Source organism: Diplotaxodon limnothrissa, linkage group LG9 (assembly GCF_057381915.1).
Source record: "Diplotaxodon limnothrissa isolate DT_005_m linkage group LG9, D_limnothrissa_male_GT1.1, whole genome shotgun sequence".
NCBI lineage: Eukaryota > Metazoa > Chordata > Actinopteri > Cichliformes > Cichlidae > Diplotaxodon > Diplotaxodon limnothrissa.
In genome coordinates, this window is record NC_140604.1 from 22,369,844 (window position 1) to 22,506,077 (window position 136,234).

At 40.2% G+C, this 136,234-nt stretch overlaps 8 protein-coding genes across 8 annotated transcripts; 4 read left to right on the forward strand and 4 right to left on the reverse strand.

The window, feature by feature from the left end:
- Positions 1-7,196: 7,196 nt before the first annotated feature.
- On the reverse strand, positions 7,197-10,547 carry adcyap1a (adenylate cyclase activating polypeptide 1a). Its single transcript, XM_085362261.1, has 5 exons — positions 10,450-10,547; positions 9,757-9,891; positions 8,957-9,061; positions 8,024-8,158; positions 7,197-7,464 (listed from the first exon to the last, which is right to left on the reverse strand). The coding sequence occupies exons 1-5, from the start codon at positions 10,545-10,547 to the stop codon at positions 7,197-7,199; spliced, it is 741 nt and encodes a 246-aa protein (XP_085218387.1).
- Positions 10,548-19,898: 9,351 nt separating this feature from the next.
- Positions 19,899-44,165, forward strand: LOC146625528 (tyrosine-protein kinase yes-like). The gene is made up of 12 exons (XM_085362262.1): positions 19,899-20,315; positions 31,709-32,012; positions 33,786-33,885; positions 34,416-34,514; positions 34,768-34,871; positions 36,668-36,817; positions 37,335-37,490; positions 37,902-38,081; positions 38,665-38,741; positions 39,065-39,218; positions 40,711-40,842; positions 42,873-44,165. The coding sequence occupies exons 2-12, from the start codon at positions 31,718-31,720 to the stop codon at positions 43,079-43,081; spliced, it is 1,656 nt and encodes a 551-aa protein (XP_085218388.1). The 5' UTR covers positions 19,899-20,315; positions 31,709-31,717; the 3' UTR covers positions 43,082-44,165.
- Positions 44,166-44,242: 77 nt separating this feature from the next.
- Positions 44,243-49,322, forward strand: enosf1 (enolase superfamily member 1). The gene is made up of 15 exons (XM_085362263.1): positions 44,243-44,428; positions 44,536-44,638; positions 46,270-46,385; positions 46,816-46,902; positions 46,992-47,018; positions 47,104-47,176; positions 47,282-47,320; positions 47,439-47,521; positions 47,606-47,728; positions 47,802-47,936; positions 48,235-48,276; positions 48,358-48,487; positions 48,631-48,730; positions 48,815-48,896; positions 48,999-49,322. The coding sequence occupies exons 1-15, from the start codon at positions 44,243-44,245 to the stop codon at positions 49,089-49,091; spliced, it is 1,419 nt and encodes a 472-aa protein (XP_085218389.1). The 3' UTR covers positions 49,092-49,322.
- Positions 49,323-50,144: 822 nt separating this feature from the next.
- Positions 50,145-52,232, reverse strand: tyms (thymidylate synthetase). Its single transcript, XM_085362264.1, has 7 exons — positions 51,986-52,232; positions 51,621-51,694; positions 51,355-51,529; positions 50,811-50,912; positions 50,545-50,720; positions 50,372-50,443; positions 50,145-50,282 (listed from the first exon to the last, which is right to left on the reverse strand). The coding sequence occupies exons 1-7, from the start codon at positions 52,224-52,226 to the stop codon at positions 50,145-50,147; spliced, it is 978 nt and encodes a 325-aa protein (XP_085218390.1). The 5' UTR covers positions 52,227-52,232.
- A 964-nt stretch (positions 52,233-53,196) lies between these two features.
- Positions 53,197-55,900, reverse strand: LOC146625531 (clusterin-like protein 1). Its single transcript, XM_085362192.1, has 7 exons — positions 55,810-55,900; positions 55,563-55,711; positions 54,968-55,138; positions 54,423-54,873; positions 54,204-54,332; positions 53,547-53,761; positions 53,197-53,406 (listed from the first exon to the last, which is right to left on the reverse strand). Exons 1-7 carry the CDS (start codon positions 55,898-55,900, stop codon positions 53,197-53,199), a joined length of 1,416 nt encoding a protein of 471 aa, XP_085218318.1.
- A 5,798-nt stretch (positions 55,901-61,698) lies between these two features.
- Positions 61,699-105,688, forward strand: LOC146625532 (collectin-12-like). The gene is made up of 10 exons (XM_085362265.1): positions 61,699-61,866; positions 62,869-62,919; positions 93,450-93,572; positions 101,835-101,921; positions 102,031-103,074; positions 103,198-103,695; positions 104,415-104,551; positions 104,639-104,748; positions 105,303-105,448; positions 105,553-105,688. Exons 1-10 carry the CDS (start codon positions 61,860-61,862, stop codon positions 105,570-105,572), a joined length of 2,223 nt encoding a protein of 740 aa, XP_085218391.1. The 5' UTR covers positions 61,699-61,859; the 3' UTR covers positions 105,573-105,688.
- An 824-nt stretch (positions 105,689-106,512) lies between these two features.
- hacd1 (3-hydroxyacyl-CoA dehydratase 1) lies at positions 106,513-120,783 on the reverse strand. Its single transcript, XM_085362266.1, has 7 exons — positions 120,558-120,783; positions 117,003-117,120; positions 115,954-115,972; positions 115,750-115,838; positions 115,370-115,491; positions 110,426-110,604; positions 106,513-107,874 (listed from the first exon to the last, which is right to left on the reverse strand). The coding sequence occupies exons 1-7, from the start codon at positions 120,674-120,676 to the stop codon at positions 107,792-107,794; spliced, it is 729 nt and encodes a 242-aa protein (XP_085218392.1). The 5' UTR covers positions 120,677-120,783; the 3' UTR covers positions 106,513-107,791.
- A 2,288-nt stretch (positions 120,784-123,071) lies between these two features.
- On the forward strand, positions 123,072-125,693 carry LOC146625534 (transmembrane protein 236). Its single transcript, XM_085362267.1, has 4 exons — positions 123,072-123,343; positions 123,579-123,651; positions 124,335-124,458; positions 124,996-125,693. The coding sequence occupies exons 1-4, from the start codon at positions 123,072-123,074 to the stop codon at positions 125,691-125,693; spliced, it is 1,167 nt and encodes a 388-aa protein (XP_085218393.1).
- The last annotated feature ends 10,541 nt before the right edge of the window (positions 125,694-136,234 follow it).

A 136,234-nucleotide genomic window follows, 5' to 3' on the forward strand; every position in this document is an offset into this window, starting at 1 on the left:
CCATAGTAGGATGGAATTGTTAATTGTGTACACATTTGCCCAGTGTCTGCAACCTCCTTCACCCTGTCTGCTTGCAAAGTTACAACCACTGTCCTGCACACGGATGACTTCATGAGGTTATACTGTCTTCTAATACATAGATCGATAGCGTGACGGCAGTAGATAATGGCGCTGTGACGTGAGTGTGGATAAGTCCGGTTTAGCTCTGAGATCTGCAGCATCTCTAATGATGTGAGGAAAATCACATCAGAGGTCAGCTGACAAGTCCAGTAATGAGTACAGCGTTCAGTCCAAATCCAGGGAACATGCTGTCCAACCTCCAGCCTCTGAACCTAGACTGCCATGACGTCTGAGGCAGAAGAACGCTAATTGGGCTGTGATGTACTGTAAGGGTCTGTGGAGAGTTAGTGAGGTGGAGGGTAGGGAGAAACGTGGGAAATGGGCTGGGTGCGTGCTCCAGATGCAGGTTTAAATTAACAATATGGACGTAAAATATTGTGAAGTTGTGATTGCGATATGAATCTTTGTTCTGACGGGTTCTTATAGATACAGTGGTTAGTAAAAAATGACTTGCCTCCAGCACTTAATGCTTCTGCTAGAAAGGTGGGATGAAAAGCAGAAATTCCAACCACTTAACAAGGTGAGCTGTGAACTGCTGTCAGTGCTGTCTATTCCTTCGTTACTACACACAGAGCGGAACTAAGATACCACACAGACACCCATATGCATGCACACTGGGACTCAACGCAAACAAATTCCTACCTTTGCTTCTCCTACCTTTGCTTCTATCAGAAATAACATGTTCACAACCCAATTTCACAGAAGAGAAATTAGTCTTGAGACTGGAAAGTTAATTCAATCTCAAGTTAATCATCATCTGTCTTTTGAAGGGAGGAGAACGAGAAGCTCATAAAGTGAGTAGCACTAGTTTTTGAGGGTGCTCCTATTTATAAACTTCACAGAAAAAATATATTTTTGTTGGTGGTACTGTGGTAAGAACACTCTCCAACCGCCTTATATGGGTATATGTGTTCAACTACTCATGGCAGGAACTTTAAAAGAAAGGTGATTTTAAGTGATGTTCAATGTGGAATGCTTGTTGGTGCCACACGGGCTGGTGTGAGTATGTCAGAAACTGTTGATGTGCTGGGAATTTCCCAAGCAACTAAGTCTAGGGTTAACAAAGAATGGCCCGAAGACGAGAAAATATCCAGTGAGGATTAGTTCTCTGAGAGAAAATACCTTGTTGATGTCAGAGGTCATCGAAGAATGGCCAGACTGTTTGAAGCCAACAGTAACTCAAAAACTGAGGCTACAATTTTAATGAATTCACCAAAATTAGACAATAAAAGATCAGAAATGTTACTTGGTCTGATGAGTCTTGATTTCTGCTTCAACATTCAGATGGTAGGGTCAGAATTTTGTGTGAACAATATGAAGGAATGGATACTGCCTTGTATCAGTGGGCTGCTGGTGTATGTGTGTGTGTGTGTGTATATGTATATATATATATATATATATATATATATATATATATATATATATATATATATATATATATATATATATATATATATATGTTTATTGTTCTGGATTCTTCATCTGGAAGAGTAGAGTATAGCACAGCTTGCAATCACACTTTCCTTAACCCTGACAAACAAGCACAGTTGCCAAAACATCTTGACCAAACATCTTGGGTTGGTCTTCTGTCCAAAGAACATTGGTCCAGAAGTCTTGTGATTTACTCAGATGCAACTTTGCAAACCCAAGCTGTGCTGCCATGTTTGTTTCAGAGAGAAGAGAATTTCCCTTGACAAGCCATACATGTTGAGGAGTTTTAACATGCTAATTGAGGCCTGTAGAGTCTGAGATAGAGCTCTTGGGTTTTTGCAGTTTCACTATTAGACATTCTGACCTCGGGGTGAAAAGTTTCTTTTTCACATGACTCAAAGTGTTAATTAGATTTATGTCAAAAAGACTTCAAAAATATTACTCCTATTACTACTGCCCCAGAACACTGCCAACAATGACCCTGAAAACTAACAGCTGATAGATCAGTGTTCCATAGCAAGCTATCTCACCTTTGCTTTGACAAAATGAAAGCTAGTTTCTAAACTGGATGCACTAACAAGTCTCTCAGTTTTTTGACAGCTACTAGCATAACATAGATTCAAGGATTACATGCAAAAACACTTCTTTAAACCCTCATATATACAAGTAGACAATACAGAAATGCATAGGCTTATTTGTTCTTCTGAACATTTTCCTTGCACTTTCCTGACTTGGTTGTTTTTTGTCTCTTTTGAGAGAGGAGCTCAGTTTTCATAGCTTGAAACCAAAGACAGTGTGAAAGATGGATGTCGTAAGGTTGATGCTACCCATTGCTTTCATGAATCTCAGTCACCAAAACTTTTTGGATGGTCAGTACCACACAACACAAGCGTCTACACTGTGAACAGACTCAGTTCAACAACTTGAAATAGTGGATGAAGCCTAGCAAACTACAATCAGCTCCATGTGTCTGTGTGGGACGTGTGTCCATTAATGTGTCCACACGCCTAACTCAACTATCCAAGTGGATGACTTATAAAAATATATAAATAACCCCACGTAGAGTAATCACGAATGACAAAACTAATCATAGAAGACAGGCTGTAGATGTCCTTTTTAATGCTGTAAAGTTGGACATTTTAATGCGTAACACAATAGGGATTAACTGTTTGGAGGCAGCCTCAAGTGGTCACTAGAGGAACTGCAGTTTCTGCCACTTATCTTTTGGCTCCCTTTCAGCTCTGGAGGTTGCCTGTTGCTTGAAACAGATGGAAAGTGGCAGTCGTGTACTGACGTTCTATGTTCAGGATATTTAAATTATGTTTTGCCCTCCAGAGCTTTGCACTGGTAACATGACTGACTGTTAAGAATGCAGTTTATCTCCCTGGTGCTATCGCCCTCTCCATTATGCCAACATCTTCTTCAAAATCAAATGCCAAGAGTAGTAGGAGTCCACTGACCAGTGAGTGACAGTGACTTTCTTACACAATTAAATACAACCACACAGAGTCTTAGTATGGCTGCAAACTTATTCCTGGTGCTTTATTCTTATTACCTGTCATATCCTTAACTTATTCAGGACTCAAGTTTTTCATATAAGATGCATTTTCACTTTCATTTTCTTATTTGCTCCTACAGTGATGCTACTTTACCACATATTTACGTGTTTTGCTTTTGTGATTTATTTGTGTGAGTGCCCATTATGGATCACTACCCATTACTCAACCTCTGCTCGCCTATATGAGAGCCTGTTTATCAGCCCCTCCCTGCGCCTTGCAATTTCAGCCTGTAGAAGACAACATAGCTGAGACTGGTGCCATTTGAGTGAAATATATCCACTGTGATCTTTTGGTACTCAGGAAAGCCACTGGCACCCCACCCACTTGCAACGCATCCTCCTGGGACTGGTTGCCTGGCAACACTGGCTGATTGGGTTAGCAGGGTTAAGAAAGGGTCTGGCACGGGCCAAAGGAATCAGATCACTCCCATTGATCATCCTCTCTCTGCGCTCCGCTGAGAGCTGAGGCCGCAGCCATGAAAATCAAAGCCCTGCCTTCATGTCTGAGAGGGGGTTATTACGCACACAGGGGAGCCGAGAGAGACACAGCAGGCTTTGTGTGGTCGCACTGTCTAACATCCCATAACGCGCAAGGCGGTGTCCTGCTGCAACTACTCACTGTCGCAAGTGATGTGATTGTAATTGATGCCCTTTAAAGAGATTTCAGGCAATACAGAGGGCCGGTCTGGAGAGCGGGGGACGTGCAGACAAGCCTTCAATCTATAGAAAAGGTCCTTCTCTCTTCTGCGCTATTATCAGGTATTATGAAATATGGGGATCTATTTAAGGTCATTAGCTGGCATTGAGACAGACACACAAGTTTTAAAAGGTGTCACTTGTGAGGAAAAGACGAGAGATGAGGGCGACAGGGTGGGTGGTGGTATTCCAAATGCCATCGGCTGCTCCAACAACGCAGGAGTCTCAGCGGGAGTGAGACACACTGGGCTGATAGAGATTCACATCGTACTATTTTTATCATTCATGCATGTAGTGGTTATAGTGATAGTCACCACATAGATCATAAACATGGGCATTCTGTAGATTTACAGTAGCATCCTGCTGACGCCTTTATTAAAGTTTACCGGAAACAACAGACGTCTTTTGCAGCAGATATTGAAAACTTTAACAACTCAAACTGCACTTTGCAAAGCTCAGAAAAAGTGTTAGGACCCAAACAAGGTCTACATTTGGCCAGGAAGGGGTACTGAAGATAAACTGTGAAGTCCACATCTGCTAACATGTATAGCTACTGGAAAATGTGAGCAAGTATTGGAAGAGTTGTTAGCAATGTTTAACCAAAAGCACTGGTCCATATACATTCTAATGATACACTGTGTGAATATATATGCATATCAAATGCCATATAATTGTGCAAATTTTATGTTGGAGTCTCATTTTGGGTTTTTTTTTAATAGTCTTTTACATATTGAAAATTGTTGCATCACCCTGGCCTGCAGCTATTTCGAGGATTCCTTCACCTTTATCTTACAAGGAAGAAGATTTTTAGGGATATAAAAGGAAGCACCTCCCATATAGGTTTGGACATTTCATTTTTTTAAAAAACATGTGGATGTATGCATGTACCCTGTACTTTCTGTTCAAAACCAGCCCACACCAGTTCTTCCTTTCACAGAGTGCCAGTACCAGTGTTCAGACAGCCCAACTGTTCCACCAGTCCTGCAGGCCTTTGGTCGCAACTGCTGAAGTCCCAGAGAGGTGTAAAGTGCAGCGAAGCAGTGTGTGGCGCAGGCTGGGTGATCCCTCCCACGTCTCTTTACTCATGCTCTCCCAAGGGGAGGTAGTCACCCGGCCAACTGGTGTCACAGTTCCTCCGCCAAACTGACTGAGTCACGGTGAAAATGGGGCAGAGACTTGGATCTTTTGGTCTCCCTTTCACCAGCTTTCCTTTGTTTCTGCAGTTTGGTGGGGTTTTTCACAACAAAATTAAACCCACTGTTGATAAAGAAGCAATGTCTGTTTCCTATTTTGGTTATTCCAACATAAATTCCACTCTTTGGTTCATTTGCATGATGTCGTTTTGTCTTATCTGGCTATGTGCAGTTTATTTGATATTTCATGCTGTTAATATTTCACCATTGTTCTTTGACCAGATTTTTTCTTTTAATTTGTATGTCCTTTCTCATGTACCGTAACATCCCTTCAAAACTGTCGAGCGGATAGTCTCTTTCCTTTGAAAGAATGTGGTGATTTAGGTTTTCATCACTAGTTAGGGTCCTCTCAAACGTTATGAGTTCTGTTGATACTGGCTTCAAAAATTAGACGAAATTTTTTGTTGTTTACAAAAATTTATTCATACAAATCTTACAACACGTTTTTTTTTTTAAACATTTATTGACTTGACCCTTGCAGACGGCCATTCGAAGAAGTAGTCTAATATTCACTTATATATATATATAAGTAAATAGATATATATATATATATTTATATATCTTTGAAGATTATTTCATTTTCGTAAGGCTATTGGCGCTTTGAATTACCATACATATAATGTTTTATGGAGTGCGGAAAACTGCTTCTTCGCTTTATTTTCACAAAAATCCACATCTAGTGCTCTAAACACAAAGTACAAAAAGAAAGCAGCGCAAGCAACAGTGCTTGACGTCTAAGATGAATGATGCTTAAGACTATATCAAACATCTGTGCAACACAAAAACAACAGCAACAACAACAACAACAAAAGGGTGAAATGTAAGCTGATGATGTGCAGCATTGTAGGGCCACTAAATAGCCATCTAGGATTCATGGCGATTTTAAAGTCGATGCAAGGCACCACAGCCGCAAACTGCTTCCTGCGTCACAAACCCTAGAGGGGAATGCAAAATTAAAGAAAGATTGATACAGTAAACACAAATTGGAAACGTTTACCCTGCTGTTATTCCTTCCTAACACATTTGGTAAGAAGTGTGCAGATTGTAGGGGCGGCGGGGGACCACTAAGACTTTGAGTTTTTGGTCTAACCATGCTGGTTGTATAAACTTGCCCTGATCCCTTTCAAAATCAGCATGTTCTTTGTCATTTGACCCACCCCTGCTTCCCTTACTTCAGTTCTCTTTGTGTGTTTCTAACCCTGCTTACATCATATCCTCACTCTCTCTTTTTTTAATATAATCAATCATTGTGGCTTTTGCCGTATAAAGATACTAGAAAATGAATCGTCCACAGTTATTTTTTCTCGCACACAATTCAACAGTAGATTACAAAAATCTCCCTTGCCTAAGTAACAAACCCATAAAGTATGACATTAGATTGGGAAACTCTCGCCAGTGCATTCAGAGAGGACATACAGCTTTGTGTAGAAATGTGAGGGAAAAGTGAAGAGAAAAGAACACAAAACAACATCCAGAAATGAAAGGCGTGTATGTTTGTAGTAGTCAGAAAGCAAGCAAAACCATCTAGTTGGAGTCGTCTGCACAGATGCGGTGGCTAGTGCAATTACTTTAATCATGCAATCTACTGTAGTTTTTACATCGGTTCACATGACAGAGAATGGAAGCACAATAGACCCAGAAGGTTCAAACACAAAGCTTCAAACTGCCTTGTTATGTCTCTCACAAAGAACAAACTGATGAATAAGTTACCATGTAACAAGTATCATTTCTTTTTTTTTTTCTTTTAAATTTGCCTGATGGTGCTTGAGATGTTCGTGATACTTATTAAATGGGCAGAGAGGCGTGAGAAAACCTTTAGCAGGATAAGAGGTTTCCAAAACACAGAATCCAGAAAACACAAGATTGGCACTTTACACGAGTCAAAGGTGTGTGTGTGTGTGTGTGTGTGTGTGTGTGTGTGTGTGTGTGTGTGTGTGTGCGTGTGCGTGTGCGTGTGTGTGTGTGTGTGTGTGTGTGTGTGCTCACTTTGTAAACACCAAGGAAGAAAAAGGGCAAGAAAAACCTCAAAAGTACTCTGGTCTTCATCTCAGATTTGGAGGCTTTTATTTTGACAAGCCTCTCAAATTTACTTAAACAAAACTGGCATTTTTTCCAGCCAACTAAAATTACTTTTTTTCCATCTCTCCACACTTTTTTGTGGATAGATGGGTTAATTAAAAGTAAAAATCTGTGAGAGTCTAGAGAGACAGGAGCACAGATGAGGTGGAAGAAGAGGTTGAGTTTTGAGTGTTTGAAACGAGAGCTGAAGGTGAGGAGGGGGAAAAAGGAGGGGCGTAAGAAGCCCCTTGCAAGGACACGGCCTCAGGAAAGAGCCTGAAACTCACCGGGATTTCGGGAGAGAACTGTTTCAGCCATTCTCCCAAAAAAGCCTCAAACTCTTCCCCGTCCGGGAGGGCATCAAAGTCTATTTCTTGTAGGATATGGTGAAAACCTATGTCTTCAAGGCTGTTGTGAATAAAGACAACTAAACTCTTAATGTCACGTCACAAAAAGCAGCATTCAATACATTGATTGTCTTTTAAACTATTTATTTTCCTCACATTCATGTCTCTTTGCTAATTTTTTAAAAGACAGGGCTGTTGGAGCATATGCGTCACGTCAGACAACTGTGTCCCCTCAATAAATTAGCCTAAAATAAGTAAATCAATGAATACAGAAATAGAGGCTAAATTTTCTTAAATCAACAACAACAAAACAAAGAAAGAAAGAAAGAAAAATTGGTCCACAAAGTAGATATGTGCGTTCTCAAGTGCTTTAAGTACAAAATAAAAAACAATATTATTATCAAAATATTCATTTTAATGGCTTACTTCATACATAAATACATGTTTAAGAACACAAAAGCGATCCACTGATTGGTCAGATTTCAAAATGACTTCATCTGGGGCTGCACACACTTTGATTTTGGTTTTTTTTTGTTTTTGTTTTGTTTTTCAGGAGAGGAGGAGGAAGATGCTACAAATATGCCAGCCGCCGTCCTTTGTTTCTAATTCTCTGTCTATACCTTTTCCCAAGGACCGCCGCCAGGTATTTCTTGACTGCCATTTGCTTTCTGTAGCGGCTGTAGCTGTCTGTGAAGATCCCATCTGAGTGTCGCTTGGAGAGGGGCTCTGAGCTGTCATCCAACATTTTCCCCCCGCTGTGGGAGAGACGAGAGGCGGGTCTCACTACCAGCACACGGATACATGATGCATTCACAAGACCCACCCATATGTACAGCCTGTGGTGCTAAATCTATTTTGTTTGTGTTTTTCCTTAAAAAGGAAAATCATTGTATAACCACATTCCTCCTTTTTTATCACCAGCCAGGAGAGCTGTGGATACACTCACTCTGCATCCTCAGTTTAAAACATTTGTTGGAGATTTACTGACAAAAACAGGCAGCATGGTAGTGAGCACAATAGTGATCTCACAAAGGCTTTTTCCACACTGATTCATGTTCCCTCTGCTTAACTTTTAACCCACCCCTTCACTATTTTTCATGCCTGCACTGAGATGTGATGGGCCTGCTCATAAGGCTATAGAGGAACTGCAACCCCCTCCATCACACCCCACCCCTCCTTCCACCGGGAACCACTGGGACTCAGTCCCCATAAATAATTCATTTGGAGATAAATTTAAACTTGTGCGGCTTAATTCTTCCCTTTGCGCCTTTAGATTGCAGCCAGCTCAGAAAACGACACTTCCCAAATCAATCAAGTGCCCATTTGTGTTCCCCCTGACGATTTTTTTATAGCATTAATAAAGGCTGATTCAGAGGACGAGGGCGATTTATTTAGCAGCACGCTGGGAGATAATGGGACCACAGACATATACAATACGTGTAACAGCGTGAATTATGAGTTTTTAAAGAAAACCAACGGGGGAAAAACACACATAGGACAGACCACATTTAATATAAGAAAAGAAGAGGTGACAACCAAGAAGAAGCTCTTACCCTACACGTTTTGCCATCAGAGAATGAAGGTATTTCCTTGCTGATAACTGACCCAGCGCTTTCCTGTAGGCTTTATTAAACATGCCGTCTGCATGTCTTTCCGTTCTGGGATGATAGATAGCCACACAGTAAAATCACCACACAATGTCAAGTCGCTACACTGCAAAAATATCCACCTTAAATCGATTATTTAGGCCTAAAACGGGCTTTTTTTTAAACCTCCCTCCACCCTTTAAGTAAAAACTCTACGAGTCACTATGAGATCATTTCCTTTGTGATTTACAGTGAATCCGTAAAAAGCATTATTTTCCCCAAGACATTCCCCTTGATTCAAAATAACTAATTTTTTTTAGCTTATTTAAAGAAAAACAAGCTTTTGAGTCTTCACGGGAGATAAATTCAGCGCATCCTGACGCAGAGAGACGTTGCTGATTCCCCCACCCTTTTTCTTGGAAAGTGAAGATATTCATCATCGTCTCTATTCTTTCATTTAATTTTAATGACTTTAATCGATGACTTTTCCCTCGTTTCAAAGCAGACTGATTTTTTTGTTTTGTTTTTGTTAAAGCTTCAAAACAAAAAAAATGATTAAAATAAAACCTTCGTGTTTGAAGTTACAAAATCTCGACAATACATTGATTAACACGTAACATACACATACATGGACATAAATAGGGACTGTACGGCGATGAGATGTTCAACATGGATGTCTGCAACGTTGAGCGAGAGAGAGAGAGAAAAGAGAGAAGGGGTGGGGGGGGGGGGGGGGGGGAGTTTTTCGTAGCCGACATGAAAGTCACCTTTTTTCCGGAGGGTAGTATAAAGTGTAGACGTCGTCAGCGACAGGCGGAGCGCTCCTCGCCTCAATTTGATCTCTGTCGTAATCCAGGGACGGTAAGGAATTGCCGTCCTCATCATAAACATCGCCATCAAGTCTGAATAAAAGTAAGAATGGACAGTTTTTCCCAGTTTCTCTTCACATCTGCACTTCATGTAGCATATTATTCGCATATTCACATGAAATTCTAACTCAGAAAGAAGATCAGACATCAGGAGTTTCAGGAACTCTTTTCACAACATTTGTTTTTTAAATGTTGGAATTATAAGGATTAGTCACACGAAATTCTCTTAACTAATTGGGATTTAAACTTGTTTAAACCCAGTAAACTCGTTTCTATTAATCATTCAATCACATACATCCGGTGTATTAATGGCTGCAGGTCAGGTTGAGACGCCGTAGTTCACTGCCTCAGTAGCTTAAATTTCATTACCGCCGCTCCCTGGTGAATGTTTCTCAGCCCTATGGATTGGCTGTCAGATGATGTTATCCAGTAATCCAATCGGCTATTATACTCCCAGACATAACTAACTCTAAAGCAGATAAGCTCGTTAGCCTGTGCCCTGCGGGTGCTCGGTGCCCACCAGGAGCTGCACATGAACCACAAATCAGCGACTGAAAAGGGAAACTTAAAGACGGATAAGAGCATACATACCTAAGACTGGGAAAGCTAAGCCCCACAGGTGAGCTGTTGACGCTGTAATGCATTATGATTCCATAGATGAATAGTGCTAAAGTCGCTTTACTAGACATTGTCCTGCTGCAAAAGAAAAAAAAAGCGGCATCAAGTCAGGCAACAGTTAAACGAATCTACTCACAGCACAGCTCTACGATCAGGTAGGTTCACTTTAGCTGCTTTCACACCACACCTGAGTTTCAAAGCAAACAGACAACCACACACCAGGACTTTCATCTAAACTCGCCTCACTTTTACCCAGAATAAAAAGAAAGAAAAGAAGAAGAAAAAACTCCCCAAAAGTGGCTCCTCTTACCAGTTGCGAGACGCTGGACGCGATCCGCTGAAAACCTCAACTGGGAGAGTGAGATAGGATCTCTATCTCAGTCTCTCTCTCTCTCACACACACGCACTCTCTCTCCCTTCCTCCTCTCTTCCTCTGTTACTCAGCGAAGAGCTTCTTCGGTGCCCTTGTGCTTGGTCGGAGTGTGCGTAGCCCGCTGTGCACCTGCGGCTCAGTTTTGGGGAGTTTCTAAGCGGACTCGGTCGCGGTGAAGAAAAGCGGCAAACATTTGTCTGCAGAAAACTTTCCTGCGTCCTGCGAACTGTACTCCCTTTGGTTTTTTTATGCATAATTCCGAAAGCATGCCTTTTTCACTTGTCGCGTAGGTAAGGGGGGGTAAGGGGGGAGTGGTGGGGGTAGGTGGGCGGCTGCGTCATCCCCCCCACCCACCTCACCAGTCCCATTAGAGTACATCCCTCTTTCGCGTCAATGAAAGACACCCCCCCCCCCCCCCCCCCCCCAAGCCACGCCATAAAAAAAGAAGTTTGAATTCAAACATTATAATTCATTAAACAGTGAATTAATGTCAATATTTGACGTCATGCCATAAATAGGATCACATGACGGGCCTAGTGGAGGTGGAGGTGGTGGGGAGCTGTCCAGTGCTGAAGTTTGTGTTGGGGGTGCTGAAATATGACAGTCATGCTTTCTTCTAGAAAAAAAATGGATCGTTTCTCTAGAGGCAACAAAGAGATGTTTCAAGGACTTAAAAAGCTGCAATGTGCTAATCGTTTTTCCTTCCTGTTTTTCAAATGTCCGCCTCTGCAGAGGAGATGAGGCTCAGTTACACAACCACATATCTAAGTATTGTTCAGAGCCTGAACGTGAACTTGCTGAAGGATCCATACTGAATGGACGTTTTGGGTTGTACTCATAATTTTAGCTTTTTGCCCCACAATCTGACCTCTACAGAATAATAGCACAATTCTATTGATAGATAGATAGATTTTTGTGACAGTGTTTCTTATTTTTACTCATAAACTTTCTAAAAGGGGTTATTTAACACATATTACAGATAATCAATTGGAAGTTTCCTCAACCACAAATAAACCATTGGTGCAAAGACACGGGATATCTGAAAACTTACAATTCAGGGACCCTTAATGACAACTTGGGGTTTCACTGATGAGCAAAACTGTGTACTATGAGTACTTTTTATACATGTTACATTAAGTTTCATTAACTATTGTCTTTGGGAGCTATCCAGTGCTGAAATATGGTTTCACGACTCTGTTGAGAAAGCTACCTAACTGCACAGAAAATAATGCTTAACTCTTTACTTATTTCACTTTGCACTCACAATATCAGACATTTTATTAAGCATTTGAGTCAGAGTCACATTGTTGAAGCAGAGCTTTGGCTTTGCTTGATACAGTTACTTGAAATTGTTTAAGTCATAAGTGAAAAACCTGATTGTGGAGAGAAAATAAACTGCTTATATTCTCCACTTAAAAATATAATTACAAAACAACAATATTGATGCAACACCATACTGTTGAAGCTTGTCAGCGTGGAGCTACTCTGTGTAAAGGAATTTGGTTGAGTGGTTCTCAGCCTAGAGGAAAAGACACTCCAAAAGGTCAGAAGATAACGAGGCAGGAAAGAAGAAAATACAGAGTTCTGCTCTGCTTTATTCTAACTGGTCCTTTTGTGGTCACACATTTGATCCTTTTATCTATTTAGGGCTTTAAGGGTTATTTTAATGAGATCATCTGACAAACATACACCCTAAAAATGTCTTTCTGATATACTGTATTCAATCTGTATTCAATGAATGAGAAACGTGTGACATAAAGAGGGTGAATCTACAACAGTATCTGAATTTTAAAGATAAGATAAGATAAGATAAGATAAGATAAAGAGAAAAACATTACTTTTTTGGGTAAAGTCTTGATCTGAAAATTTAAAACTGACTACAGCTGTCAGAGAATTAAAAATTTAGAATAATTTTCTGTGAAATGTAAAGTTGCTGAAGTGTTAAAAGTCCTTAAATGTGCAACTCTATAAGAGATTTGTGGTTTTCTTCTCATTGAGACTACTTTTACCGTTTGGGCACTATTCATTTAGAGTCAGCTGTGTCCGCTGTCCGCAGAGGAATCAGAAACGTGTTGAATCTGTATTGGGTGATTCAGACCAGTTGATGCTCTTGACGTCATGTGACGGTGGGCTTAGTGCAAAAATAACACAATGAATACATAAAATTTATAGCAAAAAAATCCCCATTTTATCTGAAAATACCTATTGGATTCGGGTTTTCTTCTTGTTCTTGGTGAGCACTGCGCCCCAGTGGCTATGAAAAGACAGTGCACTGTGTCATATTAGGGGCCCCAGTGATTGTAGATTGGCACAAAAAGTCAAATGCACAAGAAATCTCAACATAAATGCAGACGTGTCATTGCAATTATTTGTAATGTTGTTTCAATCATACTTTAAGCAATTGTTTTACTGTATTCCTGTTTGCTTTTGAGGGGTTTAATAGTGGATCACCTGCCTTTCTAACCTTTAACAGTTAAGATCCTTTGAAGCTGCTTCCTGTCATAAACACGGTGGAATATTAATAAACTTGCTACCCTGAACAGTCATTTAATTCTTTACTGTCTGTATTTTATGTTCAACTGTAAACTGTTTAAAATTATTGTTTTCTTTTGGTCCAGATTTTATTGTAGCAAACAATCATTAAACCCAGTTTCCAGTATTCAGATAGCACATATTATATTTTATATACTGTAAGTAGCGAACGAAGTTACAGTAAAAGAAAATATGCTCTTGTTTGATTAGAAGGGTCAGCAAACAGGAGCTTCCCTTCACACTGTTTAATATCTCCTGCTTGGAAAGAGAGATCTGAACAATCACAGCGGACCACGATGAGCTTTATCACCCCAAACAAGACAAGAGAGGAACATATGACTCATTCTAATTTTAGCACTGTTAGCTTTTTATAGCACCTTCTGGTGCTGACATGTTGTGTTGAAAGAGTTTTATTAATGTTACAGTCTCACAGTTCAAGTAGGCAGTACTCAGCTTTTACAATGACAAGTGTTGACAGAATGTGGCAGACGTGGATTTTGAAAATCTTATTTGTAAGGTGTACATGTCTGTATCAACAGACACACTGTACAAATTCAGCTTCCTTATGTTAACAAAAGCTGATCCTAATACTGTAAACCATAAAGATGTAAGGTTCATTCCTTGGACATGTCCTTATGCATGGGCTATAGTTCCAACTAAAGGGGTAATGAGTTATCCCTCATTTCTTTATTTTTTGCAAGGAAAATGGGAAATGGGTGCAGAGATGTGCCACTCTACATGGAAATATAGTATATAATGCAAAAAAAAAAAGATATTACACAGTTCTAATGAGCTTGGAAGTCAATTACCACTTTTATTCTTCAGTACAGCCTGAACTCTGAAAAAGAAAGCTTTAAATCAGAAGTACTTGACTCCATTAGCAAACCCTAGCTACTAGAATAGAAAAAGTTTTAATCCACCCAGACCGATCCGGTTTCATCAAAACCAGAAAACTTAGTAAGTCTCACCTCTAAACACCATATAAAAAATTCTATCATCAGAGGCAGAAAAGGCATCTGATAAAGTTAACTGGACATTTCTATTCAGCACTCTACACAGACTGGGTTTTGGAGAGTAGTTCATCGACTGGATAAAAATATTTACACTTCACCCAAAAGAACAATCGCTACAAATGGGGTCACATCACAAATTTCACTCTTCACTGGGGAACCAGACAAGGTTGTCCACTCTCTCCATCTTTATTCACCATTTTCATTGATCCATTAATGCAGCAATATGCCAAAATATCCCAATATGCCAAAATTACTCTATCTACAAGACCCACATAACTCATTACAGGAAACTTTCAAAATAATTATCAACTTCTCAAAAATCTCTAACTACACAATAAACTGGGATAAATCGTCCATTCTGATGCTTTTTGAGGAGGCCTGGGATTCTGCAGCTCAGCACCCCTCCCTCCCGCTTCATACTGGCAATATTAAATATTTAGGTATTAACATTTCAAACATTTTAAAAAATTACATTTCTTTATTTTTTTTTTATTTTTATTTTTTTTTTGCCTGTCCCGTTTGGCTCTTTTGCCATCAGAATTATTGTCTAAAGGCAAAGAAAGATGCCCAACGGATTTACTTTACCAAATCGACCAAACCCAGCCTTGCCGTATTGGTCTATTTGATTCGCCTTTTATTGTTTATTTTATTTGAACCTGCTAAATACGGGAAAGACTTGACTGGGGAAAAGAAAGGGGAGAAAGAAAGGGGGAAAGAAAAACAGCGGGGAAGAGGGACGAGGATAAAGGTCAAAAAACAAAAACCAACAAAATAAGAAGACAAAAAATACATATATCAATCACGTGGATCACCTGTTGAGAAAGAAAAAAGAGAAAACAAGCAGAAAAAAAGAGCAACATAATAAACAACATCACGATGATCTATGGGAATATGACAGTAAATACTAAATATTAAACATTATTGTGCAGCATGTAAGATCGACAGCACACAGTGTGCTTTGAGGTAGGAGCCAAAAAGGGTGTAGTTTGTGTGTGTGAGCACCCGTGTGTACACCTGTGAGCATGAGCGTGCTTGTATTTAAAAGGTTCCTTCATGTAATGATCTGCTAGAGGGTGTGGGGAGCCACAGCCCCGTCCTTACTTACTATTCATCACTGATTAAGATAATAACAGCCCTAGGTTTCTCTTCAGCACTATAGCCGGGCTGACAAAAAAGTATATCTTTATTTTTTTGATCATAGAGGGTTTGTTGAACCTTTAGACAAAATATATGAAAATATATCAAATTTTAATCCGCATATACAAGTTTTAATTTGTATCCCATTTGCTACATAAGCCATATTTTTGCAATTTAGTCATTAAAAATGTGTCATGCAATTTATTTCATTTTTTGAGGGTAAAAAAAAGTCACAATGATGATGTAGAAGACTCAAAAACTCACAAAAACACATGTATCAAATACGATACGCTTGGCTTTAATGGTTTAACCATAACCATAACTAGTAACGACATGAATTTCATCACAAATAAAAATGTAACCATTAGAGAAAAAAAATATTCATATCCATCTCACAGATTTATAATTAGATGATTACATGCCTCCCTTAGCCTGGTTCTACCAGTGGTTTCTTCCTGTTAAAAGGGAGTTTTTCCTTTCCACTGTCCCCAAATGCTTGCTCATATGGGGTCGCTTGATTGCTAGGGGTTCTCTTGATTATTGTAGGGTCTTGACCTTGTGACGGGTGTTGTTGTGATTAGGTGCTATATTAATAAAATGGAATTAAACAGAATTTTTCTAATCAGGTTTATTTTTACTGCAACCGCAGTGTTTTGGGGATCAAGAGGTCAGGAAGTTCAGGCTAATAGTAGTTAAATGCAGGATCAAGTCAATTTCCCATGAAGGAAATGGAAATTTTCCAGCTTCCATAGGGCAAGAGGTGTTATACACGTTCACACTTATGAGCAGTTCAGAATCACAAGTTAACCTAACCTAACCTCATTAACTCCATATCTTTGGACTGTGGGAGGAAACCAGAGTACCCACGTAAACACGAGGAGAACATGTAAACTCCTCACAGACAGGCTCCGGCCTGCTGGTGGAATTGAACTCGGGATCTTCTTGCTGTGAGACAGAAGCGCTAATCACTGTGTGGTTTACATACACGAAACAACATTTTGATTTATTTTTATAATTTCTGAACCAAAAATTAAATAGAAATCATAACTTTCACTACTTCAGGAGAAACATCTGTGTCGCTTCATAGCAAAGAACAGCGATGCTTGTGAGCAGACACGAGTATAATTTATGCACCATCTATTTCCAGTTGCACTTATCAGGAACAGCTATGTTTACTTTTACTTTTTAAGCAGAAAATCAGGTATCGAGTTGCTTGTTTTCACACACAGTAGTGTGATAATCTTGGAAACAGTTAATGAATAATGGTGGTAGTTCTACTACTGCTGAATGTCTTCCTCTACGCCTAAATGAGTTCAAAAACTATCTGCCTCAACTGACTTCCAGTAAAAACAATAACAACAACAAAAAAACATTTAACTGAAGTAGCTGAGTGATATAATGAATTTACAAAGTGTGACGAGGAAGCAATTTCAGGACTGGGAACCTGTGTGAGGCGTGAATCATCAACCCTCTAATGAATCAGTGATAATAAGACTTAAAATAGGAACATATAAAGAGTTAGGTTTGATTTGAATACTATCAACACTTGTAATTTTTCTCACACAAAAAGATATATTTTGGGTTATTAAGATAGAATGACTATAGACTAACCAAAGCAGGATGGTTTGTATTCCTTGTATTAACCACCAAAAAGCAGTAATTAGAAGGTTCAACATGAAATAACTCAAAAAGTAAAGCTGTTATGCAGAAAAAGACATTCATAAGTATCATTACTAATTAAGTATATTAATATTTAATCACCTTATCTTTAGGTTAATCGCAAGGTGCTGTTGCTTTTCTTGCCAAACCTAATTAATATAGGATTTGTACCACATTATAAAAGTGTTAAAAATAGGAATGTACCATATGTAGGAGGCAAAGATAGAGGAGTCCAAAACTGAAGAGAAAGGACATCCTGTGGTTAATTTAATGGTGTAAAAAAGGAGGCAGGAGTGTTCATTATAATAACAATCAATGTTCCCTCTAATTTTTCATGTGTCACAGAGCGAATACACAAACTCCCTGAGCGGTCCCTTGGACCACTGTGAGCAACAGCAGACGTGTGCACTGTGGTCACGCCAGCATCACATCCATCCAAGTCACATGGTTTATTAAAATAATCAGATTACAGTATTTACATTTATGTTAGACTTTTAATTAACTGCTTTAGCCCACTTACAATGAAAATGTAAAAAAAAAAATGAAAATTTTGAAAACAAAACTTTATTTATTTATTTATTTATTTTTTTTATAAAGCTCTGACTTGTATTATGAGGTTGAGTCTGTGGGTCTGGGAGAGAGTCCTGTAACTCTCTGTCTGCAAAATACAGTAAATAATGACCAATGTTGGGCAATTAATTATATAGTTACTTCTTCAAAAAAGTTACTGAGTTTTGCAAACAACAACGTTTTTTGCAGCTGTTTACCTAAAAATGCAGCCAAGGCGTTTTTTAAATAAACATTTCAAACTATTTACAGAACAATCAGCTGTTCTGCATCAAATTTGATGCCACACAAATTATTTGTGTCACTCCAAAAAATAATTTCTGTCCACTATGAGATAAAGGAGAACAACGGCCTGGTACCTGCAGGCCTGACAACAGGAGATGTATCACTCCTGTAACATTCAGCAGTTGCCTCATTGTTCTGACACACACAACAAAACTATTGACTACACTACACACTAACTACACAAGATTCGTGCTAAACGTTGCAAATCTGTCACAGCTCAAAACACCGCTGTCACTCCTAAAACTTCCCCCCTTCCTAATCAACTAAATACCATGTTGCCATATCATTTTTTGATTGGTCGACATGGTACATTTTTCCACCAATAGGAAAGGCTGAGGGCAGGGGTTTGCTCACAGGCGGAGAGTGCTTTCGAGGTTTTCCTTATAAAACGCCGTTTTTACCGTTTCTTCCTGCAGTAAATATAAACAACGATAGTATTCAAGAAGGAAACCAAACATTGCATTTATTTTTATCATAACTCTGGTTTTACGTGGTCTATCAACACAATTTAAAAACTGGTATAAAGTCCACACTTTTTCTGTCAATTGTTCCGTCTGTCCTGCTCACATCTCCAATGGTTCTACACGTCATCAACGTGGCTTCACTCCACATCAGCCGCTTTGCCAGCTAAAACACCGGTGTCAGCACATAAGGACGCTGTCATAGCCTGTCAACGACGTTGATTAGCTGCGTATAGATGAACGTGAATCGCATTATTGGCTGGACTATGGGATAAGGTGGCACCGTTCTAATCCCATAAGGGAGCAGCCAGTCACTTACTGACTAACACTGCAAAACAGAATTGTTAAAGTTTTAATTTTAATTTCAAGTCAAGTTAGATTTTTTTTTCTGTGCGCAACGCAGATTTTCTGTGCGCAGAGACCGTGCCAGCAGTGCGCAATTGCGCACGCGCGCAGTTTAGAGGAAACATTGATAACAATAGTCCATTAAAGTGGATAGAATTACCACTGCAATACAAGAGCTTCACATTTTACAGACAAACCATGTGAAAATCACAAACGTATGCCGAAATGTTTCACTAAGTACTGTTAAAAGGATTCAAATAAACAGAAACATTTCACCTTAAAAACTTTTTTTTAATCAGTAGGAATGTAACAAATAAGATCCTGTTTCCGCAGATTAAATGTAGCTAATTTTATTATTTGAATTACAACACACGAATTAATCAACATCCTCACTTCTGTCTTTGGTATAAACTGAGTTATATTAACATTTTAAACCTAGATCATATAAATGTGGCAAGGTTGAGTGCAACACTGCACAGAACCACGTAGAATATTTCTATTAGACATACTGGCACTGTAGTTTTGCATTGACGATTGTAAGAAAAGAATATAAAGAACAAAATGCAATTAATTAAAAAAAAACACATTCAGTAAAACGCTGAGCGAACTTTAAACGATAAATGTTTTTAGGGTTAAAGCGTAAACATGGTGGGAGGCAAGTGATACAAATTAGCTTATCGTAACACCATATTATGTGAAATGCATCCCTGTGAAAGTTAAGCGTGATACAACGGGTGCGATACAGCAGTTCTCCCCCTGAACTGTAATAAGAGATGATCAACCAGCAGGGGGCGTCCAAGACCTGTATTTGTGATTGAAAGCGCTGCACATTTAGTCCCTTTTGTAAAGGAAGCCTTCCTTCACTTCACGGACCGGTCTGTTCTTAGTCGCCTGATTTTGTTTCTTTCTTTTCTTTCTATTCTTATTTCCTCTCTCCCTCAGTCATCATCTCTTGTCTTGGCTGATCTCAGACCAGCTGCAGCAGACGGATCTCTGTCTGTAACTCCAGCTGTGTGGCTCCAGTCCCGCAGGCTGGGTCGGCCATGTTGTTGTGTGGGGGTTGATGGAAGTTTAGTAGTAGGAAGTGGAGGCTACAAAGCGCTGGGATACTTCAGGGTCTCACTTTTTTTTTCTTTGCTTTTTTTTTTTAAATCACTGTCATGCCGATGCAGGACTCATCCTCGCTGACCCGTCCGCTCTGACAACAATGACCGTCTCCTCCATCGCCCCCGCCATCCTCTCCAAGACTGCAACACTTAAGCTGCTTTGATTTAACTTCACAAAAAAAAAGAAAACGAAAAAAATCTGACCACAGTTGACTCTGCTGGATGCGTAAAGTGGGGATGAAGGCGACTCGGTTCCGTTTGAAATAACTCGGATATTTTTCTTTTGCTTTTTGCTGATCTGACTCGAGGGGAACAGAGGGGGGAAAGAGAAAACACCCACCGAGGACTCGGATTTGAGAAGGTAAATGAAAAGGGAAAAAAAGAAAAGTGGTCTTTGTCAGAGCAGCGGGATCAGATAAAGATGGGCCGAAGCGCAGCTGCTCGCCTGTCTGGGCTGTCAACAAAGGAAATTAGATGTCCAATAATAACACAGACATGCTTGTAGATTTTCTATGTAGTGTGTGAATGTTCCTTTATCCTGCAAACCAGCCGCTTTGTGTCATTTTATAGGACATCAGCGAGCAGTCGGCATGCTTTCAGTCCCAGAGGAATACGGTATAAGTATACTGGATTGCAGATGAATAATCAAAGTAACACAAGCTGAGTGTTCTGCAGTTTGATAAAATAGCAGGGGTCTAATTATCATTTCACGGTTTAATTATCATAAACACGAGTCTTAAATTGTCATCGTGGGATTATAGTGGTAAATTAGAGATTAATTGCCAAAAACCCGTGTGAGAAAAAATGGATTAAATCCTTATTTTCTCCCATTTTCTATGTGTTCACTTGTCAGCGTGTTAATTAGATTAAATAACTGAGAAAAGTTGATTCCACAGTGCTGGATTCGGATAAAGATGGGTTGAAAGAGAAAGAAGAAGAAGAAGAGGAGGAAGAGGTTCGGGTTCTTTTTGTGATGCAGAGTCACTCATTTAACAGCTGAGTCACACTTTGAGGGGTTGCTTATTCTTCTCTCACTCCAACCTTTCAGTCTCCACTTTTAGGACACGGGCTTTACTTGCACACATGTTCTTTGAAGTCTGTAAACTGTTAAGACTTCAAGTGACTCGGTGTGGTGTCATATCCTGAACAGCTCTGCACTTTTGCACAACTATGTAAGTGAATCATAGCAGCTCTGAATCCTTATAAGGTCTGGCGAGGTTGGAGAGAAGGCAGTTGTGTTGTTATTCGGGCTTTGGAGTGTGATCTTTCACCCCTGGAAGGTTCCTGTGAAGACATTAAAAAGTTACAGCTTTTAATGTTACCACCGAAGCTGCTAGAAGTACTTATTGAATTGATTCATTTGTTGAAGTTTGCAGCTGTTGTTTTGATGTTTTTAATGCACAATTCCTACAGTTTGATGGTCTGAGTCATCAGTGGTGATGCAACAGCATCAGCGTTCTGGGAACACCTATGATGGGTTGGATGTCAGAGGGTTAAAAAGACAGTTGACAGTTTCCAGGCTGATCTGTTTGTAGAGAATATACTCAGTGGATCATTTAGTTTGTGTGTTTTTAGACTGATGTTGGGCTTAACAGCAAAATATTGTTTTCTTTATAGCTCAGGATACCTGAAGTGATGCCATTTCTTCTTTTGACTGACATGAAACTTCCCCTTCTTTAAGGTCTTCACTGAACGAAGATACTAATAGTAGAAGATGTGAAATTTTGGAATTTCATCACATGATTGGTTAATAAGGTCATCTTCTAGCATATTAAATCAGTTCACCACTCTAAGAATGTTTCTTTTCATTATTTTTTTCTTTTTCAAACTCAGGACTTCACTCGCTTCTTTCTCCAGCATGTGAGGGAGTGAAATCAGAGCAGTGCTCTCCATGCGTGAAAAAAGAAGGCGCATGAACAAATATCTAAGAGTTGCCCTCTTATCAGCAGTCTGTAAGGGAGAGTTAGTTCTGATATTGCGAACAAAGCGCTCCAGTGTTTCCTAAACTCTGCTAATGCCACAGTCCACATGTCAAATACAGCTTTTGTTTCTATCTCAGTGAAGAAGACTCTAATCTAGGCTGTATTGGGGGTTTTGGAGTCACCTTTTGTTTTTCGATGTTGACACTTAAAACAATCGGTCCTGTTATGTGCTGGCAAAAGGATGATTCCCAAAAATAGCACGCCATTCAGGATTTCTCATGAGAGCTTTTATTCTGAAAAATGTGTGATGTCTATTCTCTGGCAGCACAGTAACTGACATGAGCACAACCACAAGCTCTTCATTGAAGTTTTGAGACAGGTTAAATAAAGTCAGTTATGATAATAATGTAAATAACCAAAACTGATCTTTTTCCTTTTTTCTGTTGGACTGAAGTCGAACACTGATGAGCGAGGAGGCTCTTCAAGCTAAACTTGTTCTCAGATCGATGTCAAAGTGTTGTAAGCCTCAGGATCAGCTTACTGTGAGCACGCTTGCAACAGAACTCAACACCCAGTGCAGAGTAAATCTCATTATGAACCATTTATTGATGTTTCTCTTGATGCTGCGGGGCTTCAGATCTCCACCGTCACATGACGTTTCTCCAGACCCAGATTTAACTCTTTGGCATCAGAGGAATGTCGCAGGCTGCATCTGTTGAAGATCGGAAGCCCATTAAAGCTCCACAGACCCGCCCAGTCTGCATCCGCAGCGACAGCAGCTAACAGCTGCCCGGCAAGATGCTGGGCAGTATTTCAGTAAGACCTCTGATGACTGATGGATGAGGAAAACACCACCATACTACCCTTCAGCTAAGCTGCCAAGCTCTCACCCAGCCAACTATCAAGATCTAGTTAATCTAAATCTCAGAAGATTTGAGCCTGTTCAAACTACTGAGAGTCTTACTGTATCTTAGAATATCTTAGAATCAGGCTTCAATTCATGTATAATGCATGGCATGCAAAAGGAAGATGTAATAATTTATACTTCACTAGCACAGCTTTATCTTGGGTAACTTATCAGGCTAGCAACACTTTCATGTATCATATCTGCATATGCAAATACTTCAAAAAGTTGAAAATTAAAAGTTAAAAACATCTAATGAAAGAGGTAAATCCAGATTTATTTCTATTTATTGCCACGGTAGCAGGCAGACACTCCTTTTGTAGCCATATATTAAATATGCATGCAGTGGTTTGAGGATTCCTCTTTTGAGTTTCAGCATTTTGACTCCCACCATATTGTTTGTTTGCTTTTTGGAGTCAGAAGTGACCATATTTAGATGGGAATCTTGAGTGTTAGGTTATCAGCAAACATTATCTATTCATACTCAGAGGTACTGGCTGCTAAACTACTAGTATCACTCAAAAACTACAACACACACTTCTTGGACGGACTCTTTGTTAAATAAACACACGCAGTCATGTTACGGTAAGATAATGGCTTTAAACATAATCCAAAAGATGAAACACCAACACAGTTGTGAGGTCTGTACTACAAAGCAAGATTAGTGTGATAGCGAGCTATGTCGGGGTTAAAGTCGGAGTTTTCTGTGTCACTAAAGTGGCTAAATCACCATGGTAACCTAACCTAACCTGGTTGGTTATGTGTTTGGTTTAAAATGTTTTAAAATTCACTAGAAGCGCCGTGTTTTCACTGAATTTTATTTACAGCATGTTTTATGTTCAATATGTTTTATATGTGCAAGTTGTTAAGCTGTACCTTATTATCATACCGGTTGCTTCAGGAATGTGCATATAACAGTGAATTGAATTAGCATGGGTAAAAACTAGCAACAACTGCAGCTCTCACATTAAATAAAATTAAAAAAAAACATGAAACAATTTGTCCAATTATAAGTTCTGAATTGGATTTTTGATGGGGATGTCTCATAAAAGTTTGTGTAATGCTGCAGGTTATTCTTTGCAAGCAATCAGTTCTTTTCAAAGTGACTCTTTGGTCTATTTAACAATACAAAAACCAAAAGAAACAAGTTAAAATTCATATAAAAGCATAAAAAAACAGCAAATCCAGGCATTACTATAGCAGTAATAGGTAAAAATCTGATTTTGTTCTGGTTTCTGATCATGGGACTCCTCCACATTCAGCTTACTCATCTAAACATTGTCTCTGCAGCCTTCTTAAACACTCTGAACTGTGATCCCTGTAAAACTCTTCAGTATAATCCAAGAGAGTGACGGAAAAATGCTCTCCTCTCTGTCTTATCAGCGTTTTGTGAAGCCTCTGTGGAATTATCACTTTGTGGTCAGAGTCAGGGAAGGAAGCCAAAAGAAGGTCGCTGATAAGAAGTGTTCAGGTTTGAATTATCAGTCTTACAAGAGATCATGGAAAAAACAGGAGATGGGTTTTAACTGAAACTCAGATCACGTTAGCTTACGTAAATACACAAATGAAACAAAGCAGGCAAAAGAGTTCTTCGAGAAAAGAGTGAAAGCTTGAAAACGCTAAATACAAAAGGTTAAGGGTCTGAGTTGCTGTCTGAATCTCAGATGTTTATGGAGGGATGCAGTCCCTCGGGGGAACATCTGGAGCTGCCTCAGATGTCCAAAAATAGTCGTTTTTTTGGTTTATTATGTATTTCCTGTAATACTTGACAGTCTAAGGGAGCGCCAAGAAGCTCTCACATGCAGGCAGGCAGGTTTCGGCAAGTATCAGCTTTTTTGATGTGTCCTTGAGCAACTCACTGAATCCCCTGTCAGCTGTCTGTGCCACAGTAGCTCACTTGGCAATCTGACCTCGCTGGAAGAGGAATATTAAACAGAGATAGTGTCTAGTCTTTGGGTCTTTTGAGACTCTGTGGAAACAGAAGGAAGCTCAGCAGTGATGGAAAACATATTTATGTTTCTGTGTTGCAGGTATTTTTCACCTCTCTGTCGTTCACGCTACAGAAAAGGCTTCTGCTGGTGATATACAAGTGATATATAGATAATTTCTCAGTTTGTTGGGCTGGAAAATGACAATCTTTAATCTGAGCAGAGCATTTTAGATTAGATTAGATTAGATTAGATTAGATAGAACTCTATTAATCCCTCGGGTGGGTTCCTCTGGGAAATTCGATTTCCAAAAAAGCACAGCACCGACAGAAGTTACAGAGTTACAGAATATTATATATATATATATATATATAATACACACACACACACACACACACACACACACACACATATATATATATATATATATATATATATATATATATATATATATATACAGAGACAATATAAATAAAATATACGAAGGGGATAAATAGAATAAATAGGAATAAAAAATAGAAATACAAGTGAATGAATTGCACATTTCAAGTATTGAGTCTATTGCACCGTTGACTATTTACAAAAGTATTGCACAAAAGGTATTGCACAGTGAGGTGAAGAGGCACTACAGCTTAGTTGTTCCCCCCTCCTTTGTCCTCCTGTTTCCCCTCCCTCTCCCCTCCAGGGAGGAGTTAAACAGTCTGATGGCGTGTGGGACAAAGGAGTTTTTAAGTCTGTTAGTTCTTGTCTTTGGGAGAAGCAACCTGTCACTGAACAGACTCTTCTGATTGTTTATGGCCGTGTGCAGAGGATGTCTGGCATTGTCCATAATGTCCATCAGTTTCTTTAATGTCCTTTTCTCTGCCACTGTCACCAGAGTGTCCAGCTTCATGCCAACCACAGAGCTAGCTTTTTGTACCAAATGAAAAAGCTTTTATTCCATATCAACACCAATAGCGACACTGATACTTTTTACTAATAAAGCCAGGTTAACGTGGCTGTCTCTGAAGCACTTTGGGTCAGCTTCTGTTGTTTAAATGTGTACATGCTGTAAATAAAATAGATGTGAAAGTCAACGCAAAAAGGTTCTGACGTGTTTTCGAGGTGCATTTTTTTTATTTCTCACTTATTTAGCACAATTCAGTCAGCTAGATATTGAACTCAGAGGATAAAAACAAAGTATCAGTCCTATCGTACTAGTATCAATCCAGTACCAGCATTGGTATCGATACTGTCGATATTTGGGTCTATCCGCCCGCATCTAGTGATATGTCAAGCTTTCTTACTTACTGATCTTCTGTCTGTCTGTCAGAACATAGCAGTTCTTAGACAATAGCACCAAACCTTTCCAATCAGATAGTAAAAGAGGCCTTGGTTTATATGTGCATGTGCTGACATGTAAGCTTCCCCATTTTTAAACCCTTCACCTTCCTCTCTCATTGTTCCTTTATGGCTCCGACTGGTGCTACTGGGAGTCTTCTCGTGTTTGCATGCTGTTGTAGGTCATGTTAGCATCCTGGGGGCAGTGGGATGTTGTCCGCAATTAGAGTAAGTTACTATAATTAGCAGCAAGGCAGATTTTCCTTCTGGCTTCATGATTCTGCTACAGATCTTGTGTTGCGCTGAGTGCAAAAGAGAGTGAGGCATTTTGATGTTAGAGTGTGATTTTTCTTGTGATTGTGGAGGTTTGGGGGGGGGTTCATGACAGCTATGCATGCTCACTGGCCTTAACATTGTTGCTGTTGCATCTTTTATTTTTGTGCCATATTTTCTCCTAAAGCTCTCGATTTTCAGTGTAGACAAAGCCTGTGGTGTCAGTATGTGATGACTGGCAGACTGACAGAGAGCTAACTGAGCTGATTTAGAGGCTTCAGGCAAAGCCAGTCCTCTTTGTATCGTCACAGCAAAGAGCCCTTAAGAGCCTCCTCTTCAGCTGATAGCCCTCATAATTCTGCTCATGTAAGAAGCCCATGAACACAACAAATATTTAATAGGCCAAAGTGACTGTAGAGTCAGAAGTCTTCTGTGTTTCAGCTACTGCCACCGGTGGTCACTCCTCTTTTTTTGTTTTCTGTTATTATCCTCTTAAGTTAAATCCACCATCCTCATAATCCTAGTAATTTAAGCTGGTAAAGCTGGCTATGAGCCCGTTTGGCCCCCTCCTCATTCAGCACAAGCATTCAGCAAAACTCTCCCTGTACCCTACATTTCATAACATTTCTTTCTTCACACAACCAGTAACAGGAATCGTATCTGAGTTTTTATCATTGGGGTTTTGGAAGGATATTGTGACACTGAGATAGGAATCTATCTGTTTAGTATGCTCCACTGCAGTTATAGCCCAGCCTTCAGTTAAACACCATATATCATAGTTATTGCTTCTGTATTAATACAAATAGGATGAGGAAGTGAGTGTGTGCTGACAGATAAACTCCTTTCAGTATCCGATGGGAATTTCAGTGAATTTAACTTGCTAGCTTAAAGTACAGAACCTTAAATGTACTGTCAACAGGCTGATAGCTTTGTTGTTAAACTTTTAACAGCATAAATCAAATTTAGGATTATTGTTAACACTTTTCATTTTTGATCAGCTTATTGATCATTGTATCGAAAAGCAAACAGCATGCTAACTTTAACAATTACCTAATGAACTCAGTATCTTTCTTTTTATGAAGACTAAAGCACTGTGAAGCCATGCTTATCAACCACTGTGATTTAATCTAATTGCTAACCAAATAGTCCATGTTGGTATTTTGCAAGAAATATTTTCTATGTTTGGTATCTTAGTTTATTGTTAAAGCATGCTAATGTTTCCTAACCCTTAACAAAAAACAAGAAAGTGCATACTTACCAAACTTGGCTGCCACAATGCCGGATTTGAGTCAGTATTTGTGCTATATTAATAAAAAAGAAAATGAAATGAATATGCTATATTTAAAAAAACTAATTTTTGACTTTGTTTATTGTGAGTTTTGTCTCATTTTTGACAAATTAATTTCACTCAAAATCCAGGTTCAGGAAGGTGTAGGTTTTTTTTCCCAATATTGTGTAAAATCCTACAAAAAGAACAATTATATGATATTATCATATGAGAATATCATATATCATACGTGTGTGCAACAATGTAGTTTAAAATATCCAGTTTATCATCAAAGCCCAAATACAAAAGCTGTGACCACTTTCACGCATGAACTGTGGCGTAAACAGCATCTGTGAGACATCTGACAGCTGTTGAATTTGTCTTTCAGTTGCTGGGCAGATGCTTTGATCTCTCTGACTACATCTGATCAGATATCTGATCAGATGTAGTCAGAGAGATCAAAGCATCTGCCCAGCAACTGAAAGACAAATTCAACAGCTGTCAGACCAGCACTGAAACCCTTCATTGCTAAAAATAAGTCTTGTAGCATTGATTAAAAAGACTAAACTTTGAACACACTGATTTTTTTAAAATCACTTTTAGGAGCATTTTTTGTAGCTTTATCAGAGGGATGGTGAAAATGTTAAACAAAGATCACATGTGAACTGAAGGCATCGCGTTTATGGCCGATTCTTGGTTCCTCTTTCCTTCTACAAGATTGATTTTTCCAAAGCAGAAAAGAAATCATCTTAACAAATAAGTTATTAATCCATTATCTCACTACATTACTACACTGACCAAAAAAACTGTGTGATGTGTAATTATTTAACAGCATTCTGGTATAGTATAAAAATAAAAGAGACATACTTTATTTTTAAATCTCTTAACTTCAGTATTTATGATGATTTTGGGAGACTGACGTCACTTTTATGAAATGACTGAGGCCTTATTTTTGGAAGGAAAAACATTTCTAAAGTGCAAATATTCCCGGGATGCCGGCCAGTGTTTTACAGTGTGATAGCTTCACTGCTGACCAGGCGGGCCAGGCACCCATCTGTCTAAATGTGAAATACAAGGCCACCCGAGTCGACCACTGAGCAAAGCCCTCTGCTTTCCGTGACACTGGTTTTGTCTCGAGGTTAAAGGAAAGTTTGGTTCAGAAAAGTGTTTTTTTTTTTCCATGCCAACATTCTCAGCATGTCAGCTGCAGATCTAAAATCTGAGATCAGATTTACCGACATATTCATTTGAAGCTGTTTTTAAGAAATCCGTCTTTCTGACACAACTCCACTAACTGACCACCCATAAAAAATGTTTTGTGGAAGACGACCAGTACCCAGCATGACTTGCAACCTGCAATTTGCACAGTTTTATTTAAGCAAAGTGTTCTGAATCTTTGGAAGGTTTCTGCGGTTTGTCCCCGTTTTGTTGATTTCTTTGGCAGTTTAGCTGAAGAACTCGATGAACTCTTGATTATGAACCTCCCTCTACGATGAGGACAAATCCCTCCCACCTCCCAACATCAAGGCCACTGTTACAAAATCAAAGAGAGATGTATTACTGCACCAGTAGATCCTCTTTCACTGATGATTGTACGATCACTGCCCTGTAATTCAGTGCGCTGCTGTAACCAACTGTGCCGCCGTATTGCTCAGTAGCGCTGTGTTTAGTCTACTTCCACGCTGAACATATCAGCTCTTTATAAAAATCTTTTACCTCTTTTGTTTTACTGTCTTGGAGTGTCAGTAAACCAGCTCCTACTCTGCGTTCAGCCGTTGTTCTTGGCAAATGAAACCGTTCTGATCTCCCAGCGCTCAGACTTCTTTACGAGCGTATCTGATTGTCTCCACATTTTCCAGGCCTTCACTCCACAAAAGAATGCCTCAGTGTGACTCCATCCAAATTATGTTAGGAAGAGGAATGACAACCACGCCGATAGAGACACATCAATGCTTTAAATCTTCCAGCGTGGTCAGGCTGAGGCATTGATAGATTGTGAAATGGTAGACGACTTGGCAGAGACGTGTAAAAAGCAGAGGACTAAGATGCCCGGACAAAGACACAAAATCCAGGAATCTCAGGCTCGGACACAAAAATGACTCACAGTTTTGTCCGACACCGATTATTGACACAATAATCGGTGATGAGCGACACGCTCATTTATAATCAAATTTGTAGTAATTTCCTTTTGCTGTCATTTTGTATCACTTTGTAATATGATTGTGTGGCTTTGAGTGTTTCTTAGTGGTTTTGTTGCATTTTGTTTCTGGTCAGTTTATGCTGTTTTCTGTGTCGCTGTAAGTATTTGTTGGTTGCTTTTTCTCTTTGCAATCATTTTATTCTTTTAATTATTACGTCTGTTTTGTGATTATCCGACGATGTCTCTTTATGGTTTCTTTAATTTTCTTTATAGTGGCTATTGGGCCTCCAACAAGGCTGCCTTTATCTGTACGTAGCTTTTATGAACATAATCTGTGACATAGCCAAGTAGCAGAAGATTTCCACTTTCCCTATCTGGCCTCAAGGTCACATCTCAGCTTTTTGCGCATGATGTGGTTCTGTTGGCTTCATCAGGTGGTGACCTCCAACTTGCTCTGGAGTAGTTCATAGCCAAGTGTGAGCCCGCGGGAATGGAAATCAGCACCTCCAAGTCTAAGGCCATGTTTCTTGGCCAGAAAAGATTTAAGTGCCCACTGCAAGTCAGGGACAAGTTGTTGCCACAAATATCTTGGTTCAGAAGTGAGGGGTTTGATTAACCCAAAGCTATGATATGTCAGTCTACATTCTTAACCTCAATTAATCAAAAAGTGAGATTGCAGATACACGGGGCAGAAATGAGTTTCCACCAAGGGTTGATTGGGGACTCAGAGTAGAGACTTTACTCCACATCGAAACGAAAAATATCAGGTGGTTCGGGCCAGAAACGGCCCTAACCAATCTGGCGCCCTAGGCAAGATTTTAGGTGGCGCCCCCCTACATCAGCAGTGTAGTGTAATGTTGTAACAAATAATATTTCTATTAAATAAGCTTTACTTTGCATTTTAATTAACGTGGGATTATTTTTTGTATTTAGAAATAATAGTACCAACTTTTCTTTTTTTTTTTCAACATTTGTGGCACTGGCGTGGCGCCCCCTGATGGACGGCGCCCTTAGCATTTGCCTATACGGCCTATCACAGCTGCTATCCAGGCTGGACGCCTTCGTTTGCTAACATCGATACACGAGCTGCCTCATGTTGCTTCCAGGTTGGGAAAGAATGAAAAGATAAACCATTTTCAAGCTTATTCTCTTGCCGGTCGTGTGATCGAACATTGCAGCGGACCACACAGCAAATACGAACCATGCCTATGCTTTCGCTCCTTTTTCACTTAGACCCCCAAAATGGCGGATCGGGCCAAAATCCTTTCCACGCCCACCCCCGTGACATCACGCTCCAAAGCCCTATGCCACGGGCCGGCCCTGGTTCGGGCACCCAATTAGGATGCCTGAGGGCTTATGTGGTCATTTTGTGTCTTATGATACTTCTGCTACTCTTTGCTGTAATTTGATTGATTTTTAATAAAAGGCATGAACTGTCACTTCATAGAAATGGACTGTGACACTTTGGCCCTCTGGATCTTTGGCATGTTGAACCCATTTGGTAACCATCCATGGATGGAGGGCCCCATACAGACTTGTCTGAATTGCAGCAAGGCATAAATGTAGATACTCCAAAGAAATATGCATTTCCCTATATAATGTGGAGTAGATTTAAATAGCATAAAATCTGTTATTTGTTTACAGAGTCTCTTGATGGAACAGGAGCGTCAAGTAATAGATGGTAATAGTGAAAATGACAGAACTGCACAGTTTTATCTACATGGCCTTGTTTGAGTGATTCAAATCGGATTTTACATTTATCCATATGTCCCAGTTACCACATGGCTTATAGTCTTAGAGGTTTTAACAACAATAAAATGATTCACATAATCATATCAGGTCAATACATTTTTATTTCATAATGCTTGTTCCAGTTCCTGCAGACCTTATGTTGTAGTCAGTAATCCTATATGCCCCTCAGCCCCTCCATCTATACCGTCTCATCCTCTTCCTCTGTTTACACTGAAATAATATCTTCTTGTTGTGTGTTCTTTCTCAAGGGTGAGAAGATGGGGTGCATAAAGAGCAAAGAGGACAAAGGCCAGACGATGAAGTATCAGCCAGAGAACTCCCAGGCATCTGACACCAATACCGCCACCACGCCTCACGTCGGTCACTACGGACCAGAACCCACCCAGCTGCAGCAGAGTCAAATTCCCTCATCTTCCTCTGGCTCGGGGGCAGTAAATTTCAACCACACCCTCACGCCGTTTGGTGGCTCTTCATCTGCCATTACTCCCTTTGGAGGAACGTCATCTTCTTTCTCCGGTCCTGTGTCCAACTCATTCTCTGGTTCCGTCCCCAGTGAGTAGAGTTTTACTGCGTGATGTCAATACTGCACTGATAATGGTGTTCATGCAAAATGAAACCACTGTTTACTTATTTCTTTATTATTTAAAGCTCAACATGTACATCCTATGGAGAGCTTTGCAGACAGATGTCTACATGTTGCTTCTGTCTAACACCAACTGCAGACATTCATTTGATGTCATGCGCACATCAAAATGTGTCCACTGTATTAGACCCGGTTGCTAGGGAAATATTTATTGGTATAGAAGCACATTTTGGTGATCGCATTTCTCTGCAAATGCTCGCTAACTACTAGCCGAGTGTTAGAAAAACTCAAAAAAGTGCACCACAAACCAAAAATGAAGAAAATTAACCTTAAAAATAAAAGTTGTGCCTCAACACTAAAGCTAGCGTATTTCAAAAGGTGCAAGCTTTACTTTGAAGCAAAATGATCCACGTTTGCAGTTTGTGTTGCACTTATTCACTTGATCCTACATTGTCACTATGATTGCTATGTGTCCAAAATGGTGGACAAGTTAATGTCATGTGGTTAGCAGTCACGTGTCTGCAAACCTCAATAGGACTGGAAGTCTTTTTATGGCCTGTCACCATCTAGTGATCTTCAGATAGAGTGCAGTTTTAAGTAATTCCTGCATTGACTCAATTTTTCCAATTCAGAACCAGTTTCCATGTTTTATACTGTCTGTAGTGGCTCTTGCCTATGTTGATGTTGGTCCTTCTGCTTATTCCCTGCAGAAGAGAAGATAGAAATCCTGATGTTTTCAGTTCAGTCCACCTTCAATCAATCAGCTTTTGACATGTATATAGATATATGTATATGTATATTCTCGTAAATGGAGAACAAATCTTTCACTGTTGGCTTTTTGGTAGATGCGTCTCATAATCCTTGACTGTGTAACTGAAGAGTTAAGCAAACAGACACCAACATGGGCTCATAAATCTGCCTTAAATCAGGCTTTAGTTTTATTTCATCAACATTACGTCCTCTTTGTTTTGTACTAATGCAGTCCACTTTTAACTGTCACATCACTGGCCCAAGTTTGATGTCCTGAATATTGATTTGAATGTTACAGTGACATAAACTGAAAGAGCTTTATGAAACAGAAAATTCCCATCACATATGCTGAGACGGTCAGGAGCAGAAATGCAAAGTAAACATAATTTGTATTACAGTAAAACATAAATGGGATAAAACATGCAAACATTATTAATATTAGGCTTAGCCTGGTCAGCATGCTGATCTGGCTTTACGGTGTGACAGCTAATGCCGGTCGTTGTTATAACAACTATCGGCTCTGATCACACAGCTTACAGCGATCCTGAGAGCCCTCCTGTTTAGGTGGGATTTAGGTTGTAATCCTCCTCCATGATGGATTATCTGCTCTCAGAGGGGGATAAAGGTGGCACTGCCATGGTATTTGCTTTCTGCAGGTGATAATAGAATTACTGTTGACAGCATTGTTGTCAGTGGTAGGTATATGAATATCATGTCTGGGCATATGGCTACACAGTAGGCAAAATATTGCATGGAAAGATAGAGCACCTGTGTTCTCAAAAGTGATATACTAATAAACTTTATTATTACATGGAAAGCAACACTATCAAAACCAGTTTTATACGGTGGCAGTTGTTTACCATGTGTGTAAATTTCACTCTGTCTTGACAGCATCTATTCTCAGTCATATTTCCATGCTGTTAAGACACAAACATTGCCGCATCGCTGTGATGTTATTCTTTTCAGTTCTTTGTCTCTTTTTATGTTGTTAGGTGGCGTTACATTCTTTGTGGCCTTGTACGACTACGAAGCCAGAACGTCAGATGACCTCACCTTTAAAAAAGGAGATCGTTTCCAGATCATCAACAATACGTAAGAATCGCTCCAGTTTCTCTCTCAGTTTATGAAGCGCCTGTATGAAAATGCTTCCTCGTGAGTACTGCTGCGATTACCAGATGCCTTTCTTTGTCGCAGCAATGCACAGCTGCACCTGTTCGCCGTGTGTCGGCCTCAATGAATGACTTAGATTGCCACTTGTCTCCTAATGCCAGCTTTCTACTGGGAACTGTGCACGTCTGCTCTGGCAGAAATGTTGCCCCGGGTTATATTATTGTAATGTAAAATAGATTAGTCTCATTCAGTCCCATTTAGATGTTAGCATTTAGTGTTAAACACATTTTAAAGACTGATTTTGAATCAAATAATGAGGTTTACAAGTGCAAACAAGATTGAAAAGAATTTCGAAGTATTTCCACAGGGCTTACCCAAAAATTATAAGCAATCATTTACAGTTTTTTTCCGTTCCAGGTATCAGTGACACTATTATTTGATGATCAGTCTTTGGTTGAGTGTTAACTGAACAAGTCATTTATCTCATCTCCTGTGTCTCTGTCACACTGCAGAGAAGGAGACTGGTGGGAGGCTCGCTCCATCAACACAGGAAAGAAAGGCTACATCCCAAGTAATTATGTGGCTCCTGCTGACTCCATCCAGGCTGAAGAGTAAGACCTTGTTGCTGCTTCTTATAACCTCATTACTCCAGCTATGACAGCTGCACCAAGAAGCTATGACCTCATATTGCACAAAGCACGCTATCCAACATTAACAGCCTTTAAAAAGCTTTATGATGTGATTGTGACATTCAAAAGAAGGGAATGCATTAAATGCGTTCCTGCTTTTTTGTTTTTTGTGTTTTTAACCATTCAAGTCCTTAGTCACGTCTGAGCATTTTATTCAAGTGCTCTTTCTTTGCAGGTGGTACTTTGGTAAAATGGGACGCAAAGATGCTGAGAGGTTGCTGCTGAATCCAGGGAATCATCGAGGAACTTTCTTGGTGCGAGAAAGTGAAACTACTAAAGGTGATTATATTCAGCAAAGTGGGAGGAGTCGTTTCCGGGCGTGCATGGATTACAATCTAGCATGGTCACTGCAGATGTATCATTTCAGGTTCATTGTTATTTCTATTGTCATTGATCTCTGTCGTGCTGGGGTTTTGCTTCTTGCTGCTTTTTTCCCCCACCTTCAGCTTTCCACATGTAAGTGGGGAAAAGCAGGGAAGACCCAAGACAGATACTTATCGCCAAATATAAACTACTGCAAATGGAAATAGAAATGTTCTTTTGACTAAAGTGGTCCAGGCTGAAAATCCTGTTGCTGCATGGATCATGCTAGTCCATAGCAACTGAAGCACTTTCATGACTTCGTGGCAAATATAAACAACGACATAAGTAATAATTTTGCAATGCTAAAAAAAAGTGTTTATATGAAATACATTCACCACGTTAAATCACTCCACTTTCAGATTCTGGGTGGAAGGTGAGTAGGTCAACTATAATGACATGATACAATGAGACTGTTATAGTTGTTAGTGTTAGTATTAGTGAGTCTTTAAAAAAAGATGGACGTATCTCTATCAATGTTACCTGTTGATTTTAGCATTTTAAAGCTTCAACATTAGCATTTAGATTGCTACCATGGCCTCTACTGACTCCAAAAGCCCCTTAGTAGTACCTCAGCCAGATGCCTTTAGTATCCTTGTATAAACCTGGTTGGATATTTGACCACTCTTTATTTAAATTGGTTGATTTGCTGGCACGGACCCATCTTTTAAATATAGTCCATAAATTATTGTTTGGAGTGAAGTTGGGGTTTTGAGATAGTCTAAGAACACAGCTGTCAGTGTTCTTAGATCTGAAAGCCTTACCTTTAACCCTCCAAAGATACCTCTAGTTATTGTTGTCAAATAGCTAATTCTTTGTCTCGTCTGACTGTAAGATTTTTCTTCCAAAGGCATTTGGTTTGTCCCTGTGCACAGGTGTACATTTCAGTCATGCACGAAGGTGCTGATTTTGGTCAGGGGCAATGTAAAACTGGCTTCACTGTGGACAGTGATGCAGGTGTTATAGCAGTTTTCAGTTCATGGCATGCTCAGGAATTGCAACGGAGGTCACTTACTGATGACTTTGACTATAGTACATTTGAATTCATGCTGTCACATTAATGGATGCACAAGTTTAACACTGCTTGTGTCACAGCTAAATCTTTAAAAAAAATTCTTCTCACCAACTCTAATTTGCAATAAGATTAAAGTATGCTTCATATTTGCTGTTCCTCGTCTAGATGAGTGAGCTTTCTCTTAGCCTGTGTGTGAGAAGGGTGTGGGGGCAGCAATCATTTTCTGCAGCACCCTGTAGCGCGTACGGATGCATAGATCCTGGTACTGTTAAAATAGTAAAGAGAACAAAACCTACAACAGTTACACAATTGGATCTGCATAAAGCCATGAGGAAGACTAATAACAGCATGCAGCTGCTTTAAAAGAATGAAGCAGCCAGCAATGGTAAGAACTCTCTGTAAAAAATAATTGCCCTGTGTTTGACTTCAGTGTTCAGGCTGTTGTGGTATTGATGTATTTAGCATCAGAAACTGATGGAAGAAACATAAGTCTCCAAAGCAGTGGAGGATACTTTTTTGTGCTAAGAATAACAACTTTGTAAGAAAAACATAAATTCACAGCTGTAAAAAAGGAAAATAAAAGTCTGAGGGAACCAGAGCTTTATCCTAGTTTGGAAGCCATGTTTTTTAACCACAACAAAGCCAAATCACTCACAGTTGTGCTTAAAAAAATGAAAACCACTTCCTGTATGTCCTCCAGGTGCTTATTCTCTTTCCATACGGGACTGGGACGAATCCAAAGGAGATAATGTGAAACACTACAAGATCCGCAAGCTTGATAATGGGGGGTACTACATCACTACCAGAGCACAATTTGACACATTACAGAAGCTTGTGAAACATTATACAGGTATGTACACAGGCAGCACTCCCTGCTCACTCGCTTTTTCTGTGTCATCTCATTCATTATTCATCACAGTCGTTCTTCATACCTCGAGGAATTATCCTGAAAATTACTCTTACTCACAGCTGCTGCTCTGTGCCACGCAGTTTGCCGTGTTTCCTTTAGGGTTACCACAGGAGATGAATGGCCTTTAATTTTAATAACAATTGATGGTGCTGTTATAATTTTGAAACTCACACCTCCTCCTTAGCCCGAAGAGAGCTGAGGTTAAGTCTCTGTGATCCCACTCCATTTCAGCTTGGCTCTCGAGAGCGCTCTGGTGTGTTAAAAAGCCACTTCATCTCATTTATATTTCATCGCAGCTGGGATGAGTGCATCTAAAGTCATCCACATCAAATGGAACGAATGATGGATGAAACTTTACGACACTGAATCCTGCTGGTTAAAAGACTTGTGTGTATTGGTGTGTGGCACTGCTGGGTGTAATGTGTCATTTTGATTTCTCTCGGTGTCTCTGTCACAGAGCATGCTGACGGGCTCTGCCACAAGCTGACCACAGTTTGCCCCACAGTCAAGCCTCAGACCCAGGGCCTTGCTAAAGATGCCTGGGAGATTCCCCGGGAGTCACTGCAGCTGGAGCTCAAACTGGGCCAGGGCTGCTTTGGAGAGGTTTGGATGGGTAAGGCCAAAGCAGCCACATGTTGTTTAGTAATTATCTATATTTATGTACATTGGGAAATACAGAATAAGCCCCAGTTTATATAGAAAATGTCATTGTCCATCTATGTTTATTGTCTCTGTCAGAGCTGGGGACTTATCCACTTCCTTCAGTTGCTTCCTCTTTTTGTTATATCATCTTTATCTCTAGAGATCGTATCTCTCAGGAGGAGAGAGCGAGCTGGATTTGTTTGCCGTGAGCCCATATCCGCTCATCCCAGGGATATTTTGCGAGAATCGCATGCATGACAGCACATGTCTGAGCAATTACAAGACCTAATTAATGATATTGTCTCGCTCCCAGCCCATTAACAACACTGATTACCCCTGTTGCCTGTGGGCTTTTCTCTCTCCCGCATCTCCATCTCTGCAGGCACGTGGAATGGTACAACTAAGGTAGCCATAAAGACGCTGAAGCCGGGGACCATGTCACCTGAGGCCTTCCTCCAAGAGGCTCAGATTATGAAGAAGCTCAGGCATGACAAACTGGTGCCTCTGTATGCAGTGGTGTCTGAGGAACCCATCTATATTGTCACAGAGTACATGTCCAAAGGTACCGCCAATCCCTGGAGAATAACAGTACTCAGCTGTTTTCCTGTTACACGACACTCCTGAGGTCTATTTTTAGAGAGAAGGAAAAACAACATCAGGTGTGAGCCTCTAGATTTTTCAGGTGGATCACATGCCCTTGCTTTTTCTCCTCTTTAATTTACACATGGTGATTTCCTTGAAGGAAAAATGTAAATTTTATAGGCTTTTTAATTAATATGCTTTAAAAATTGAAAGTCCCTCAGGGTCCCTGGTGGGTCCCTGATGCGGGAAAGTGGAATGGGTAATTGAAAGCTGCAGCAGGTTTTCATAGAAAAAATTTTTCTGAGGTTACTCGGTGACAGATGCATGCCTACGTGTCTGCAGTCTTTGATGTGCAGTGATTTCACAAAGACACTGACACTGACCTTTCCATACTTTAACTCCAAACAAGAAACATGGATCAGCTAACACTGTGAATCGCAAAATTAATTACTGTCCAACTTAATGCATTATTCACTTTAAGCTATTATTCCACACTCTGTAGCAGTATGTCGTTATGCAGCTCCCTCACATCCATTATGACTTCTCACACTTGCTTTTAATAGGAAGCCTGCTGGACTTCCTCAAAGAAGGAGATGGCAGACATTTGAATCTTGTCATGCTGGTGGACATGGCTGCAAAGGTGAGACCAGCACCTGTATCTTTTTTTTCTCCACTAGTGCAGAATTCACCTCAGTGCACTGCCAAGTATAGAGCTCTATTTTAAGCTTCTGACATTTAAAAAAAAAAAGAAGAAAGAAGAAGAAGAAGAATCACAGCCTCAGGTAAACAAGTCCTCCTCTCCCAGATTTGGCACACTTTGCTTTTATTCTTACTCTTTGAAAATCAATCAGACATGAAGAGGTGATGGAAAGTACGAGAAGCTGAAAATTATTAGCTGAAGTGGCGAACGTGAGATGCTGTCTAACCATTTTGGGTTTCTTTTTTTGTGTGTTTATTTTAAAGATCGCTGATGGCATGGCTTTCATCGAGAGGATGAACTACATTCACAGGGACCTGCGTGCCGCCAACATCCTCGTGGGCGAGAACCTGGTGTGTAAGATTGCCGACTTCGGTTTGGCCAGGCTGATAGAGGACAACGAGTACACGGCGAGGCAAGGTGGGTACACGCACACTTAAACACAGGCTGTGTGAGTCACAGGTGAATGAGGTGTCAGGGCAGAAACAGAGAGAGCCTTACAGCTATGACGACTCCCGGTTGTCTCACCTCATGATGAATTAGGCTAACATAAGAAAAACCAGATGCTTCTTTTGATCTCTTATTAGCTTTGCCCTTCACATGTTGGAAGAATTTATCTCTGCTATTTCTGCTTCGCAAGCAGTGCCTTACCCTCATGAGAAAGTGGAGCAAGCTTTAGATGCTTCCAGTGAAGGCTGAAGACTGCAGTTTCCTTCTGAAGCTTGTTTTAGAAGCATCTGTGAAACTTAGGGAACAGTACTGCTCTACAAATTTAATTACAGTCTGAAGACCAGTGGCGTAGAAACAAGAGACAGTTGCCAGTGATGCTATAAAGAAAGAAAGGAGTTAAATACTAAATATGCTCACATTTTTAGTTTGAGATTTAGTAATTTATCACTAAAGTAGAGCTGAAGCTAATCGATATATCATGAGATGGATGAAAAAATAATCTTATAAACACACAGTCCTCAAAAATATGCTAAAAATGTTGCATTAGCAGCATATTAGCTGAGGGAAGTGGGGCACAGTTGATGGCCTGCTTAGGAGCAGAAAAACTAAATACCTGGGACAGAAGACTAAAAAGATACCTGTGAGCATCTGCTTGGTCAAAGATCTGAAAACTTGGTGGCTGTAAAAAATTCACTTAATCTCATAGACTGTATATAAAAGATGTAACTCCCGTGCCTGGAGAAACTGCGCTGGGTTCTCTATGACCTCAGTAAACACTTTTCAGATGGGTTTATTCTGTTAACAGCTACTTTTAAGACACTTGAATACAACATTACATTCATTTGTTAAATTATAGTCCTGTTTACAGTGAAATAAACAATAGAGCATACTGTTCTTAATAACACATAAGAGGGCAGTGTTTGTTTTTGTTTCTCTGTCACATCCATGTGTTTTAAAACACTGTGATGGTGACAGGGAAACATCACATTGAGACTTTGCTACACTAGATGATGCTACCATGTCTGTGTCCATCTTTTATTTACAGTCTATATATGAGTTCGTGACTGTGGCAGAGATCAATGAACTTTTGTTTGTGGTGCACATGACACTATTTCCATAAGGACTGTTTCTCAGGTAGAGAGTAGTTCAAATGAAACTGCTTTTTGAAATATATATTAATAAATACTTTTAATACTTTAGATATCTTTTTTTAATTATTCAAATGCAGCGTTCTTTATTGTATTGTTTATATCCGTTGTTACCCCTTAAACCTGTTTTCTCTGAGGTCTATTTAAAAAATCTGTATGACTGAGTAGGAAAATATAATGTGCTCCAAATTATATAACTATGGTTAACTGACCTTCCTGTGACTTCCTGGAAATGAAGACAGAAATTAGCCCATATGCCCTCTAGTGGCAGCACTTCACCTAACCCTCTCTCCTGTCTCCTCCATCACACGCAGGAGCCAAATTCCCTATTAAATGGACGGCCCCAGAAGCTGCGCTGTACGGCCGTTTCACCATCAAGTCAGACGTCTGGTCCTTTGGCATCCTGCTCACTGAGCTTGTCACCAAAGGCAGAGTGCCCTATCCAGGTAAGTGACAGGGTCAACACTAGCACACAGATATACACATACCTGGTGTGAAGAAAAGGTGTAGTGCACCAACAGTGCGCAGTGATTAATGACCAGAGCGATCAGCCTGCAGTCTGTCAGCAGACGTTGAGCTGGTGTGCTTGTTAATATCAGAGGATGAAGTGAAGCTGTCTGACATTGTCTGCACTGGTTGTTTATGGCTCTGTAGGGGGAGTATTGACATGTACACGCATGCACACACAGATAGCCTTACACACACACATACACAGACTCTGTGGCACATTTGAGATTAGATGAGACCATCTGGTGGGGGACGATCAGGAGATTGAACACAACTCTTGTTTATAACCATCTGCCAGACCGATTCTGCCCCAGGGAGCAGTGCCCGTAGCCTTCTGTGCTACCTTCACACAGATCAGGTTTATATGTGATGTAGCCTTGAAACTAATATTAGAGGTGTGTGGCTGAAGAGAATCTGATAATTGATTATAGAAGTAAGTTGACATTTTGAGAAATAGACACATATTTATGGTAAACCTGGGGAAACAGCTCACTGGGCTCTGTGAACAAACACCACTGGATTTTATACATTTGCATTTATATGTTTGAAATTGCAGGTATGGTAGCAGCTCAAGGTAGCCATATTCTTACCTCACAGGAACAATTCTCAAATTTAACAATATATTCTGTTGAGGTTTTTGCAAACACACATTTACTAACCATTTGATGTTCATTTGTCTGCCATTGTGGATGTGTTACACCCTTGGTGAGCATGTAGGATCAAGTAAATAAGGCCCAAGTCATCCACTGCCCGACTGTTGTATCACGTTTAAAAGGGCGGACAACTCTCAAGCAATCTGTACATGACATGGATTAATAAACAGTTTAGACCATAAAACAATCAGTAACATGTTTGTTGTCATTGAGAAAGACTCAGACCCGGCTCGGTGTTAGAAAAAATATGTAAAATTAGGATCCTTCCAAGGTGGCTTCACGTTTTCAACCTGGTCAGGCCACATCCATCTTTTATATACAGTTGTTGTTTTATTACTTTTGGACAAAATCTATAAGCTAAGCTTAACTAACAGGTTGGTGTCTTTAGTAATAAATCAAACAAAAAGATTGTATTTCATTTCAAATGAATTATATGAAGCCTTTTAATTTGAGCAAATGTGCAGCTTCAGTAATATTGGGATTGAAAAATTAGGGATGGAAATTTGTGACTGATTTTTCTCAGTTTAAAGGTGCTAAATGATTACATGATTGGCAGGTCTGTCACAATATTCTTTATCTATTCTGTTTTAAATACACTTTTATGATAGGCAAATCAATTCACAAGTCTATAGGACAAACTCCCATGGAGCCTAAGCAATCCCAAATCTTGTCTTGAAATCAAAATGTAAAAGAGTGAGTGATATGTTTCCTTAAAATGTTTATTTAAAAACATAAACCACATGGACTGTTGGCTATAAATTACTAATGCTACCCAGTCATGTGCAAAGTGTTAAGGCCTCCTGCCACTGGGATCCAATGCGTCAATACAAGAGCAGTAAATTTAGGTCAGCGTAAAGAGTAATATCACAAAGTGGTAACAGAAGGTGCTTAGTTTTAATTATTAACATAAATAAATCAATTAATATTAAAATGCAAGTGAAGAATTTCAAGCTGAATTTCTTATATTATTGGGGTCCACCTGCAGTACAGATATATGATTTGCCTATTACTACTTTATTTATTTATTTATTTTACATGCAGCATGGATATCATCAGCACCATTATATTGTGACACTCAAATAGTTTTTTTTTAATCACAACTTGCTGCTGTAGATTGATATTCAGCAGGGAGGGGATTTGCTAGGCTTTCAATCCTTTCTGTTGATGGTGGCTGTGATTTTAATGATGCACTCTGGATTTTCTGTGGAACATGCAGCCTCCTGAGCCCTCTTATCTCTTCTTTTTCCATTTGGAAAAAAAAGGCTTGAACAAAAGCTCTTACAGCCCTCTCTGTCTCCACTCCATCTCCACCTCAGGTATGGTGAACCGGGAGGTGTTGGAGCAGGTGGAGAGAGGCTACCGCATGCCCTGCCCGCAGGGTTGTCCCGAGTCCCTTCATGAGATGATGAAGCTGTGCTGGAAGAAGGAGCCCGACGAGAGGCCAACCTTCGAGTACCTGCAGTCCTTTCTGGAGGACTATTTCACCGCCACAGAGCCACAGTATCAACCTGGAGAAAACCTATAGCCAGACTGGACTCTTCTGTGTATCCCTACGCCCAGAGGAAGCTTGTTTAATGACAAGTCCAGAAAAAGTTGACCGGAAACTGCCAGTCACACAAACCACTACTTGCTCTACATTTTCTCTCTCCCTTTTTTTTCTGTTTCCAGTGTCCACACAAGATTTTGTTGCATTTCATAATTTTGTGTTAACCTACGGTACTACTCAAGTCTTAGATGTGTGAATTTCTGAATATGACTGTGGTTTCCGATTTCAGAGAAATGTTTCAGATACACTCCACGTGGGATTCTTACTCCTGTGAAATAAGCTGTGACGAAGCCTCGCGGACGAAAAACCCACTGAGAAAAGCCGGCCGTCGCACTCATTTGCCTCCAAATTTGTGCTGTAACAATAAATTATGCAACATAATGATTAATTGTTGATAAGAAATAATATATTTTCCTAACGGGGAGACATTCTCAGGGTGAGGTTGATGGTCCAAATTCCACACGGCTTATCTTTATTCACGTCATCAGTTGCAGTAGACATGATTAAGATTGTGATAAACTCTGTCTTTTTTAAAAAAGAACAAATATGTTCCTAGAATTTATAATCTCACGGACATTGATTTAAAGCTTCATTTGAAGACTTCCCCTCGCTGTCCATCATCCTCCAGAAGAGACTTTGTGATTACAATGCCATAATTCTTTGTGTCCCTCACTGCCCCGGTTACTATAATCCCACTGTAATCGCTGCAGAGACATGCTTACATGAAAGACGTTTGTATAGTGTGTCACTGGGTCTATTTAACGGTTTAAACAGGGATGGGATGAAACTCAGACTCTCGTGTTTTATGGTGACTCTGCAAAAACTGTTGTTTGTATGGCAGTGATGTGTATGATAGCTCTTCTCTTTGCTCCTGTATGGACTCGACAGGACAATATTATATTGTTATTAATTCCAGTTGATGACCGAGCTTGTAATGAAGGGCTTTATAAACTCCTCATTTTGTATGATTATTGATAAAATTGACAAGACTGCAAAGTTTACCGGGGAGGCAGGTTGTGGGTGGAGACTCACCTGCGGAATTTGTACAATAAAACGCGATTTTACACAGTGTATTTTTATATTTTTATTATTCACTTAGAGACCAGACGCTTTGATTTGTCTCTTTAAGCCTCATCTTTAATGTTTAAACCGGCACGACACGGTGAAGTGGGTGGGGTAAGCTTACAGAGGTCACAACAGCAGAAACCGCTTCGATCACATGACAGATTTAATCTGTGCGCAGAGATGTCGCACAAAATTGTTAATTTGAGAGTGAGGGATGTGAGGTTCCCGACGTCCCTGGAGCAGCACGGCTCAGACGCGATGGTAAGAAGTTTGTGCAGCTCGTTCTCCACGCGCGTGCATGTTCGCATTCACAGACACAGTCACAAGAATGAGACCTTTCCCCCCTCCCTCTCATGTCCACGCTGCAGCACACCGACCCGGACTACTCGGCCGCCTATGTGGTCCTCGACACGGACAGCGGCCTCAAAGGTTTCGGCCTCACGTTCACGTTGGGAAAAGGCACCGAGATCGGTAAGATCCACGCGGGGCGGCCTTAAAGACCCACTTTGACGAAGCCACCACAACAAACTTGCTGTTGCATTCAAGTGCACGCAGTGAGCTCGGAATTTCTGGTTCTTGAACAGTGTGAATTTTATCAAAAGGTTTTCGGTAGGGGAAAAAAATCTCAGCTATATAGAGTAAATGTGAAAACGCTGCTGTTTTTTATTGAGCAAAATTACAACTGCGATGTAGATTTTTACATGAATACAACGTCTCATAACTTACACCACCAAATTGTTTAAAAAAACATTAACAATGCAGAAATCAGCCACATTATGGTTTATTGTCGGTGTTTCTATGGCCTACATGCTCCTTAATGATTAAAAAGTTGCAGAGAAAATGTCCGATCTTGGATGATTTTTCTCTTTTTAATTTCCAAGCCCTGCACTGCCATCTTGTGGTAGTTTTAGTCAATGGATTTCAGTTACATTACAGAGAATACTGACATGATATGAACATGACAAAAACGATAACATTTATAACATGTATGGTGGTTCATAGATGCTGGAATAAGGATGGATTACTAGTTAATATGCACACAGTAAATACATGAGGATTGACTATAAAAATGTGTATATGGTGTATATATATGGCATTAGTTATCTTAAATAAAACAAGAAGATAAAAAAACAAACAAAAGCAAAACAAAGATATATTTCTCCCCCTTCCCAGGTTTGGTTTTAAATCCTGATTTGTATCAACTACCGCTTAACCTATATTAGTTCCTTTCAGGTTAATCTAAGTTTATTTTAGTTGTTCTAACTCTGATCAATACGAATTCACTCAGGTCTAATAGCTCGATTTAATTTAGCCTGATTCGGTTTACCCAATGCCTTCACTCGCTGTACGTGCAAAGTAGCTGGTTATAAAGCGTCAAGAGGACTTGAGTTCATGACTCAAGTCCTCTTGACGCTGCAGCAACAGAAAATATTGTCAAGGCATGCTGTGTGGTAGGTGGAGAGCAGACCCAAAATGCAGGATTCATCAGACAAAAGTAAACTCAAAATGCAACTTTATTAGGAAGCTCAACAAAAGCATAGGATGAGCACACAACATAAAGGAGTACGGCAACAGCATGATGAAGACCAGAGGGACACTGAGGACTTTAATCCACACATGAGATAATTAGGAAGATGCCAGGCAAAACAAGATACAGGTGAACTAAGTTAGACAAATGACAGGGGAAGCAAAACTGAACATAACACAAGCAGGACAAGAGACTATCAAAATAAAACAGGAAACTACTGTTGAAACTGAAAAATATTCATTAGTAATTATTCATCTCTGTCTAACATAGTGTAACTGTTACTCTGTCTCTCTCTGTTCTCTTCTCTTCCCACTCACCCTCAATTAGTCACAGTGGATATCAAAGAGTGCAGGCTTATGAGCGAGACGCCTTTGTGTAGGGTGGCACAGAGCAACAGGGAGATAAACTGGACAAAACACCGAACATCATAACTTGGCTGTTGCAGGGCTGTCTTCTCAGACTCCACAGTCCCTGTATCTGTTTAAATGAGGTTTATTAAAATTATAGATCTTTGTTGAAGTTTTGATCTTCATCCAGTTTTTCTTTGTTTTTGTTGCTGGTTGAAACCCCACAGTGCTGTGCGCTGTCAAGGCCCTTGCAGGACTAGTTATCGGCAAATCTTTGCAGGAGATTGTGAGTAACTTCCGTGGATTTTACCGCCTCCTGACCAGTGATGGCCAGATGAGATGGGTGAGAGTACAAACATAACATAACAAACATGACCAGATTACAGTCATTTCTTTAGATTTCAAGCTAATATCAGTTTCACTTGACTGATGGAATCTGCTGATATTCACTCGGTGTTTAACACTTATGGGTTAATATCAATATGATTATTGAATAAATGTTAAATGACATATTTTATATTTATAAAATATGTCATTTATCTAGCGGTGCCCACACTTTTGTATCCATACGAGACAGCTTATTCAGACTGGTGGCTTTGCCAGTGTTGTTGAATAATGTATGCTTGTTTTTTCATGCCAAAAAAGCCTCCAACAATAATTAACTATAAAAAGAGACCTAGTTAATAAATGCATGATGAAAAATGTGTCTATTAACAAACGGCGGTGTACTCTCCAGTTTTGCTAGATGTAATTATGACTCTCGTCTGGTACAGTTAGGCCCAGAGAAAGGAGTGATCCACCTGGCCACTGCTGCAGTCCTGAATGCTGTGTGGGACCTCTGGGCAAGAGCTGAAGGCAAGGTGGGGAAATCTCAGATGAAGCTTAATAAGTAAAACTTTGTTTCTTTCATAAAGCATGACACATCATGGCTCACAGACTTTTTCCACAGCCGCTGTGGAAGCTGCTCGTGGACATGGTGAGTCAGAGATAATTTACTCCACCGATTTATATCCGAGATGTAATCACAAGGGAAATATCATGCCATGTATTTGTCAATTCAGGACCCGAAGCAGATTGTGTCGTGCATCGACTTCAGATACATCACTGATGTGCTTACAGAGGAAGAAGCTCTGGGTGAGACTGGTTTTTGACGTCATTGAGTGTGTCCAGTACAGTTTGAGAAATGCAGTGTTACCAAAACGCTGTGTCACACTCCTTCTGTCTTCATTCTTTTCTTAGACATACTTGTGAAAGCACAGGAGGGCAAGAAGCAGAGAGGTGAGCACACTAATTACTGCCTCTTTAGAAACCAACCAGAGCCCTTTCAGCCACCATAAAAGGCCAGTTTATTCCATTTAAACACAATTTAATTCAGTACATATCTTTTTTCCATCAGAGGATCAGATGCTGAAAGAGGGTTATCCTGCATATACCACCTCCTGTGCTTGGCTCGGATACTCAGACCAGCAGCTCAAGCAGGTCTCTGTTGTATAAATCGCTCAGCAAACAGTGTGCCTAGTTAGGCATACTACTAACTATAATGACAGTCATGTTTCTGTTAAGCTCTGCTCGGATGCTCTTAAAAGTGGATGGACCAGATTTAAGGTGAAGGTTGGCGCTGATCTAGAGGACGACATACGCCGGTGCTGCCTCATAAGGAAAATGATTGGACCCAGCAGCACATTGGTAAGCCTGTTCTTGCCCCTGCATGTGTAATGGCATTAGGAAATTATACCAAAGGGGTTTATTTTCCTGTTAGATGATCGACGCCAACCAGAGATGGGACGTAGCCGAGGCCATAAGTTGGGTGTCCAGACTGGCTGAGGTCAAACCCCTTTGGATCGAGGAGCCCACGTCTCCAGATGACATCCTGGGTCATGCTGCTATTTCCAAGGTAAGAGAATAATTTCTAGTTTTCAGCTTGTTTATGTGTATGAAAGGCATTTCTGTGATACAGTATGTATATGGGACAACAGAAAGGTTGAAAAATCATCAAAACAAAGCAACCATCAGATACATTTTATGTCTTTCTGTGGCTATTTTGCATCCCTTGGCAGTCGTTTTAAACCTCTATATGGTTGTATCATTGATTTCTAATGAATAATATTAAGGGTAACAATAAACACAAGAACAGGACCCTCTTGAGTCATCCATCCAGGGCTGTTGAGTTATAAACAACTTTCTTGTTGCAGGCTTTGGCTCCACTGGGGATTGGAGTGGCAACAGGCGAGCAGGTCAGAGCTCAGGTCTGTTCCAACAAGCATATCTTTGATGGGTTATATTTTTAGTTGAGTTGAGTTGAGTTTTCTCTCCAGTGTCACAACAGGGTGATGTTTAAGCAGTTCCTGCAGGCCTCTGCACTGCAGTTTGTCCAGATAGACAGCTGTAGGCTGGGCAGTGTCAACGAGAACCTGGCCGTGCTGCTGATGGCTTACAAGTTCCAAGGTAAAAGTTCAAGGAATAACAATCATGAATCATACAGATCCCCAAGGCATGTTTTTTAAAAGTTGCCAAAGGCCCTCAAAGGTTATTAGACAAATACTGCCTACACAGAGGAAACTCGTGGGTTTGCGTTTCTTCTTTCTCAGTGCCTGTGTGTCCTCATGCCGGTGGAGTTGGGCTCTGTGAGCTCGTCCAACATCTGATTCTGTTTGATTACATCTGCGTGTCTGCGGATCTCAGGAACCGGTAGGAGCAGCGTTTATTTTTATCAACAGTTTGATCTCAGTGATTATAACCAAACACTGACTTTTTGATTTGTTTTCCCCCCAGAATGTGTGAATATGTAGACCACCTCCACGAGCACTTCACTAGTCCTGTAGTGATTCAAGACGCCCACTATATGCCACCGAAGGCAAGAAACTGATTAGGAAGTCAATCTGCATTACTCTGAAAAAAAAACAACTTTGCGTTGTTTACAGCTGCTGGTATAGATCGTTCTGCTCTTTGATTTCAGGATCCAGGCTATTCTTGTGAGATGCTGGAGGAATCTGTGAACCGACATGAGTACCCTGAAGGAGACATATGGAAACAGGAAATAAAGAAATAGGGACTGTATTTTAAACATTTTACATTTGTACAGTACAAACATTGGAGGGGAAAAAACATTCTGAAATTGTCACATAAAAGGACTGGACTGAAAATGTCCAAAGAAAAAGTCTTTCAGAAAGCCTGGGGAACTGAAATTAACTTTCTCCAGAGCTCTTTTTCTGTTACCGTAAATAGAATATTTTTCTTCTTACTGATCAAAGTGCCAAGCTTTAGTGAATCATTTGATTTTTTTTTAATACTCTTTGGTCTTTCCTTTATAATGTAAAGTGCTGTGAGAAAACTGCTGCTGTGAAATAGAACTATATTAATGAAACTTGAAAAATTACAAGTCAAGCTGTAAACCTTGTATTAAGTCCTCTTAAGTCATCAGATTGTGGTCATCTTTCCTTCATAAGCACTTGTCATGTAAATCCTCTAAATTCTGTCTCTGAAGAATTTCCCTCCTATGCAGTGCTTTGCAGCAGAAACCCATTAACAAGATATCTGAAGGCTGCTACCCTGTTTAAGCCAAACAGTTCATGGGTGTACAACTCCAGTTCATCAGTTAGCATATAGGAAGTTGCAAATACATGGAATTAAAGACTTGTGGACAAAGCTGTAAAGTAGGCAACCTGGGCTCACTGTATGTGACACCCTTTACTTAGTTTTAATTGGTAAACCCGTCCTTTATTAGGATATATGAACACATCTTTTAACTTTTGTGACGTCTTGCAAAGTCACAACTAGCATCTTCAAACTCTTTAAATAAACTAAAAATCAAAGCAAACTCTCCACTTACCCACCAGTGTCATATTTTGTACTGAATGTACAACTAGATTGCGCTCAAGCTGACAAAGTTAACATCTTTATTTACAGACTTAGATAATTATTCATTTAAAACACAAAACAAAGAACTTGAAGAGAGAGAAAAAAACACTTTGAAGTGCTTAAGGCTTAAAAGAGAGTTCACCCAAACCAGACAGAAAAAAACTGAACTTTTAGCATGAGTGAAGCAGGCACACATTACAGTGGAGAGCATACTGTTCATTCAGAACAACGTTGTGACTTGAGTTTACACAGCCATCTTCATTTTGATTGTGGGATGTGGGTTGTAGTCGTAGATCTCAAAGTCCTCCATGCGGAAATCATCGATTTTCTCCACTTTTCTCAGGATCCTCAGTTTGGGGAATGGTCGGATCTCTCGCTGAAGCTGCACATGAAACACAAACAAACGTGTAAGTTTGAAATTTAAAAAAAAAAAGCAATGAGACATGCAAGAAGCACATTTAACTAACCCACCTGCCCTTTGAGAGGTTCAGTATGGTTGAGGTAAACATGAGCATCTCCCAGGGTGTGAACAAAGTCGCCCGGCTGAATGGACAGATTAAAAAAATATATATCAGGTGATGCGATAGAGGGGACACTGCTGGACCAAACAGGTATCAAATATGACAAGAATGCACTGGCCATACCTTGAGTCCTGTAATGTGTGCAATCATGTAGGTAAGAAGTGAATAGCTGGCGATGTTGAAAGGCACCCCTAATCCCATATCAGCTGAGCGCTGGTACAGCTGACACGACAGCTCGCCGTCGCACACGCAGAACTGGCAGAGTGCGTGGCAGGGGGGCAGCGCCATCCTAGGAAGGTCTGCAACACCACAAGACACGACAAAGATTTACCTTTTGTATAATTCTTCACCAAATGCGACTTAAAGCAAAAGGTCTCCGTTGGCCTCACCTTTGGGGTTCCAGGCACACATGATGATGCGCCGGTCCTCTGGATTCGTTTTGATGGTGTCAATGACTTTCTGCAGCTGGTCAACACCTTGTCCTGTGTAATCTGTCCAAAGATGAAACCAGGAAAAAACATGAAAACTCGACATCTCTACAAATGATTTTCATTTACAGCAGCATTTCCATATAAGATAACACCTGTAAAAACCCACAGCCTGCTGTATGTTTTACAGAATTTCTGTGCATCTTTATGAAATATTCAGAATGACTAAATAAAGGGTGGCCCTCAAATACCTTTGAGTGAACAAATTAACTATAAAGTCCAAAGGTGGATGTTTCCTCATGCACTTCCAGTTATATGTAGTAATTCAGACAGTTACTTGTATAGCTGCCGCACCAACCACAAACAAACCTGCATTGCTTTTCTTCTACTGGGATAAAAATATGGACAAATAAAGGAAAAATTATATGCATGGCTACAGTTTGGTGAGCAGATCTGATCCTGACAAATGACTTCACAGCTTCATTCAACTGGGTGAAAACTGTACCTGCATGCATGTCTGTGTACTCTGCACCAAAGTGCCTCCACTGGAAACCATACACAGGTCCTAGGTCACCCTCTTCTCTGTCAGTGAACCCAAGGTTGTCCAGAAAGTCCCGAGACCCGTTGGCATCCCAGATCTTCACTCCTTTTTCTGACAGCTCCTTGGAATTTGTTGATCCCTGTGACAGATTGCAAAAATATCAGATCTAATTTATACACTGGCAAGATTTTCATTGACTTGTGTTTCTTTTGTTTTCCTGCCAGGCTCACCCTGATGAACCACAGCAGCTCCTCAAGGATCCCTCTCCAGAACACTCTCTTTGTTGTCAACAGGGGAAACTGGTCTGTGAAAGATTGCGCAAAAAAAAAAAAACAAACCAAAAACGTTACGTGATGTTGCTGAGGAAGTAGGAAGCAGCTGTCATTTGCAGATGGGTATTTATGCAACGACTACCTTTATTTTATATTTTAATGTTATGCCACTTTATACTTGTAAGTCAATTACAGTGGTTAGCAGACTAAAAGGTGCAGATTACTTTGTTTTAGGAAGACTTTTTCATATTACTTCATGCAGTCCTTCTGTTTTCAGTACTTTTAACACACAGATACAATGCCATGCTAGCTGTAAACTGTACCTCTCAGGCTGTATCTGACTTGAGCGCCGAACAGGGACAGGACTCCAGTGTTGGTTCGGTCCCCCTTTAAGCGGCCGTTCTCCAAGATGTGCTCCACCAGACTCAGATATCCTTGTTCATCACAGAAAAATCCAGAGTTTTTCTGCTTCTCGGCCGCCGTCGTCAGCCGCTGCTTTTCCTCTTTCTCACAGCTGCCCTGCTTCGGCAGCTCCCCGGCGTGTATTTCAGAAGTTGCGGGCATTTTTGTAAATAAACTGTTTCAGTATTTCCAGCCTCAGAATCAACTGAAGAACTCCCGCTCATTTTTTGCATTTTGTTGCGCTCCCAGTCAAACTGCTTCTCTGGTTGGCTGTTCTGGGTACAGCGATAGAACGGCCAATCATAGAAGGAGAAGATTTTTCTTATATGGACCTCTTCCGCATGTGCAACAAAGCAAGGTTCACGTGGGCAAAACACCACTGCGCCCCTTTACCGCCAAATTAGTGAGTCGATCACGTGATTGAAAACTATGAATTGATAAGAGAAATGCATACGAACAAAAGTCACCCTTTCACTGTTCTTACAGATTTACGAGATGCAAACCACGGTTTGCATTTATTTAAAACTGTAAACAAAACATACTATGAAGTACGATTCAAAAACTAAATTCAAAAGTACTCGTGACATAAATAACAAACAAAATAGAGGTTGAGGAGTGTACACTGTTTTATTGCGTAGACGTTTAAAAATCTAAGCATCAAAATACATGAATAAGAACAACATAAACTGTGCATATGAAGGTTTAGAGGTCTATGCGGTGCATTTTCAAGTATTATACAGATCAGCTTAATTGTGCACGAGAAAACCTGAATGTCCTGGACTCTTCACTCTGCATGAAGAAACTGTTCCCATGGTGGTATGATCACATTACTCCATTCCTGTGCAGAAAAAAACTATTAAGTTTTACATTATGTAAGTGTACAGACCATTAAAAAACAAAAAATATAATATAATTAGAGATTGATTTCATGTAGATCCAATTAATCTTTTTAAACAAGTCAATAAAAAGAGGAATGTATGATTGTTTTTCTAGTCACATTATCATCTTGGATTGCAACATACTATCCAATCTGTAGCGATCGCAGTGTAAAGCGCTTTCAAATGATCGCAGTTCATCTGGGTTAAATTCAATTTGGAACTCTGCCAGGTGATGCTGGTAGCCAAATACTGCACTAAGGGACCACAATCGTGGGATCAATACCTTTTATCTTCCGTTTATATAGTGTCAGAGCCTCTAGAGCAACATTTTGGATGAAAGCAGGGTCATCCACCTCCAGATCTGCTGGGACCAGTATGGTTACTGGGGCTGAATCCATTATGGAGACAGTGACACTGCTGTCTGCTTTAGGCTTGTTATTCTTTATCTGTTGCTGTGGACTCACCTAAAAGATGAGAAGAGATGAAAATGAAAGTAGCCGTCTGACTCAAAATTGCAACCTTGGCTTGTTGCAACCTTAATAAAAGCTTCCCAATTTATACAGCAAAGGTAATGTCTACAGATGCAGCATCACTAGCCACATACCAATATCACACTGAAGATGCTGTGTGGGTCCACTGTGCTGTTGGACAGCTGGCTGACCCAGCCATACTTGTCATGCATGCTGCTGAGCCACATCTGAGTGTCTGCTGTGTGTCTGTGGACCAGCTGCAGCCTGCCGTCATACTGCTGACGGGAGGCGTTCAGCAGCATGTACATCTCCTCCATCTCAGAGTGCAACTGCTGCATGCTGGGGCATGCTGTATGAGGAGGCAGAAATCCAGATGTTCATGTTGAACTAAAGGACTTTTTTTTTTTTGCATTATTCCTGATGAAAGAATTTTAAGCATCTATCTAAAAAGCGTTAAAACCATTTTTTAAAATCCTCTCAGTCAAGAGAAAACTAATCAACAACTATTTTAACAAGTAAAGCCTCAAAAATGCCCTAAACAAGTTGATTCCCATTTCTCAGATGTGAATGTTCTGTTTTTGTGTCTGCTAAATCATTTTAATCTGACCACATTGTTGGGTTTGGACAGTTTTTCAGACCCAACAAGCTATGTGGCATTGAGACTCTAGGAAATTGTGACAGACATTTTTTGTTTTCCATAGTTTTCCTTCTTTTTAACGTCAAATAAAACCAGTTTTAAACTGTTTATATGTGTCTGTGTGGGAAGAGCGGCAAAATAAATCTGGATTTACCCTTTAACAGATAATCCCTGCATGTCTCACACAGGTCTTGAAGCTTCCAGCACTCTGATGCTTGTCTGCGGAGTCTTCTGCACATATATCTGCTCTGCAGCGGTCCCATTGCAGAAAACAAGCCTGTATCTTTGTAGGTGGACGTGAATTATGTTACACACAAACAACCATTGTCTACAAACACACACATTTAAGAGTGCAGCGTTGTGCATCAGATACCTCGATTTGATTGCTGAACGTACTCTTCAGCTTCTTTTATTTCCTCAAACAAATCAGCCACTGGGGCACTGAAGCCTTCCAGCACGCTCTTCCCAAAGTCAAGCACTGAGTGAAGAACGTGCTCCAAACCCACCGACCCAAGGAAGCCAGAGCTTGACCCTCTGGTCGAAAGCGTGCTGGACTGCAGCTCAGTGGCAAAGGTTTCTAGAAAGGCGTGACCAAACACGGGTTGCATCTTCTTGGCCAGACCAATGCTCTGGTTGTACAAAAGGCTGATGTTTGACAACAGGTCGCTGAACGATGCTTCAGCCTGCAGCAGCTCCATATTGGATTTGTCCTCTGTGACCTGCTTTTCAGCTGCGACATTTTCACCTGAATTCTCCTGATTTTTATTGTGGACCTGCTCGGCATCTTCCAACTTAGTGGCCATTTTCCTGAAAAACTCCTCTACCTGAAGGGAGGGAGAGAGATTCACAGAGATATGTTTGCACCTTAAACATCAGTCCTAAAGAGATTCCTTTTGTTGGAATGTGCTGAAGTCAAACCTTGAATGAGAAAGAGGCGAAGCCGCGGCGACACGTAGATGTATAGAAGGCCTTACAAGAATCTTCCAAACATGGTTGGCACTCCCCAAAGAAAGATTTGGTTAAATCTTGACATTGTTGTTCGGCTTCCTCGACTTTTTGCTGTGTTTCTTTGGCCAGCTGCATCACCCCCTAAAACCCAACCCAAAAAACAGAAAACTCTGTCACAGATACATTCCCTTTTAATAAACCACAGAGGATAAGATGAAGTCTGAGGCTCTGGCACTCTGCCCTGCCCTGCGTTCTGAAAACACTCAGAAAATATAATAATCTAGAGACAGTTAATTTATCCTGACTGTAGTAAAACTACACCCCAGACTCACTTAACCAGCTGCACTCCCACACTCATTTTTCACTGTCTGCTTTGAGGTCTCTCCATGTGACTTTGTCTTTGTGAAGCAGAAAATATGTGGTGGGTTTCAGAAAAATGCACAAGGACTGGCATGAAACCGTTTAAACACGGTTTTAATTGCGGGTACATCTTAACCAGCCACAAATGCTGTGCAGGATTTTTGAAACTGGACGATCAGCACAGTGCAAAACGAACAGAATTCACCTTCTTCTTATCACTGCTGTGCCTCAGTGCATCCATCAGGTGCCTGTGCTTCTCTTCTTTCTTCTCCATCATTTCCTTCACCTGCTTCACTCTGAGCAAAGTTCCCTTTAGTTCCTCATCAACATACTGCTCTCCCGCTGCGGAAAGCCCTGCACACACCCGTGGAACACACAATACTTTAAGCTCTGCAACAGTAATCACTGGTGTCTTGTTTTTCGCTTTTCTTTTCCGTCAGCGAAGGCCTTACTTTTCAGTGTTTCCTCGCTGATCGGAGGAGAGTCGGCGGCACAGAGCATGACTTCAGCGATGAAGAGAATCTGAGCAAGAAACCTCCACATCGTGCCTCAAGCTTCAGAACAGGAGAAGAAATTTTTTTTCTAGCAAAAAGAAACAACGACCACATGGTGGTGCCAGCTCACAAGCAAATTTATATATAATATTTACAGGATGAAGGGGAGTGGATAAAATGTCAGTTCATTAGTATCCAATATGAAATCAATGTCAAACCAATAAACATGATGAGCTGAACAGATCCACTAAGGCAGCTGTCAGTTAATCTTTTTGGATTTGTTCATTAGTATCACATTAGGAAATATGATGGCTTGCTACCATAAAGTGCAGATGAATTATACATAAAGGTGAATATCCAAAAAATGTACACAACAAAACCTCAAATTACTACACAATTTTTTTCTTAAATGAGCTGAAAGCAACAGCAAGTAAATAGTAAATAACAGGAAACAACCATAACTGTGTGTTTTTGCTCTGAATACTGCATATTTATTTAGTTTATGGCGTCTTATCAATGCAAATTATTCCCATTAACCTTCAGTGAACACAGAGTAAGATGTCTTCCAGGTTGCAAACATTTAAAATATCTAGTTTAAAAAAAACAACAGCTGTATTGCAAGTCTCCTCCAATATCTCATCCAAGCCTGCTGTTGCACTGCAACTGTGCCATTCTGTGCAAAACAGAAACCGAAGAAATGTAGAACAAGCTTTTACCTTGAGAGCTCTGAAAATATCCGACTCCCGAAAAAAAAAAAAGAAGCAGCTTGTGCTTATGGAAGAATGAGACTGACACAGTCTGGTTCCTCCGAGGATTGTTCTATTTTTATGGATCTACTCAGCAGTACAGATCCTATTAGTGTGTTTGCATTATTGGTTATTAAGCCTTATGCGCGCTGCATACCTGCAGATCAACTTTAATGCTCTGTAAATATAACGTGCTCAGTTGTTTGTCTGTCTCACGCACTTAATGGTCTCTAACATAGTCCAGAGCCCTCCTTAGGTAAAACTTTATGCTTTAATCTCTATCAGACTGACAGTAAGCCTGAGCCCCCTGCAGAGAATTGGCACACACACTGGCATGGTCTCAATCATGGGTTAAGCTCTGCACTGCAGGCCACAACAGGAGCAGGAGGACTGCACATGCACACGTGCACACTATACACAAAACAGGGTAACTGAAAAGAGGATATACAGCTGCTCTTAGTTTAAGCTTTAACAACAAACTGTGTAGACTTTCAGTTTATGTTGCTTGTTTTCCGTTTTTCTACCATTCCAGGCAGCCATTCATTTCTGTAGGGTATCAAAAAAAAAAATCAGTAGAAGACAGCTGTGTAATCCAGTCCAGGGAACGCGAAATATGGTTTAGATCGATAAGAACCCTGACTCTACAATGTGCACTGTCATTTCAACTTCACGTAATACAGCTGTATGCCTTGTGATATGGTTACCTGTGCTGTAAATGTACTAGCTGGTGATAAACAGCCAAAAGAAACTGCATGTAATCCTTTAGGCTCTTGTGTCTTACTGAAACCCATCTGTCATCATGAGTAACCAGAACAGCTACAAAGCTTTCTGGCACTCTGTCTGAAACTCTTCCGGTTATGGAGAATGATATTGTGACTGTATGCATTATCACTTAGTAATTAACCATCTAACTTTACATACAACATTTTTATACTTAGTTTTCCTCATTGAAACATCAGTATTTGTGCGTTTCTCCACTTACGTATTCAGACTCTTCCTTTAGTTCGTTACCAATCTGTCTTCCATCCACACAGAGAAAACTGGAAACTATCTGATCCTGGAAGTCGTCATACTTAAAAATAGTGTGTCATAAGACCGAAAGCTTGGTACAAAAACTGGACTGTGTAGGAACCCAGAGCAGAGACAGCAGAACGTTTTACGATGTTTATTGGTTAAACTCAAAATATGATAAGGACAGAGGCAATAAAACACAGGACTTGACGTGGCGAGGCCTAGTTTACGTGGCTAGCTTGACATGGATTGAGAGGGGGGAATTGATGTACACTGGAACGTAGCAGTTTAGCAGTCACACTGAGGAGAGAGGACAACTGAATTAGGGAAGGGTAGTGGAGAGGAGCTCTGTAGATGGTTAGTATGTTTTACAACTTTTCTTACTTGCAGGTGGAGTGAGTAAGCAATGAGGGAGGGGTGACGTGAATCCAGAGTGAGCTGGACGGTGTGGGATGGCTGACCTGAGATCTGAAGGTTTCTGATGATGTGCAATAGCGGAAGGGCAGGCAGATGAGGCACAGAGTGATTTCAAAGATTGGGTAAGGTATCCTGAGTCCAAAAGAGGAGCTTAAGCTTGAGGTTTGAGTCAAGGTGAGTCCTGGAACTGTGTCACAAGAAAACAAGGTTAGCAGAGTAAATCACAAGGAGAGCCTGAACCATGTAAGCTGGCTACCAACATGAGTTGATGATGAACTGGCGGTGAATGAATGTCAGCGTGAGGCCTAAATCACTCTGGCTTGATTGCCTGCAATCAGCTCCAGGTGTGTAGAACTGCAGAGGAGAAGATGGCCCTGCCCAGGGGCGATACCAGGTAGACTCAGGATCCTGATGGAAAATTCCAGCCGCACACCTGGAGCTGTATTAAAGACACTATTTTTTAATTAATCTTAAAAACTTTAACTGAAAACTTTACTACCAGTAGGCAGTGTTGGTCTAATGAGTTTGTTTAAATTTTTCCAGATGTTTGCAGCTGCTTCTTTTTTTTTTAAAGTATATATATTTATTTAAGATGCTTTGGAATTTGCAGGCTGCCATTCTAAATAAAAATGTTTAATCATTTACTGGTTGGATAAAGGTTACATTGACTCACTGCCCCCTCTTGTGGTACAATGTGGTATTACATAAAAGTACAGCCCAGCCCTCTTTCACCTTATTTTTATATCTCTTTTTCAGGCATAAAGTCATAGTGGTTGCATTTTAAAATCCTGTTGGTAAGTTAAGCTGTGGAAGATTTAAGACTATTTTTAAAAACAGGATTTTACAGTAAGAATTCATCATTTTTTAGAGCTTGTCACTGCTGCCCCCAAGTGATCATAATTTTCTTTCTTTTTTTAGGGCATGAACGGTTATGTTAAGGTACAGTTTTAATAAACTAAAAAGTTATTAAACTATCTCAGCAGTCTATGGAAAAGTACTTTCTCTAGTCTGCCAACAGTGAATCTCTCCTGCAGCAATTGAATGATTTGAGTTGCCATTTTTCTAATCACTACATGGCGGCACCGTGGCAAATGTGGAATTCCTGTATGCTTTCTAAATCTCCTGCTAATCTGAACCCACTGCAGAAAGCCTTGACCCAGCAAATGAGGTCCCAACCCCTGAATAAGGACCAGCAGGAGCTTGGTAGTAAGCTACCTGACCCTCAGCTGCTTTTTATTACCACGATCTCTCTCTGCGCCCCAATACTAGCCTGCTGCTCCAATCATAGCCGACAGTAAAATAACAGTTTTGAAGCCTTTAGTAAAACAAGTAATTAGTTGCTTGATCATCTCAACTTGGTCTGAAGTATGTTATGTGGCACACTGGGTCAAACTCAAGCTATTAGTGCTGAGCCAGAGTTAGAAGGCTGTGTTATCCAAAGAAAGAAGAACAAACAGATCTGAGCTGGACATGTGTGCTGCTTTCCTTCCAAGCCCAGAGGATTCCAGTGCTGAGACACTTGATGTTGTCTGCATCCGTTTCTGGAAAATTTACTGACATGAAGTGAACGAGTGTAAAAAGATTAGCATCATGTAACCCAGTGACACTAACCTGGACTGAAGATGCAAGAGTGGGCCTGTCTCATTTCTTTGATGTTCCTTGTTAGTCTGGGAGGATGCAGCTGGAGCTCTGTGTTTGATCAGTGATCTGAAGACTGTGGATACAGGAAGTGTCCAGGAATTATCACAACACCTGGAAGAGTTAAAGAAAAATGGCGCCCAGTGAACCTTACAGTCTAATATGGATAAACAGCGGACACTTCTCAGCAAAATAAGTTGTTTCTAGAGGAAGTGCAACCATCTATATAGCCATGTTGTCATGAGGATTTTATTGTGCTTTATCAAACAGAGCTCATTTAGACATCGTGGCAATAAAAATGCATAGTTATAGTTTTTCCACTAATTTATGCATGCAGCTGGAACATGCAAACTTTTTTTATACCTTTGAAGTACAGCTCTCACGCAGCCGTAAGACTTTTTCTTGAATCTATAAGTTTTTGATTTTAGTTTTTGTATGCCTGCTATTTTTTCCTGCAGGATTCTCTCCTGTTCTGTGGAAGCAATGGAAAATACTCTGCAGTGTTTTGCAGAATTGTGGGGCTGCCGTGATAAATCAGACGATAACACGTCACAAAACAGCATATTTAATCTATTACCGCAGGGAGGCTGATATTAAAATGATTTTTAAATCCTTGAAGGACATGAGATATGAGCCTAAATATGCAAAACAGAAACTGGGCAGAAATGTCGCGGTGCTCCCTTCCACCTTCTCCAACCTTTGAAATTATCTCTAATGGGTACCAGATTTTTACCCGGGGGACGAGATTGCTATCAACCCCCTGTAACCTAATCTCATCTCCGGCTGGATTACTGCAGCGTCGGGCGACGTCTCGCGGTCTGTAGTGCTGAAAGCAGTCCGCACCTCCTCTGTCCCCACAGGAGGAGGCTCAGCAGGAGGGCCGGGGACCGTAACTGCTTTGAAAGGCTGTGCAGCACAGATGTAGTAACAAGTTTGGTTGTCAAGTTATGTATGAAAGTTATGCAGAAATTGAGTCCAGTGACGGAAATGAAGTATCTTAGCTTTCACAATAAAAGCGTGCCTAAATTAAATTTAGATACCTTAAAAGCGCTTAGAAAATCTAAAAGAGAGGACAGAAAATGTCATCTATATGTTGTTACAAATGACCAATAGATTAGTTTCCCCCCCTAAATGTGTCAAAGCAAAGATTTTGAGCTTGACACAGAAGTTGTTTTCTGATGTCTTGAAACCAAGAACTGTGCAAAAGACCCGAGGCATCCTTCATATCTTTATAGTTTACTAGGAAAATATGTGCAGTCACTTGTTGAAAAATATACACACACATGGAAATACAGTATATAAGGCAAAAACACAGCTTGTGCAAAAAGGTGAAAAGTCAATATTTAGTGTGATAATATATATATTTTTTATAAACACAGCCTGAACTCTCTTAGGCAGGGCTTCTTGTATTTTCTTTAAGCAGGCTTCAGGAAAATGTTGGCTGCCTTTTGTTCTGTTCCCTGTTAGGATGATCCAACACTGCTTCAATAATGTTGATGTTCGAGCTGTAGGAAAGCCAGTGAATGGCAGAGAGTGTTCTATTGTGTGTGTTTTTAATTCAGATATGCTTTTATTGCATCAGCAGTTTGTTTGGAACGAGTGCCATGCGAAATCCTATCCTGTAGATAGAATTTAGGGCTACCACTTGACAAGAGGTGCCAGGTTTTCAGTAATATCTTTTGATCATTTGCATTGTTATATTTGATAAACTGAGATATGTTTGGTATTTTTTTCATAGAAAGAAGAAATGGGAACAAATTATGTGAAAGGCATCTTCATCTATTAGGCATCTATTTCATCTTCCGGAAATAAGTTGTATTTTCTGTGGTTTAAGGGGTGGAAAAGAGGTGGGGCGACCACAATTTATTCTGAAAGGACCACCGGAAACACAACTTGCTGCTTTGTGTAACTTAACACTGGTCTAAGTCTCAGCTCAACTCTCCTTTAGCTCAGCGCTCTGGGATCATCTGAGCTCTCCCGCAAACACTCTTCTGAGCCACAGCGAGCAAGAAAGCAGAAACGATGGGAATTTAAACTGAGAGTCATGAAAGTCAATGCAGACTTGTAGCTTTAAAAAAAATCCTTTAATTATAGTGTGTTGGAACAAGTTTACACTTCTGCACTGGATGGTGAGATGCGCATAAAGTGACAGCGGTCCTCATCTCTTCTACAGTTCTCAACGAGTGATAAAACGCCATGAAAGGTACGTAACTGTTGCTGCAGAAAGAAAAGTGCAAGACCTTTACTTTCATTCAAATATTGCATTGATTTAACATGTAAGTGTTTCTTTGTGTTCTGCGAGTGCGCACATCTGGATGACATTACGCTACTGCGCAGCAGAAGTTGTAAAATGCAGTTTTTTCCACCACCAGTTTCATCCCATTGAAAGAATTAAAACGCCAAATAATGTTTGCGCAATTTGGCCGCTAAACTGATAATGTGAGAATTTAAAAAAAAGCCCAGATCTAACAAACGAGAGAAAAGAGAGGCTTTAGATTCACTTGATTTTAAGCATGAGAAAGAGAAGGGTATGACTGATGATGACCAGTGAGCACCACCTGCAGAGCTTCATCACTGACTGCTGTGTTTGTGCTTAAACTCCAACAAGTAGCCGATTAAAGACAACAATCTGCAGGCGTTCTAATTCATCAGCATCTTCCTCGTGTAGAGTGAACTGGAGGGGAATTAGCACTCAGGAATGTGTGATCCACTCTGCAACAGTAGCTCCTGATCTAGTCTAAACGCCCCCCCTTCGTAAAAGTCATCCCTCCCTGGCTCCCCCATCACTCCCCCTTACCCATGTCACCCTCCTCCTGGCCCCATCTGTTAACCATTACCAGCGATGTTCTCTGTGCTCCGCTCCAGTCTTCAGTGCAGTGTAGCAGTGTAATTAGGGTTTACTGTCAACAACCCAGAGAAACCGCAGCCTGTGGTTTTTACAGTTCTGTGGACCTCCTATCTCTAAACTCACACTCACACATACACAGAGGAGATGATACTCTATTATCTCTAGCATAAATCCTCATTGGCTGCCCTGATCTTTGTATTTAAAGATAACTTTATACATTTTTGACTCTACGCAGCAGCCCGGTAGTGTCTCTATCACTTTTATGTTATTTATGGAGTCCTAACAACTGTCTCAGATACAGTGTACCCCTAGTTGTGTGACCTATTTATGTCATATGTTTCTGATTATGTCACGCAGACGACTTTGCAGACGAGGAGGAAGTACAGTCTTTTGGATACAAGAGGTTCGGTGAGTGAGACGTGACCTTTTCTTCTTTTTAATCACAAAACTCCTTTTTTGTGTGAATAAAAAGCCATGAATTAAAGGGCCTTAGTGTGTGGGCCCACCTCCTTCTCTCTTTCTGTTGCTGCATACCTACAATTACCTGGATATTTACAAGCATGTTGCTCTAATTGAATCATTCTATGTCAGGACAGACAGCTGGCTGCCTGAACCTCATCTGTCCCGATAGTCATCGCTAATGGTTTTGCCTCTGATGGCAGGATTTTAGGCTGAACATAAATGTGGCTGACAGTCTGTGAGGTCCAGCTTGCCGCAGGCTCAACGACTGCTGACAGAGCTCTCCAGATCAAGAAGTTTCAAAACCTCCCCTTTATCCACTTAAACCGAGTCACTTAAACATGTTGACTCACACAAACATGCCGAGAACCTCAACAATGTGGCTACTCAAACTCAGACTGTAGTCAATGCATGTCCGTCTGTTGTGGTACATGCATTTTTGTGTGTGTATAGAAGTGTGTTCATGCACAGGCAACATATGGTTTTTTTTTTGCCCAGTTTACAGAGGCTTTCTTTACAGATCTGTACATTATGAATTATTTGAAGGCCTCTTTTATCCTCATTTCCACTCTGCAAGAGAAGCTTTACATGACTTACACACTCTTTTATTTTCATGCTGGGCTCTGGTACATACCTGCAACTTATTCACTGTCTGAAGCAAGCTTCTTCTTTTAGCTTCTTTCCCTTTAAGCCAACTTTGTGCTGATTGGCTGCCCCTGAAAAACAGATGGTTTAAATACCATGTGGGTGGGGTTTCTATGCTCACAGTCAGAGCTGTGTGCCTGAGATTTGGATCATTTGGATCAGTCTGAAGCCTGAATCTTAGGCTCAGAGGAATCACTTCAATATAGTCTGACCTCATTATTTAAAACTGTGGTCACAGATAATAAGCAAAAGCACAATAGAGCCACTTTAAAGCAAAAGTCATTAGTGATTAGACTTGCAACATCTTACAGTAACTAAAAAGGCTGAATAGAGATTAAAATACATGAAAGTAAACAGTGAAAAACTAGACGACAAAGCAGAACATCCAGTTGAGCTGTTGCAGCAGGATCTTGTTTCCACGATATGTCCTCCAGCTGTTATGACCACCGATGCGGTTGTAACCCAAAAGCAAACAGAGGAACAGCAGCTGACTATCCAGAAGGTTTTTACCAGTCTACAGTCTAAATACATCAAAGCTGGTATCCTACTGAAGTTAATCCATCACTGTCACCCTCTGTCTTATAAAATTTGGTTACAAATTGCTGAAATTTCAGTTTCCCGACACACTAAGTGTTTAACGCAGACTATTCTTGCCCTCTAAAGATTGCTCTCTGTAACAACAGGCAGTCCATTTCCACTTATCAATGCACTACATTCTGTAATGATTGTGAAAGTCAGCAGTAGCTTCGGGGAAAGTATCCTTGCACTCTCTGCAGTTTTGAAGTGTTTTTCTGCCAAACAAATAGTTCCCATGACTAATGCATCCTAATTTTTAGTAATTTGGGCAAATTGAGTGTTTTACACAACACCTCTGCTCAGTGTTTTCCCTCAAAGCCAGCTTTAATACCATCCACTCTGCTCCAGTTATGCATTTTTTCCCCTCTTGCCCATACATAATATATGTTTAATGATGTACAGTCTCTCCATCACAAGCACTTTTTTAAAAACAGGATCTGCTTTCAGTTGTTTTTCTGTACTTGCTGCTGATGTGCTGTTGATGTTCACTGCTTCAGCATATTCGCTATTCATGCTTTTGGATAACGCTTAAAAACCAAACCAAGGGACCAACCCTCTGTCACACACGCTAAAGAGCATTATCATTATTATTCTCACTGCAGGCATGAGCACATGCCCCATAACTGCTCATCGAATTGCGATCAGGAGTCTCAGAGTCGCTGTATTCAGGGTGTTACTGGAGTATGACTCATTCACACACAGTTTGGCCGAAGTCCGTGAGAGTGAAAAGGAGGCAGCGGGCTACGCTGTCTAACTCAGGACCAGCGGAGACGAATTCAAGCTGCGTCCAAGCACACGGTCCCTTTCATCCCAGTCACCCGAGTAGAAGCATCCTGTTTGTCTTTCTCTGTGAGCGCGTGCAAGTCCCCGCTCATATATTACATTAGAGAGCCGTGGGGAGGGTGGGGTGGGGAAGTCAAATCCAGCTCACTTTTAACTTTATTCAAATGAACTTTTGACATGTGGATGAGTAGGACAAGAAAGCCGCTGAACTTCTAACTGAGTGAAATTGGTCCTGCTGGGACACGGCAGCTGTTCTGAGGGGCCGGCTCCGGGGGTCTGCTTCACCCCTCCAGAGCCTTTGTTGTGCAATAGAGCCGCATTCATGCAAACCCTCCCGAGCCCTCATTCTACCACTATTAGTGCTATAATGTCAGTTCACAGAAGGGAACAAACAGTTATTTCCTCCCTGCATGTTTTGCTTTAATTCACTGCGGTCTCCCGGGAGACTGATAGTGTTTAAACTGTCGTGACATGTCAAAGCTGTGAATGTTGTGTGAATATCTGCCCAGTTTATAAAGTCACCACTGAGCTTAAAAAAAATAACACGGGGCGAGTTAACACGGGAAAGAAAGAACACTCAAACCCGCCGGTTTTTCAAAGTCACTGTGAACAAGAAACGACACCTATAATACGAGTGGGCTTTGGCATCCTTTCATATACACATTTCACATACTTTGCATTGCTACTGGCCAATTCCCAAAGTGCTCCAGAAGTTTTTGCAGAGAGCGACGGGCTCCCATAAAATTCCTGAACGCAAAGAAAATCATCTTAGGGAGACGTGAAACATAGAGATGTGAGGAATGAGCAGCTGTCAGCAGGTAGATCATGCTTTCCATATGTCGAGACCCACAGTTGGGCCAGAGCCTGGCATGGTAGCTCTCATCAGTGCGTTAGCATTTGTGAATGAATACATGAGAGGTGGCTGGTGGCTCCATATTTCTGGGTAGAAGCGATATTTCTTGTTGCATAAGAAATCAAACATGATTAGAACAAGATGCTTCACGCCCGTGCTGGTTGAAGAAATTAGTCTTAAAATAAATTGTCCATGCTTTGAGTTAATTGTAAAAAATGCTTTTGAATGCAGTCCGCTGCACAACTGTAGGATAAAGGACCAAGGGGACCACTTTCTTGTGTGATTTGCTTTTCTCTCTCTATCAAGGAAGCAATAGAAAATATAACCAGTAAAATTCCACATGGTTTAATTTTTGGCTTCATCTTTCCAGATGGTTGTTTATGAAGCGCTCGTCCAATTCCTGAAATTCCAGGATTTGATGTGTTCACCTCGGTTTTGTGATAAAGTGCAGATATACAACTGTAAGGAAACTCCACACTGGTTTCATTCACTTTCTTCACTGTTTTGGCTGCAATTCATATACAAACCAGCAAAGTCCAGGCTCCCTCTTTTCTGCATATAAGTATATAAGGTTTGCATTAAAAAGTGCAATGTGTAATATGAACACATGTGAACCAGTAATGGGAAGTGACCACATGCTGAAATATCTTTAAAAGTACATTTGGTGATGTTTGTGCTTTTGCTGACGTGCAAAGTAAGAAGTCGGCTTTATACAAAGATACACACTTGCAAGCACAGACATACACTTTTTAAACAGAGTGAGCTTTTTCTAATTCTTTTCTTTACTTAAGCATCATCCATAAGGCATGGATATGTCATGTATATTTACACAAATACAAATATAGACATGCATTTTCCACTCGCTTGTATACAAGTGTAAATGTACACCACTCAGGCACACACACACACACAGTTATCAGCGCATACTCAAAGTAAATTCATATGGTGATCCCATCTCCCTCCCTGCCAAGCTGAAGCTGGGCCGGAATTGCTTTCACAGTGCTCAAGGTTTAAACATATTTATTTTACTGTGGGGGGCTGACACAAGAAGGCCATCAGAACAAAAACAAAATCTACCTGAGCTTTGGCTGAACTCTCACAGCCCCATTAGGACTAGTATAATCATCGGTCAATGGAAGTCAGCAGCTGCCCTTGGCCTGATTCAAAGCATGAACCTTCAAGTCACACAAAAAAAACATACAATTGTGAAAACAAAGAGAAAGAAGAACAGAGAAAGAGCCACCTTGTCACAAAGCTTCCATCTGTTGTAGATGAAAGAGTTTACTTCATATTTCTAAAAAGTTACCTTGTAGTTACCTTGTAAATAAATAACAACAACCTGTGCAAGTGCCAAATACTGCAGCTCTTCAGACTTGAAGCCTTGAAAACTCCTGTGTTAATATGCCAAGCACATTAACAGGGGTAGAAAAACCATCTTCTTTCAGTTGGATACAGAAAGGACTGCCCCTCTCTGAGCCTGGTTCTGCTGGAGGTTTTTTCCTGTTAAAAGGGAGTTTTTCCTTCCCACTCTCGCCAAGTGCCTACTCAAAGGGGTTTATTTGATTTTAGATTTTTTTTCTGTACTATTGTAGCATCTTTATCTTTACCTGCTTTTGTGATATGAAACGATATAAATAAGACTGAATTGAATTGAATATGTTCTCTGTAGCAAGTGTATGGATTTTTTATTCACCTGTTGCATCTAGCCTTAAAGGTATGCATTTTAACAACGTGGCTGCTTTGACTGCCAAGTTGATGCTGATAAAGCATTGTTGCCCAAGAAGTCTGTGCTCTAGTTTTCATGACTAGACTTCTTGTATATATTTGTATCTCACAGAAACAGACATTTATTAATTAGCAGGTATCATAATTAAGTTTCCCTCAAGAAAAAAGTTAACTATGGATAATTTGAACCAGTTTAAATGAGTGAATTAATGAGTAATTAATAATTACTAATTATTACTAATTATAATAATTAATGAGTGAATTATTATATATAGAGACCAGAACTATATCAGACTGTAAACATTATTGCATGTATAAAATTGGGCATCTTAGCATGACAGTCAGTAGGACTGATTAGTTTTTGGAAGCAGCCTCAAGTGGTCATTGAGGGAACTGCAGCCTTTTGTTGGTTACCACCTAAATAGCACCAACTGGAAACGGCGTAAGGAAACATACAAAACAGTGGAAATTATTTTGAAACATTATCTTTAGGTTATGTTGTAGCAATAACAAATTCTGACAGAATGTAACTGCACTACAATACATTGTGATATAGTCATGTACAATGAGTTTTATCCCAGCAGCACAGTATATCGATGAAAGAGGTAGAATTACATGAAACAGTGTGCAAAGTTAATACAACAAAAGCATAAAATGCAAGACTTCCTCCACGATAAAAAAAAAAGGGAGGACATCCTCTTGGGACAAGCACTGATATCTGGATGGGGGTCATACGCCCTGTGCTGCTGTGACTCCTGTTCCCACGCATGTGGGTTTGGAGAGGCCAGGCTCAAGAGGTTTGTGGCCGGTGTGGAACCCAGAATGCACTAATCCATTTCCTGCACTTGTTATGGTTTCTCCAGCAAAGGCCCAGAACGTTCCTGGCTGAGCATGGTGTCGGGGTATCTTTGCCTGGAAGCAGCTGTGTCAGCATGGGCAGGGCTCGGTTCAGTTCGGTGGGTTTCTCTGGCAGAGTATCCCCTGGCTTCTCAGCCACCTTTAGCTGTAGTCTTAATAACACCTCATCCATCCTGGTTAGCAGGGTATCAGACATCCTATGTTAACATGGGTGCTTGACACATTTAATATATACTGTCATGTGATACTTTGCAGTGCATTTGTCAGAATGTCTGATGGGGAATTTTATGAACTTTGCTGTGGTTTCTCCTCTTTTGCAGGGTTGTGTTGTGGGATTCTCAGATTCTGCTTCTTAGTTCTGTTTCAAAATGACGTGGCAGCTTTTGATCACTTAATACTTTTATGAAGTCTTAATGTTTTTTCATTGTCTGCCATACCACTTTCAGATTTTTCCTTTGGCCTTGATACTTTAGAGTCAGCTTGCCTTTGCAAACATTTATTATGCGTGTGGGTGAGCATCTGTGTTTGACTTTCCCTGTGCTTTTCTTTTTATTGCCATAATGTTTGCATTTTCTCTCATATGATGATCACCAGTTCACCAGTTTTCAGTGTTTTTTTTTCCTGTTGCCAAAATTCCACATTCACACTACATGGATCAAATGACTGTTTGCTTCTGTTTTGCAGAAGGCAACTGTTTCAAGCAATGAAACTACCTGCACAGCTCTGAAATACCAGCAGACACTAGCTGGTGAACATAATGGTGTATTTAGTATCTCATAAGGAGCAGAAAACTATTGCTATCATGTCAATATGGACCAAAATCTCTGAAGCATGTTTTAAGCGCCTTGTTGAATCTGTGCCATGAAGACAAAAGCAGGTCCAACTCAGTACTAGCAAGGTGTACCTAATAAAATGAGTGTATACAAACTTTGAAGCAACATATGTATCTGAACAACATATTTTTCAGGGAATGGCTGTGCCAAACAACATTCTGGCCTTATTCCAGTGCATGACTCCATTGTTAGAGTCCAGGTGCTAAACTGGCCTGCAATCCAGACCTGTGACCCACTAAAACATTTGGTGCATTACAACATGAAAAGTAGAAGAAAGTTGGCTCCAAACTGTCACGCTGCAGAAATCTAAATCAAGCCCGAGTGAAAACACTTCACTTTTAAAACTACAGCAGCTGTTGTTTGAAGAAAATGTGACCATCACAACTATTTTTACAGTGTATTTCTGCCATGAAGATCATAATGAGTAGGCCTATACTTTTTTCAAGAAACAAAACAACTTCTTAGTTTCAACATTTTTTTTTTGTATGCTGTTTAAGTTCATTTAGTTTAAATGATTAGTAAATCAAACAAAAAAAGAGTGTGTTTACTGTGTTCCTTCAGCTTCTGAAAGACCAAAAACTACTCAAGCAGGTTAAGTGTGTTGTCAAGCATGCAGTGTGCTAACACCTGCTGTAGAGAGAAGACAAAGATGGGAAACTACTTACTTAGAGTGGGAAAACCAAGCTATAAGACACTGGGCTTTTCTTTGACTTTCAAGGGCTTGTCTAGTAAAAATCAGGAAGTCAGTATTGGCCTGTGTTTTAAAGCCAGCTTTGACTTCACAGATGTGAAATCACTCATTTTAAATTCCAGATTTCATATCCCAGACTGGAGGCAGACTGGCTCAGTATTAAAATAGAAAACATTTTTGAGAGTTTAAATCTCCCCCCAACCAGTTGTGGCAGATGACCGCAGCTCCCTGAGCTTGGTTCTGCTGGAGGTTTCTTCCTGTTAAAAGGGAGTTTTTCCTTTCCACTGTCACCAAAGTGCTTGCTAATAGGGGGTCATGTGATTGTTGGGTTTTTATCTCTATGTATTATTGTAAGGTCTACCTTAACATATAAAGCGCCTTGATGCGACTGTTGTTGTGATTTGGCGATAAAATTGAATTGAATTCTAATTCACATGATTTTTGCTACCTGTTTATGACTAATTGTGAAGTGCAGTGACACTGATACTGTTAGTTGGCTAATTTAGCTCATTCTTCATCATTATTTTAAGTGAGGTAGCCTCACTTCTTTATGTGTTTATACATGAAAGTTTTCAAGTTATTTTAAAAGTCCCAGATTGCCCCGAAAGCTTGAAAAGCTTTCAGAGGCTACGTTCACACTGCAGGCGAAAGCGCATCAAATCCGATTTTTTGGACCCTATGCGACCCATATCCGATCATGGTATGACAGTGTGAACGGCACAAATTCGATATTTTCAAATCCGATCTGGGTCACTTTCGTATGTGGTACTGATTCCGATACATATCCGATGTTTTAGAAAGCGACTGCTGTTTGAACGGTCATGTCGCATTAAATCCGTCTTTTACGTCACTGACACAAGACAGACGCCAATTATCAGTTCTGGAGAAGACATCGCGACCGCTTCCTGGCCAATAAGTGTAGATGTTAGTGAAACTGTTGGGAAGACAACGTTGGGGAAACGTGAACATTTTACTTTCACGTATATTTTATGTACTGTATAATCTGATTAGTTTAATTCTAAAGTCCGAAGTCTTTATATTAAGGCCCATCAGTCAAACAATATGGTTTGCTCTGGGTGTAGAGAGCGTGTTGTGTGTGACGTCTTCTTTTGTGCATGCGGGCCGCTTTGAGCGTTCACACTAGAGCGCGTTTGCTGTCGCATTTTATTTGTAGTGTGAACAAGCAGACACAAAAATCGGATTTGATCAAAAAAATCGGAATTGAGCATTAACACCTGCAGTGTGAACGTAGCCAAAGAGAAATTCCTGTCGTGACAAGAAGGTGAGAATGAAGTGTTTGTGTTGTTCTAAGGCAGGGGTGTCAAACTCAAATACACAGTGGGCCAAAATTCAAAACTGGAATAAAGTCGCGGGCTAACGTTAATATTTATTGAAATATATTTATTCCTCCAGATATAAGAATGAATCTTTTCTTATGGACTCAAACACGTTTTGCTAAAAAACTGAATATGGAACAAGCAAAGCTTAATACTAAACAATATATATATTAGCTGTATAATACCAGTAGGCCAGCTCTGATAGTAATTTGGTATGGCTTCGCGGGCCAGAGTTTGACACCTATGTTCTAAGGGCAAGAAAAATAAAGGCAGATGCTACAAATTATGACTCCCAAAACAAAATCCATAAATAATCCCGTATAATGTGATTTTTTTTAAAGTCAAATGTCAGCCAGTGACTTTTAAAACAGAATTTGATCTCTGTTGCATTTGTTCTAATTTTCTTTGTGCAGGGAGAGGAGGGTGTAAACAGAGAGATGATTTATAGACCAGGGTAAGGGATTTCCTTGTATCTGGTTTAGGGAGAAACTCATACCACAGGACAGACGGGAGGAGGGATAACACTTAATGCTGACTAAGCAGCGAGAACAGCGGGTGCTGGAGGAAAAAAGGGAGGAGGGTGGAGGTGATGCAGCTGGTTGAAAGTGAAGCGCAGGAAGAGGATGGATGTGTTTGGAGAAGAATGAGAGGAGCTCTGTGTCTGGAGATAAGGGTTTGTTAGTATGTGATGGTAGTAGATAATAGAAGGGGTGGGAGTTGTGACAGTATGAGATCCATCTGGACAGTTTGTCTGTAACACACGCGCACCTTTTTGAAATAAAAGCGCAAAGTAAAATGAAAAAAAAATTGCTGTAGTTTTTTTCTACAAATCCACTCTCTGACATTTACACTTCATCTTATCTCTGTTATGATTCAAACCTTTCAACCTGGAAACTCACTGAACCATCTGAATTTGAAGAAAAGCAGCTGAAAGAGGGAATGGCAGCCAACCACAGAGGAATTTTATGAACACATCATTTTTCTTTTGCCTTGAGCTTTCAACAGTACATTTTCTCAAGACAGCAGTGCATTTACACACATGCCACAACTGAGTATGTCAGTTTTATGCTACTTATACTCCACTGCTACACCAGTATACTTTCTACCTACTTTCAGAATAGGATTTTACAAAAAATAACTTGATTGTTTTTAAATGATTTAAGTGTTAAAAAATCATTTTAAATTAGTCACATTTAAACTACCTCTTCAACTACTGATATTACATCTTAATAAACATCTCATTAGCAGGACTACACAAGGATGTGCACTCACAGGTCATCTTGTTAACTCAAATATCTAATCAGCCAATCACATGGCAGCAACTGAAAGCATTCAAAATAACTGCTGAAGTTTAAACTGAGAATCAGGAAGAAAGGTGATTTAAGTGACTTGTGCCAGACAGCATGGTCTGAGTATTTCAGAAACTGCTGATCTGCTGGGATTTTCCTGCACAACCGGAGTGGTCTGACAAAGAGAAACTATCCAATGAGCGTCTTAATGAAAGAGGTCAGAGGAGAATGACTAGATGGCTTGATAGGAAGGCGACAGTAACTCAAACAATCAAATAACCACACCTGTTTACACCAGTGTAAGCAGATGGGCTACAGCAGCAGAAGACCACATTGGGTGTCACTCCTGTCTGCTAAGAACAGGAAACTGAGGCCACAATTCATAAACAAAACATTGGAAAAGCTTTGGCAGGTCTGACGAGTTTTGAATTGTGCTGCAACTTTCAGATGGTCGAGTCAGAATTTGGTGTAAAGAACATGAAAGCAAGCACCGATCCAGCCTCGTGCATTTAGGTTGTACAGCCTGCCACTTTTTCATTAAGCAGCTGTTTTAATGCCGCAAAACTCATTTGATCTAGTGCTAGCTTAGTGCCCAGCAACAACCTACAAAGTCAGGATCTAGCTGAGGAATATAGAATGAGTCAGAGAGCTCAAGGGCCAGCAGCCTCAAGTACTGATGGAAACCAAAAGAGAGCTAAAACAGAGAGTAACTGTTCAACAGATGTTGAATTGGAAGTTGCTTTGATTGAACTTGATGTGCTTTTCTGACACCTTAGTAGCTTACCACAGTGATAGTGAAATAGTGATCTCTGTGTTTTGTTTGCTGTTTTTATTTCTAAATATTAATTGGGCTCAATTCCTTTTTTAACATAACTAAAGGACCTTATTGCACCTTGTGTTATGTATTGATATGTCGCTTCTGTGCTGAAAATGGGTCAGATTCCCTCTAATTGCAGATTTGGCCCTCTGGGGTCTGTAAATGCAATACATATATTCGGTTTTGACTAAGCTGGTCAGACTTTGGTTGACCTGCCTCATCAGTTGATCCCCTGAACTGTGATTAAGGTCACAGTACCCTCAAAAAGCGTCTTGAATATCTTTTTCTAGAAATAACAATTGGTTCCAAGAGATCCTGTAAACTCTTGTTCCACCTCCTCTTTCTCTCTCTGTTGCACCTTCATTAGCTTGAATAAAACAGCAGTAACATGACTCAGTGCATTGGATATAAAGTGCAGGCGTCGATCTGTGATGTTTTTGCCAGAGCAACACATGTGCGGGTAGTTAGCTGCTATTTTCAATCTGGACTGTGATCATCTGAGTGTCAGTGACTTTTCTGACTCACCTTTAAGAGTGAGGAAAAGCAGCAAACCCCACCGTGTTCCCCTAGCTCCAGCTCTCACACACCATAATAAGCCTGGTGTCCTTGAGGTGACCCATACGCAGATGTCAAGGAAGGGTCTCTGGAGTCCAGCACGGCCTGTTTTCTGTGCCTTTAAGGGGTATTTATACTGAGGGTCTGAGTCACAAATTTTGTAATTAAATAAAAAAGCGCAGAGAGAAGGCTTTCCAAAACACCTGTGTGTTCCTATAACGCCTCCAGTGAAAAGACTTATGTTAAAATTTGGCACGCTGCAGTTCTTTGTTCTGCAAGAGCCGTACTTGTACATAAGGTTTTACATTCGTATTCCCTTTCGTGTGCGTGTGTGTGCATTAGTCTGTGCATATGTGATTTCACTCCTAGAATAACACACAATATCTCACTTTTGCACTACAAACTGTTTTATGTGCTCCAGTCCCCTGTGTCCACAAACACTAAGATTTCTCCAGCACCTCCGGCAGCAGAACACACAGGCACACTTTTACAATGAATTTGGGAATTCTAATTTCTCCTCTTTTAGTGTAAGTAATAAAGCCCCCTAAAGCTCTTACTCTCAGTCCAAAATGTTAATGAAAGGAGGGAGAAATGACTGTGAAGGGTGCCAAGATCAACCCACAGCTTCCTGGTTTGCAAAAGGGAGTTGAAGCAGAGAGGAACAGTGTTCAGCTCCAAAGCCCTGTCAGATCCATAATGGCTTTCACATTTTCCATGTGTGAAGAAGACTGCAGACAGATGGAATTCACTAAATTCATTTTCTGGCACCTTTGCCAAATGCTTATCATGCATGCATCTTTGAATACATTATGGATGTATGGTGTGTGCTATATGCTGCAGTGCGTTTTCTGTTATTCTACAGATCACACAGCTGATACAGTTGAGTGTACTTAGATTGGCTTAGTTGAAAACAAAGCCAATCTAGGTATGTCTCTGAGTGTGCAGAAATGATGTTTGTAGTACTGTGAAAAAGTCTTGAGCTGTCCCCTCATTTCTTCATATTTTGACAGAAAAAATGGGAAATTGAAACCTGTGAAAACATAGAATGTAAGGCAAAAAAGGCGTTTTTATAATATTTGGTATGACCATCTTAATTCTTCAGCACAGTCTGAACTCCTTTAGGTAGGTCTTCTTGTCATTTCTTTAAGTCGTCTTCAGGAAAAGTTCTCCAGGCTTCTTGAAGGACATTCAAAGCTCTTCTTTGGATGCTGGCTCCCTTTTGCTCAGTCCATGACTGATAGTGCTCCATTGTGTGTTTTTCGATCCAGGTTTGCTTTTACTGTATTGGCAGTGGGTTTGGGATCATTGTCATGTTAAAAAATGGAGCTGTTGCCAATCAGACACTTTCCAGATGGTATTTCGTGGTGGATCAAAATTTGACATTACTTTTCTGTGTTCGTAATTCAGTCAATTTTTGGCAAGATCGCCAATGGCTGAAATGCAACCCCAAAATATGACAGGACCTCCACCATGTTTTACAGATGGCTGTAAACACTGTGTTGTACTTCTTTCCTGAGCTCCTCCTCAATCACTGGATTCATCACTCAATAAAACATTTTGGCACTGATTTTCTGTCCAGTTCTAGTGTAATTTGGCAAACCTCAGCCTTTTCTTCCCATCTCTCTACTTTAAGAATGGCTTCTAGATTTCCACCTTTCCACTGAAGAGTCATTCGAACTGTCAACTATTGAAGATGATCTGTCTGAATCAGTAAAAATGGCGAACCTTCAAGATACTTGCTGACTATGATGGAAACCCCACCAAAAGAGAAACAGCACAAATACTCAATGGACCAGTGGAAGAAGATGGTCTGTTCTGATATAAAATCACATTGACATCCTGATGTGTGAGCTGAGGTAACTGCTGGATGGGAAGATGGCAAACTGGTGGAGGTGGGTTGATGCTCTGAGTCACATTCTGCTTGAGTTTGACACATGCTGCCTATCTATGTATTGTTGCAGACCTCATGTACCCCTTCATGGCAGCAGGCGATGGGCCTCTTTCAGCAGGTGAATTTTATCACCATCAAATAATTGTATTTAAGATCCTTCAGATTTTCCACATCTTACTAGAAATGGGTGCTTCAAAAGCAAGTTGAATCCAGACTTGACCTGTTAATTTTCAGCTGCTTCAAGGATCTCCAGCTCATGTCTGAATTGAATTTAACATCTATGCAATTTATTGCAACCCCAGGCAGTACATCCACCTAATATTCTAAACTTAGGAAGATTGTAATCTTCTCTTTGGCTTGACAGACAGGTGTTAGCTCAATTATACAGGCATTGCTGAGTGTTATACTGGTGTAGCTGGTAGCCACTGAGTATATATTACTCATGTATGCTTTTTGTGTTGAATATTTGACGTTTGTATTGCGGTATGAAAGGAGTGCCAGTTCCCCTCTAAGTCCAGCCAAGCAGTCTCTACAGAGACTGATAAATTCATCCAAATCATCTCTTGCTGCTACCAACTAAAGTCCTCTGAACTTGAAGTAGACCTATTATGCCGATTTTCATTTCTGTATTTTCATTCTTGGATTCTGGAGGATCCTCGCATGATTTAAAGTTTAAAATAACCCTTAATTATCTTACATTTGGCTTAAGTGTCGTATACCTTGATGCAGCCCCTCTGTATATCCAGTTGTCTGAAACAAGATGTTTTACCTCTCTAGATTTTTGCTGATTGTCTGCACCTCGCATTACAATCACTAGCATGTATCAAATACTGTCTAAGACCAGTACATGAGGGAAATGTAATGTTACTTGCAGCTGGACAGTGTCTGCAAGCATAGACCAAGGGTTTATGCGTAAAGGGCTTGCTGGATGAAAGACTCCTCTGTCAAGTGGTGAGGCAAAAAACAAATGTTTGCTTGTAGCTGTTTAGTGCACAGAAAAGAAATAATATCAATGTCATGTGTCATATGTTGAAGGATTTAGAAAATGTAACTTTCCTACAAAACGGAAAACTGCACTTTTGGTCAACTTCAAAACTTGTTGAGTACTCAGCTTCAGTTTCAGCTTCAGGACACACTATGAGTCAAACAGGTGGGTAGAGCTTGCCCGCTTAAAGTCATACCGTGTGGCCATATTGAGGATTAACATCTCTTTACGATAATACAGATCGAGCAGTCTGAAACCGGTCTGAAACCTGAGGGTGAAAGCACTTGTATATAATATGTGAAAATTTAGCCAACATTGACCACTGTAATTGAACTGGACATGTGTGTGCTTAATAGACTGGCAAATTACAGCAGGATTTTCCTATCCTCGGTCAGAAGGCACAGGTGACTTATATGATGAAAGAGAGGGTCCACAGCAATGATAATTAGGGTTCTTTTAATCCAAACATCTCCAGAAGTGAATTCGTGTGAGTATATGTATATGTGTGTGTGGTTCTGTAAAATAACAGAAATTACAATTAGCAAACAATTAAAGTCAACCAAACTGGTCTAAATAATACAGAAAGGGTTGAACAGAAATGACTAAACACCACCCCCTGGTGGACACAAATGGGCTGCTGCACAGGGATAGACTCCATCTTTACTTTGGGCAGCTCAGTTCACAAGGGTAGCGCCATTTTGGTCAAATCAGCGTGAATATACAGTGTCTCGTGGCTACACAAACCGCTGGAAAACTCTATAAAGGCATCACACAATGTAGATAGGCAAGTGTATGATAAGTTACAACCATAGAACAAACAAATACAAGGCACTTACTTATCATTCACGCACACGCACGACACATGTTCAGTACAACAGCCCAGCTCCACCAGCGCTATCACGGTGAACCAGCGCAAACACAAACAAAGGATGGGAGGAATGTACCATCTTAGCAGTGGTTAGAGGGGGTCCGTGGAACAGTCTATATACACAAATCACAGGGGTTTTCTACAGTAATAGTAAAAAAATTAAAATTAAAATCATCCAGTGAGAAGCAGTTCAGTGGACAAAAATGTGTTGTTGATATCAGTTCAGAGGCAAATGACAAACTTTCTTCAAGCTGATGGTAACAATACAACAATATACAACCAAGGTATGCAGAAGAATGCATGACATGTTGAACTTTGAAGACAAATGGGCTACAGCAGCAGAAGACCATGCCAGGCACTGCTCCTGTCAGTTTAGAACAGCAAATTGAGGCTACAGTTCACCCAGGATTGGAACTTATCCTACTTTTTATCTGCGGTTCAGGCTGCTGGTGGTAATGTCATCATATTGGCACACTTTCTACCCCTTAGTACCAACTGAGCATTGTTGCTGGCCATGTCCATTATTGTGTGATCACAGTGTATCCATCTTGTGATAGCTGCTTCCATCGAGGTATAATGCCAAGTCATAAAGCTCAGATTATCTCAAACTGGTTTCTTAAACATGACAATGAATTCACTGTACTTAGATGGTCTCCACAGTCATCTAATTACCAGGCAGTCAATTCAGTCCAGCACAGATTTGGTAAAACAGAAAATTCACATCATGGATGTGCAGCTGACAAATCTGCAACAACTGTGTGATGCAATCATGTCAACATGATCCAAAAACTCTGAGGAATGTTTCCAGCACCTTGTTGAATCTGAGCCAATCTGAACGTAAAGGGAGGTCCAACCCATTGCTAGCAGGCAAAACAGAGAAAAGGGAAAAGAATAATAGGCTTAGTTTAAAAGAATGGATGACACTCAAAACCCTGGAAGCATTAGCATTGTCTGCTGCTGGAACTCAAAAAGATTAAATGATTAGGTAGGTTGATTATAAATTGCTTTTGGTCATCACATTTTACTGTTTGGAGTAATAAAATAGACACTTTGGTTCCTGGGGATCGGTTCCTTTATCCTACAGAGTAGACATTGCTCGCAGCACTTCTTCTTAATTGCTCTAAACAAACAGTTTTGTCAAGCAATTTAAAACCATTGTCTGGTGTTGATTACTGCATTCAGCAAATGGTATCACCCAGATGTCAGACAGCTCCTCCTGCCTCGTGATGTTTCGTCATAACTGCAGGCTACTCAAATCAAATCACTTTTTTATTGTCACATCACATGTGCAGGCACACTGGCACAGCACATGCGAGTGAAATTCTTGTGTGCGAGCCCCACAAGCAACAGAGATGTGCAAACACAACAACACAAACGAGCAAAATACAAGAATGGCCAACCTGAAACTAATAAATATATGTACAATATATAATAGTGTATGCATTTCTGGATGTGTATACTAAATATTTTCCTACGTGTGTGTGTGTGTGTGTGTGTGTGTGTGTGTGTGTGTGTGTGTGTGTGTATACACATTTTTACAAATTAAATAGTAAAAAAATAAAATAAAATAATAATAATAATAATAAAATATATAAAATATACAGAGTTGAATATGTGCAAAACAAGTGGCATTTATATACAGTGTGGAGTGCATAATGTTGAAGTTCCAGTAGTGAAGCTGAGGTGTCTATGACGTGTTCAGCAGTCTGATGGCCTGATGGAAAAAGCTGTCTCTCAGTCTGCTGGTACGGGACCGGATGCTGCAGAACCTCCTTCCTGATGGAAGCAGTCTGAACAGTTTATGGCTGGGGTGACTGGAGTCCTTGATGATCCTCCCTGCTTTCCTCAGAATTAAAAGAGTGCCACCCTCATGTCTGGAGTGTGTCTGTCTAAACAGGGTTCAGCAGAAAAAAAGTAGCTCTTCCTCCTGACCAGGATGGCTTGCTGTCATTCGGATTGACATACCACACACCAGCATCCGACCACAGATGTTGCAGGCCACCCAGAAGACACTCCAACACTCACGAAGCAGCATTAACAGAAGGCATTTCCATTCCATTTCCACTTCTCATAGCAAACTATCAGTTCTTAGACCGACTCCTCTTTGAAATGTTGACTTTGGAGCTTTGTCAGGCTTTGGAGTAAAAGTGTACAACCATGTAATTGATCATTCAGCTTGTGGTTTTCTTTTTCTCTTATAAATTAACTGTTGTGGTGAGAAGTTCACATATGTGATTGTAATTGTGAGTTTTCCATTTGGGAAATTCATATTTTGATCAGGTATTCTTTTGTCCTCAGATACTGCTTAATATAATTGTAATACTAGTTTAAAATATATTAAACTAAAAGATAACATAACCATCAACTACATGACAAACTCACTTCTTTTTTGCCTGTTCACAAAATTTGCATGCAAGTCAAACTATATCTATATTTGCTTCTGAATTAAAACAATGGAAGTTCCTTTAAGCTCTAACCACCTGACAATACACTGACCACAGATCAGCTTATATTTTACAGCCCCCCCATGTTCCCTCAAAGCCACTGTTAAATGATAGAGATTCTAGTTACACAAAACCCTACAATCACAGAGCAGCTTCTTCCACGAGGACCATAATGTTATACAGACGTTACCCACAAGCAACACTAGTGGCTGCAAGCAGAAACCATCTGGATAGAAAATCTGAGTCCAGCGGGAGAGGAAGCATGACATGTGTCAATTAAAACCTGTCCTCTGTACGTATGGTGAAGTCAGTGGTGGATGTGGCCAGTGTGGTGATGAGCATGGCTTATGTATGTAATAAAACTGTCCCAGAGAGATTTTCCCTCAAATGCAGTTTCTGTCAAGTGTCCAGAATTCAGTCCTTTAAAGTTTGGTCTGTCAGTGCCCCAGCAGAAAAGGAAGTGTAGTTCAGTGCATTTATAGGTGGATGAACATAAAGCACAACATCATGGTGATTATTTTTAGCTGTCTGTTAAGCTGTGTCATACACTGGTTAATATTATTGTGCTGCAGCGCATTTATCTATTACTCTATCACCTGTTTTTAATACTGCTGCTTGCACATGCTGCAGTATTGTTCAACCTGTTTGTGCTGCTGGCCATGAAATGAAAAAACAAGCAACAGGCAAACGTTTGGTGTTCCAGATGTCCTTCTTCCTTAAAAAAAACCTTCCAGTTAGTCCTGGGTAATCCAGAAGTGTTTCCTGGCTAAATGAGATATATAATCTCTCATGTGGGTGTTGGATATATATTCTGGGGCCTCCTACAATGGGAGGCACCCAAGAGCCTTGTGGCATCCTAACCAAATGCCATGTCAACAGGCTCCTGTCAACATGCAGGAATAGTGGGGCATAGTGGGTTTACTCAGAGATCCCTCCAGATGTTTCATCTCTTCACCAGGCCTTCACCAGGCTGAGAAACACCACAGAGGAAACTCATTTTGGCCACTTGTATTCACAGCCTTCTTTCAGTAATTACCCAGACTTGATGATCACAGGTGAGGATTGGGATCATCTGATTAATCGAAAGCTTTGCCTTTTAGCTCAGCTCTCTCTTCATTTTGTTGCCGCAACTTCCTCATGAATAAAATCCTAAGATATTTGAACTCCCTTGCTAAATGTGATGTTACTGTCATGAAATTAAATGCTTTGAGAACGCTTTCAGATTTTCTTTGAAGGCAAAAAAAGAACTGAATATTTTAGCCCATTGATGGATGGTTGCCAAGCAACCTGATGGCGTACTTGTATAATTAAAGTTTTGCTAATATAAATTAAATGTAACTGTTGCTAAATACAAATGATGCTTTAAAAGGGTGTTAGACATGCATAAAAACGAATTATTTTAGCCAGCTGTGTGCGGTTGCTAGGCAATGTGACATCATAATGTCTGATATAAACAACATAGTTGTTTTGGGTTATTTTTTTAGTATTTTGTGTGGAGTGTAATTCACTTTCCCGTTGTTGTTATTACCATTATCATTAAGGTGGGATGAGCAGCCACAGCACAATGGCACAAATTCTTCTTCTACTTTGAAGAAAAGATTTATTCCAAATATTTTTTGACTCTTCTCTGAAAGAGGGCATCTAGTGCCCATTAGAGGAATTGCATCTTTAAGCCACAGTAAGGCTGTGAAGGTTGCAGCTTAATTTGTTTTAATGCCCTGTGGAGTTTTGTTCTTATGACATTTTTAGTGTAACTCTCTTTGTGTGCATCCTTTGGGTCTAAATTTGCTTTTTTCCTCATGAAATATTTGCAAAGCTGATTTTTGATGATTTAGGAACCTGCATTGTTTATAATAATATTAAGTTTCATATAAACATGTATGTTTTGATATCAAGTAAATGTATCATGTCTAAACAACAAAGAGAATACATAGTTAAAAAAGAGAGAGTAGATTTAAATATATAGACGTATTAAAGTAGTAAATGTGCTGTGTAAGATGCTTTTATATCCCATGCCAAAAACTCTGTCCACAAAAACCACCAGGGCATGCCACAAATACCATGTCGTGGTTTATTATCCCAGCTGCTCATGAGAGGAACACCATTGTGTTATTTATTTTATTTCGGTTTTTCTCAGACTCGTGACATTTAGCTGTGTATTTTTCTTTGAAGCGCTTGCCAGCGCTCCGTCAGCACGGAGGGTCTTTGTAGTGGGGTTTTGAGTGGCACCTGAATCAGCCAGCAGGGGACCTCAGCATTGATCGATGAGGATTTTGCAGGCAGAAATTGAGTTCCTAGTCTTTGCAGCTGAGGGCAACTCAGATCTACAAACTTCCATCAAAATGGAAAATGCTGACTGAAAGTGAATAACAGATTCTCAGTTTTTCCTCTATTGCAAAAGGGAATATGATGCAGAAATAAATGCTTCATGGTGATATTAATTGCTTCACTTCTGACAGCTGAATGGCAGCTGACTGAACACAGACAGCCTTTGAATCTTTCGCTGAATAAAGTGATTCCTGTGTTATTCTTGTCCTGCTTTCCTGCATTCATACTTTGAAGTCGCTCCTCTTTTTGCTGATCGTGTTGTATTTCTTTCAAAGTTGAGCGTAGGAAGGCTATCAAATTCTGGATGCTAATGTGATGATCATTAACCAGTGGGCCACACACACAGACACACACTCATAAAACTTACTAGTGAGTTGCAGTGTTTGGAGTGCTTAAGCTCTGATGTTTTGCTTTGTAACTAGAACCCAAGTCACTCCGTGGGCCCCAAATCCTGGAGCCGAGTAAGTCCATACCCACTCCCCACTCCATTGTTGATGAAATTTCTGGAAAGACAACCTGTTTGTGTAACTGCAGCGAGTGCTGAGTCTCTGCAGAGCTGAGTGGGGCCTCTGGGTTCGTGGGAGGGGGTGAGTAGGAGAGGCCGTGGATGGTGCCGCAGCCTGCGTGCCTGTCTGACCGCAGCTCATCTGAAAACATTTTGGAAGTGTTTATTTCTCTACCTTTACTATCAGTTGGTGAGGCATCATTATCGTAGGATGGGTAAAGACCAGTTTGGCATGCTCATTTTTTAAGCTCTGTTGAGTGAATGAGCTTACTTTTGCACTGAAGTTGCACTAATGAGTATTTTTGGATTATAAATTAGTCTATATGTACTGGCAGAGAAGTCACTTATAATAATAAACTCAGCTCCGGCAGGGATTTTGATGCCTTTTACCTCTATACGCTTGTAAGACTGGGTCTGAAAGGGAAGTCTTAAAACTGCATTCCTTTTAATAGCCAGCAGAGGGGGCTTCTCTGGGAGTTTGATGGAAAATCACTGCTCACTTCATCTATGACCTGGGGAAACCCTTTCCTGAGGATTTTATCATCTCAATCTCTGATTTTAAGTCTCACAGAATAGAGCACGATGTTCATTTTGGTAATTATGGCCTCTTCTAGGGTTAAATAAACAACAAAGGAGGGTATAATTTAGGGAAGACCTACCTGGTCATTGGCAAGTTCTACCATATAAGTGTACAGCGGTATTCTGCTTTCTTTAGATCCACCTCTTGCTTGTGACATCAGGTTTTAAAATATCAAGTTCTGTACTAACCAGTGGGTGACATTAATCTTGTATACGTAGTCTATGACCTCACTAGACACTCATCATCAGGCAGACAGAGGTAGAACAAGCAAACACTGTTGCCACTCACAAGCTCTTGTACAGTTTTTTAATCTAAATGTGGCTCTTGCTCTGTAAAGAACTTGCAATAAAAGAAAAAGAAGCAGCAATAAAGTTGAGCTGAAATATGTTTCATAGGGACAGCTGTCCTAAAATATCAGACAAGCATTTAGTGAAATCTCCAATTTGACTAATATTGAATATATTCAAATGCCGACCGTGTTAAACATGCAAAGCATTACTCCAGATATTGCTGTTATTAAGCTGTATTAAACCAAGCCAACAACCAAAGTAGCAACCACACAAGGTGAGTTTCTATCTCGTGAACACTGATGACCATCTAGCGGCTAATGCTAATGTCACTTAAAAGAAAAACAGTGGGTGGAGACCTTGGCACAACCAAAATGATTGCAAAACTGACTTCTCATTGCCTTTAGAATGGTTGCTTCAAAAACAGGGACCAGGTCTGCAACCACTCGTATTCAGTCACTGTCTTGCATGCATGAAGATGGCGATAAAATGGCTAAAAGTCTGCAATCAGTTTGTGATTAAATGGGGTCAAATTGGAAATTGCATGGAATCTGCTTGTGATCAATCAGCAAATATCACACAATTTTTGCCATTGATTGTAAATCTGTTGTTGTGTACATACAGCAGTAATTCAAAAATCCCACCACAAATAGTTGCATACATTTAACTACAAAACGGCATGGATCTTTTTGCCTTTACAGGAATATAACAAGAATGCAACTAGTCAAGTCGAGTCTCCTGTTGCACAACGATACATCACAGACAAGTTGCATTATTTGGTGCAGACTGACCTTAACTATACTTGCAACATGTTGCCCATCTGTTTGTGTGTATAAACTCCAGCCGATTGCTGCAACTGCTTGCTTTTGGTTGCCAAAAGTGGAAAAAATTCATTGCAATTACTGAGCAACCATCAATTTTTCACTTTCTTTGAGTGTGACTTTCGGGAGTAGGTAAAGATCAAAGTAGATTGTTGAGCACCGATGCTCTTATTCCGTGTCCGTCGAGTGTGTAAACACTTCTACATAGCAACTTTCAAATTGGATAATTTCAGATTTTATTGTTTTCAGCTGCCACCAAATGGCCAGAAAATCAATCATTTCAGCTGCATGAAATGATTCTGCTTTTCATTCTGTCTCGCAGTCCCTTGAGACACGTTTCTTTCAGACACATTGAGACATTTTCTGAAACTGAAATGTTTTCTCTCAAAAGCGTGGACTTGATGTTATTGGTATTTTTCTCATATTAAGCCAAAATACAACTAGCTATCAGCAAAATGCATCGTGTCTGTTTCCTTTTAAATACGTCTCTGCATAACAGCAGGTCTGACAGATGAATTAGATAATTATGTGGAAAAAAATAGTTCCCTGTCACACCCCCATGGTGAGGCAACAGACTGATGGAGCCTCAGAGAGCTGCTGGGTGATGTAATCTTGGTTGCCTCATATTTTGACAGTGTTTTTTGTTAGATTTGAAACAAAGCTCAGTGAGCGATATCCTGCCACAAAGGCACCACTTTTTCCCCTCTCCTCCAGTTTTTACGTGGATGATGTGGCCGGTGTCATGGTCCCTGAGAGGTTCTTGGCTCATGGTGGTTGAATCTAACATGGATTTATTGGCTTTTAAAGGCCATCCATCAGTGCTTTCTCTCCACCTCTCAAATCTTTAAATCATCTGCCTCCTCTCTCACTCTCTCTCTTGCTCTTTTTTCCCCTCACATTTCACCTTTTCTCCAATTTCAGCCTCTCGTGACGAAGCGTTGGCCTTGTCCTCATTGTCTTTACTCCTCCTTTTGCTGTTGACCCAGTCACTGACAACTGTGAGCGCCTTTCCCGTATGGTTTCCATCACATGTAATAAAAGAGATGGAGCCTAAATCAGGCCACACATGAAGCTGGGATGGTGTTGGTTTCCTGCTGGGCCCCAGAGCCATCCCATGAACTCACAACCCTTTGGCCCTAATTCTGCACTTCCTCTGATTGCATCATTGGCAGGTAAAGCCTCAAAGTACGCACAGTGGACATGTTGGAGGACATAAGGTGTTCTCTGTGCCTTTAACAGTGTGGTATTAGGTGTAGAAACAAAAGGAAAAAAGCTTTTTGTGAATATTCTTTTGTTTGGTAGCTCATTAAACCCCTCCAAAATCTCCAAAGTTGAAGGCAACTGTTTAAAGCTGATTTGTTTATATGCAAGTATGTACATCAAGCAGGGATTCTTCTGCAGCTAAAAGTACCTGAAAGTCAGTTATGGCTACAAAAGCTGAAAGTCATGCACCAGTGCACTTGTTAGCGCGTGCACACACACACACACACACACACAAACACACATTACACACATGATTCAGTCTAGGCCCCCTCACTTTGCCACTGAGAAATCTGAGCAGTGCATGACTCATTCATTGGGCCATCATCTCCCTCCTGACTGTAAAACAACTTGGCTTAGATTACAGTGTATCAGAGATCTTGTAAAACATCTTATTTCTGTTTGAGTAATGAAGGGCAGATTAGAAGAAACAAAAAAACCAGGAAACACACGTATTGGCACGCAGTGAAAAATATTTTACAGTTTTTCATGGCTCATCAGTAAATTGAAATCATGTGTGTGTGTGTGTGTGCGTGCTTGTGTGTGCGTGCTTGTGTGTGTGTGTGTGTGTGTGTGTGTGTGTGTGTGTGTGTGTGTGTGTGTGTGTGTGTGTGTGTGGAAAAGGAGTGAATTGTCTTAGTTAGCGGTGTGTTTAAAATATAACGACCATGGAGCTTGAACAAGCATCTGTATATAAAAAGTTGGTAGTGAAAACACTCTTGAGAAGTGGCTTTGTCATTTAAGTTTGAATTTATCCAACATCCACTGGTGTCCATGCAAACTTTTAACTAGCAGAAGCAATATTGTACTCATAGATATACATTGGTTAGTGTGTATTTATGTCCTCTAACAAACTGATGCATTGTCCTAAACTAAGAGTTAATCCATTAAATCCGTTGTTTTAGAGGTCTTGTGGTGTGTACAGATGCAGCTTTGCAAAACTAACCTGTGATGCCATATTCTCCTGGCACCCCTTCCAAATAAACTGCCCTTGCTTTGTCTTTTCTAGTTGTATCTTTATGAACTTTAACATTTAACATGCTAACTGAGGCCTGTAGAATATGAAGCTTCTGCGTAAGCTGCTTTTCTGTTCTTTACACGTCTACTGCTTTCCCATGCTGTCAATCTCAGTACTGACATCATTGCTCTAGTCTAATCATCTTCTTGCCTGCCTTCTTTGAGCCAATCAGCCTATGCTTTACATGGTTTAAAATCTGTGCTCTCCATCATTCTCCCTTTCAGAGCTCCATTTGAGGCTCAGTCTTTATCTTCACCACAATTTCCAGCAAACTGCCAAAACCTCTGCTTTTATTGAGGTGGTCACACTTACAGATGATATGTTAATCAAGTGTATTTGACTGTCCTCTTAATTCCTTTGGAAGAAGTAAGGATGCACTTAGTTTTTCACAGGACTCTATGCAGTCTTGTGAAAAAACTCCTTTTTTCTTTGAAGGCTTCTTCCACTGAAGCTGACGTTTTTCTTGAACTCCTTTCTTTGTCTTTGGTGCCAGGTATAATTCACTGATTACCCTTTTGGAGTAGATCTGCACTCTGGTTCCTGGAAAGGGCTTGAGAGCATGTTAAGCAAGGCAGGGATCCAAATCACAGTTTGTGTGACCTCAGCTCACAGCTTTGTGTTCTCAGCCGTTACTATAGCGTCCCTGCTGCTATTTACAGTAAATAAACATGGTGTTTTAATGAACAAGGCACATGCATCAGCTGTGGCCTCCTGGACATTATTTTGTCATTTCAGAGCCCATGTTGAGATGAAAAAGACGATGTTTGTGTAATCCTTTGTTTCAGGAAATGAGGCTGATGAAAGATGCAGGCTTGGATACATTTTTTATCACCAAGGTGGACACTGTCTGGACATTGTTCCAATTCAGAGGTTTTACAGAAACAATGGATGACTTTGTTGGAAACATACAGGATGACAAAGGGAATCCTTTCTCATTGAAAACCCACTAGTGTATTTTTCCTGTTTTGGTAAGGCCCTTTGTGTTTGGAGCATCATTCTTTATATTTTGCTATGAGCAGTAAAAGTGTTGGTGTCAGCCTGTGGTCTGAGCATCCTGGCCGATGGTTGTTTTTGTGGTTGTGGTCAGTATGATCCGACTGCGTCTAACTGTGTAGGCGAGTGGGAAAGATGACGAACTGGTGTCCGCTTTAATGATGAGGAACCAAACTAAAGGAGTCTCTGATGGTAAACTGTGGTCAAGGAGCCTGACGCTCGTGGTGTTTTTCCACTGTCTCGTGAAAGTTCATCTTCCTCTCATACTGAGAAATTTGTCACTCCAGAAACTTTTCTATTTATCAGGTCTGATCCGACTATATGCACAGACAAGCTTGCTGAGCTGCAAACCTCTCCATATTTTATTTATTTGTTAGGTTTCGTGCATCTGGGCTGTGTTAGTGTGTCAGACATTTGAGAATGTGTGAAAGCTTGTTTGTAGTGACTGACTCATTTCCCTGTGTCTGCTTGTCACACAAACAGACAGTTGTTATACTTTAGACTTTATTCATTTGGGTAAAGTGTGGATATGACTCTTTGTCTTTAGGAAACCTTTTACGCTAAATTGCAAGATCTTTCAATATTGTGGAGCAAAAATCAACAATTCCGTTTTGTTTTTTTTTAAATCAGGAATAAGACCCCAAAAGAACCCATGGAGGGTGGCTTTTTGCCTTGATGGTTGGGCTATGTACAGACTATATACACAGCTTCTATCGCGCTATATTAGGTCTGTTACTGGCTGTCGCTGTCCCATGATTAATTAAACACAAAACCATCAAACTGAACTGAATAGACTAGCAATATCTGATCGATACCTGGATCAGATATCATCACCGATATCAGTCAGAAATATCGATATGTAATCGTTATCTGATCCAGCCTTTAGATCAGTATCGGTATCAGTATTAATATCTGATCCAAATATCAGATTGCCACATACTTAGCATATACAGTCCTTTTTGTTTTGTCACTTGTGACCATTGCAAAAATGCCTCCAGGCAGTTATTTGTAGTTAACAAAACAATCCCTTTTCTAAAGGAAACCGAGTTTTCTTGTCCTTGATTTGACTATTGTAAAAACCCTAACATCTACCTCGATTCAAGGAGCGGTATGCCTCAGAAAACTTCACAAAGAGCTGCTGTGAGGTGAACAGCTGGTTTTATTTGCTTGCAACAGTAAGACAACACACGCATTATCTTCAGAGAAAATAAATGAAAGAAAGCGGAGCTCTTTAATTAATAAGAAACTTGTCCTTGCATTTATTTGGAATTATCCAATTAAATGCTTCTTCAAATTGTCCTGATCTCATAAAGTGTGCAAAGTGGCCATGACCTCTGAGGACACAGAGCTGGCGTGCAATGTGACCAATTTATGTGCAGGCCCAATGGAAACTGTGACAATAGAAACTAGATATGTTATGGTGGACACACCTTGGTGGTGATGTTGCAGCTGGCCAATGTAGTCATAGCCTTTGGAGGGAAAGTGGATACTGATGGTAGGATTTGTGTTTCACATTAAACATAGCCTGTCACAAGGTAAACTTGTAATTTTTTCTCAGTTGCACGTTGGCCATTTGGTTGGGTTGAACTAAAAAAATGTGAAATCTCTGAGTTCTTAGGAAAGTGAAAGATTTTACTTCTAGCCCCGAGGGTAATGTAGCTTCTGCTACTGAGTCAACACAAGCCAGTTAGAAGTGTATCTGCTTTAGTTTGTCCTGTGCTGATGATTCACGTTTATGGAATCCAGCTGTAAAAAAAGATGGACAGTTGACACACAAATAAAAAGAAAAAAACAAGCCGATTATCCAGGAAGTGACCCACTGGAAAATAATCAGCAGGCACGCTATGACCTCTGAACTGGACAGTTCACTCATGTGTGGACACTCAGGTTTAAGCTTTTCCATCTGATGTCTTTTCTCTTTGTTCTTGTAAATTAGCTGTGAAACCGAAGTCTCTCCTTTCCTATTGTGATGTTTGCCACGTGTTTTGTGTCACGGCAGCTGTCAAATTTGAAATTCTCCACTTAATCCACGGAGCATCTGAAGCTCATCAATCAGGGGTGCACTGAGATGGAAAAGAGTTTAGCCTGTGCAATAGTTCATACACTTACAAAGTGTTTTGGTATCATTTCAGCGCAGCAGATTTGTAAACACTGTCAGCTTGTTTGGATTGGAACAGCAGCACTTTGATTACTGTGAGCTGATGAACTGATGTGCTCACTTCATTGGGGAAGTTTGCACGAGCTGACACTTCAAACATGCCAGCAGTTATGAATGATTCAGAAAAGGCAATCATTTATCATGGCCATATTCCCAGAGTGCACTTCTCTGCTTACAGTTAAACCAAGCCGAGGAAAGACTTTGGTAACTCCTGATGCGGTAATCACTTTCGCTCCGTGCCCTGAACCGGACCTGTGTTTTTGAAAAGATTAACATGTTCCAGGCATGAAAACCTGCTAATACACATAAGAAGGCAAACAAGGCTCTTAACCTGCCTGAGTACTGCAGTTTCCACAGTTTTCTCTCATTTCTTTGACTCATGTCACACTTTCCTAATCTTTCTGTGGCCACAGAATGAAAAGAAGTGAATATTTTGGCAAGACGAGAGTCACAAGTTATTGATTTTTCTTAAAAACGTCTTGCTTTGAAACACTTCGACAAGATTTATGGGCTTCTGTGTTGTCATCGTTGGAAACAAATGCTCAAGGCCATTTTTTTATGGTACAGTTTTGAGTTGAAAACATAAATCTTCTCTGTTTAAGTTGAGAGAGTAAAGTTTGGATCAGGAACAAAAGCATTTTAAAAACTGCCAAATCTCTATAGTTTGCTTCACATTTACAGACTCTTCTGTGTTAGCAGTTTTACTATGATGCAACTTAACTGATTTTATTCAGACTAATTGTTCTCACCTGTATCGTTTCCTGCAAAAAAAAAAAAATCCAAAAGCTACCGCATGAAATCAGACAGATGCTTTCTTAGAAGTTGGTGGTGAGCAAAGAATGTTTTTAGGTGTGAAGTTAATTGGAAGAAATTGGAAGAAGTCAATTAACTGCTTCAGGATCCTGCAAATAAATAAATAAATACTCATAAACAGTTCTTAAAATTGAGTGTTTTTTAATCTCTTCACATTTAGTAAAGACAAAGTGCAATTCAAATAAAAACCTTTTTGTTTAAATTATAATTTCCTCAGAAAGAAGATCACCACAGGTATGGCCATAAACTTTAAAATTTGAACATTAATATCTGTGCAACAAAAGAAAAAATCCCAGTGGTAAAATTATATATCTATAGCTCAGGGATTGTCTTTCCCTTAAGGAAAAAGTAAATGAAAAAAGGATATTGGTAATGTTGATGCTTATTACTTATAATCGTCGTCAAGAGCACCAAATTCCTTGGTGTCCACCTGGCGGAGAACCTCTCCTGGTCTCTCAACACCAGCTCCATAACTAAGAAGGCCCAACTGCGCCTCTACTTCCTGCTGAAGCTGAGATAAGCCCATCTCCCTCCATCCATTCTCACCACGTTCAACAGAGAGACTATCGAGAGCGTCCTGAGCAGCTGCATCACTGTCTGATATGGTAAAGGTGGATTGCAGTACCCTCTCTTCCCTCCATCACGGACACTTACAGCATTCACGCCATCATCCTGTTCGGTCTAGTGTTGCACTGTCTTGTCTTTTTTTTTTTTGCAATTTTTGCACATTGCACTTTTACGTAGTCCCGTGTTGATTGTCTGTTATATGTCATGTGTAACACCAGGCTCTCAGAGGAATGCTGTCTCGTTTCACTCTGTACTGTACCACTGTACATGGTTGAAATGACAATGTATGATAAGTCATACACCAGTCAGCCTCTTACTTTTTAATGTATAAGTCACCTTGTACTGCCTAAACAGCCCTGACTCAGAAAGGAGATCTCTGTGGGTGTTCTCTGGTATTAGGTACCAGGATGTTGGCAGTGGATCCTGGTTGCTGTAGGTTGCTACGTGAGGCCTCAGTGCTATGTGAGTACATTGTGATGTGGGAAATGTGGAGGCTGTATGAATACTTGGCTTCTTTGATCCGTCCCTCAAACCTTTCCTGAGCAGATTTTACAGTGGGAAGGGGTCCTGCTAGGGGAGGCCTTCATTAAGGGCCACTGGGGGTGGCAATTTTTTGGTAGGTGGCATGTGTCATTGTATCATTACATCATCATAAATGCCAGAACCCAAAGGTTTGTAATAGTTGACAAATTCCAGTCAAGTCCAATTCATGGACCTCCCAATTTGCAACCACCGGGATCCAAAAGATCTACCGCGAACATCCCAAACTCTACAACAGGTTAAAACAGCTTGGCTGATTTGTTGGTTTACCTCCACTGAAGATATGCTTTTAACAGTGTGGGTACTGGCCCGATACACTGAGTGCACCTTAAGGCATATGAAGTAAAGTAGGTCTTCTTGCTGGTCAGTGAGGTAATGGAGGTGTCATTTGAGTTTGCACAGAATCAATCGCATGGAACGATTACATCTAGAACCCCCTTTTTCAGTTTCATCCATCACTTGCTTGTACTCTTTACAGTAAATCTCCTGTTGAGGTTGACCAGGTGTTCCACCTCCTCTCCAACTTGACACGGTCTTTGACTGAGGTCTAACAATCAGTGATCTTACAAAAAATCCCTTCACACCAATAAGAATAAATGATGTTGTTAACTTTGGCATCGAAACTCCCAGTGGGACACTGAGGATCCAATCGGAGCTGGATTTTTAGTTTATTTAAGAATTACCTCACCATATAAAACACACTCGAGCGCAATGTGTGGTTAAACCTTTGGCACTAAGTGATTCTTGCACTTTACAGATCCACGTATGATGGGAACTGACTGGCTCCTGTTAATCTGAATATATCTTGTATTCCTTTATAAAAAATTTTATTCCAGGTACATGAAAAGCAAATACACCCCCCCCCCCCCACCCCCCAAAACACAAAATTCACACACACTCACACGCTACATTCCCAACCTTTACACACACACACACTCCCTGAACTGAAAATGAAAACAGCTGTGTTCCCGTCAGCACTGTAGAGCTCACCACTCATCTGTCATGAAAAATATCCTTGAAAAGGAATATTCCAAAAGTGTCCCCACACGCTAAGGGCCCCTAATTTCATTCCACAGTCCTGACACTGCATTAAAAAAAAAAAAAACCTACACACCGTTTGCCTCCGTTTCTCTGGGAAGAAATCTTTTCACACAAGGCGACTGAAAGAGAGGCAGTTTGCTGAGAGAAGACTAAGTTCAGGAAAATAAGCATGTCGCTGAGTCTAAACAAGTCAGTGGGGGGGATTGTTTTTGTGTCGCTTCTCCACCAGGACCCCCGAGGGAAGAGCTGGCCTCTTTAATGTAGTCTCCAGTGCTGTTTATCCAGATGTGGGCCTCCTGGAGTCCTTAGCGAACACCAAACTCCACCTACACACTTTAGGCATTTCTGATTCAGAAAAATGCTCCATAGGAAGCAAAGTGTATTGACTCATTTGGTATTCTTTCATGTTTTTACGCAGGAATCCAGGAGGGCACCCAGTGCACGAAGTGTAAGAATGAATGGGCACTGAAGACCTCCATAGCTCTGCTCTATGTGCTGTGTACACTCCTCACCATCGCTGTTGCTATACTTGGATATAAAGGTAAAACAAGCTGCCCGCCACGCTCCTTTCCACTATCACTGTAATCTAACAGAATAAATTAGAGGATGGCAAACACTTCTACAATGACGCCCTTTGTTTTCTGAAATGTTGAAATGATTCACTTACATTATGTTGATGGAGTAACCATCCAAACATATCATTAGTTTTCTCTTTGTGCTGCCAAGAGCTTCACTGTTTCATGACCGTATGAGACCTCCTGTGTGTGAGGCAAGCAGCTCTCTGTCCCTTGAGTGGACTTCAGCATGCTCAAGTATGACATGAATGTTCTTTTGCAATGCTTCATTGTCATTATTCAATGTTTCAGTAATGGAAAGTATGACAACACTTCTGCCACATCCACGAGGAAAACTTAGCAGTTTTACCCTCAATTTACTCTCTCTACATTTCCTGTTACAGATAAACACCCTGTTAAACCAAATCCCCCCCCCCCCCCCCCCCCACCCCCCCACCCCCGCCAAAAAAACCCAAAAACATTACTCAAGGAGTTTTAGATTTTAAAAAAATGCGTGTTTACTTTCTTGCAGAGTCACGTGAGAGATTTCACCTTCATGTGTAAATATGAAGTCACCAAAAACAAACAGTGATTGAACTCAAGAGAAACAGCTAACAAAACAAATATGCCTGGCAGTGCATTTCACATGCGGGGTTGACTCCAAATACTCTATATATTGTGAATGGAAACGGGAAATAGCCAGAGAAGATGATACAGTACTGTGAAAGGCTTTAGCCAATCCCCATTCCTTTATATTTTGATAGGAAAACAGAAAATAGGTGCATATAGAAATCAAAACATATATAAATGTACAAACATACACAGTATATAAAACAAAAATGAGCTTGAAAGTCAATATTTAGTGTGACCATCTTTATTCTTCAACATAGCCTGAACTCTCTTAATCAGCTTTCTTGTCATTTCTTTAAGTCGTCTTCAGGAATAGTTTTGCAGACTTCTTGAAGGACATCCAAAGCTTTCAATGTTTCTGCCTTTTGTATTGTTTGTTGTCAAGACGATCCCACCTGCTTTAATAATGTTGAGATCTAGGTTACGGGGAGGCTAATCCATGACTAGGGATGGGTATCGTTTAGGTTTTATCCGATACCGGTGCCAAACCGGTACTTTTGAAACGGTGCTGGTGCTTAAACGGTGCTTAAACCGGTGCTTAAAGAATGGAGAACGCAAAAATTGGTCCAAAAACCTCTTGTGTTCAGCTGTTTTTTTGTAAAAAGATAACAATGCTAGCCTTTTCTGCCGCTATGGGGCATATATGGTATCACTCTTGGCTGGAAGCAGTGCTTAAACAATGGAAAAAACACAAACTTTGTCCAAAAACCTCTCATGTTTAACTGTTTTCCACTTTTTCTTTGGTCATTTTAGCCTTTTTGGCCAGGGTGAAGGGACTATCTGCCATTAAACAAGAAGACAGCCGCATGTAGCTATGATGATGTTTGCTAGTTCACCTTACATGCATTAATGTAATAACGTGGTTAGCCTACTCAACGTAAATTACACACGAACAACATTAAGCTACTCACGCAGAGAAGAACGGCTGCTGCTGCCATCATCATCCGTCATCATTTCTGCTACACTGGCAGGGCTAGGGGCCAGGACTCTCCTCTTCGGGTTTTTGGGGGATGTTGCTAACTCCGCGTCCGATAACAGGCAACCCACCCGCAGTAGATGTGCACGTTGTGAGGTCTCGCAGCAAGCTATCAAAATACGGCGCATTTTGCGGCTTTTAAAAAAAAACCTATGCGTCGCCAGGTGTTTCATCGGATTTGAGGTGTTACCTCCTTTGACAGTATCACAGTATCAGCTTAAAGCACTTGTTGCAGGCTGCTGAGTTTGCATATTTTGCTGTGAAGTACAGCCAGACTTTGACCGCTTCGCATTTTTAATCTGTAGCTCTGCGCTAAAAGAACGTACGAACCTGGACCCGCCTACTATCCTCGGAAACGTAAAATGATTGGCTAGAATCTAAAGTGTATCACAGCTCACAAAAAAAAGCACCAAAATAAAACACCGAAATGTGCGCTACTTTTCAGTCTGGTTACTACCGTTTATGTCAGAACCGGTGCCATGATGGCACCGGATACCGGTACCCATCCCTATCCATGACTGATAGTATATGACTGTAACAGTAACACACTCTCTCCTGATCTCCTCTGTATATACTGATGATTTAAACCAAAAAATTTACATTTGGATTCATCATTCCATAAGACCTGTTGCCACTGATTTTCAATCCAGTTCTTGTGTAATTTGGCAGACCTTAGTCTTTTCTCTCTGTTTCCCTTCCTTACCAATGGCTGTTTGACAGCCACCCTTCCACTGAGACCATTTCTGATGAGGCTTCAGCAAACCGTTGATGGATCAACTGAAGGGCCAGATGTAACTGATGTAACTTTTGCATACTGTTCATGTAGATACTGTGGGTTTTTTTTTTTTAGGTTTTTCGTCCTCCAGTAGTCCTAAAATTCCTCTGAAAAATATTGCTCAAGATCCTGTTAAAGAAATATCTAAAGAAATAATGGGTAGCTGAAGACTTTTCAACAGTACTATACTGTACTAATATCCATTGGTTTCTTCAACAAGCAATTCGAAACATTGTCATTGTCATAATATGTGTTTTTTTTTTCCAAAATTGGATTTTCTTTCTTTACCTTTCGGCAAACACTGTCTTTGTTTCAATTTCCTTGTGCTGACAGATCTCTGTTCGTGAGATTCTGGTTGTTGGTTCAATGAAGTTGGAGATTGGCCTATAATTAGCTAAGACTGCTGGGTCTAGAGATGGCTTTTTAAGTAAAGGTTTAACTACAGCTAGCTTGAAGGCCTGTGGTACATAGCCGATTATTAGAGATAGGTTGATCATATTTAAGATCGAAGAATTAATTAATGGCAGGACTTCTTTGATCAGTTTTGTAGGAATGGGGTCAAAAAGACACGTTGATGGTTTGGAGAAAGTAATTATTGAAGTTAACTCAGAAAGATCAATTGGAGAAAAAGAGTCGAACTTAACATCAATGGTACTAAGAGTAGCTGGAGATGATATTACATCTGTGGGATGATTATTGGTAATTTTTTCTCTAATGATAAAAATTTTATTTGTGAAGAAGTTCATGAAGTCATTACTAGTTAACGATGGTTGGCTCAATAGAGCTCTGACTGTTTGTCAGCCTGGCTACAGTGCTGAAGAGAAACCTGGGGTTGTTCTTATTTTCTTCAATCAGTGACGAATAGTAAGGTGTTCTGGCTTTGCAGAGGACTTTCTTATAAAGCAACAAACTATTTCTCCAGGTTAAATGATGATCCTCTAAATTTGTGACACGCCATTTCCTCTCCAGATTGCGAGTCATCTGCTTTAGGGTACTTGTTTGAGAATTATACCACGGAGTCAGGAACTTCTGATTAGAAACCTTAGTTTTCACAGGAGCTACAGTATCCAGAGTCGTACGTAGTGAGGAGGTAAAATTATTAACAAGATAATCGACCTCTGTTGGGGTAGCGTTCAGATAGCTGCTCTGCTCTATGTTGGTACAGGGCATTGAAGATGATAACAGTGGCTGGATTATATTCTTAAACTTAGTTACAGCGCTTTCTGAAAGACATCTACTTTGATAAAGTCTACTCTCCACTGCTGTGTAATCAATTATTGTAAATGTAAATGTTATCAGGAAATGATCAGACAGGAGAGGGTTTTCAGGAAACACTGTTAAATGTTCAGTTTCTATGCCATATGTTAAAACAAGATCTAGAGTGTGATTAAAGTGGTGGGTGGGTTCTTTTACATTTTGAGAGAAGCCAATTGAGTCTAATAACAGATTAAATGCCATGTTGAGGCTGTCATTTTTAGCATCTACATGGATGTTAAAATCACCCACAATAATTATTTTATCTGAGCTGAGAACTAAATCAGATAAAAAGTCTGAGAAATCAGAGAGAAACTCTGTGTAAGGCCCAGGTGGACGATAGATGATAACAAGTAAGACTGGTTTCTGAGTTTTACAGCTGGGGTGAACAAGGCTAAGCATCAGGCTTTCAAATGAATTAAAAGTCTGTCTTGGTCTTTCGTTAATTAATAGGCCAGAAGGTTTGCCAATTATCTATGAAGCCCACATCGTTTCTGGGACACCACTCAGACAGCCACCAATTTAAGGAGAACATGCGGCTAAACATGTCACTCCTGGTCTGATTGGGGAGGGGACCAGAGAAAACTACAGAGTCCGACATTGTTTTGGCAAAGTTGCACACCAATTCAATATTGATTTTAGTGACCTCCGATTGGTGTATCCGGGTGTCATTACTGCCGACGTGAATTATGATTTTACTGAATTTACGTTTACCCTTAGCCAGCAGTTTTAAATTTCCTTCAATGTCGCCTGCTCTGGCCCCTGGAAGACAATTGACTATGGTTGCTGGTGTCTCTAGCTTCACATGTCTGAGAACAGAATCACCAATTACCAGAGTTTGACCCCCGGCGGGTGTGTCGCCAAGTGGGGAAAAACGGGTGTCCCTGGGGCTTCTGTTTAGGACTATGCTTCCTCCTCACCGTCACCCAGCCGCCCTCTTTCCCCAGCTGCTTGGGGTCTGCCGGGGAAAGCCTAGCGGGGCCTACGCTATCTTCGGCTGCACCAGCTACAGGGGCCTGGCTAGCTACGCGTGAATGAAGGGTGCGAAGCCGAGTCCCCAATTCAGTAATCCTGGCCTCCAGAGCTGCAAATATGCTACATTTGTTACAAGTATCATTACTGCTAAAGGAGGCCGAGGAGTAACTAAACATCTGACACAATGAGCAAGAAAGTGCAGGAGGGACAGGTGAAGTAGCCATGGTATGCATGACTACAAACATCAGTCGTGAGCATGTACAGTATTTGTCTATGTAATTTGGGTGAAAATACCCTTTAAATTTCAACTTCATCTGACTGTCTGTCTGCCTTCTCTCTTTTCTCTCTCTTCTGCTTGCTTTCTTTTTTCTTTCTCAGCAGGTGACCCAGGTGATTGATATATGCATTTTTTTTCTCTGCCCGTTCTGTTGGTTTTTGTCTTTTGCCCTTCTCCCCCGTCCCTCTTCTCAGCTGTTTCTCTTTCCCTCTTTCTTTCTCCCCTTCTTTCCCCCAGTCAAGTCTGTCCCGTATTCAGTAAGTGAAAATAAAATAAACAATAAAAGGTGAATCAAATGGACCATTACGGCAAGGCTGGGATGGTCAGTTTGGTAAAGTAAATCCGTTGGGCATCTTTCTTTGCCTTTAGACAACAATTCTGATGGCAAAAGAGCCAAACGGGACAGGCCCAAAAAAAACAAAAAAAACAAAAAAAACCCCAAAAAAACAAGTATCATTACTGCTAAAGGAGGCCGAGGAGTAACTAAACATCTGACACAATGAGCAAGAAAGTGCAGGAGGGACAGGTGAAGTAGCCATGGTATGCATGACTACAAACATCAGTCGTGAGCATGTACAGTATTTGTCTATGTAATTTGGGTGAAAATACCCTTTAAATTTCAACTTCATCTGACTGTCTGTCTGCCTTCTCTCTTTTCTCTCTCCACCCCGCAACCTTCTCTCAGTTTATTTTACCAACTCCCCCAAAGCTCACACCTCCGGAGAAGTTCTTCAGGCTTTGTGGAGCTGAACTTCCTGGTTGGCTTTTTTTTTCTAATTTTTTCCAGGTCGGGAAGCAGTCCCGCCGTCTTTTGGAGGATTGAACTCTGAATGTTCCTGCTATAATTGTCTTAAACATTCCCATATGTGACTGCTCTATGTCCCCGTCTTATTTTCAATTGGTGAAAATGGCGTGAAGTTAACATGTTCGGGGCTTATCTGTGTGCCTTGAGTACACGAACAATGATGTCCCCCTACGCTGTGAGCTCAGCCGGTCTTTCTTGTTCCTCGCTGCATGTTTTCAGGCAGGCCTAATTGATCCCAGATGAGAAGTGAGTGAACTCAGTGCAACTCCAGCAGAACCCACTGAAACTGGGTTTTTACTGGCACTGAAGCACTCCTCTGTCAAGGGAACCACAGCTCAGCCTAAACACACTCCCAGCTCCAGATGGTTATGTAGTGAGACCCAGAGTCTTCTACGCAATAAACTTGTGTGTCTCTCTCTGTCCTCCATCACTGACCCACAGAAACGTCCTGTATGTGGCTCTTTTGTTCTGATGCAGTTTAATCACAGAAGTGTAATTGGGAGGGAGTGACCCCACTCTTTTCTCCTGCAGCTTGTTTTCTCAATTGACAGGACCAAAAGCAAAATGAGGTTATTCTCAGAGCTCATGGGTTCACGTCCCATTAATTTTCCTCAAAGAAAAAGGACCAGAAGCCTGCGACTCTCTTTCTGAATTCCAAGCATAAAACACCAAAGAGTGAAATACTGACATTTCTCTATAAATTAACTTTAAATAACTTTCGGTTCATGAGCAAAAAACATTTCAGTGATCAATTCATCATTTCTGCTGCAGACAGAGTCCCTATGCAGATGTGTTTTTTGTTTCCTGTTCTACCTGTTTTAACTAGTGAAATTTACTGCAGTTGACAGCTAATGCTAAACTGTCGCTGTCCTTTTAGCTAATGTGCTGGCCTTCTTAGATTCAGCGCAATCCCACACAGGAGTTTGAAGTTCACTCACTTCATTAAAAAGTTGCATAAGAGAGTTTGATTTTACAAGACAGCCCGGACAGAGCCGACACACAGTTTCAGAACCCGTCCACACAAAATCTTGGAAAGAGTTCAAACTGAGTACAAAACAGCTCATTTCTACAACATTTGGGCCTATGAGGCAAAATAATGCTTTACTCTGCAGCCCTGTTGTAATTTCAGCTTTTTGCATGTGTGTTTTATGGTTAATTTTACCACTGTGTGATGCAATGATCCTCTCCCGAGGCCAGCCCATGAACAGAACATGTGGAAAAGTTCCAGAAGCTTCTGCTCATGTTTAGCTTTAGTTTCGAGGTTAGTGTGTGTGTGTGTGTGTGTGTGTGTGTGTGTGTGTTTGCTAATGAAACAATGTGCCATAGGTGTAGATTATGATAGGTCTGCAGAGCTTAAAGTTTATATGCTTTTTTTAGGTGTTTGTGCTTCATTGTACATCTGGTTACTGGAAATGCGTTACATTTAATTTTCTGTGTGTGCAGTATTTCCTATCCAACTGACCTTTTAGATTCATAACTAAAAAATTATGTGGTACAGTTGCATCGCAAGACAGTTTTACTGGTTTGCTTATTCCCAGAAACAAGTTTAGGTGGGTTTTGGAGAGGGTTAAAAAGCCAAAGACGGGAAACATTTTCAGAATTAAATTTCCAGACGTTTTTTTTTAGCATACAATCTGAAAACAGATGAAAACAGCTATTGTAACTCAGTTCAAACCACAAAATCAGCCTACCACGATTTCTAGAACTCACCAATTAAAAAAAGTTGTATGTCCTAGTTTAGTCTGTACATTTTTTTTTTAAAAATATTCAAAACTAAACAGAGACACACTTCATGCTAACATTAATCTAAAGCATTTTGATGCTTGCTCCCATTCAGGGGAAAATATATATTTAGTTTCTGGTCAATAATTAAACCCCTTGGATTCAGCCGTTATCCTGAAGTAAACAGTTCAGATGCAGCTTCACAGCAGAGGAGCCAATGCTGTTCCCACTTACAGGATGTGTCCCCCTGGTGAGACTGGAGGTAGAAGCGGGATGCATCCCTGGAATCCCAGACACATTCCAGAGGAAATGAATGCCTGTGTCGCCTGTGGGGGCGTGAAGAGCCTCCCTGCCACAGAGTCTGTCTCCACTGGTCATCTTTGATCCGCTTGTTTACTGAAGCCCCCCCCCCCCTCAGGTCACTTCCTGTCCCCTAAGGCCCTCTGCAATGTCCTCCTATGCACCTAACATCTAAGCATTGGTCAGTGACCACCCACACCATCATTGCTGAATCAGTGTGTCTTCCTCCCTCTCTCTCGCTCTTTATTAATGCCTTTTTCCTTTTCAATGCACAGCAACTCCATATCACTTTACGTCTCTGGTGTAACCCAAGGGATTACATTACTGAGGGTTTGTCATTATTACATGCCTCCAAGACATGTGGACACATCTCCCCTATAGTGTATGTCAGAGACTTTAATTGGTTTCCTCTCTGATCCCATTTATATACGGTGTCTGTGGTTGCAGGCAGTTCTGTCATACCTGTTTTGTCTGTTAATGAAAGACAGAGCCTGTGAAGCTAACCTTTGTCTTGCCTGCCCTGTTTTCTTTACAGTGGTGCAAAGAGTTGACAGTGTGTCTGAAGGTATTGCAAACTATGGAGGAAAGATCATTGCTGTTGAGACTGATTTGAAAAAGCTAGGTATGTATCTAGGCTCACACGTTGAAGTCAAAAGCTGTAACTAAAAGCTACAGTAAATCATCGACATATTTTTTTTTTTATCATTTACTGTACAAATCTTCATCTTCAGATGATCAGACCGGAGAGAAGTCGGAGAATACCACCACAGAGATCCAGGCTTTTAAGAACAACATCTGGACCCTCCAGAGGCAGCTGACTGCGGTGGAAGAGCGCATCCGCAGTGATCAAGTTAAGCTGAATCAGCTGCAGAACATTGGCTCAGACATCCAGAGCAGCCAGGGCTCCATTCAAGGACTGCTGAACATTAACACAGCCACCTTGCGCTCTGTAAATGGCAGTCTGCAGTCGTACGGCAGCATCATTGGGGGTCTACAGGAAGACACAGCTAGGTTGCAAAGAGAACTCCAACAGCAGGTAAAACTCCAAAATCAGGCGCTGCTCAGCATTAGCAGTCTCAACCTCACTCAGGACCAGCAGAGAGGTCTCATTGCTGCTCTGCAACGCTCAGTCGATGACACCAGCCAGGCTATTCATAAGATGCGCAATGACTTTCAGAGCCTTGAACAGAACACCCGACAGACCCGCTCTGATACAGAGTGGCTTCGTAGCAAAGTGGAAAACCTGCAGATCTTGGCCAGTAATACCTCAGCTCTAGCAAAGTCCAACAATGACAGCCTGGAGGATGTGGGGACACAGCTCACTTTTATTGCTAACCAGCTCCAGAACACCAGCAGCCTGGCAGAGGTTCATGACCAGACTCTGAGAGAGATCATGGATCAGCAGAGGGACTTCGGCAACCTCACATCTACAAAGTTTGACCGCCTAGAGGTGCGACTGGATGAGTCGGAGCAGAGTATTGATCGTGTGACTGGCAACATCAGCTTCACCACACAGCTTCTTGGTGCAATCAATCTAAACCTGAATGATTTACGCACTTGTTCAGAGACAGTTGGCCGTCATTCAGACTTCCTGCTACACCTCAACAACAGTATGGCTGACGTGAGGACAGACGCAACGAGTCTGAGGTCACAGCAGGAAGAGCTGGCAGCGCGTATGGACAAGGAGGTCACAAGCCTCTCTATTGTCATGGAGGAGATGAAGCTGGTGGACACCAAGCATTCACAACTAATAACCAACTTTACTATTTTAAAGGGTATGAGAAGTGTGCCTGCAAAATTTATTATATGAATCAATGCGTGTTATAAATGTTACATTTTATTTTAACTTTCTTGCTAAGATTAAATTGAGAAAGTTAGAGAATGTTCTTTTGTTTCAGGTCCCCCTGGTCCCAGAGGGCCAAGAGGGGACAAAGGACCTCAGGGACTACCTGGTCAGTCAGGCCAGAAGGGAGAGAAAGGAGACAAGGGAGCTCCTGGGATCCGAGGACCTAGAGGAGAGCAGGGTAGTCCAGGACCACCGGGCCTTCCAGGGTTAAAGGGTCTCCCAGGCATACCTGGCAGCCCCGGGTCAAAGGGCCCTAGAGGGTCAGGAGGCAGAGCTGGACCACCTGGTACTAAAGGAGAACCAGGTAGTGCTGGTTTGCCTGGAAGAGATGGACAACCTGGTCCTCAGGGTGTACAGGGCCCACCAGGTATCCGTGGCCCAATTGGACCACCTGGGGAGCAAGGACCAAGGGGACTGCCAGGACCAGTAGGGCCCTCAGGGCCAGTAGGACCACCCGGACAACCAGGACTACCAATCCGGGTCCCTGCAGTTCCTTTTGGACCTGTGTCTCTGCAGGATGAGGCAGTGGGTCCTACCATATGGGCTCCAGGTATGACTTCATAATCAGTTTCAGAATGATTATTTTGACTTAGTCAGATAGCATATATTTACTTTGGTTGGTAACTAGAATATCACCATATTAGTATCATGTTTAGCTTGTTACCAATTTTCATGCCTCCATGCAAAATATAAAGCAACTGCTAGCAGCTGGTTAGTGTAGCTAACTAGGGTCTGCAAGGGGTGTCAAACTCCAGGCCTCGAGGGCAGGTGTCCTGCAGGTTTTAGATATAACCCTGTTTCAACACACCTGAATCAAATGATTAGTTCATTACCAGACTTCTGGAGAACTTGAAGACATGTTGGTAATTTAGCCATTTAAATCAGCTGTGTTGGATCAAGGACACATCTAAAACCTGCAGGACACCGGCCCTCGGGCCTGGATTCCAACACCTGTGGTCTAAAGGCTAAAAAAGCACCAACTAGCCATTTGCGTACTAGCCAATTTAGTCACAGGAGACCTGTTAGATTCCTTTACAGCTCTGTATTTTTATTCTGGGACTCAACTAGAGTGGTCTAGTTTGCTGTCTCTTCATACTTTTTCTTGATAGATATAGATATATAACTATGTGGTTAAAACTACATGTTTTACAGGAATGCTAGGCAGAGCCAGGTTTGTGGTACTTTCTGCTAAACTGAGCTTTTTTTTTCTTCATCTCACATCACTTTAGAAAAAAACAAATTGTACAATGCTTTTTCAATATCTTGCAGGATGCCCTGCGGAATGGCTAAACTACAAAGACAAGTGCTATTTTTTCTCCAAAGACCTGCAGAGCTTTGATCATGCAAAGACAACCTGTGAATCAATGTCTGGTTCATTATTAATCATCAACGACATGGAGGAACAGGTGAGTCGCACATCTTGTAATCTGACATTGCTCTCTAGTATTTGTGAGTTTTGACTGAGTTTTCTTTCTGTCCTCATGTGACCTCAGAAATGGCTGAAGAGACAGATCTTTGGCAAAGGTTACTTCTGGATGGGTCTGACCGACAGGGAAAAGGAGCGCACGTGGCGCTGGCTGGATGGGACTGAACCTACTTTTACGTCAGTATGACAGTAAATTAGGAAATGCTCAGGAGGGATATTTGTTTCAGAGAAGAACTTCTTTCCAATAAAAATGCCAACAATAATAGCAACTGTAGGTTTTCAGTTACATGAAACATTACAAAATAAACTTTGAAAACCCTGTGAAAATCTTATGAAAAGTTTGTGATTGCACAGAGTTGAATGTAGACCTCCAGTGCTCAAGTCTCGTTGCTGCCTATTTAAACAAAAGAAACACATTCAAATTCATTCTAACATTGTTTATAGAGGCACGTCCAGTGAGAGCATTTCACTGCTTTTCGGGAACAGTGAGATAAACACTAAAGTGTACAAAACTGCAAACAGAACAATGAGACGAACAGTGAAAAAGTTTAATGCAGCATTACTGAGAAAAGTTAACCTAAGGGATCTGCCTTCAGATCTAACCACCGAAAATAAAGGCATATTCAATGGAAAATTGTTGGATGCGATTTATTTTATTTGCTTTTCTCCTAGGCTCTTAGATCAAACACAGTAAATCTAACATGTGATCGCCCTCTGTTGTTCGCCTGCAGGAAATGGAAGCCAGGTCAGCCCGACAACTGGGGCCACGGCCATGAAGAAGGAGAAGACTGCGCGGGTCTCACCCACGAGGCGCTATGGAACGATTTCTCCTGTGAAGATCTCATAAGCTACATCTGCGAGAAGGAAATGGAGACCTGTGCGTCATCATCTGTCTTGCCCGTTTTCGCTCCACAGTAATTGTAATCATATTTTGCTCACTACCTTAATGCTGATCCCTTTTCTTTTCTTTCTTTCCCTCAGCAAGATCACCTGGATCATAGTGACGTGTTCAGTCTGAGTGCACAGTGAGCAGCTAGACTACACCCGTGTGGCACTGGTCCAACTGACGCAGCACATGGGACAGTCCGTATGGAGAGAGCAAAGGGACAATTTTGAAATGAGCCCACGGCTGCAACAGTAAACATCTCTCCAGTGCTGATGAGATGCCTTTCTCCTCCAAAGTAAAGCCAGTCCAACATTACCAGGAGTGCAATACAGCAGGGTGACCAAGATAGGAAGAGAATCTTTTTTTTAATAACCAAATCAACTGATTTATATATATATATATATATATATATATATATATATATATATATATATATATATATATATATATATATATATATATTTTTTTTTTTATATTTTTTTGGAATACATTTTATAGAACAGTACTCAATGTACAACCGAATATCTGAATGTATATTTCATTATGCAATTTTTGTAGGAAAATATGAAATCTATGAAGCCAAATGGACTTTGGTAATGCTTCTCTTTATATAATTCCAAAAGAAAAAAGAAAAAAAAGGAATAAGGTGTGCAAAATGATGCGCAAAAAACATAATGTCGCTGATATGCTATCTTGAAACTGTTATCTAACCTCATGACCATCTATATAACACGAGTAGGAAATAAAAAATATAGTACTCACGTATAAACTTAGAAAAATGCCACAATCAGCTTGAGTTTTAGTAAACAAATTTACAGAGTAAGACTTTATGTATGATTTACTTTCTGCTATTACATACATAAATATGTTCATGAATAAAACTGTGGATCCTTCATGCATTTTCTGCACTTGGATATTTTCCTGCAAAACAAAGAACTATGAAAGAAATGACGGAATAACTCACAAATAAACAGATAAAATCCACAGGGTGGTTGTACTCAGTGGCTGAGTTCTAGATCCAGAGTGAAGTTCATCACAAAACTCTTCAGTACTGTAGAATTTAGTTTATTGAATTTGCACATAAAGGTATTTTCACATTTTTATAGTTTTTTTCCCTTAAATAACTTTCTTTTATTGTTTTCCCACTAACCCAGATTACAAGCAAAAAGGTTTTTTTCTTTGATAACCATGGGCTATGCAGTTCTTCGCTAACATTTCCTCTCAGTCATTTCACATCCTGATTTCCTGCTTTAGGTCATCTCCAATCACAGTCACTCCTTCAGCTGCACAGAAGACTAAAATGATCTCACAATAGCACCTTTGGTAGGAGGGAGTCTAACTACTGTCCAATCGATGTAGACACCGGATATTTTCAAAAACAAACAAGACAGAGACTGAAGACTGAAGTGCTCACATAAATTTGAATCGTAGTCTCATACCTACAGCGGCCTATAGAGAAAAAAAGAAGTTACTACTTTTGTGAAGACTCGAATTTGGTTTAAGATGCACTCTTGTAAATTAATTTGACATAGTAAACATCAGAACAACATAAAAGAAAGCACGAGCTGAGCCAAGCGGACACAATGTTAAGTCGGAGCTGTGCTTGCTCACAGTATGCGAATAAATTACTGTTAAGAAATATGATTAACTGCTCATTTCACATTGCATCGTTTACACATAGGGTTACACACATACACACAAGAAGCAGCATATTGTCCAAATGTAGATTTATTGTTGAGGTATGAATAATCTCGCTTTGAAAGCTTATTTTATATATGAAATACTTAATATACACTTAATCTGCCAATTGCATGGGCTGAATGATGAATTTAATTGAGGCGACTAATTTAACACCCCCCTCCCCCTCATTTGGCTCTTCCTTCTTCGGGGTGCAGTGTTGTGGCTCAGTGCTCGTTTCTCTCAGGCTGCGATGCTTCAGTGCAACAAGATGCAGTAAGGCTGGTGGGTGAATAAAGGACTCGTGATCTCTGAGTGCTGAGATGTGACGCCACAGGCTTCTGTCTCTAGCTCCAGCAACACTGGGACTGTAAACATGTTTCCAATATTACCATTCAGATAGGAATGAATCCTGCAAAGAAACACTCCAGATGTGGTATTACTACTGTGGTTTTACTCCGTGGCTTTGTCGTTATTACTGATTGTCACTGGGTGGTAACCATCGTCAGCTGTGTGGTTCTTTAGGTCCCGTGCAATGAAGAATGTAATGGCTGATGGTGCTAAAAGGTGAGACAGAGATGAAGATGAAGCGGTGGTGGAGGTGAGGGTGAAGTGGAGGGCAGGCTGGCTCAAATGAAGGTGGGAGGTGGTGCTCGTCTAGTCGTCCTTCTCCACTATGACCTCCCCGTGAAGCATCCTTCTTCTCTGCCGCAGCATGTGGAAGTAGAGCTGAGGAAACACTGCGAGAAAGACGAGAGCGTGTTCAGGGTGACTGTGACTATGATGAACACAAACGAAAGCAAGTTAGAGTGAAATACAAATTCACAACTCTCAACTTGGTCTCAATTCTGAATAAGAAGCAGCACAGTGGGAAGACATGCATTCACAGACATAAGCCACTGGGGTGGTCTGGCAAAGCCTGGAGCCTATTACAGCTGACAACTTTTCCATATATTCCATGACATTTGGTCCGTATTTTTTGAACAAAGGCTATTTTTGTCGTTTTGTATCAAATAATCAACATCGGATTTAAGTAAAAACTTTCAGCTTTAATTCAAAGGATTTGACACGCATTTTGCATGAACTGTTGAGCAGTTACAGCCATTTTCATACAGTGCAGTATGTTTTCAGGGGCTCAAAAGTACATGAACAAGTGAGTCTTACTCCCTCCCATCATTTCATGACAAATTATGCAGGCAAGAGACCTGGAGTTGCTTCCAGGTGTTGAACTTGCATTCGGTATCTTTTCACTGGAACTCTCAACCTGAGGACCAAAGACATGTCAGTGGGAGTGAAGTAGGGCTGCCACGATTTGTCGACTAGTCACGATTACGTCGACTATCAAAATCGTCGACGACTGATTTAATAGTCGACGCGTCGTTTGAAACTTTGTACGATCACAAAAGACGCAGGAATAAGTGGCAGGATTTAAGAGTGTAATAACGGACTGAAACAGAAGATGGCAGCATTGCATGTACAAGGATGTCAGCTACCGTTAAACCCCGAAGAAGAAGAAGAAGAAGAAGAAGAAGCTGTGTCCCAGAATTCATAGCGCGGCCCAGCGCAGTTTCCAACAATGGCGGCAGCTAGTTAGTTTTAATGTTACTCTTATTATTCTTTCTGGGTCACAAAATAAACGTTTAACATATTTTCAGGCGAGAATGTAGCTGTGTAAACCTCAAATATCTGCTCAGTTTATCAGGACACCACATATTTTCAAAAGCGCTCCGACGTTTTCGGAGACATCTGTTACCCACTAGCTCGTTAGCGAGCCGGGGGCTAGGCTCACTAGCGCCGTGAGAACACCGGACTCCCCGCAAATCGTTTTCAAACCCACCGCCATCTTTCGCTACTCAGGTTAAATATATATGAGTCACTTAGATAACTTAAATGTTATTGTTTGGCTTTTTTTTTTTTAGTATTTTATTTGTTCCTGAGTAAATCAGTTTGTCTGAGATTAAAGTTATAGTTTTTACACAGCTGAATAAATGTCAAGCAGACAGCTGATTATCAGAAGTGTGAGATGCTCCAGAATATACTCCAGTGTCCTGTTATATTTTAGATAGCAAGGAGTTTATTAAACTTCACCGAAACAATCTGCAAATTTCATTAAAATTTAATAAACTATCATCTTGTCTTTATTTTTAGTTAGCACAGACCTTAAACACTTAAAGCTGTAAGCTAATGATAGTTATATAAGAGCAGATGCTGCTGGTGCAATAAGCTGTAGTTTTACGTCTAATGGATGATGATCTGATTAGTCGACTAATCGCAAAAATAATCGGTGACTAGTCGACTATCAAAATAATCGTTTGTGGCAGCCCTAGAGTGAAGTAGGCCATCATTAGTGAGACAGCAAAAACTTGTGGCCGAATCAAGAATGTGGTTAATTCTTAAAAAGAATAAATGAATTGGTTAGCTCATTAACATCAAAAGGTCCAGAAGACCACAAGAAACAACTAAACGGGATGATCGCAGAATTATTTCCATGGTTAAGAAAAACCCTTTACAACACTGAGCTCAGTCAAGAGTGTGGAGAAAGTAGGAGTACTATCAAAGTCGATGAACAAGAGATGGCTTCATGGATGGAAACACAGAGTTTACAACAAGTTGCAACCCACTTGTTATAATCATGAATGAGAAGACCAGATTGGACTAGATTAAAATTTAAATCTAATCTGTGACTTGTGACAGTGCTGTGAATAATAAGTGTACAGGACTACACTCTCTGCTCAGATTCAGCCAAATACTGCAAAACCGATCAGACAGAGCTTCACTGTGCAAATTGAGAACAAGCCAAAGCAAACTGCAAAAGCAAGCCAAGAGTTTCTCAAGCCCAAGAAAAGGGATATTCTTCAGTGGCCAAGTCAGTCACCCAATCTCAGATCAATAGTTATTAAATGAATGCAGAAAGACAAAAACCAGCAACTGAAGGTAGCATCACAAATCAATGAGAGAAAACAACATCTGGTGAAGTCTATGGATTCTAGACTTCAAGGAGTCATTGACAGCTGTGTTATGAAAAACGATCTTTATATTCAAAATTATGTACGACATGTGAACACACAGTATATTCCAAATAAAATTGGATATACCACAACAGATGATTCTATTCAAATTATAAAATGCCACCAAACATTGCACCACAGGACAGAAAAGCTGCTTTTGAGCAGAACAGGCAGAATTATTTGTACCACAACAGGAGAAAATACAGTTTAAAAATCATGCAGGATTTTGACCTACATGCCAAAACTGAAAGTGCACAATGTAGGCATGAAATTTGCTTCTTACATGGGATGTAGGACAGCATGACGATGATGAGGCAGTAGTAGTAGTCAAACGACACGTTATACTTGTTTGGGAGCCTCATGGAGTACATTCCAGACCTGCGTACGAACGGCAGCGCAGCATAAATGGTGAGCAGCTCACCAACGACTCCCACCGGGTACAAGACAATGAAGAGGTTGTATCTGGGGGAAGAAGAAAGAGCAGGATGGATGTCTTCAAATCCAGCAGCGTGATCACTTTAGCACTCACACAGTTAGGACAGTTGACAGTCAGAGGATGTTAATACACTCACATGCATATTGAAAACACAGGAAGATGACTGACACAGGGGCCAGACACTGTAACAAAAGCTGCCTTGAGTTGTGGACATAAAACTTCCCTCGAGGTATTCCAGAGATATGGTGGTCAAGCAGCACATTGTAAAAAAGTAATATTTTCACATTTTTTCCATCTTCAGGAACTCTGAGTGATTTTGGCTCTGGATAACTCCAAGGTATCATTTTCTTTTTACACTTTCATGCTGTTCACATGCAAAAGTTTAAAAAAAAATTCAACCTTTTTGTTCATGCAGTTCATTTTAATTGAGAGAAAGTCAAGAATAAGATCATATTCCAGCATTAAGTAATAAGCTGATTTGTTGTTACAATAATGTTTCATTGCCTGCTGGATATAAAATATGCATTATTACTTTCCAGCAGCTCCTCACCTTATTTCATGCCAGTGCACAGTTTTGCAACTGAAGGCATAATTACATTGGTCCACTGAACTGGCATGTGTGCAAAAACCTTCTGACATCTGAGACTTTAATGTTCCCAAACTATAATTTGTGAACTGGTATGTTAAGAACAACCAGGAACACAGCATCTTTTGCCTCACTGTTTGTTTGCAGTGGGCACATTACCAAACAAAAATGACCAAAATATTGAACTGAATCCAATTTTCTAAGATTAGAAAGCCCACACAAATATGTGGGAATACACTGCATGAATTCCCACAGATCTGATTTATAGTAAATAAAAGAAACCAATTGAAGTTCTTTAAAGCAACTCAAAAGACAAGAATAAGAAATACTAGGTTCAATTTTAGTGGTTAGACTGGTCATCAAAGAACAGAGGGTATACAAAAGAAGTCACTTAAACCTCTCCAATAAATAATCTTAAATAAAATGTCAAAAACTGCATTGTTTCAAGCTCACTGTCAATATACCTGAATATACCTGCAATCACTGCTAAACGCTTAAAACTACTTATTACTAAAACAGTCCTGATTAAATCTGATGTTTGACAATCTAAGCACCAGAACGTTCTCTTTGTTGGATGGGCTGTGTCTATCTACATCCTAGAATTACATGAGGGAATTGTCAAAACAATTGTGCAAGAAACATATGAGATTTCACAAAGATGGAAAATGATGCAAGATGACTAATCAACTAAAATCAACTCGAAATTGCAAGATTAACGATTAAAGACCTCTTATGCTCCACATTTTTGTTTCTAGCTTTGCATGGCTCACAGTTGTTGTTTATCTTATAGTAGGACTTCCAGTTTATCCACCAAAATAGCAAATAAGTCATTTTACCTCTTAAGCAACTCTTTTAACCAACTTTCTTCTGATTGGGTTCCCCTCACAAACAGCAGTTTAAGCAGCATGAGGGTGGGGCTGCTGCACTCACAGTCAGAGGCAAATCAGGGATATCCCCTCTCATAAAGAAGCAAGAAGAGAAAAGCTTCCTAAATTGCTTGTTTGAAACAGTTTGAAACATGTATCTGGCAGAAAATAAGGAAAGGGTAACAGGTCAACTTTAAACAACGTTAAACATCATCAAAGTCTGACGATTACTGGGAGCATGTTCTATGGTCAAACAAGGCCAAGACAAATTTGTTGGGCTCCAATATGGTCCAGCATATATGGACTGAACTGCACCCAGAAAGTAGTCCTGAAATAAAAAGTTGCTGGAATGAACAGATGTATAGATTCGGTATATCCACAGGAACATATGGTGCAAACACTGGCAGACAAGATGAAGCTTGGCAGAAGAGAAATATGGAAACGATACAAACAACGCTCACGCCTCAAATCACACAAATGTCTGTTTTCTCTATAGGAGGTGAAAAAGGAAAACTTTAAAGTGGAGAAGGATATCATCAGACTTAAATAACATGCAATACTTTGGGGGTATATTAAAGAGAAAGGAACAGCCCAAGAAATCTGTTCAATGCCGACACTGTCCACGCTCAGTAGGACTGAATCTATCACCAGAAAATGTACATGGATACACAACACAAAAATACATTAATTAAATAATGAATCAATCTCTGTAATGTACTGATCTTTGGGGCCTGTTAACAGGTTATCTGAAATAAATGTAAATTTCAGATTCAAAGCAATTAATAAGGTAGTCCAATTCTGATTTTGTATCAGGGAGTTTTTCGGAAAGCCTGATAATAACGAATTACAATTGTCCAGCCTAGAAGTAATAAATGCATGAACTAGCTTTTTAGCGCTACTCTGAGACGGGACGTTTCTAATTTTAGAGATGTTGTGCAGATGACACAAAGCAGTCCTGCATATTTCTTTAATATGCTCAGTGAAGGACATATCCTGTTCAAAAACGACTCCAAGATTCCTCACAGTGTTATTAGAGGTCAAGCTAACAGCATCCAGAGTAAACATCTGTTTTTTTCTAAGATATTTCTAAGATTTTTAGAACAGAGTACAATAACCTCAGGTTTTTATGAATTTGGAAGCAGGAAATCAGAGGTCATCAGTCTTTATGTGTTTAAGTCAGAGTGTTTCATCTGGCTTCATGTATCAATAAAGCTGGGTATCATCTTCATAGCAATAAAAATGTATTCTATGCCGTCTAATTACAACTTCAGTTGCATACCGTATACAGAACTGTGACCTTATGAAGCAAAGCAGCCAATCAGGAAGAGGCTACAGTAGTGATGATATAGTAACTAAGAACTGAAAAAGTGCGAGGATTTTTTTAGCAACACTGACATTAAATCTATGCACAGGAAAAAAAAAATAGTAACCACATCAATATGTGGTGACAAATTGGTCATAATATATTGGAAATTGAGAAAAAAAAAAGATATTGGTGCCTAAGAAAGAGGCTGTTTGTATTTTATTACTTAATAGTCCTTTATTTATCCAGGTAAAATCTCAATGAGATTAAAAATCTCATTTCCAAGAGAGACCTGACATCATGGCAACAAAAGTCAAAATACATGTATATAAGTATATAACATAAAAAAATACAATATCCCATACGAACATGTGAAAAATATACAAAAACAGATCAAATTAAGAGCGACATTAAAAACAATTACACCGAGTAAAAGAGTTATTCTCTCGATAATTTCAGTTCCTTCTGCAGATTATTCCAGCAAGCAGGGGCAACGTATTTCAAAGCCTTTTTCCCCAATTCTGTTCTGATTTTTGGGACAATCAATTGTATTAAATTGTGAGAATGAAGGCTGCACTGGTTGTGGTTTTTACACATATAAACACATAAATAAGAGGGAACTAGCCCAAGCAAAGATTTATAGATAAAGATCAGCTAATGGGAGAGTCTGCGAATATACAAAGTCTATGTCTCTTAGGAGACGTAGCTAACAACTCTTTGCCATTTGAGAATAACATGAACTTGGATTTCTCTGGATTTAACACCAACTTAAGTTGAGTTAAATGGGACTGAACAACATCAAAGGCAGACTGCAGAATTATAGGGTTTGTGCTACTGAAGGAGATGAACAACAGATAATTGTATCATCTGCATAAAGATGGAAAGCAGCATTTGATAAATTATCACAAAGGTTCTTTATGTAACGAGAAAAGAGCAATGGACCTAATGTGGAGCCCTGCAGAACTCCTTTGGATAATGGGAGAAAAGAGGAAGAAGACCCAGCAGCAAGGAAACACTGTGTTCTTGAAAAACCAACGGTAGAACTCCTGCACACAACTAAGTTAATCACAAAGTACCAACTTAATTTCTCGTCACCGCCCCAAATAACAGTGAGACAGCATGCCTCTTCCTATGATGGCAGCTCTCTCCAGGACCAAATGATATGCCATGACTCAGGACTATAGAGTTCCTGTATTTAGTGGGGACCACAGCAAAGGCTCGGGGGAGCGTCTCAGCGGATGAGAGAAATGTTGGGTGAACATTCCGTGACCAAAACAGATGGTCTTAAAAACAGGAGCAGCTGAACATGAGCCCCTTGCCAGGGGCCTGTCGTCTCCTCCGTGCTTAAAGAAAGACGTGAAGGGTGGGGGCGGGGAGGCGAAGGGTGCCATTCAAGAGCACAAGAATCCAGAGCAGAAACAAAAGAGTGGCTGGCATTAGATGGACCGCCTGAAGAATCACGTGACACAGCGAAGCAGAAAGAATAAATAAAATTAAGATGCCGAGCCTGCGCGCTGGACAGCCTTCAGTGGGGACGGCTCACGTTTCTACTAACGACTCCAGTTTCAGGTGAGCTGCTTCGAGGCCAGAACGACACATCACAAGTACTCTGCCTTCAACACAAGACAGGTATTATATTTCACTACAGCTGAGAATATTTCTTTCACAAAAAATGCCTGGTTTCAGCCTCTTTCAGCAACTAACTAAACTTATTCAGAAATTCTTTATGTTTTAGGCAGAAGTTAAAACCAAAAGATAAACAAGCATTTCACCTTTTCCTGTTTCCTCAGAGTGCTGTGTTAGTGGTTAGATCACTGACCACAAACAGAATGGCTAATGAGGTGCTAATCAATAAACACACACATGCGACTCCTCTTTGTATTAGACGACAGATACTTAATACACGCGCGGCGCTACAAGGCCAAGAAAGCATGCCAGAGGTGAATTCACCGGATTAGGCCGACATGCTCAGACAGTGTCCCGAAACAGGAAAGACAATTCAAACTCATCCCAGCCCCAGCTAACGGTGTCTCCACCTGGCCCATTTGATGAAGTACGGCAGGTGGTTGAGCAGTTTGAATGTGTAGTAGGAATATCTGATAATCTCTGTCATCGTCCACACAACCAGAAATAGGATTACGCTTTCTTCACTCTGGATCTTTAAGTCAGGAAAATGGCAAAAAATAAAGAGTTAAAAGAAGCTTCAAACCTGACAGGTGCAGCTCTTACAGGCAAAAAGATGAGAAAAGTACGATTTTTATGTGGGGGAAAAAAAGCAACTGGACAGACTGTGTTCCAGAATAGTTGTGACAATACATACAGTGTGTGGAGGTTAAGAGTACTGTGGTGAAATCTGTCAACTAAAGACTGATCAATTGTAAAAAGTCACGGAGTTGCGGTTTATCATAAAAGTCACCTGTCTGATGCTGTTGGTGATGAACCAAACCATAAAAATCCGCGAACACACTTGAACCCCAGTTACAATCACAGAAGTCCTCACGATTCCTGCAACACAGCCAAAGTAAGAAACAAAAATCACCAATAAATACATGGCCAGATGAGGGAATTTATCTGAATCTGTACAAATTAGCCAAATATTTTCATGTAAGTTGTCACATACCAATGGCACAATGTCCCACCTGTAAGACAAGCAACACAAACAGCAGTAAAAATGACTGCCTTGTTAAAGTCTAAGAAAAAAGTATTTGTTTTTTAAATTCACTAATTCACTAAAGTCCCACTTGTGACAGGAAACGCTATAGACTGTAAATCAAAGATGGACATGGCACCATTGTGTCACCCAATGGTCTGTGGACTAATTCTGAAACTTTCCATTTGCTATTTCGGCTATTTAAAACCAGACAAGAACATCTTTGAACAAAAGATGGTAAACTGTCCAGCTAAAACATTGTTAGCAAAGTGCATCCTTCACTAACTTTCATCCTACTGGGATGATAGTTTTGGCTAGCGAAAAACAGGCTTACAACAAAATACACTTGCCATTATATAAAAAAGAACACTGCACACCTATTAGGTAGCTATTTGTCAAGGACAATAAAGCTACACCCTCCTGCTCTATTGTCTATTTATTATAGCTCAGCTGATTTATTGGCAGGATAATATTATCAGCCAAAATAAGCTACTTACTAATCTATCTTTACTGGCATTTATAACAGAGAAATTTTAAAGCAAAGAAAATAGTGAGAAACACCCTTCAATTATCTTAAGGATGTTGTCATTTCATAGTTTGTCCACCAGGGGGCATCTTCCCTTTTTGAACGCCACAAACGCAACAACAAGTGTGAACAAATAAATAACTGCATATAACAACTGTTAGAGTAATCCGTTAATGTATAAAATATCAATTGAAATATCAAAATAACCAAATATTAACATCAGAGCTAGCATCAGTCTTAATATCCCTGTTGACAAGCCTTAAAACTGATGATTACAACCATAAAAATCAAGATATAAATGTTTAAGTAGGTCATTTTAAAAAAAATTGAGTAGTATGGTTGTTTTCTCATAGACTTATATACTGACCGATAGCTTTTTACCACCTGTTGCCCCCTGCTGGCCATTAACTATAAAGTTATGCATTTTCTTCAATTTTCAGGCCGAAATTCTTTTTTTTTTTTCCACACAGTCTCTAAGACTTAAAAGTCTTACCTCAACTAATGCAAAGGTCTGGAAAAACTTGAGTGTCCTTGCTATACTTCTGTACAGACCCTTGTGTGTGCCTTTCTGTATGTAGAAGCGTGTCATTGCCATGGCCAAAACCAGCCACCTGCAGACAAATAAAAATCACACAACCGCTCAGTGCAACTGAAATGTGAAAGGAGAAAATTAGTGTAAAGGACAGACATTTTTCTGCAATGGAAAAAACAAACAAAAATAACTGTGACACAACTGGAAATATAATCTTTTAAACCTAATTTAAGTCATTTAGTCACCTCATAATAACATCAAACTGAGGATGACAATATGAATAGAACAGGAAACTTATAATAACACATTTGAGATGTAAATTTAAAGGGAAAAAACTTGGGAATTTAAACAACATAAATACTGAATGAAACTAAAAAAAATTATTAACATTTTCTAACCTTGTCACTGAAACCAAGGAATTCCCAGTACATGCTGACATACTGGGCTACAAAGCTGATAAAAATTCTCTCACTAAATGCTGCTTTTCACTATATCAATCACTATGTCATGTAATAAAGTAAAATAAATACTTTTCTTCAAAGGTATTCTGTAACAGACAGACATTACTGCCTCTATTTATCTGGTGTTACCTGTTTATTCCACTGAGACACCAGACAAATACAAAAAACCTAACATTGTCATAAAACTGGTCTGTTTGTGTTTTTCACTAGGCCACAACCACGGTTCAACAGCTATGCCACAATTTCTGATGGTAGACAAATTTACATTATGTTTATAAGTATACATGTATCAGACAGTTATCCATACATAAAGTGAGCACTGGAATAAATAAACTGGCAACTAAAATCAAAATAATAAAGAGGGCAAAATGGAATAGCTTGAGAAAGCAAACCAAAGCTGCAGCATTTTACATCAGGCAATTGTAACGGCACTTTCAGTGAAATATTAAAGAATAGCAGCAGCTACAAACTCTCTCTGCAACACACCAGCTTTACTCTATGTGTAAGTAAAACCACAGAAAAACAGGATTTTCCTTTTGATTGATCCCTTCTCTCCTTCTTGCATGTTCTGAGTCTGCCCCAGGGCATCCTCCCAGTTGGACAAGACCCCAACAGCTCGACCAGGACCAGCAAGCATCCTAGCCAGATGCTCAAACCACCCCAACTGTCTCCTTTCTGATGTGAGGGAGTAGAAGATTTTCCCTGACAAATAAAATTTGAAATAAAGAAAAACATCTAAAAAAAAAAATTGGATTAAATCTTTGAATTCAGTCAAGGGTTAGGGCATTTAAAAAAACAAAAACAAAAAACAAACAGGATACACACTTTAATGAGCTTTGTTTTTTGTTAATTTAGGAATGAGACAACTGTAGAACACAATAGCTCTATTAATACATGTTCTAATAATAGTTATGAATAAAAAACCTCTAAGAACTCACAAGTCTTGCATGTGCATGTTAAAAAAAACAACATATTATAAAAAATAAATCCAGCTGCAATGTTATATAAAAAAACTTTAAAAAATCCTGCACAGTAGATAGGATGAGCAGCCAAGAAGCATCCTCACTCAGCTGTTTATAGCCACCAGTGAGTCCATTTAAGTTGATTTATAAAAAGGATCTCATACTGATAAGCGGAGCGCAAGTGAAGCTTTCTTAATGCATATTGTCGCTAAATGTCCTCATAAGGAAAACCTATGTTTGTGTGTACACGTCTTTCCCTGATGTCATGCACCTTTCACTGAGGACGCACCAGCTGTGACGTTCTAGACCAACACCAGTGCTGTGAAAAAGAATTCACCCCATTTCCCGATTTCCTATTTTTTGCATATTTGTCACAAATTTTAATATTAGACAAGGAAACATAGAGAAGATGCAAAATACAGTTTTTAAATGATGACATTTTATTTATTACGAGGGGGGAAAGCTATCCAAATCTGCTCGGCCCTATGTGAAAAAGTAACTGGACCCTAAACCGTGTATCATAATGATCCCAAACTATCTCAAACTGATTTCAGTTCAGGCTTTGACTAGACCACACCAAAACCAGGATCATTTTTCTGCTGTATAACCCGAGGGAGCTTGAGCTTCCAGCCATGAACTAATGGTTGGAGATTCTCATTCTGGATTTTCTAATAGAAAGCATCAATTACACCAAGTCGTCCTGGTGCTGAAACAACAGAGCAGCACCAGACCATCACACTACCACCACCTGTTGCTATGATGTTCTTTTTATGCAAAGCACTGTTACTTTAGGCAAGATGAGCCTTTCTTTGTCATCAGTGGTTTTCTCCTTGAACTCTCCCATGGATGCCATTTTTGACCAGCCTCTTTGTTATTGTTCAGTCGTGAACTCTGACCCTAACTGAAGTGAGGCCTGCAGTTCTGTAGATGTTCTGGGTTCTTTTGTGACCTAATGGATGAGTCACTTGTGCGCTCTTAGAGTAATATTGGTAGGCCGACCTCTACTGGGAAGGTTTGCAACTGTTTCAAGTTTTCTCCATTTGCGTATAATGGCTCTCACGCCGAAGGCCTTAGAAATTACTTTGTATCCCAGACTGATGGATGTCAATTACTTTGTTTGTCAGTCGTTTCTGTAGATTGTGGCTTTACTCGTTGCTATCTGAGATCTTTTAGCCTATTTCCCTTTGTCAGACAGCTTATAGTTAAGTGATTTCTTGATCCAACACATCTAGCAGTAATCAGGCCTGGGTTTGGGTAGTGAAACTGAACTCAGATTTTCTTTTTTAAATGGGGTTATTCACAGTTAATTCATAATGTATCAAGAGGATAATAGAGGGAGGAGGGGTGTATATAATGTTTTCCACATAGGGCCAAGTAGATTTGGACAGCTGCAATTTTACTTATCTTTGACTAACACATGAAAAACAAGTTACTAAGTTGGACAGAGTCACAACGATGTGCACAAATATATTCTTGTTTTATTTCGTGTTATAATTATTATTATTATTATTAAAGTGATCAGTACCTGAAGCCATGCGCCAAACTGGAAGCGCTTAGTCACCACTGATCCAGTGACCCCAACACCTCCGCTATTCTCAAGTTCTCATGTGTTTGTCCTTTATCACAACACAGGAAGCTCTCTTCACACAAACGTTGTTGTTATTAAAAATGTGCCCATTGAGCACTTCACTGTCCCAGACCTGAGCTCCAGTGTCAGCGCGGTCCGGCTATACTTATCACTGCAACTGTCGGACGCACTGTGGGCCTTGACGCTGACACCATGCAGCCAGCCCTATTTGGACACGGCTGTTGCGCCAGCCTGCCACTTTCACCAAACACCATTCATTCATTTTCCAACACTCGAGACAAATAACGGTCGCTCGTTTCTTCGTAGAAACTACCAAACTGACCGTTAAAGCTTGCTCAAACTCAATTGCGACGACGAACTGCTAAATCCAAGCGAGCTGAACAGGCACTTTCGGCGGAGACGCAGTCCTATAAACAGCAACACACGCTTACGGTTTTTTAGGGAGCGGCTATAACTTCACTGCCTTTCTTATTAATAGGCGACAGGGGCGGAATAACGCACGTACCCGGCGGTCATGGCGATGTTGTAGAAAGTGAGCCATGCGGTAGCGAGGGTGCTTTTCGTTCTCTTTTTGTTGTTGTTTTCCTTCTCCTCAACCGTGCCGTCCTCCTCGCTGGACGCCATGGTACCGGGGGCAGGGTGGGGAAGTCAGGAAGGGAGCTGACAGCTGGGGCTAGTAGGGAGGGGAGCAGCGGGGTTATCCATCCATCCATCCATCTATCTAGCTATCCGCCCATGGATCCCCCTCTCGCGGGACTAGTGAAACAAGTGCGTGGCCTGCCGGTGAGGCAAAGACTAGTGAAATAAAGCCGGCTTGTCACGGCTCAGTTGGTGCAACTATAGAAATTCAGGCTTATTTTCACCCCAATCTTCAGCTCAGCGTGAACAAGTTTAGGTATAACTTTTATAAATTAGATAACATCACATAAGACAAAGAAGAGCAGTTTTTCTACACGATGAAGAAATGTTGTAGCAAATGACAAAGACCTGTCAGGATGATTGTTTGGACTTAAACTGCAAGAAGTAAAGGTGTAAAATTGCAGACATAGATAATGTAATTATAAATGTGTTGTAAATGGCCATGGCCAAAGTGTTTATCAGTAGAAAAAGCTGTAAAACCTGTGAAAATATAGGAAAACCTATGAAAAATATAAGTCCGAAATTTATGAACTGATGGTTACTTTTTCCCCAAGCCTTCCCATTGGCTGGATTGGAGGCCTTGCTTGGCTGATTCTGGCCCCCAGGCCTTATGTTTCACACCCCTTGCTCTACGTATATATCCCATTGAATTGTGTTCAGTATACCTCAAATTAGTTTATTAGTTTTATTAACTAATTATTGATGTAATAAATCAAAGTGATTTAGTGGTAATTAAAATGTGATCAGAAGTTAAAAACTGATGATGATTCATGTCATCATAACACACTGTTCACCCCTACATAACCCCTACATGAGTCTCAGTAACACTATTGGTATCGGCAACACTGGCCTTGTATTTACTTGGTATTACCAAAGTATGGATACCAAAATTTGCAGTATCATACATTTGGCCTTGACTGACAGGCCACAGTTTCACCACATGTCAAGCACATTTTGACATACTCCAATGGGGCAAGTTGCCAAAACCAGCCCTGATTAGATAGCGACTGTATCTGCTATCTGCTATGTGAGCCTTGATCTTCAGGATTTTAAGAAAATCCTATACAAATGCAAATAAAAAACAGTTTTACTGACTTTGAGCTCTGGGGTCTGTACTTTCAGTCTAGTCTTTTCACAGTTTCTTTATTTATTGTTGATAATCAATAATTTGATGAAGTACTTAAATTATTAAGATACAACATTTTGAATCGTTTCAAATTTCGTTGGTATTGCACAGGACTGTAATTGCTTGGGAGTATACAGGTATCAGCCTGTACTGGACTGAGTTGTGCTCTCATGAAGGAACTGCTTCAGAAACCGCGTCGATGCAGAATCTAAAATTAGCTCTTCTAATGACACCACGTAGAAATGTGTGCAAACCGAAGACAGCACTGAATATAGTCCAGATTATCTAATCCTGATCCAGTTACTTGATCAAGTGTTCACACGTCTGAAGACAGCAATGGCACAATGTCCAGCTGTGTGGGTTTTGCAGACACAAGTCTAAACAATTCAGCAACATTTTTACTCCGTCGTCACTTTTATGCAGCGATGGTCTGTGGCATAGCAGATACTGTGGCTTGATGGCTTTAGAACCAAAGACAGATAAAATTACTTCATGAATGCTTTTGACTGGTAAAGTTCTAGCTGGGCTTTGGTGGGGAAAAAAGTCTCATGTCGCTTATTATTATGATGCAACAAATCATAATCAAGCGCCTGAATTTGATGAACAATAACATGTTGAACTGACAGCAATTTCAAAGCACGAATGCATTTGCAATTGTTACAAAACAGTGTGGATTCCAAAATTTTGCAGTTAGAACACTTTGCCACTAGATGGTGATATATAAGCATGAGAGGAGTCGATGTGTTTTTAGTGGTATCTTGTTTCTTGGGTTACAGCCAGTAGTCCTGGGATGCTGATTATACTGTGGGAGTAATTACCTTGTGTTTCTTATATTTGGAGAATTCCCAGGAAGAATACAAGGTACACATCATTAAAGCTGTGTGGACTGTGATGTGATAAGCCTGAAAAACACTGGCTGAGATGCTGTTTTTACCTCGGATTGCCCCAAAGCGATTGCTGTGTCACATGCATGTCCTTCAGGGTGTAAAGTTAGACGAACTTTGTTTGTACGTTGTATCAAAAGAGAGCAAAGGGCCGGTCACATCACCGCCACGCCAAGGCACACAATGCCTAGTGCAGTGTAAGCAGTTGGGTGAGCAGAGAGCCAGGGCTGTGGTGTGTGGAAAATGCTAGTGGAGGCAGACAATGCAGAGGTCCGAGGCCTGACCAGCCCTCAGAGGGACAGGGGTCGCCTCACTGCGACAACAGCCCCTGTCTCCCTCCCTTCTTTTTCTTTTTGTGAGCTGCCACAGGATGGGCTCAGGGAGGACGGTGAAGTTTGCCCTGTGCGAGGTGCTGCAGTTTGCAGGCCTGTGCGTGCCACTCTTCATCGTCATGCAGAGGTTTGCTGTCATCGTTGCAAAGGTCAAAACATCAGCACAACCCCCCGGAGACGGCAGCACTGCCTACTGGTTGATCGTGGCCTCCTCTATTGCCTATGTGACCTCCACTGCCCTGCTGGTCTGGGTACCCCTGAAGTATATGGTCTTCATGAAGAAGAAATTTCTCATAGGGAGGAAGAAGTGGTGAGTTTCTCAGACATGAAGATTGAGAACTGGTCCGAGTTGTGTATGCTCAGCAGCTGGGATCCCAGTGCTGTCCTACGGGACCGAGACATGATCAGCTGGTTTGAGGCTGAACTGGCCTGTGACTGGTTTGGACAGAACTTGGCTGGTTAATACCAGGCTTTAGCAATTCCTGTCACTGACTTTAACTTCCTCCCTTGTTTTCTTTCTTGCCCTTTTTTTGTCTTTATATCAGGAGGCCAGTGACCCTTGTTTATGTGATCCTATCCACATTACCCTGCTTTGCCTTTCTCATTGCCAGCTCTGAGGTACAACACCCAACAGATTGTTTCTCACTGCTTTCATTTGTCATATCAGGTTTATCTCTGCTCTGATCATGAACTTGTATGTTGCTATACTTGTAACATGACTCAACCTGTAATTGTAGATCCTTTGTAGTCATGTTGGGTGATTGTGTTTATACTCCAAAGAAGTTGCTATTAACTTAAACATATATCTATTACAACATTGTGTTTGGGAACATGGTGTATGACAGGATTCACAGTATCACTGAAACAAATGTGATGAGCTGTGAGAATCCTTATGGATCTCAGGAGAGGACTATCTAGCCTTATGGATAAGGAGCTACTGATAAGCAGCTTGGTTCCTCTTCCTGTCCATGCTGTCCTTGTCAAATCATGTCCACGAGGCACATTTTCACTTCCTAACTGGCTACAGCCCAGACCTTATTTGCCCTTTTTTGTGGCATTCTTTAAAGCTTAAGCAAACCTTTTGACCTTTGCTTATCTAGTGGCTTCAACATAAGAACCATAAATTCTGCTAAGATGAGCAACTCGTCTGTTTAGGGCTGTGTCAAATGCCCTCGCTGCAAGTGACAAATCCCAAAATGTTTATTACCATTGAGGTGAACCAGTGGGCTCTGTAAAGATTAAAAGTGAGTAAATAATTACAGTACTCAGTCAGGCTAACAATTTTACGGTTGTTTATCCAGGTTCAGATAAATAACAACCTGAAACACGATACATTCACTGAGCTCCCCGTGTCACTAGTCCTCTTCTCGCTCATCTGCATTGACGTTGTGGAGAGGATACGACACTGCAGGCTGACCGGCCAGGGTGAGCGCAGCTCTCTCAACACATTACACAAATCACTCTTTGACTGCTGTAGATCCTGAACTTTCTGCTGCAGACTTGTATAGTAAAGTATGCTGGGTTTTGCATTGCAGGAGCTTGGAGGCAACTGCAAACACACTGTGAACATTTCTATACATCACTCGAGCAAAATGAAGAAATGAGCAGGATATTTCTTTGGACTGCTTCATTTCTCACTTATCCAAAATGAGGAAATGAGCAGGATATATTTTTAAATTTTTCTGAATCTGACATGGCAGAAGTAGGGAAATATATTTTCTTAAAAACCACATGATAAAACAGTTCATATGAATTTCTTCAAAGCCCAAATCGTTTGAATGAGCGATCTCTTGATTTATTGCCTCTGTCTAAACAGCAGATTAATGTTTATATCTGTGAGCCACATTATTTGTCTGATAGCCTTCAGCTGTCTCTTTGTAAATCTGGGCCGACACCACTTGATGATAAACAGCTTAAGTAAATATAATCCAAGATATTGTGTTTTCTTTTTCTTCTCTCCAGCTAATGACACCGAAAGAGATGCTGACATCCCTTCCACTGTCCTCACACATGTGGAACAAGTAGCACCAGTAACACCTATCACTCCAGCTGTGCCAGGGCCAGCTGTGCACAGGCAAGGTGTGCCCACTCCTATGCAACCAGGAGCAAACCAGCTCAATGACAGGAGCCAGAACGGAGCAGGAGCTCGACCAGAGACCAATGGGACGCTACCGGGCATACCAGGTAACAATGGGAGGCCATATGGCATGTCTGGATTGAGTGAACCATCAGGAAGCACCACACCGTACCACATATCTCCCTATGCATACACTGGGCCTCTGAGATTCCTGTGCGCCACTGATGCCCGTGCAGACGTGTTTGTGGACAGCTTTATGTTCTGGATGGATACGGTGGAGATGGTGAGAGTGGCAGGACATCCTCTGGTCTACTACTCAGGCTGGGTGTTTCCCATCTATATCTTCAGCTACCTATCATGCTTGCGTGTGGTGGTCATGCCCCACAGCCCCCTGCTTTCCTCCCTAGGAGTAGCCCTGCAGGATTTACCCTTCTTCTTTGTGCGCGTTGGCCTCATTGCCTTCTTCGGCTTTGTTACGCCCATCCTCTATCTGATGAAGAACTTGTTGGTCTCGCTGGCCTTCATCTACTTCAACTTTATGACCAAGTTGAAGGTCTTCAACACAGAGAGGATGTTTTTTTGAGACCAGCATTCAAGGGCAAACAAGCTTTTCCTTATTTTCTGTCATATATACATTAAATACTGTCACGACAGTGGGTGCTCATTTTAAACAGCCAAATTTGTAGATGATGGCTTCAGACTGCTCTAAACACTCTGTTTCAGACAGCTTTATGTCTTCTATGGCTCTCCATGGCATTATAGAGAGTCCATATCACTTATATGATCGTCTCAGGCACTTAGCTTTGCCTGTGAGCACAGAAGCCCCACCTACATGCTGTTTAAACCTTTGGTTTATAAAGGGCAGCCAATCAAAAGGAAACTGGCTAAACAAAGACTGAAATGAGATTTGTTTTTGAACCATGTGTCATGCACAGCTACTCAACTGCCTTAAAAGAGGTGGTTAAAGCAAAGGTTTGACACAAACACAGAATGTATTGATTCAGATGGTGGCTGCAACGGCACTTCTTAAAACGAGTCAAGTAATAGGTTAAGTACTAAAAGAACAAAAGGACTTCTCAAGTAGTTATTGCCAAGAGAGTTCATACCAGATGTTTACACCAAATAACAGGCCGAGCATTGAATATATGATGTTTTAGTGAGGAGTAGAAGAACAATATGTAATATGTTCATCAAATCTGGCATCACGCTAAATAAAAACCTGTTTAACTAGAAGACAATTATTGAAAAAGCTAAGAAAAAAATCTAGCTCAAATGTTCAAATTTATAAGACTGGGATTAATATATTGTAATTTTCAAGCATTTTTCTAGATTGTGATGCCACAGTGATTTTCTGTTATTACACCTAAGTTTTAATGGTACAAATGGCACTTAAACCCTGGTATTTTTTAAGATAACGTAATATTGAATAACTTACGAAAAAGTTCATTCTCAGACTTCATGATGGATTCACAATTCACAGCTGGTGCAGTCAAACCAAGTATGAATTTGTGCATGTGACAAAATGCATGATGGTAATTTTCACAGGCCAAAAGGGAGCTCTTAGGCAATGGAAACTACATGTCGAGTGACTGTTGTCATGTTATGTCCAAATATACTTTTTTTAAACCAAGAATGGCACTTTGGAAATGTACCTGTAATGTAATGATTTTTCTACAATCATAAAGTGCGGTGAATATGTAAAAGCATAAATTCATGTTGTTTATATTAGGTTGTTTTTTTGGCTAAGTTTCTATACAAAAAGAAAAACTGGTGTGAGATTGTGTCACTGATACATATATTTTGGTCAACTTAATAAAGAAACTCATAAAATATGTTGCAACTTTGACTTGTGAAATATTTTTTATGCAGACAAAATTCACTGGCACTGACCTCCCATGTATGTTTTTAGGAATTTTAAAAAAAACTCTGCTTAAATGTTTTTCCTTGTAATTCATCTGATCTTTTTCTAAATCCTCAAGAGCAGGGGTTTCCTGTTATTCTTCTGCAAAAACAACTTCATCACACACAAGAACAATGACAGGGCAGTCATTGTTCACTGAAACAATGACTACACTGAAAAGTGTAAAGTAAATTAATACAGCACTGACACAGCACTTTTGTGACAATTATCATTTTCTGAATAGACAAAGTTGCAGAACCAAAACAAATTAAATAAAGTAACACAAGACATTAACGTGAAAAAATACCAATAGCATACAGTAGGTACTATATTTTAATGACATAATGCCCACTGCAGTTTACACTCAGGTACTTGGACAATAGCAGGTTTTGTAATTTTGCTTCCAATCATTAGTATCGTGAGTTTTAACTCAACCAATCAAGATGTGACTACAGTGCACACATAAAGAAAAATAATGTAACATTTTTATTAAACCCTCTATTTGTTGTTTAGGGTTTAAATCCCATAACATATGTTTTCGTCTCTTATATCCACTCCTTTGATATTTCTATCTAGAAGATAGTAAGGACATTTACCCACTACACATATATGGGGCATATATTTGACTTTTTGTGTTCATCTTCCTAAAGTTGTAGTGGTATCGGGGTTAGCACCATTGCCTCACAACAAATGGGTTTGAAGCCACTGGCCACCTAGGTCCTTCCAAGATTGAATTCACTCACTGTTCCTGCAATCCGCATTGCAACCCACCTCCATTATATGCTCTTCACGCTACTTATAACTTACCGTGTAAGTTAATAAGTATTAACGGGAATTCTTGCAGTTTGAGGCCAAAGTGGCCATATTGTCCCTCATTTCCCTGAATAGGGAGCAGGATTTCCTCTTGTCATATAAGTATGCTGAAACATATCATCGCTGTACTGTTCACCCAAAGCCTCATGAGAAGTGCTATCCTGCAAAACCCATCACATCAGCAAAGTCCAACAAACCTCATTATACCCTTGTTTCCTCATATCTGTTCTGCCAAATCTTCTGACATATGAAAGATCTTCAAATTTAGTCTTGTATAACACAGTCTGTGTTTCTTTAACCATAATGCAATGGCTACTTCAGAACAGTTACAAAACAATGACAACGGCAATATCTTTACCCTTGAAAAATGTAATCTCTCTTTCTTTTCTTTTTTTTTTTTATAAACATTTAAACTTCTACCTGACCTTCAAAGTTGACTTTCATTTTCTTGATGAATGGAGAGATCAGTTTGTTTCCCTTCTTGCCTACCCTGCCAAAAAAGTCTGCAAAAAGCTTGTAGACCTTGCAGGCATTTGACCAGGTGTAAATGACATGATATTTTTCAGGGTGATTCAGAGGGGAAGGTACTGTGTCTCTGTGTTACCGTTCCTCCATGTCACACACCTTGGCACGTACCAGACCCCATCTCCCCTTGACTGGAAATTGGGAAATCTCTCTTACAGCCTCGTTTGCCACTAACAGCAAACCACACACTGAGAATAACGTTACCTTATTTAAAATTGCTGTGTCCCTTTGTGTCCTTCAAGACCTCTGCATCACTGCTGATATAGGCACTTCAGATTTTTTATTTTTTGGTGGATATTAGGCTTTTAAATGAATTTAAATATATCTATATATGATATACACTTCACCTTCACTGGGTGAAGATGCTGCTGGTCTTTGGCCTAAAAGACCAGGACCTGCCTTTAAACTGGGGCAAGTGCAATGAGAGAAATGTCATGATCTTCAAAGGTTCAGGACTTTGGAGTCACTGGAGGATACATGGGACTCAGGGTGACCACTGTTGAAAGGAATATCAAGGTAGAAATTGTGGGTGCAGCAACCTACAAAGGCTAAAATGTGCTTTAGCATTGAAGGGTGTCTTCATTTTTTACCATATTGTGCATAATTTCTTCATGCTTTAAATATTGTTGTTAAGTATTTGTGTTTGCAAAAGAAGAAAGATAATTCAGAAATTCTGATTATTAGTTAGTACCACAAGTACTGGCAGCACTAGAACTGGCAGTGAAACAGCCCCGGAGTATGATGGAGCCACCGTGCCTGGCAGAGGATACTGTGACACAGTGTTCTTAGGTTTGAATATGGTTGGGACAGGCTCCAGCTCCCGTGCAATCCTGAATTGGATGAGTAGAAGAAAATGAATGTAACTCTGTAACTGAGTAGTTAATGAGCATTGCAGTCACCAGAGCACTGGCAACTTTTATGCACTTATGTGCCTCTGGATTTGATGCCCTGGGTTCTGTCGGCTTCCACTACACGGGTTGCTATAAACTTTCTCTGTTTTTCTGTTTTGTGTTTCTTTGTTCTGGGTGGATTTAAGGATAGCAGCATCCACTTTGTCAGTAATCAATGGATTGTGTTAATAAAAAACATAGAGATATATTTTCTTGTCTCTCAGAATGCTTTGAAATATCTTTGGTGATTTTATAATCCTTCTTCTAACATCTAGCTTTTATCATACATCTATTTTTGGTCTGTTGTGTGTTTCATGTCTTGACGTGGTTGTTTTTATAATATTAAGTCAAACAGACTATGTATATATGTGTTTATTTATGTATGTATGTATTTATCTGTCTTTTTCCGATATTAAATCTACAGTAAGGCCTTCAACTGTTCGTAAGTTAATGGTAAGTGTCATGCGGCGGCTGTGTGAAGGCAAGAGAGGACCTAAATGCACGGCTCTAGGGATGAACTCAAAGGCAGGTCTTTATTAACAGGAACATAAGAAGTCATACAAAAACTATACTGGGAGCAACTAAAGCTGAGGCGCTGGGAAGACACGGTAAATCCACACAACCTAGAGGGACGACGCAATACAGAACAAAGGGACACTCTGACATAAATACACAGAAGGTAACGAGGGAAGTGGGAACACACGGGGAACACAGCTGAAGACAATTACTCATGACTGAGCAGGGAGGACACGAAACTGAAAATACTGACACCAAGATGTGGACCTTAAACACAACACAGTACACAGAGATGAGCACAGAGAGAGAGAGGCAGAGAACAAGGATGAATACGAGGGGATGAGGAGAACACAGAACACAAAGGACGGGAACACGGTACCAGAACAAACACCACAATAAAAGCATGGACACAGGGGGAATCCAAATACCAAACCAAACAATCCAATGGACATAAGGAACAAAATACAAAACTACAGGAAAACTAAGAACACTGGGTCAAAATGACCCAGGACCATGACAGTAAGGGAGAGTTAATTGTAAGGTTAAGGTAGAATACTGTGCTACACAACAGCATAATCATGTCTGCAGTGAGTGGGAGATGCTCTGTATCTCATTGTACATGTGTATAGTGACAATAAAAGGTATTCTATTCTATAAGTCTTGCACCACCTCTCATTTCTTTATAATTTGCTAGGAAATGGGAAATAGGTGCCATGATCTACTTAAGGTACTTCAAAGTTATGGTGCCAGAAGGTAGACCTGATGTATTAGCTTGCAATTTGTGTGCTTATTGTTTTAGTTCCATTAGTTTGGTTCAGTTAGCTGTACTTATAAACGTCAGCATGGTAAACCAAGATGGTGACCATTAGCTTGTTAGCACTGCCACTGCTGTTTTCATTTGGCTTGAAATACTACATAATGGCAAAATTGCTGTTCACTTGGTTCTCTTTGTTTATATTTAGACTGATACAGAAGGACAGTACCACATCGGCATGATCGTGAATTTGGATGAATCATTTAGGTAAATATTAGAAAAAATACTGGCCATTCAGTAACAACTGCATGGGTGAGTCTAATACAGAGATAGTCTAAAACACATTGAACATTCACGGTACCAATACTTATTTTCATTAATCACAGACGTTAAAATGAAACGCATTATTGCTCAAGAATTTCAAGTGAATAGGGCCTGTGCTAAAGAGGTTTGGTTTTTTTTTATTTGGTATGCCCCATGCATGTCTTCAAACAAGAGAAGGGGTTTTCCTCCACTTCAAGGACAGAGACTTAAATCTGTTCCAGTAAAACATTTTCTCATATCCATTTCCAGTAAGCGTCCCTTTGTAATTACAACAGAAAATCCCTAAACTTATTTTGTTTACACAGTGCTACAACTTTGTTGAGGGGACTCACAAAGACTGGCAGGGTTCCAGGTCATAAAAGCCAAAGAGGAAATTTGGTTCCAATCATCAGCGAGTTGAGCAAGGTGAGTAGTAGGAGCCGTGTTGTAATATACTTCTAATGTTAAAAAAAAGTATACTTTTCTCTGTCTGTAAAGATTACATTTAAAAATTATAAATTATTAGTTATTACTTCTATTTCTTTCATTTCTATATCAGACATTTGACACATACATATGAATATTAACATACTGAAAATAAACCAACTGTATATTGTGTACAGCAGTTATATTTTTGAATCTAATCCTAAAACTGAGTGCAATATTTGGCTGCAGGATTGCAGGATTACTTGGAGACTTGAAAAATGGGATACCGGAATGTGGATAGCTGTACGTCAAGGCACGGCTTCATCTGTAAAAGAAGTATTGGTGCCCGATGACAATGACAGTAATTTGAACCAAAAATGTCAAATTACAAATCTGTTGCCACCGATTTTCACTCCAGTTCTTGTGTAATTTGGCATACCTCGCTGTTTCCCTTCCTTAGGAATGACGTCCTCATGCCATCCTTCCACTAACACTATTTCTGATGAGGATTCACCGAACAGTGAATCAACAAAAGGGCCAGATGTCTCTCTCAAATCGTGTGTCTTTGCTGGATTTTCTTCCTTTTTCTTAAGAATATGACTCTCAGATACTGTTCATCTGCTGTGTACAAGGGTTTTTGGTTTTTTTTAGATCGACCACTTCTTCCTTTTTCCCATACTTGTCCAGTTTTTTCAATTTTTTTTAAAGAAACTCTTACACCATCCTGAGACAGGCCACTTTTTCAGCTTATAAGTCTTTGGAAATCACCTTGTTGGCACATTTGCCATTTTGAAATGTTATATTATCCCTGTGACATTGTTGTCTTTGGTTATTTTTCATACATTCAACCTAAGAAATTGGAACAATTATATGTTTTTTTGACAGGTTTCTGGTAATTTAAAGAACTGGTTCTTTGCTATATTGCCAGTTATTTGTAGACAACACTGTTCTTTTACAGTAAGTTTGGTGCCTTTTTCATGCTTTAATGACTCTTAGGTCAGTATTTAGTATTCCAAAATCAAACAAAAGCATACCTCTGAAAATGGTCAGGTACAAAGAGTGAACTGACAATGAGTGAAAAAGCAGGCAATGTCCAAAGAAAAACTTTGAAAGACCATCAGAAAGCCTGGAGAACTGTTACTCAAGACAACTTTTAACATGACAGGAAACTCTAGCAACTTGGTAACAAATATAAAGAAACAAGAGGTGGCTAAATGCTTTTGCACAGTACTATATTTATTGTGGCATTTCAAATTTAAGATATGTCACTGCTAAAACTGTACATTTTGCCTCCTTTGCACACATCATTACACCGCGTTCCAAATTATTATGCAAATGATATTTTTCTCTGTTTTTTTTAAATAGTCGATTCAAATGAGTCAGCATAATTTTTGTGTCATCCACCATTAGAGTATAATTCAAATGTTACTGATCAAAACTCCCAATGAACACAGTATCTTTTTCAAAAATAAAAAACTTAAAATGCACTGTTCCAAATTATTACGCACACAGAGTTTCAAAGCATTTTATAGGTTGTGGAGAATTGAAAATGGTCATTTGTTGAATTTGCAGCATTAGTAGATCAATTTTACTGAAATCAAAAGCTATTTCAATCAAAAACATCTTAACAGGTCAAGTAGGACCCCTTATTTGATAGCAGTTTTACAATTCTTGCATCCATGGAACTTGTGAGTTTTTGGAAAGTTTCTTCTTGAATGTCTTTGCAGGATGCCAGAATAGCCTCCCAGAGCTGCTGTTTGGATGCGAACTGCCTCCCACCCTCATACTTTTTTGTTTGAGGAGGCTCCAAAGGTTCTCAGTAGGATTGAAGTCAGGGAAGAATGGGGGCCACACCACGAGTTCCTCTCCTTTTATGCGGATAGCAGCCAATGATGCAGAGGTGTTCCTTGTAGCATGAGATGGTGCATTGTCTTGCATGAAGATGGCACAGTTCTTCTCTTTCTACAATGGAAGAGAGTGGTCAGTCAGAAACTCCACATACTTTGCAGAGGTCATTTTCACACCTTCAGCGACCCTAAAGAGGCCGACCAGCTTTCTCCCCGTGATTCCGGCTCAAAACATGACTCCACCACGTCCTTGCTGACGTTGCAGCCCTGTTGAGACATGGTGGCTGTCCACCAACCATCCACCACTGCATCCATCTAGACCATCCAGGGTTGCAATGCACTCATCAGTGAACAGGACTGTTTGAAAATTAGTCTTCATGTAGTTCTGGGCCCACTGCAGCCGTTTCTGCTTGTGAGCATTGGTTAGGGGTAGGGCTGAACGATTATGGAAAATAATCTAATTGCGATTTTTTGCCCCAATATTGCGATTGCGATGCGATATGCGATTATTTTTTAAGGTCTTTGTCTTCTGTATTATTAAACAAAGACAAGCAATACATCATATAGTATGGCCAATACTATATTACATTAATTTTAAACTGTTCTTTCCTGGAAGACAGACCTCTGTTATGATGACATGAGGTGATGCATGAATTGATGACTGACATTTTTATTTAACTTCTTCAATCACAACAGTATATTTGAACATACACAATAGTTTATTTTTAGCTTACAAACATCTGAGCATAAAGTGCTGGCAAGGAACCCTGGTGTAAACATTAAAATGAAAGTCAGTACAATGTGCAGATTGCAGAAATATACATTAAAAAAATCAGTGGCTTTACCACACTCAGTTTTTCGACATCTGTGAAGATTATATATTCATATTTTTTTCCACTTTAAATTAGCCAATCTTTTACTTCTCCCTGAAATATTCATATCAAGTTTTAATTATATTTCGGGGGTTTTAACCCTTTTAATCGCAGTTTAATTACATGTTTTTTTTAGCCCCAAAAAACAAAAAAACTAAAAATTTTCCATAAAATACATTTGAAGTAATATTTGATTATTGTTATAATTAAGCCTTTAGATGGGTCAAAGATTGGCTCCAACATTCGTTTTGATCCAGCATTATTTTTTTGCAGAACTATAGTAAATTATAATAAAACGGTATACTATGTTTTTAGTTTTCACATACTAAGTGCTTATTACCTCGTTGTTTTCTAAAATAAACTTACAAAAATATGTTAATAACAATACAAGATCACTTTGAACCAGAAAAACATTTATTTGAGAAGGATGAACATGAGCGGTTATGTTGGGAATCGAGGAAGAATATGATTTCCGCTGCCTCCAGCCGGCTGCTTGAAGCGGTCTGCTTACAGCGGTCTGCAGCGGTGGGTCCCGGTGTCGTTCCGCGGTGACTCTTCCGGGCCAGTTTGTTTCCCCAGTGTCGGGAGCACAGGCTGGGATCTAAATCACGCACAAACAGTATTCCACAATTTTTATTTTTAGTTACAAACACTTCTTTTTATGACGTTTTACGCCTGAAACGTTGGAGGGCTTAGTTCTTTATACAGAAAAGTTACAGCAGGATATAAATAATTATCAGGCAAAATATCCTTCGTTCATTGCAATAATCCTGTCCGAACGTGAGAATAGTCAACATAAAATGTTTTCTTACCCTCAAATCGAATAATAAACAAACCAACAACAAATAACTCGCTGCGTCATCGTGACGCATGTTCTTTGTTCGGTCGACATGTCACCACGTTCGATCGCAAGAGCAATAAATCTGTAGTTTTCTTTTCTAACACTCAACTTGCACGGTAATGCAACAACACAAGTTCTTCATAAAACCAGAACAAACCATAACTCGCTGATTCACCGTGTTATGTGTCATGTTCTGTAGCGGAAGCTACCCCGACAGTAGCTACCGCTACATGCACGATCCCACGCAATCAATCTATTGTTTTCTTTTGTAACCCTCGTTGCATTGCCACTCAATGTAACGATACTAATTTTTAAAATAACGAAAACACTAGTATTTCCCTGCATTATCCCGATGCAGGGGGGAAGAGCGTATTTTGCCATCTGCTAAGAGCTAACGGCTATAGGCTGATAGCGTCGCCAACGCGATCGCGGATCATTGTCTGCGAGTGACCAAAATACTTTAAAATATCGCCCTGTTACTGTCTCATCCATCTCCTTTTCGCTTCCAATGTTATAATAAGTGGCAAAGGTGCTTTTTTACCGTTAAACACAATTTGCATAATAATTTGGAACTAATTTTGGACTTGATGCCCTCATATTCTTCCATAAACAAATACACAGGATATGTACCCCTACCTGAGATAATCCACCTCTGACAACAATTTATACTTACACAAAAATCTAGTCTTACTGCCAGTAGATACCAAAGACCTGGTCGCCTACACAGAGCAGAACGAGCACGCAAAACAAAAAAGGGTTGAGAGCAGAGGCAAGCAGCATTAAAAGATCAGATTTATCAGATAAACCAAGGATTAAGACATATAGTAAATGTAAAGTTCAGGTTATTTTAATTTAAAAAAAAAACATTTAAAGCTTTATTCAGTGTCATGACAAGTGAGCAAAGTGGAAAGCTACCACAGTCATTCTTCATTCTGTATGACTATTGTGTTCCTGACAGAAGTTCAGTTTTAACATTTAAGAAACTTATCTGGATCTATTGGTCTAAGCACCATAACTTGGTGTTTCTGCAGTTTGGAACCAAAGTGGTCAAAGTGCCACTCATTTCCCCCAATAGGAAGCAGGATTTCCTCTTGTCCTCTCTGTCTTCTGATTGGTGTCATTGCTCTACTCTTCAACTAAAGCCTCATAGTACTATCCTGCAAAAACATACATCTTCTCAATCTCCCTTTGAATCTAAATTTAGTCTTGCACAGTGCAATCTGCTCTCAGGGTTCAAGCTCCAGGCACATTTTTAGCACATAATGTCTATTTACAACAGTTTAAAGTCAATGATGAAGTCAATAAAGGGAATTAATCCTGAAAAGGGTGCTTTGTGATATTTAAAAAAAAAAAAAAAAAAACCTTTTGCTTTCATTATGAGTCTTGCCTGACACTTGAAGTTGACTTTCATTTTCTTGCTGAATGGAGAGGTCAGAT

Bases quoted from the DNA above. Each gene is read 5' to 3' on its own strand.
- hacd1 (XM_085362266.1), bottom strand. From the start codon at position 120,676: ATGGCGTCCAGCGAGGAGGACGGCACGGTTGAGGAGAAGGAAAACAAC. The intron at 110,605-115,369 runs GTGGAGACACCG...TTCTTCCCCCAG, and splicing joins TACTTCATCAAATGGGCCAG to ATACAACCTCTTCATTGTCT. The intron at 107,875-110,425 runs GTAAGAAGCAAA...TCTTTCTCGCAG, and splicing joins CATGCTGTCCTACATCCCAT to TGTTTCCTCAGCTCTACTTC.
- tyms (XM_085362264.1), bottom strand. From the start codon at position 52,226: ATGCCCGCAACTTCTGAAATACACGCCGGGGAGCTGCCGAAGCAGGGC. The intron at 50,721-50,810 runs GTGAGGCCAACG...GTGGTGTTGCAG, and splicing joins GTGTGCCTGGAACCCCAAAG to ACCTTCCTAGGATGGCGCTG. The intron at 50,283-50,371 runs GTGGGTTAGTTA...TTTCATGTGCAG, and splicing joins CTGAACCTCTCAAAGGGCAG to CTTCAGCGAGAGATCCGACC.
- LOC146625532 (XM_085362265.1), top strand. The intron at 62,920-93,449 runs GTGAGTGAGACG...GTTTTTACGCAG, and splicing joins TTTTGGATACAAGAGGTTCG to GAATCCAGGAGGGCACCCAG. The intron at 101,922-102,030 runs GTATGTATCTAG...CTTCATCTTCAG, and splicing joins GACTGATTTGAAAAAGCTAG to ATGATCAGACCGGAGAGAAG.
- LOC146625531 (XM_085362192.1), bottom strand. From the start codon at position 55,900: ATGTGGAGGTTTCTTGCTCAGATTCTCTTCATCGCTGAAGTCATGCTC. The intron at 54,333-54,422 runs GTATCTGATGCA...CCACCTACAAAG, and splicing joins CGTTCAGCAATCAAATCGAG to ATACAGGCTTGTTTTCTGCA. The intron at 53,762-54,203 runs GTAAATCCAGAT...CTCCTCATACAG, and splicing joins CAGGGATTATCTGTTAAAGG to CATGCCCCAGCATGCAGCAG.
- LOC146625528 (XM_085362262.1), top strand. From the start codon at position 31,718: ATGGGGTGCATAAAGAGCAAAGAGGACAAAGGCCAGACGATGAAGTAT. The intron at 32,013-33,785 runs GTGAGTAGAGTT...TTATGTTGTTAG, and splicing joins ATTCTCTGGTTCCGTCCCCA to GTGGCGTTACATTCTTTGTG. The intron at 38,742-39,064 runs GTGAGACCAGCA...TTTATTTTAAAG, and splicing joins TGGTGGACATGGCTGCAAAG to ATCGCTGATGGCATGGCTTT.
- enosf1 (XM_085362263.1), top strand. From the start codon at position 44,243: ATGTTTAAACCGGCACGACACGGTGAAGTGGGTGGGGTAAGCTTACAG. The intron at 48,277-48,357 runs GTCAGAGCTCAG...TTTTCTCTCCAG, and splicing joins GAGTGGCAACAGGCGAGCAG to TGTCACAACAGGGTGATGTT. The intron at 48,897-48,998 runs GCAAGAAACTGA...CTTTGATTTCAG, and splicing joins CCCACTATATGCCACCGAAG to GATCCAGGCTATTCTTGTGA.
- LOC146625534 (XM_085362267.1), top strand. From the start codon at position 123,072: ATGGGCTCAGGGAGGACGGTGAAGTTTGCCCTGTGCGAGGTGCTGCAG. The intron at 123,344-123,578 runs GTGAGTTTCTCA...TCTTTATATCAG, and splicing joins CTCATAGGGAGGAAGAAGTG to GAGGCCAGTGACCCTTGTTT. The intron at 124,459-124,995 runs GTGAGCGCAGCT...TCTTCTCTCCAG, and splicing joins CTGCAGGCTGACCGGCCAGG to CTAATGACACCGAAAGAGAT.
- adcyap1a (XM_085362261.1), bottom strand. From the start codon at position 10,547: ATGTCTAGTAAAGCGACTTTAGCACTATTCATCTATGGAATCATAATG. The intron at 8,159-8,956 runs GTAAGAGCTTCT...TCTCTCCCACAG, and splicing joins CTGATGGCAAAACGTGTAGG to CGGGGGGAAAATGTTGGATG. The intron at 7,465-8,023 runs GTATAGACAGAG...TATTCACAACAG, and splicing joins GCGGCGGTCCTTGGGAAAAG to CCTTGAAGACATAGGTTTTC.